This window comes from Python bivittatus, unplaced genomic scaffold, assembly GCF_059951505.1.
Source record: "Python bivittatus isolate LINGU-HERP-01145 unplaced genomic scaffold, Pbiv_v1 ctg000670_np1212, whole genome shotgun sequence".
In the NCBI taxonomy this organism is placed as follows: Eukaryota; Metazoa; Chordata; class Lepidosauria; order Squamata; family Pythonidae; genus Python; species Python bivittatus.
The window spans coordinates 1,813,428-1,956,770 of NW_028277094.1; the positions used below are offsets into that span (position 1 = coordinate 1,813,428).

At 41.5% G+C, this 143,343-nt stretch overlaps 5 protein-coding genes across 11 annotated transcripts; 3 read left to right on the forward strand and 2 right to left on the reverse strand.

The window, feature by feature from the left end:
* The first annotated feature begins 1,691 nt into the window (after window positions 1-1,691).
* Window positions 1,692-30,337, forward strand: ZNF185 (zinc finger protein 185 with LIM domain). Its single transcript, XM_088151507.1, has 25 exons — window positions 1,692-1,716; window positions 2,506-2,641; window positions 5,334-5,405; window positions 5,612-5,650; window positions 6,069-6,137; window positions 7,661-7,729; window positions 7,887-7,967; window positions 8,904-8,987; window positions 9,809-9,847; window positions 12,156-12,239; window positions 13,038-13,115; window positions 13,768-13,851; window positions 14,599-14,679; window positions 15,357-15,395; window positions 15,656-15,760; window positions 16,371-16,451; window positions 19,432-19,533; window positions 20,224-20,307; window positions 24,662-24,757; window positions 26,667-26,756; window positions 26,877-26,945; window positions 27,710-27,790; window positions 28,455-28,557; window positions 28,891-28,989; window positions 29,888-30,337. The coding sequence occupies exons 1-24, from the start codon at window positions 1,692-1,694 to the stop codon at window positions 28,987-28,989; spliced, it is 1,890 nt and encodes a 629-aa protein (XP_088007633.1). The 3' UTR covers window positions 29,888-30,337.
* Window positions 30,338-34,210: 3,873 nt separating this feature from the next.
* LOC103059994 (SLAIN motif-containing protein-like) lies at window positions 34,211-49,787 on the forward strand. 5 transcript variants are annotated; one of them, XM_088151713.1, is made up of 10 exons: window positions 34,211-34,314; window positions 35,162-35,249; window positions 37,092-37,818; window positions 39,177-39,310; window positions 41,041-41,190; window positions 44,132-44,272; window positions 45,225-45,539; window positions 45,635-45,772; window positions 46,451-46,772; window positions 47,454-49,787. In XM_088151713.1, exons 3-10 carry the CDS (start codon window positions 37,118-37,120, stop codon window positions 47,506-47,508), a joined length of 1,956 nt encoding a protein of 651 aa, XP_088007839.1. In that variant the 5' UTR covers window positions 34,211-34,314; window positions 35,162-35,249; window positions 37,092-37,117; the 3' UTR covers window positions 47,509-49,787. The 5 variants fall into 5 exon arrangements, with proteins under 5 accessions (XP_088007839.1, XP_088007838.1, XP_025026873.1 ...); XM_088151712.1 differs by lacking the exon at window positions 34,211-34,314 and adding an exon at window positions 34,321-34,943; XM_025171105.2 differs by lacking the exon at window positions 34,211-34,314 and adding an exon at window positions 34,321-34,515.
* VAMP7 (vesicle associated membrane protein 7) lies at window positions 49,780-61,551 on the reverse strand. The gene is made up of 8 exons (XM_007435055.4): window positions 61,400-61,551; window positions 56,861-57,019; window positions 55,271-55,328; window positions 54,520-54,657; window positions 53,578-53,668; window positions 53,071-53,138; window positions 51,633-51,725; window positions 49,780-51,167 (listed from the first exon to the last, which is right to left on the reverse strand). The coding sequence occupies exons 2-8, from the start codon at window positions 57,004-57,006 to the stop codon at window positions 51,099-51,101; spliced, it is 663 nt and encodes a 220-aa protein (XP_007435117.1). The 5' UTR covers window positions 57,007-57,019; window positions 61,400-61,551; the 3' UTR covers window positions 49,780-51,098.
* Window positions 61,552-61,675: 124 nt separating this feature from the next.
* Window positions 61,676-74,424, forward strand: LOC103059759 (DNA-directed RNA polymerases I and III subunit RPAC2-like). Of its 3 annotated transcripts, XR_015798093.1 has the most exons (8): window positions 61,676-61,834; window positions 62,897-62,994; window positions 63,896-63,972; window positions 65,644-65,726; window positions 66,707-66,776; window positions 66,900-66,990; window positions 71,141-71,962; window positions 74,199-74,424. XR_015798093.1 is itself a non-coding variant. In XM_088151714.1 (6 exons), the coding sequence occupies exons 1-5, from the start codon at window positions 61,790-61,792 to the stop codon at window positions 66,752-66,754; spliced, it is 351 nt and encodes a 116-aa protein (XP_088007840.1). In that variant the 5' UTR covers window positions 61,676-61,789; the 3' UTR covers window positions 66,755-66,776; window positions 74,199-74,424. The 3 variants fall into 3 exon arrangements, 1 of the variants encoding a protein (XP_088007840.1); XR_015798092.1 differs by lacking the exon at window positions 71,141-71,962; XM_088151714.1 differs by lacking the exons at window positions 66,900-66,990; window positions 71,141-71,962.
* LOC103060646 (endothelin receptor type B-like) lies at window positions 72,343-81,998 on the reverse strand. Its single transcript, XM_007436628.4, has 7 exons — window positions 81,248-81,998; window positions 77,447-77,559; window positions 76,830-77,034; window positions 75,661-75,810; window positions 74,707-74,840; window positions 73,080-73,188; window positions 72,343-72,486 (listed from the first exon to the last, which is right to left on the reverse strand). Exons 1-7 carry the CDS (start codon window positions 81,737-81,739, stop codon window positions 72,343-72,345), a joined length of 1,347 nt encoding a protein of 448 aa, XP_007436690.2. The 5' UTR covers window positions 81,740-81,998.
* Between the last annotated feature and the right edge of the window lie 61,345 nt (window positions 81,999-143,343).

The window sequence follows — 143,343 nt, forward strand, 5'->3', positions numbered from 1 at the left end:
GATCTTATGTGTGAAAAATTTTGTCTTTGGGGTGATGAGGGGTGTCCTCTGCTCCACTACATGGTGTATCCAAGAGCAACCTTCCCTTTATCCCATTGCAGATCTAGATTCATGATGCTCTTGATCAGGGACTTGAGAGCCAAGTTTTTCCTCCACAACTCTAACAGTCACCACCCGCCTCTCATTTGAACTTGGAAGAGCTCAGCCCAAACATTCAGGCTGCACTTGAATTTCTGGCTTGGCAGATTTATGCAAAGCTAGGCATGTTGGCGGTTTTCTTCAGCCATGGCTTTGGGCAACAACAAGCAGCCCTTGCCAAGGCACAATTTTTCCAGGCATGAATCATGATGCAATCCCAACCCAGGTCTTCTGTGACAGTCTTCTCCTACCATATTTCACTAGTAAATGATAGTTGGAGGGTAAGCCTGCAAGATTAGCACTTACAGCACAGGAGAGTGACCATGGGCCACATGTGACCTTGGACCACTCTTCTTTGGGACCCTACAGCTCCTGAAATCACGCCCAGTGAAATTCAGGAGCAGGCAACCACTAGAGACCAATGTGTGGTAGCAAATGTGCAAGCAAACACACAAACAAGAAATGTAAAGGTTCAGTAGATTGATTCTGGGGGCTGGATGGGGGGATAGAGAAAACAACAAGATATGTTACAGACTTAGCACACCCCAAAAAACAACAACAAAAGCTGAAGGCCCCAAGCCACCAAAAAACCCAACCCCTCTTGGAAATCCAAGCCCATTCATGAAAGAGCATTGTATAATCACCCTGCTCCAATGCTAATCTTGCTCCCCACATTCCCATCCCTGTCCCCAAACATTTGGCCTTCCATTAACAAAATGTTGCCCCATCCTGGCTCTGAATGGCAGACTAAAGATGGCAAAGAGCTGGGTTCAAATCCCAATTCAGTTTAGCCCCGAAGGTCACAGATGTCCTCCGACTAGCTGCATGTTCTCTCACTCTAAGTAAGATTAACTGTAACCCCTTATGGACTTTTTGCGTAAAACAGAAAAAAATGAACTTATGATTTATGGTTTTGACAATTTAGCTGGCTAGATTATAGAAAAAAGAGAGCCATGGTATAACTTTAGAGAAAGAGGTAAATTTATAATTGCACTTATAACAGCTGCAAAGAAGATCAGAAGCCACTTCTTTGTATCTTTTTTCTTTTCTATTTTTCTTTTACTTTTTTTCTTTCTTGCACTTTTAGCTCCCTGATTTCTTTTTCTTTTTTCTTTCTTACTCTTTCTCAGTTTGTATTAGTTTTGAACCTTTGCTTTTAACCCTTTCAATAAAATTACATTAAAAAAAAAAAAGAGTAGCTGTGTGATATTAATCCTATCGAGGGATGCCTGCAGGGTCTAGTTTAAAAAGTCAAGATCGTGCCACGATGGTGCAATTGAACCTCTGCCCGTTTTTTATGTGTGTTGCAGATAAAAATGCTTCAATCACACCACTGAGGGACCATCTTGACTTTTTTGCCCATGCCCTGCAGAGATCCTTGCACCTTGCTGTGTTATAGGTATGGCTTTCTTGAAGCATAAGGGAAGGCTGAGGAAGGTCTGTGGGTCTCCCGCTGCTTTTTACAGGGATAATCTGGTTTTCTTTTCTTCCCTTCTAGTTACATCTTTGTGCCGAACTCTGGGAACTACACTGCGAGAAAACCAGTGTGAACCATGCTGTCTCTTGGCGCCGTGAAAGGTAAACGAATATTGTGGAATGCTTCAACCCAAACTGGGTAATGTGCTTCTGCTAAACCTGGACTACTGAGATACCTTGGAGTTATGCTACAGGGTAAACCATAAATGACAACAAAACTTTATTACTGTTAAAGTCCAGAAATCAGACAAAACAAATAGAGATAAGTCAGGAGTCTAGTAGCGCTTTTTCAAACTAACCTGTTTTATGAAAAGACATAAGTTTTTGTGAGCTACAACTCACTGCATCAGATACACAGCTACAGGAACAGCTAAACCAACGTAGGATTTAAATGATGTGGGATTTAAACCCGGATGAGGCAGGGGGAAAGAAGGAAAGGACAGGATGGTTGTGCAGATATAGGTTACACCTGAGACAGATTATAAGCACTTTCTCAGTTAACAATTGTAATGTATTCAAATTTTGTTTGTTAAGACCTTCTGAGATAGCCTGAAGCTTGTTGATGTATGTGAGCTCAGCAATTGTGCCAGTGAAGTTTCCTTTCCTTTCCTTTCCTTTCCTTTCCTTTCCTTTCCTTTCCTTTCCTTTCCTTTCCTTTCCTTTCCTTTCCTTTCCTTTCCTTTCCTTTCCTTTCCTTTCCTTTCCTTTCCAAAAATCTACTTTGAGATCTTTAAAGCCACTTTTCCTCCTGAATGATTTGGTCAAAACCAACTTGTGTAGGATGAGTAGGTCCCAGAGGAGAGTTTTCAGGCCATGCTTTCTAAGTTCATCTAACACTCATTGGACTCCCTGTTCTTTGGGGCTTCCAACTTCTTCTTGATCTGTTTTTAGATGGCGTCATCCTACCCAGTGAGGAAGACCGGAAACGGATTATTACCCAAATGAAAGTACGGACAACCCTGAAAGGAGACAAGAGTTGGATCCAGCAGAAGTCTGATCCTGAGGTGAAGCAGAACCACAGTCCTTTGTGAGTATGAAGCAACCCTGCACCAACATTTGCTTCAGTTTCCTGAGCATTTTCTTCCCCTGCAAAAATGGCTTCTCTTTTACCTACCTCACCCTCAGAAGACACTTCCACACTCTGTCCTCCTTTCCTTCTGGCTTACAGAAGAACTCAAAGAACATCAGTCAGTCAGTGTCTGCCTCTCACGTACCTTTAGCTGATCACGTGTGAATCGTACTTGCCTCAAGATTCCCCTCCGCCCCAAACTGAGTGGCTGCTATTTGTGGGAGAGGAGAGAGGGTGACAAAACAGCCAAGACAACATAGGGATCAAACCTCTCTAGGGAATCAGGAGAGGTGGCTTGAAATCAAGGAGGCAGAATGAGGCAAGTTTCCACAGCTGTAAGCTGGGCATAGGAGGAGATTCCACCTTTTTGCGTGCAATTGTTTGATATCTGCAATCTGCTGAGGAAATGATGAAACAGGGAGGGCAGGGCACTCATGCATCACCACGCAACCCACCCACCACTTGGTGATTCATTATTATATTCTTCCTCTGAAACATTAATTTTTTAATGCCTTTCCCCCCCTATCCAATTGAATTCAAGCTAAGCTCTTCTTCAGGTCAAGCTCAACTCCTGATAACTTCCGGCACATGTCCATGTTGGGTTTTTTTGGAGGGGGCAACCGGAGGGAAAAACTTTGCCACAAAATTCTCCCACAATGCCTTTTCAGCTTCCCAGTCTAGTGTACAACTCTGGGCTTTTCTGAAAGGCATTTTCAGCCTAGCACTAGTCTAGATTCCATGCATCTGTTGTTTAGTTGGATACTCATCAATCCAGTTCAGGTCCAAATCTATCCAAACATATTGTCTTGTGTCCTAGAGAAAGATTCTTAAGGGATCAAGCAGCAGCCATTGCTTCGTTTGCAATCCCTACCCTGCCCCTGCAATTTTGTTTCTTCTGTTGAAGAGAATTGCCATGGTGTCAGACTCCAACAGAACACTCCCAGTGAGCTCTGCAAGGGCTAAGAAATCCAAGCATGGATTGCCCATCCCTGCTGTAGAATTATATCTAAAATTTCCCATACCATGTGTAGAGGGCAGCACTGACACCACGAGGCCACTCATGGATAGTTCAACAATTACCCTAATGCTAAATGCTGTATCCTTGCCCTAAGGCAGTTGCTCTGTTCCAACTCTCTCCAGATGTGTTGGACTATCCCACCATCATCTTCCAAACAGGCTAGATGCTTAGAAAAGATCATTCAAGAAGGATGGGAGAGATGCTTCAGTGCAGATGGCATCTCAGGGACTAGCATTTCATTTGCCTGGTCTGTCTCTCCCACTCTTTCTTTATTAATACATTTACATTCCACCTTTATTTGTTCAACTCATGGCAGTGTACATAATGCTCCTGCCTCCTATTTTCCCCACAACATCAACCCTGTGAGTTGGACTGGGCTGAGAGAGAGTGACAGCCCCAAAGTTACCCAGCCAGCTTCTATATCAAAAGGAGGACTAGAACTCACAGTGTCCTGGTTTCTAGGCTAGCCCCTTAACCACTACACCAAACTGGCTCTCCACAATGGCATCAGTGAGATGAAATGATATTTTCCCACTGCTGTTTTGGCCATAGTTCTTTTCATTTCTTCTTCCCTCACCCTTTTGGTTAGACATTCTCCCTCAAGGGGCCGAGGCGCCATTGCATGACCTCTTGCATCAAAGCTTTGTTGCCAAACTGCAGATGCCTGTGGTGACTCTCCCACCCATGTTTCTCTTCTTTAGGGATCTGAAAGGGAAATTTTGGGGAGTTGTAATGCATGTCCAAGAGGAAAAAGCTTACTAGTTTGCAGATTTCCTCCCCCGCCCCCCCAGGTGTCTGGCAAGGCCAAGGGCAAAACTGAAAGGTCCGACCTGAATGTCCTAGAAGCCATGACAGAACAATATGGACAGTTCTTCTGAATCCAGACTGCCTTCTGCTTTCATGCTCATTCATTAAAAACAAGCCAACCACAACTATTTACTCTAAATTAAAATGGAACCCAAATGTACAAAGATGCTAGATATGTTCGTTGGTCTAGTCTTAAGGATCTCCTTATTAAACAAACTAGCCAGAAAGAGATACCATCACATAGACATGGATTAAGCTATCCATCTCATAGCAGTGCATTGCTTGAGTTTCAGTCTGGGAAGTTTGAGAGCTTCATGAACAAAATAAACCTCCATTTGGGTTAATGTTCAGATAATCTGCTGGGGATGGAGCTGAGTCAAACAATGGATAGGGCCAGAGCAAAAGTGAGTGGAGATGTCCGTTTTATTTTCAACTCTCCTTCTTCTTCCTGACCCTGTCTTTTCTCTCTTCCAAGCAGCAGGCCAGAAGCTTTTAGCAGAAGTCTGATCTAATTTCTTGAGGGGTGGTAGTAGTGAAATTAAACCTCGAGTAGCATTGAGGTAGCTCATAGCACAAGTTGCACATCTCTGTTGAACAGATCCCTTTGTTCACATGGGGATTAAATATAGACGTAATCTTCTGGTGTTAAACCAGTTTCTAGAATTGACACTGACCATAAGTTAGTGGCACAGAAATATTTGCATGCATAAATCATCTCTTTCCATAGCTCAGTGCCAGATCCATTGTGAATTTGAGGTGCTTCATCCTGCCTTGCCCTGCTAGGATGCTAATATCCTTATTCTGACAATCTCTCTCTTCTTCCAGGGTAGCGTGTACAGCGCCATCTTCCCAAGAAGAACCACAGTCTCCTTCAGCCCAGAAAAATCTTCCTCCAAAGTGAGTGTGTTGCTTTTTCATTATATTTTTTATTGCAATATTTCACCCAAATAAAACAAACAAAAGACACTTCCACCAAGATTGGCACCAGTGACACTTCTATAACAGGGGAAGGCTTGGATTACCTTCAGCGATTGAGAAAGTCATGGTGGGGGGCTTACCTGTGACAAAACGGTTCAGAGTTTGTGTCTCTCTTTTCCATCTAGGTCTCCTAGCACCACATCATCTTCTGGGTATCTCATCAGGTGAGTCAAAAGAACTTGAGCAAGGAAAGAGGGAAGAGATCATTTCTTTCTGTATCTGCGATTCCTGCTGTGAATGCTGATCCTTTCGTGGCATCAACAGCACATATAGAGGGTGGAGTCATTCCAAAATCAGCCAATGTAGTGGTTTTAGAAACCCAACAGAATGTTCAAACTACCCATATAAAACTAATTAGGATGAGGGAATGCAAAGGAGCAGGGTTCCTCAACCTTGGCAACTTTAAGACGGGTGGACTTCAACTCCCAGAATTCCCCAGCCAGCCCTGGAGTATTCTGTAAGAGGGCACTGAACAAGCACCATTTCATGTTGCAAAGTTTTGCTATAGGTCCCGTTTGTAGCAGTCTATTCACCTGATGAAATTTGACACAAGAATTTGCTTGCTTTCTCTCTTTCTTCCAGGGGCGTTTTCACCAAGACCATTGATAAGTCATCTCCTTCAAAGACAGTATCCAATGGGGCACAGAAAAGGTGGGTCTAAGAGTCAATTTTAAACTTTGTTCACTTGCTAATAAGAGGAACAGAGGCGTCCCAGTCACCTGCAGCAGTTTTTGCTGGAGTTCTCTGATACCATTACTGGATGTAGTGGGGGACACCAATTTTCCTCTGCTAGAGCATGCATACCCCCTCCCTGCAAAGAACTACATGCATTTTTCTGCATGCAATGTCTTGTGGCTTGTCACTCCTGTCCTGGGCCTTAAATACAGCTCCTTGACTTTAATTATTTAATTAATTAAAAATTCAGTTCAATTCAACAATGTCATCTGTTGGGCCCTCAGAAGCATGTTGTGGCCCCAGCCCTCTGGAACAGTATTCTTCCAGCCATCGTCAACACCCTGGTGATGTTCTAAAACAGTGTTTCTCAACCTTAGCAACTTTAAGATGTATGGACTTCAACTCCCAGAATCCCCCAGCCAGCATGCTGGCTGTGGAATTCTGGGAGTTGAAGTCCGCACATCTTAAAGTTGCCGAAGTTGAGAAACACTGTTCTAAAAGGCACTGAACATCTGGATCTGCTCCAAAGCTTTAAGGCAAGACAAAATCCCTCTAAGATGTTGTCTTGTAAGATGTTGTCTTGTTTTGCATATTTTTTTCTGGACGCACGTTATTTGTTTCTTTATTTTATTGTTTTGGCTTTTTATTGTATAAAACATCCAGAGTTGGTTAGAATGGAGCATTCTTTAAATCCATGTAAATAAATAAACAAGATGCATTTAATCTGTTTCCATTAATTAGAATTAAAATCCATTTAATCATTGCGCAATTGCCGAGATCTTGTTTTATTATTTATTTATTTTATTAGATTTGGAAGGCTGCCCAACTCCCAAATGACTCTGGGCAGTTTACATACTTAAAAGGGGAAAGAGAGAGAGAGAGAGAAACAATTGAAAAAGAAAAAGAAATACTGTATATGTCCAGACAAAATTATTCATCATATTACTAAAGAAAACTGCCCTGGGCTCCCTGGGAGCAAAGCCACATTTTCAAAGACTTATGGAATCTATAGATTGGGGGCCATGTGAATCTTGGGGGGGGGGGAGCTGTTCCAGAGGCAAAGCAGTTGAATTGTTATCTACGTGCTCTTCTGTCCCGTGTTTCCTTACATCAAGGGGAAATCCAGAAATCTGGTTTTAAAATGAAAAATGATTACAAGTAGTCCCTAGTTTAAGAACAAGTTCCGTTCCCAAGCTCTGTCCGTAAGCTGAATTTATATGTAAGCCAGAACAGTATTATTGTATAATACTGTACAAGTAGTATTGTGTAGTGAACTCAAATCATTGTGTATTTAACTCAAATTCTGCTACAATAGGCTCCATTCTTAACTATAGGTCTTAACCCAAGGATGATCTGTATTTACAACAAAGACACTAGAATACCCTTGAATCCAGCCTGGTTCTCTGCTTTCCCCATCATTTTTGGGGTGTACTAGTCCCTCCAAACTAGTAACTTCTCTCTTTATTGAACCTCTTGATTTCCCCTTGTTTTGTTTTCAGTGCCAAGAACTTCAGCCAGACCGCCTTCTCCCAAGGGCACAAGATGTCCACTGAGGATTACAAAAAACTGTGAGTATCTCAAAGTGAAGATGTAGGACCAGCTGCTGGGCTAACTGGGAGCACAGCATAAGAGTCGTCATTCAACCTCTGTCGGAGGATTAGTGTTTCTTTCCAGGTAATTAACTGAAAAAAACCACCGCTCTTTTCTTTTTCTTCTGTGTTTCAGAGCTCCCTACAATATTAAGCGTGAACTCTCACACCCAGGAGATGGAGAACCGTCTGTTTCTCCAGAGGAGCAAAAAAAGAGGTACCTCAACAAAGTCTGGGATGCAGCAATATGGCAACAGTCTGGGTGGGGCAGGGTGCCCTCCAACACTCTTTATCTAACAATAGATGCATCTGGAAGTTCCCCAGCTGGGAACAGAGGAAGGGGCTTCCTCTGGAATCAAACCCTCGGTCCAACTAATCTCGTATTGTCAACTGGCAGGAAGATGTCCAGCCCTACCTAGAGATTCTGGGGATTAAATTTGTGGGGCCTTTTTTTACATGCAAAGCAGGTGCTTTCCTTCCTGGTGAGCTGTGGTCTTCAACCAGTCCCCCCGTACTCCCCGCCCCCGCCATTTCCTTCCCAAGATGTCAAGTATGTGAAAGTGAGGTTAAAGGCCAATTCAGCCTGAGAAATTGGAGAGCGTTACAATATGAACGTGATGGATTATAGATGAAGATATGGATAATCTGCTGGGTACCCCTTGGGGGTGGAGCTGAGTCAGTGGGTGCAGCTAGGGCAAAAGTGAGTGGGGATGACCATTTTATTGCTAGCTCTCATTTTCTTCTTTTTTCCCCTCCAGGCTGTAGGCAGGGGTTTTTAGCAGGAATTTGAAAGGATTTCTTGAATCACTTGAAATTAAGTCTAGGGTGGCGTTAAGGTAGTCCACAACCTACTGAACATCCTTGTTAAACAGATCCTGCTGTTCACCTGGGATTTAAAGACAGATTTAATCTTCTGAAGTTCAACCAATCTCTGGACTTGCCTTATTCCCACTTTAGTTGAACAGCATTTGGATGGAATAGTCTTTCATTTGAAAAATTACCTGCAAGTAAAAAGCTAGCAGGTCATGGAAAAGGGGAGGAGCCTCTTCTCTAGATGTGCATATATTTCGGGATGGTGCAAGGATAGAACCTGAGGTTTTTATGAGCAGGAATGTTATGTCCATTCACTGACTTTTCTTCTCTTCTTTTGTAGGACAGAAGCTGCAAGCAGTGTGCTCAGGCGAACGGCCGGCAGAGAACGCTCCTACGTCCTTTCAGCCGCCAAGAAAAGCAGCGGGTAAATCTTTAAAAAAGTGCCATGTTAACTGGGGATAATGGGAAATCTGGAAGGGGTCATTTCTTTCTTTGTAACAGCCCAAGACTACAAATACAAAACTCAGAAAATCAATAACATTACTGAAGCTGAATACAACAGGAAAGCGTTAATACAGGACAGTTGACTCTGCATGAATTCCAGAGGCAATCTAGCAGAATTTAGAGACATTTAGAGAAGCTAAGTTGTCTGGACGTGACTATTGAAGATAGAACCAGTCTCCCAGCTGTAAAAATGGCATTATATCATGTGTGCAGATGTTCTTCTGGAGAATGCAGTAGAAAAGAACATGGGCTAGGGTGCTGATGAGGCCCGTTCTTCATGGGCAGAGCTAGTCCACGTATTGGATTTGGAAGTGCCATTTGAGGAAAAGTATTAGCAAGAAAGAAGATCAATTTTCCATCTTCTTGGATCTTCCTTTTTTAGTATTGTTTTAAATTTTGGACGTATTGTGTTTTAGATATATTTATAGTTTTAATGTTTTCTGTAAGTCGCCCTGAGTCCCCTATTGTGGGGGAGATGGGTAGGGGAGAAATCCAATAAATAAATAAAATCAAGGTTTTGGTGAAGTGAAGATGAGCCATAGCAAAACTGGGGAGGGAACTCAGAAAGAACAGCTGCAGGTTTTATAGCAACATGCCTGTGTTTGTAGCAGTGTTTCTATTCCCTTTAATAACTTTAATTCACAGAACAATGAATGTACTTTCACTGGGGTACCCTGGTCTTTTGAACCCAAAAGGTTTTTCACTTTTGGTATATGTAATCAAAAGCTTGTCTGTTTGTAGAAGTCCAACACAAGAGGGACCAGCCTTGGTGGCCAAGAGGTAAGTAAGATGATAGTCCTTTCTAATGTGAGCAGAAATATTATCATTTTTCCCCCTGCCAGTTCTAAAGCAGTGTGTTGTAAGAGAATTTGCTCTGAAATTTCTGGGTTTTTTTTTTTTTTTGGTATTCTGGTAAGATTTTTATGGGTAGGTGGCCAGAGAGTGTGATGGCATAGTAACACCCACAAAAGACAAAACAAAAAAAACCTACAACCAGCCATGGTGCTCTACCATCTCCAACAATCAAGGCAGCTGAAAGAAGACCACCAAGAGGAAAAACAAAATAAATTCTCAAGTACTCTAAGAATAAGGAGAAAAATAGAATCTTCTTTTACAGAGGAAGAAAAACTGCAAGGTAGATTTTGGAACCAACATTCGTCCATTCTACTGGATGAATGGTCAAAGACTACAATGGATATTATAATTACTTATTTTGGGACATCCGGAGAAGAAATGGAGAATGGAGCTGATGACTGTGGCAGAATGAAGAGCCAACAAGTAGACTGGCCCTTTGTAATTCCTCTCTGGGAAAGGATAAGGAAAGGATTTGAGATCACCCACAAGTGCTCCAGACAGTTGCTCCTTGCAAGGAGACTGCAAGCCAGTGGTCTCCAGTAGATTTAAAGCTCTGGGAGATGAGGGAATAGCCATCTTGCTTAAACCACAGTCAATGCCTTCAAAAGGACACTGGGTTCACATACAGTACTTCCTTTTCTAATCACTTTTGGAAATTGCTTGTTAACTGCTTTTCAGATATTAGGAACCTTTGGATCAACAAGTTTTATAGCATTGGGTGAGTTTCCTTCAATCCTTAGTGAAAGAAATTTTAAATACAAGTTTAAGGCTTAATTTTTTTTTCTTTTGGAATAAACAGCAAAAGGGTGATTAGAACTTTGACTTTGGAAAGTTACAAACAGATTAAGGGTCCAGGTGGATTTGAAATAAGATTTTGGAATTAATTATAAGAATCCCTCCTGTGGGAAAATGCTTTTGTTTTGAACTTGCCTAAAAAAAAAAAAAAAGATAGGATAAGACTTTGAAGGTTGGGCACTAGAGGGAACCAGAAGGAACTAACGATTACAATTAAAGGAGAAGAACACTTAACTTTAACTTACTAATACAGAATGAAGCAAAATATTTTAACATTAGATATATTGAAGGATATTTTTGAACAATGGACCCAGAAGTTAATTTTAAGAGTGCCTGACTCTATAGATAGACTGTGTTTAAAAGATGTTATGAAAGAGGAACAAGTTTTACCTGACAAGATTGAGACTGATCTGAAAGTGGATTTAAAACTGACAGGCTAACAAGAATGATATGGAAAAAGATGTTACACTGGACATAGAGAAGAAACTGGCTGATGTCTTAATAATTAAAAGAATATATAAATAACAAATCAAGAGAGTGACCTGGATAATTTTCCTACATTGGATTTACAGAAGAAAGCAGTTAAAGCTTTGAAGAACTTTGTGAGAAGGGACAAAGAAAAAAATGAAAAGAAATCAACTTCTAGGACATTGAAGGGATTAAAGATCAAGATTGTTAAAAGTAAAAGGAAGGAATATAAAATTGGTTTATTTGATCAAGGTTAAAATAGATATGTTGTTATCTCTCGTAACCCTTAATGGACTTTTGCTGATCAGGACTGAAATGACAAGGCTTTAAGGATTTGTTTACAGATAAGAGATGGGATATGGGAAGAAAAGATCATTTGTTGTATTTTAAGAGAAGGTGATAAGTTACTAAAATTATTTATACTTGTTCTGATGAAGGAAGAAATAATTTCTTTATATATTTCTTTTCTTTTTATTTACTGTATTCTTATTTTCTCTTTTTTTTCTTTTCCTTTTTCCTTTTTTGCACTTTCTATTTTTTATTCTTTTTGTTTGTATTAATTTTTATCTTTGTCATTGTAACTTTTAATAACATTACTATATGCAGTATATAAAAAGATATTATAATTACTTATAATACTTTTGAAACCTGAACCTTGAAAAGAAGTGAAGTTCATGCTAGGATAAACTGGGCTCAATCAGTCTGAAACCAGTTTCACGATCAGTTGGGACTTCCAGTGTACAAATGCACATTTTAAAATGCTTAGGGTTTTAAAAAGTTAATTGTCTTAGGACAGGTGGAATCGTGCTGTTCTTTGTTCCTTAATTTGATACTTAGGTTGACAGTTGGAGACAGTTGGAAGATTTGAAAGGGAGGAAAAAATACAGACTATGGCATTTGTGTCTTCTAACAATAGAGAGGTGAGAGGAACTATATATATTATATGAAGGACATTTTGTTTTCCTGAAAGGGTTGACGTAGAAGATGACATTGGTCCACGATCCAGAAGTCAGACCGTACCTGCCTCAGCATGGTTTAGTAGTCGTGGGAAGAGGTAAATAACCCAATACTATTATTGTTGCTGTTGCTATTATTATTTTTACCATCCCCATCATTTCCTTCCTCTTCTAAAGCACCTACATTTATCACTGATAAAGTGCATATTATTTTCTAAGCACTATACAAGAGTTTGTGATGGATAAACATTTTGTTCATGTGTCCTCGAAATAGGTGAGATTCTTTTTAAAAACCAGGCAAATATGATACTCAATGATATCACTTGCTGTAATCCATTTGCTAACACCGCGGTTAAAATCTTTGTATCAACATTAATCAATAGATTAATTAATCTCATTGATTCATTACGTATGGAATGGAATGTCTAATAAAAGAAAGATTCAACCCTTTTTCCCATGCTAAATTGACTTCGGGGGAAACTCAGCTTTAAAAATTGGGGAAAAGATGGTGATATGGAAAAATTGGATGGAAGGGGGGATATTGACTTTGGACCAACCGATAAATGACGAAGATGAATTTGTAACATACACTGTGTTAAGAGATAAATATCATCTATCGGATGTAATCCAATGGCAATATTTACAGCTACAACATTTGCTAAAAATAAAAGGCTAAATCTCCTTTTCAGACTTGTTTTCGATATCCATATTTTATCTTCCCACACCCTAAAAACATGTGCGCACAACAACCTTGCACTATTACATGCAACGATAGATTTAAACTTCTGCTTTGCTTGACTCTAAGATGAATCTTTCTCAGTTGGATTAGTAATGCTATGCCTTGTGTAGGGATAACAATTGTGCAAACTAACCACTGAGTATTTTGGGTTTGCCAGCAGTACTAATGGAGAAAGAAGAACCTCAGAATCTCCCTGGAGTGAATCAAGATCAGCAAATATTTCTGTGAGAACCAGGTTAGTATGATCTGTAATTCTTTCCCATCCAACAATATGGCAACCAACCTGGCTGCAAAACATTAAGTGTGTCAATTAAAAACAGTACACTACAATCAACTAAAATAAACATGTTGATTAAAATAGCAGTTAAGCTTGCAGGTGTAAGCTTCAGTTGCAAGCTGCTATCATGATTAGGTTATAGCCACTGTAAATTACAAAAAGGCACAACCTTTTTATTCAGATTCATGCTATATTAAGGAACCTCCCATCATAAGGTCTCCATGGGGATGAGGAACTGGTGGTTCTCCAGACGTTGCTGAACTACAGCTCTCAGGATCCCTTACTTACCTTGCAGGTTGGGGCTGCTTGAAAATGGACTTCAGCAATATCTGTGGAAGGTTCCCAGATTTTTATTTAGCAAATGTACAGCGTAGCTGAATCAAAATGTCAGGCTCAGAGAAAAATAGGTTCAATGGAGCCAAGACATAGGCTTCATAGGTCAGGACCATCACTCTGAACTGACCTTGAAAGCCTACTGGCAATCAGTGTGGTGACCAAAAAATAGATCTAATACTTACATACTGTAGAAGCTCTCACCTACTAATAATCTGGGCTCCACCTTAAATAATAATAATAATAATTATTATTATTTTTTGCTTTGCTTTTATAGTGTTGACACAAACAGCTGCAGAAACGTGGCCTCAAAACCCTACCTTGGAACCTCATTCAACTACTCCAAGTCTATGGAGAGCAGGTAATGTCCATGACCAATTCCAGATAAGGTAATTTAGGTTTGTTGGCTTATTTAGGAGGCTGGAATTTTCAAGATGCTTGTCTGTTTTGAGGAGTGAGCTGTTCTTTAACTTTCTTTTATTTAAACTGGGGGCATGCTCAGTTTAATTCAGGTTGATTTCAGCTTTTCTGTGGGTTTTATTAGAAAAAATGGAAAATTGCAGCTCTGGGATTTGGCAGGTAGATGACTCTCAAAACTTAGACCCCCTCTTTCTTATGATCTTGTTGTCTGATCCTGGAATATATTCCCTAAGAAAAATTCCTGTTTCTTCCTTTGCTTTTTTCTTCTCTTTTTACTTACCTAAAAAAATTATACTATACAATTAACAAAACAATCTTTAACCTTAAAGAAAACTTCTAAAAAATTAGAAAATAGACAACTCCAAACTGAAAATACAAACTAATAAAGAAAAATCTACCTTATATTTATTTTATGCTTATCAATAATCATTGGTTTACTAAAAATACACTACTATAATATAATCAGTACAACATATTATTGCAAAATATCACAGAATCTCTGCCAAAGTAACACATATTGCTGCATCCTTTGGTTACTAGCAGAAATATTTCCTTTTCCAAATCAATGACACATTTCCAACAACCATTCTTTGACATCTGGAATAACATCACATTTTCAATTTCTCAGTATGATTCTTTTAACCACCCCCCATGCTCGATTCAACCATAGCTTTTTTTCCTCTTCTAGTTACAGATCAGATCAGGAGAAGCATGAAATGAGTTCCGGACATGATTCTGCCCCCAGGATCCCTACTTCTCCAAAGAGAAGGTAAAGTCCATATGACTCCAGTTTGTTTATACAAAGGCAGCCAAGATCATCCTTAAGACATTTCCACACTGGGCCTTCACAGTTCTCTTGGATCAGCTTTGCCCCACTGTCTCTCTCAGCTGCTCTGCAGGAAGAAACATGCTGAAACAAAGTCTTTTGCAGAAGTGATGGAGCGTAAGGCCTCCCCTGCCCCCTAGGCTCTGTCCATTTTTGGAAGAGATTAAATTGCTCTAGCAACCTATTACTATTATTTCTCTTAATAATTGAGCAGAAAAGGAATGACTTGGCAGCTCTTGAAGCCCTCAGCTGTGAACACTGAGATGTTTTGAATGCCCCATGAAACAGACTGTAGATGACAGGGTGGTCAGGACAGGACACTGGTGGGACTTCACTTTTTGCAGCCTTCTATTGGGCACTGAAGGATCTGCAATGGCTTCAATGGGTGTTTTCTGAGTTTCAAGACTGGCAACAGGGGTGTCTGCATGCCATGCCCATAAAAGATGGGTGGGGTTTCCATTGTGCAGTCATGGCCACCATCTCAACTCCTTTGACTCCTCTCCCCTGTGGATGCTCCTGACCAACAATGGTGAGGCTAGTTATTGGTCAGCTGAAGGTTTAGGAAGGAAGTAGAAAGGATGAAGGAATGCTTTCTTATTTCTGTTGTTTTCTACCCACAGTGAGAAGAATGAATTGCAGAGTCCCACGTTTTTTGACAAGTAAGCTCTTTTCCAAATAGCTTCTTTGATTTCCATCCTAACAGTTCAAGGTGATATCTATAGGTTAGCATAGGAGTCCCTGCCTTTCTTCGAACCAGTGAACCTATTCTCTTCCTCCTCTTTTAATAACTTATGGGATGAGTTCGGTTGAAATTCCCAAGCTAAGTGGGAATTTAACCAGCTCTTCTGAAGCATACTTTATTTAATTTGGGGAAAATGAGATGTAGGATCTTCATGGAGAACAATCATTTTCTCAACAGATCTGGCCTGGAGCACGAACAGGGACTCTCCAATGGAGAAGGAAAACATAAGGACCTGACCTCAAGAGTTGCAGAATTCTGCAAACATCAGCCAATCACAGAGAAGTAAGAATGTAAAATGATTGTCAGCACTCGAAAACCAAGATCCTTCTACAAGAAAAATTCCAAGTAACACACTTGGATAAAACTTGTTTTAGTCCCAACAAGTATGTTCCTTAAATATTTATTTTGAGTTTTCTAAAATTCTTGGATGCTGAACAAACACAGGTGTGTTAGGCCTGATGACCTTGCCAGCTGAGGATAATGGGAATTGTAGGCCAACAAACTGGGCGGCACTAGCTTGAAGGAACAGTGCTATAAGTAATTCCTCAAAAGTCAGTAATCACCTTGCTATAAGGGAACAACAGAACATAAAGCAAATACACTTCTACAATAGGGTTTATGACTCCATGGAAGCACATCAGGCTTTCTAGATGATTTTCTCCAGAAACTGTTTTTTAATTGACTGTGTGTTTTAATTAATTTTCCTATTCAAAGTTTTCAAAAATAAGAATGGTTTTTCTGTCCATAGGCTTACAATCTAATGGACACAAAACAAAAGAAAAAAGGGATGAGGAGGGAAAAGGAAAGCAATCAAATTGAGGTTTTCTTCAGTAACACATCCAGTTCTTCATCTAATACTGCACAATCTCTATCTGTCTTCCTTTTTCACCAGGGAAAACACTGGGGCTTCCTCAGGCATGGGATACAGCAGATCGACCGTCCTTGACAACAGTGAGGGTGTTGACTCAACAAGGTACGGAGGAGAAAGGGGGAAATATCCAAGCATCAGCCTGCTTCCCAAAAGATTTGTACCAAGTTTATGAAAAGAAGACGATTCTGCCCCTGTCACCCCATTTTCTAGGAAAAGTAAAGCAAAAACTCCTGCAACGTTGGCTGGCTCCAATGTTTTTAACTGATATAAAAAGTTTCACATAATCTTGGAGGAACTGGCTGTCACATTTTGAACACGCATTTTTATTTATCTTTTATTTATTATTAGATTTATATCCTACCTTTATTTTGTGCATCTCAAGGCATCATACATAATGCTCCTACCTCCTAGTGAGGTCTGTTGGGCAGACAGAGAGTGACCCAGCTGGCATGGTTCTTAGCGATGCTGGCTGGGAATTTTGGGGGGTGTAGTCCCAAAAGAAGTAGAGGTTGGGGAAGGCTGTCTTAGGAAAATCAGCTATTCAGCCTACCTTCGAAATATGGTTAAAAAGGCTGTGTGGCCACTTGACCTGGAAATCAAATTGGTGTCTTAGCCTGATGAATTAGATTAAAACAGATTCCTCCTAGTAAAACTATCCAATGGCGTTTTGCACATGGGCAAACACACTTTTGCAGAATTGAATTGGCTCTCCAAATGGATTGGCTAAGATGTAATGGTGTGTGGGAATGACCTTGGGAGACAGGGCAACAAGACACAACCAAGGGAATAGTCAGATAAGAGGCAGCTGAGCCCGCAGCAGGAATATGGGCAGGGCAAACGTCTCAGAAGGGACCCTCCCCAGTTTCTTGGACTGTAAAGGTAAGTGGGGAGAGAAGTCCTTTTAGACTTGTGCCAGGGAAAAAAAAACACGTCAAACACAGGAGGCAGACACACCATAAAACAAGTCACCTCAAAATTCTAAGTTCTTCTAAGAGCTTTATTGAAAGTTAGTTCAGCAAGAAAATAAAATGCAATCAACAGCGTAGAAGGTACTTACTTAGATACACATTGCAATGCGGACCGACAGGAGGAGGCCATCACTAGGACAGCCTAACCCATGTGGGTGCAGACCCCCAAATTGCAATCCATTTTATCCTTTAGAACCACAAACCACAATCATGACTCTTAGGATTGTCATAACGTCCCCAGAACTAATTTCACCACACTTTCCTGTTCCCTTTGTCCCTGTCACGTCTGTTCCCATCAACAAGTTTGCTTATTCAACAATTTGCTCTGGTTTGGCAAGTATTTTTCCTGTCAGTGTCCCACAGGTCATCTCTAAGCTAACCCTTGCTTTTATTATTAAATGTGATTAAGCAACATATATCTATATCAAAATAAGTTTTAGGCTACTCGCATTTTTCCTCTCACACTTGCAAGATTCTGTTCATGTAACCTTACAATAAACTAGAATTTGTTCATCTGGCCATGTTTCCTGTCTGGTCTTACCTTACAAGGGTGACACAAGTTGATTTGACACACTAAATCCACTCAATTTTCCCATTTGAATTAATACATCAAACTGATTTTGTCTCCTGAATCAAATCAACAGTTTGTAAGATGCCATGCATGTATGTCACTAGAACTTTGTTCTTCCATCACCCTTGAAGATGCCACCCCAATCAATAAATATCTCCAAAAGATTCCTACACAGAGCGAATGAGGCATGTAGCTAGATCTACTCACTGTAGTTTATGGCTTTTTAGCTTAGAGTGAGAGAAAAAAAGGAAAGACATGACCGAGGAATGTCAAACATATGGAAAATGTAGATGGAGAGAAGTTTTTCTCCCTTTCACACCTTATTAGAATTTAGGGCAGTTGATTAAAACTAAATGCAGAGAAACAGATAAACGGTAGCAGAGTTTACATCTGAATTAGTTGCCTTCATTCATGGCAGCCACCACTTTAGATGATTCTAGGGACTTGTTAAACTAAACAGATCTGTGGAAGAAATGGCTATCACTGTCACTAGTTTTGATGCCTACATACTACCTCAAGAATCACAGATAACATGCCTGAAGTGATAACTCCCAGGGAGTGATGGTGGAAGAAGGTTAAGATGAGCTTTCTGGAGTCACCTGGCTGGCCGTTATGGACATAGAAAGCTGCACTAGATGGGCCCTTGGCTTCTTTCAGCCTCAAAGCTCTTCTGTTTCAATGAATTTATGGTAATTGATTTTACAGTACCTAATGGTCATTATAAGAGTGTGGGACTGTTTGCATTACATGGATTTATTATCTCTCTCCTTTAGTCTCCTGCACTTGTAATGTGCCCGTAGATGTCAGAGGGCACTCCCCCATTTTGGGCTTAATGTCTTCCTTTTTTGCAGAATCTACTCAGAGCAGGAGAATCCAAGCAACACAGAATATAAAAAGGTGGAAGGTTACCTGGCTAAGTAAGGAGAGGGAAGGAGATTCAGTCTTTGCTATTTGTACAATTCGTGAAGGTCTTCTGCTGAGCATCTTTACATTAACATCTTTTGCATCATCAGCACCTTGCTGAATATTACATTTTATTTAAGTTTTTGGGTGGATGTGTGCACTATGTACTTGTTACAACCCTGCTGGAAAATGTCAGGGTTAGGATATGTGTATATTTCTACCTGTGGCTTCAACTGTTATTAAAATATCATCATTAAAAGTATTTTATATGAATTAATAATAGTATTAAGGAGAGGAATGATTTGCATCTTGTAGAAGTTCAGAATATTCTATAAATGACCTCGTTTATAAAATAGGCCAATGTTCTTGCTTTCTTGCAACTTGGTTGGGGAGGCTGAAATGGAGAAAAAAACAGGGCACACCTAGAGCCACAGAAGGCCGCAAGGTAAAAAAGAAAAAAAAAAGCTATGACTTTTCAGAAGTGCTTAGTGTTTTGCATTTAAAAGCATTTAGAAAGCACAACTGAAAAAGCATTGAAAACGTCCAATAAAATTGGAGGCTGCAAGAAAGGACCTGGGAACTCTGTGCAGCAACGTTCGACAGGAACAGATTGGCCAACCCTATTGTCTTTTCTTGCCAGGTCTGAGCCACAGCCTGGGGAAAGTCGTCTGAGCACCACTGGAATCCAGTGTGAACTCCTAAGTCCTGCCAAGAGGGAGGAATCAGATGTGGACACTACCAGGTGAAGTTTTGGTTCAGTAGAAAAACTGGCGTGGGAAAAGCATGATGCTGTGTAGAACACGTGCTATGCGCACAGAAAGTTTGGGGGAAAAGATTCCTGCTGGGGGAAATGAGGCACAATGTCACCCTCTTCTGCTGCAAACTAAGAGACTACACGTAGTTCTTGCTTAATGATGGTAATTGGGGCTGGAATTTCTGTCGCCAAGCAATGTGGTTGTAAAGCATGGTGTCACATGACCACATCACTTAGCAATGGCAATCCCAGCAGCCCTGGTTGCTGTCGTTAAGTGAGGACCATGTGGGTCATTAAGCGAGGACCTCATGGGATTGCGACTGCTGACTTCCGACTTCCTGCTGACTTCCCCATTGACTTTGCTTGTGGGGAGCTGGCAGGGAAGGTCGCAAATTGCGATCACGTGACCATGAGGGTGCTGCAATGGCTGCAACTTTGAGAACTGGTCATAAGTACCACTCGTTCAGTGCCATCCTAAGTTTGAATGGTCTCTGAATGAGTGGTCGTTAAGCAAGGACTACCTGTAGAAGTTCCTGTCCTCTCTTTGGCAGGAACAGAAGCTCAGCAGACCTTTTAGTGCATCTGTCATACCTGTCTCTGCTCAAAAGAGAATCACTGGAGGGTTTTTGATAGCAGAGGTAGACTAAAACATAGGCATTCTCTTCCCTTCCTTGGCAGGTACGGATCCCTTGCCAGAGAGAGTACAGTTGTCTCTCCAGAGAACCAATACAGACAGCAGGGGTCAGATGAAGGTTCAGCTGGGTAAGGAACTGACATTCTGCTCCCAAAAGTTTGATGAGATACTGTAATAGCTAGTGATGGGCAGAGCAATTGTCCTGCTTTATTTTCTTTTTCCTGCCAAATTTTCCTTCAACTCAAGGAAAGAGGATTTGGCTTTGAAATGCTTTTCAAAGAAGAAGAGAATGTTGGAGAAACTCTCATGGATGGAATGTGAAATTCTCAGCCTTGCTTAGTCAAGAAGTGGCCAAGAGATTCTGCAGCTGTTCTGTCTCTGATTGTGCAATCCTTTCCCCACCTGCCGCTTGATTTCCCACTTCCCATGGTTCCTTTAAAAGGTTCATTTTAAAAAAATCTCTCCTGATTCATCATGGGAGTTGGTAAATCTCCCTCATTTACCCCCGTCCGTTTGCTCTGCCTTTGGAAATGAACAAGTTGATTCTGTGCATCAGTTAGAAAAAAGGAAAGGCAGCATAACTTTGGAATCTTCGAAATTCCTTTGGGAAACGAGATTTGACCTTCTGACTTCTTGGGTTAGACTAATATTTTTAGCTTTAACCTATTCAGCCATGGGCTTCAAGTCTGATATGTATTAAAATCATGACAAGCTTGTGGCATTTGATGGACAGAAGAAAAGCATACCGTTCTATTTTCTTCCACATATCTGTCTTTGAGTTCAAGAAGGGACACACAAATACTGGTAGGTTTTAATATCAGGGTACAAATGGACCACTATCTACTGTTAATCATTTCTCCCTGCTCTTGTTTCTGTGTGTCAAGCTATATTGGAGTTGGGACTGAACAGAGAGACAAATAATCTAATACAATTGAAAGCATATAATGAACTGCTATGGTCACGATTAAAAAAAAAAACCTCACATACTTCATCTTCCTGGTGAGGATAGATTTGCCTTTTCCTTAATCCACAATTATTCTTTGTTCATTACAACAAGCAGCTGGAGGCACAGTTCTGGGCCAAGTTTAGCTGCACACTCCTTTTAGGTGGGTCACGTTGTAGCCTTTCGGCTGAATAGGGTGTTAGGGAGGTCTTAAGCATAGGTGCCCACTGAAGTGGTGGTGGTAAGTGACAAAACACTTGTTGTGATGTCACAAGGCATGTTTTATCATTTGGCGTCATTGCAGTTAGGAATGGACACCCATGGTCTTAAGTAGAAGGAACGGAGAGAGACCTTGCTCAGTGTCAGAGATGCGCTTAGCACACAGTTGGTTTCAGGTTCATTTCCCTGATGCTCCATTTTAAAAGGGATCAAGGGGGATTTTAAAAGGGATCAAGAATCAGGGGATGGGTCAGAACATTATTTTTCTATCCTACCTTTTAAGTTTAGGAGGGCACCTGGGTTTCCCTGGTCCTAGTTCTCTTCTTCCTCCTCTGCTTCCTCCTCTTCTTCTTCTAAGTTTAGACTTAGTTCCTCAAGGAGAGGTTTCTAGGCCAAATCCTCTTTTCTACTTGTACAACTTTAAGAACTGCTGGACTTCTTCAGCTCAATAGCATCTCTGTATTAAGAAGTCTTGGAGTCCCAGGGTATGATTCAATATTTCAGATTAAGTCATCTCCCTCTTTTCTTAAAAGGACTGCATAGATTATGCCGTCATCTGAATGTATTCATGGATCGATGGTGCCAAGTGGTACAATTAAAGGTGTCCACCACCTTCTGAGAGTGACGAGCAAAACCAGGTTTACTGTTAGAAGAGTATTCACATACCCTGTGAAGCTTCTCTAACAGATAATAGGAAACTATTCTCCAATGCCTTTTGTCAATTGAGGGATCCTTTTTCGGGCATATTAAGCTTATATTCCATATAATCACTGAATTGGTTCTAAGCAATTTGGCTGTTAAACAACATAAAAAGTGTCTTTCTTCTCTTGCACTGTGTTATATTTTTGTTTCATATCGTTCAATCTCTTTAGAACCCGCAATTCATTTTACTTTGGGGTCCTTTGTTATTGTGATCATCATGGCTCATGGCTTCATGCAACTGGTGGTGAGAATGCTGAATAGGATATGCCCAAAGAGCGTCACTTCTTTGCCAGTTGACCATAAGCATCTCCTCATTAGAATAATTTTAATTATATCCTTCTTTCCTTTTGATAGAAATCTAACCTGCATTTTCACGGCCAACTGGGCTATACTCCAAAGAAGTGTGATAAGGCCTAGATTTAAGACCGAACGTATGATATTTATTTTGCATTGTTTACCCAACTCTCCTTCTCATTTCTTATCTTCTGCCCCCCCAGGTTCTTCCAAATGGATGCTGGGGTTCTAAATTCCTCAGCAACCATGCGGTAGCTTACATCTTCTTCATCTGAGTTCTTTTCAAATAGCCAAATATTTTTGAGTGATATTTGAAGAATGACTTGACATTGAACACATTTCATGAGAAGTAACTCATGAAATCGGCTACTTGTATTCCTATCAATGTCTTCCTTTCTTAAATCACACGGCTCCAAATCCATCTACAGCTTTGCCGTTCCCTCTGAAACCGATGGGCCTTGAACTCGTTGTGACTTATTCAGTCCGTTTTCTTCTATAAAACCTGGCTGGACTGGAGCCATTTCCAGAGTTTGTTTTTCTTCTTTATGGTATTTTCATTTTCCCTTTCTTGGATCCCTTTAACATGTCCTTCTCCATTGTAATCCTGAGCATATTACTTGGATTGCTAGAGCCTTTGACTTCTGTTAATTAACTCCCAAGTAGATATGGTTAGGATTGTAATCTTGGTTGTCTCACTCTTGTTAGCATTACAATAGTTTGTCGTTTTGCAAACTATTTGGCATTGCTTCTTCAAAACCAGGCAGATGTGGTGGGTTTTCCTTTCCACTCAACTGCTTTACATCTGGAGGATGCTACTGTCTGCTTATTCACAGTGGCTTATTAATATATGCAGGGCGTTCTTGCAAAGCATCCCAGGATCACTTTGGTGCTGGACAGCACTTCTCTGCAAACAAACATGGGTTTCCCAAATTTTGTATTCCACATTGCAAGAGTAAACAGAAATCTTCCATGCTTATGAATTAATTAAACCAGTAGTTTCTGGCAAATATTCTCTGAGTCAGTCTCTGAGAGAGACAGAACTTCTTGTACTCTGTGCAGAGGGACTACTTTAAGCATGTTAGACCAGTCATAGGAATCCCAATTTACAACCCTCCCTGTGTTGGACATTGGTCTCAGGACTTTTTCACATCTGGATCGCCAAGCCAGCCATTTCACCAGATCTTCAGAGTCTAGGAATGGAACTGTACCATACAGGAACAATCAACTTTACAACCGCAGAATGTTGAGACTCAACCATGGAATGGTACCATACTTGTACAATCAGCCATTCAACAGCAGAAGGTAAAAAGGCAATAATCAGGGATCAGAAGAAGAAGTGGGTAATTTCTAGGGATAAGAAGACGGTCAAGTGTCCTACTTTAGAGAAGATAACTTCATAAGACTTTGAGGGCATTTGTCTATTGAAAGGCATCATTTCCTTTCAGAGGAGCTGTCCAATTAAAGAATTATTGTAGAAAAGGGAAAGTAGGGAACCATGAAAAAGCTAATCAACATTTATCATAGAGAAGCAGGCTATACAGGCATGCAAATTCTCCCATCACTGTCTTCCTCCTCCTCAACGTGAGATCTACTGCTGTTTGAGTGATAGTCATGATTTCTAAACTTGCATCTTGACATATCAGTTAGCACTTCCACGCTTTTTGTGGACACGTGGCCTCTTTTGATGTTGCAATCCTTTTTGAGTGATGTTCCTGGAACCACCTTTAGGAACAACAGGGGAAAAATGGTTTGCAAATCAAATCTGGAAATTTCGTACTTAGATATCCAGACCACTCTGCCTTAATCGATTTTCAGAGAGCCATAAAAATATGATTCTTCAGAAAGTATTTGGGATGAGTAAGATCATGCTACCCCCGAATGACAAATCACAGAAGTTGTAATTGTCATATAAGGTAAATTAAGATATTTCTTAAAGCTATAAAATTATCTGGCCAAGAAGAGTCTGTGTTCCTTGGAACTGATTAAAAAAAGTGTTTTCTGTAAGAATTCCCTAACAATTGCAGGGTTAATCTTTGGTAAACTCACACCTTCAATAGAGGATATGAACAGGAGAATGGATTGCATTTTTTCCAGGATACAAGCTAACCCCGGGTTGGGGGGGTATCCTGTTCTTGCAAAGAGAGTGCTTGGAATGCAAAAAAGCAGGATGTGCATTATAAAAAAGCAATGTCTCTTTGAAACATTCAGACTAAGCTGAGTCATATTGAAAATTTCCCTTTCCTATATGTGCAGTACATCATTTCATTTGTTGTTACGTTTCTTTGTTAAGACTCAAATTAACACATACCTACATTTCCTCCTAGTATGTCTTACTACCCCTTCAGAGACCCTGGGACTAGCTTTCCAAAAAGCCATAGAGTGCCCTTCTATAAGGACATCTGTGACACAGAGAATGGAAGGTAAAGATAAAGAACTGAATACTCTGGTATTTACTCATTTGTGAATTATTAGAGTCTTTAAAAAATCAGCTTACACGCTGATCTCTGTCTTGTGATTCATATATATTCTATTGGTAGATTCCAAGGATGCAGCTTTTGGGGAATGCTATAATTGCAGAATCTTCACCAAAAGTTGGACTAATAAACTTCCTCTGTTTTATAATTTATTTCTCTTACATTAAAGTATTTGTTTGAGTTAATGCTGTTTGTTGTATTTGTTTATATCAGGTATATTGAAAGTGCTTTCGTTATATTTCTCGGGAAGTCCCTTTGATTTTTTTTAAAGGCGATCAATAAGAACTGCTAAAACATTTTATTTTTAATTTAATAATTGCATTGTTGTCCTGCCATTCTCCTTCAACAGTTGCACTCAAGGCAATGGTAGGCAACTCAAGACAGTCTAGAAGAAGGGACTTGAACCAAGTCTGTGCAGCTTCAGTAAAAGCTGCTGTATCATCTAAAGATTGTGCCACAAAATTAGTATTAGGGCATCTTACATTCATTTGCTTTGAGTAGTAGAAAAAGATAACTTGACTTGAAAACTTTTGATGAAGTCCAGGAATAGTTTTGCTGTGATCACCAGTGCCAGGACCAGCTATAATACTGGGCGACATGAGATAACAAACATCAGGAGCAAGGAACAACAGGTGAAATATTGGACTTGGTGTGGTGGTTAAGGCACCAGGCTAGAAAATGGGAGACCATGAATTCTAGTCCTGCCTTAGGCATGAAGCCAATTGGGTGACCCAGGCCAGTCGCTCTCTCTCAGCCCTAGGAAGAAGGCAATGGAGAGAGCCAGTTTGGTATAGTGGTTCAAGGCACTAGGCTAGAAAATGGGAGACTATGAGTTCTAGTGCTGCCTTAGGCACAAAGCCAGCTGGGTGACCTTGGGCCAGTCACTCTCTCTCAGCCCTAGGAAGGAGGCAATGGCAAACTACTTCTGAAATCTTGCCAAGAAGACTGCAGGGACTTGTCCAGGCAGTCGCCAGGAGTCATGACTGACTTCAAGGCACCCCCCCCCCCCAAAAGTCATTCATCCCTTCTTAGATTTCATCCCTTCTTAGAGTTCTTAAGATTTCTTATCACAACCAGCTGGGCTGAAACAGTTCTGAAACTTTGCTCAGATAGTTAATGACTCAGCGACACTTGAGGAATATGTCTTTAATAATAATAATAATTTATTATCTTCTATGCTGCCCAACTTTCAATGACTCTGCGTGGCTCACAACAAAGAAAGACATTAAAATCAAATCAATAAAATGTAAGAAATAAAGATAAAAGATGGCAAGCACAGTGAAGCAAGGGGTCTCACCCTCCCTTGCCAAAGTTCTGGGAGAACAGCCAGATCTTCCTAGTTCTTCTAAACAAGAGCAGGGTGGGGGCCATCCAAATCTCAGGGGGAACCCCATTCCAGAGGGCAGGCACTGCTTCGGAGGGCTCTGCCCTACAATGTTCTTCCTTCCAAAACTCCGGGCAACTTACAAGGCCAATGGGGCAATGCTATTGATCTACACAACTATCCTACAAGGTAGGTTAGCCTAGAGAGACATTTTCTGGCCCTGTTTTTACAGTTCTATCAAACCCTGCAGGTGGCATTAGAGTCACTTGTTCCTTTGATTCCTTCTATGCACTGCCTTTGCTAAAAATTTTGCCTTGAGCCATTCATGATACAGCAGTTGAAGAGCCTTCTCTCACAACCTACATGATTTACCTGAACGAGTAGATTTTTATCCTTTTGTTGCTTGCACCCTGCTGATGTCTGTTCTGCAAGGAGGGGATAGAGTGTGATGATAGATGGCACGACAACCACGTCTGAGTGTCTGATCTGTCATGCATGATCGTACTCACCCAAAATTCTTTTCTCTTGCAGGAATTTGATGGATTCGGAGGTAAAGGATGCCACTGCTTCCTCCCAGCTGAAGACCTCTTCTAGTTATGATTCAGATTCTTCCACATCAGGGTAGCGTATATTGAAGAAAGAGTTGGGGGTCTTTCTTCTAGCTTTCCAATGCACCAGACATCATATCCCTTATCAAACAATGCCTCCTCTGAAGTGTGTGTCTCTTTTGCTCCTCTGTAGCAAAGGTCTCCTCTTTGTGAAAGAATCCATCAAAAGCATGGAATTGTCCTCCTCACCACGTTACAACAGGTAAGGAAACCAAAGGGAAGGACGCCTGCAAGTCTACAAAATCTCCAGCCTATCAGAAGAATTTGCTTGCAATGTTTTGTGTGGCTCACCTTTTGTGTTGGGTTCTTTTCTGCTGCTATTTAAGAATGGTTCCACCAATATCGAAATTCTTCTCAAAACCTGTTAAGATAGTGGTGGAGAAAGGGCACAGATATTGGAAGGATGAAGTAAATAATTGCTCAGGTGATGCATCTGCTGTTGGGGGACCGTCTTTCACATCCTCCTGAGAAATCAGTAGGTTTTCTCCAATTGTCTTCACATTAGTATTTTTTTTTTCACTTACCACCCTTGGTTCAGTCATGTCTTCTTCAGCATCTAAACACCATTCATGCCAGTCAGTGATAATCTAGTGGTCTCTCTATTACCTTCCTGTGTTTTTGCAGACATAAGTTGTGGCAGGGTGTTAAATCCAAGTGCATGTGATAGTAGGCAAATTGCTTTGGAGGCTTCAGGAGCTTTTCCACCTTTAATTAAATGTTTCCTCTTTGCCCAGCACTTTTTATTTGGCTTTTGGATGAGATTTCTTTTCCCGAAGGTCATCATGGAATAATTCAGCATTGTATCAAACGCTGCATGGGCCCTCAGTTTTAATTTAGCTTCTCACTAATTACGGGAAAGCACTGCTTTGGGGACATGAAAAACAAGGATGCCCCTTGAATTTAGTCAGTAATTTTAAAAATCTTCCTATAGAACAATTATATTGTCTTCTCTCCTTTCTTCTCCAGTCGCAGCTTGGTTGACTTGTCTGAGCTCGAGAAACCAAGCTACAGCAGTGCTAGCTATCTGAATAACACACCTCCAAAAAGGTAGAGCCAACCCTTGGCATATTGTTCCTGTTGTGGTTTGATATGGGATCCCTTCCAAACTAGACAAGGGCCAGGTTTCCATGAACCAGGCTGAAGTGGAATGGTGTTGTGGTTCAACATCTTGTGAGAACCTAGCTACTGTCTTATGTTGGGTGAACTACCCTGGCAGGGTTTGTTGGGAAGGTTCTACAAATACAGGAATCATTTTTGATCCAGGTTTGGTGTGTCGTGTGAACTCAGCTAATAATAATTAATTAACTCTGATCTCAGACCTCTAATTAAGAGACAAATAGAGCCTATCAGCCTGAAATCCAGCACATGCAGAATTTTATGAAGGAGTCAGTGTGGTTTTTGCAGCTGGGGGCAAAAGACAAGGTGTCCACCTTCCAATTTCACATATAGCAGGTGATACTGACAATAGGAGAGGGTTCTTCATGGTGCAGGGTTACTTGGGGAACACAGTGCAGGGTGTGCTTGTCACACCTCTGACCTCCAAAACTTCACCACTACTTTTTGCACCCTACCGATAGGAGGATATAGCCCTAAGAGCTCTCTGAGCTGCATGAAATCACAACAGCAGTGTATCTCTTCAACAAGAAGCTCTATGAAGTTAGAAAAGTTTTTACAACTGTCTTTTGATTTGCATCATCTTCCTTCCTTCTAGGCCTTTGGAAGATGTTTGTACTTATTGTGGCCGAGTAATCCGCAACTGTGCCAAGATATCTGTGGAGAACCTCAACATCTGCTGCCATGAATACTGCTTCAGAGTAAGAGTGCTCCTTATAAATGTGGTATTAATGGAGCTATGTAGTTGGGAGGAGAAAACAAGATGGGAACCTTCACTACCCAGCTGTACAATGGGATGTCCTGATCTTCAAGTCTCACAATTTCTGTCTGACCCTCCTAAGCTTTAGCATGTGAATTCATGCACACTCTGATTCAGACACATGGCAAATACATTACAGATGGAGTCACTGATTATTGGTTAGCCATTTAGCTGCAGAGCAATTGGAGCACAAGTACATATTTTTTTTGGTAGGTATGCAAAAGGTATGTTCATGGCTAAATAGAGAGCGACTCTCATACTTCTTCTCTTGCAGTGTGGAATTTGCCACAAGCCAATGGGAGATCTCTTGGAGAAAATCTTCATTCATCGGGATATTGTCCACTGTGATAAGTGCTATGAGAAGCTCTTTTAGGTGAGCATATTCTGCAATGGAATAAAAAGGGCTACGGTAGAAGGGCAGAAACCAGGGGGGAAATATTGTTGATAGCATAAAACGTAACTGTTGTAATGCACACTTAATAACCCTCTTGGGAATGAAAGTACAGGACAACTCCCGCCCTCTGGAACGTCATCCCCCCTGAGCTGAGACTGGGCCCTTGTTGGCCTTTGAGAAGAGCCTGAAGACATGGCTTTGCCATCTGGCCTGAGGATCTGGTGATGTTGGTGTATATATAGACATACAGCCTGCTAAATGGTCACCCGTTGGGGGAGATGGATGGCACACAAATTTAAGAATGAATGAATGAATGAATGAATGAATGAATGAATGAATGTCTATATATCTGAATGGCTGTATGTCTAGGAAAATGAATGATACTGTCCCGCAGTTTGTATCTTAATGATGTTAAACAGGTTTATTCTTTAAAGCTTTTAATGATTTCTGTGGGTTATTTTTTTTTAATACTTTTTTTTTTTAACTTTGTAAGCCGCCCAGAGTCACGGTAGTGAGACAGGTGGCCGTGTACATTTATTAATACAAATAAATAAATAAACAAATACATTCCAGTGTGCAGCATAAAGTGACTGCCCAAGGATGCACATCCATTTGATGACCGAGCCAGGAATTTGAACACTGCTCTCTCTGTGCTACTCCACCATGAATTCCACACCACTCCTCCTCTTAAATCCTTGCTCTCTGATAATAAGGGACCTTTCCTCCTCTTTAGTTTCTGCGTGATAATAGAAACTGGATTTTGCAGTTGCATAGCATACTACATAGAAAGACTGAAACGGATGTTGCGTTCCATTTGCTGCCCTCTCTTGCCATTGTCCCCGCCCAGCTGACGAGTTCCCTGTCCAATTTCTCCTAGATTTCACGGAATGGAACAGCCTGCCCCAAGAGAAGCCTGCCTTTCTCTCTGTGCCTGGGTTCTTCTAAGTACCCTTTGATCCAGCAAGCACCCTCTTTCCTCTGCTCTCAAGCCATTCCTCCTTCCTCCTCTTCCGTCAGGCCAGGCGATTCACATTCAGCAATGATGGAGTTCGGTCACGGGCAGACTGTGGACAGAATGGTCTCCCTGGGGATGCTGCATCCGTGATCATGCGCGTTGCTGCCAGGGTTTCATCTTGCTGCATCTGGGGGCTCCTCTGGCTCAGCGGCTGTAAAACGGTCTTGGTTGCTTGTCCCAAAGTCCTTTCTTCCAGGGTGGTGCCCTGGATAATCCATTCATTCAATCTGGCCAGCAAGTGATAAAAGCAGGCTTTAGCAGGAATGAAAGCAAGCAGCATTACCTGTAAAAAAAAAAGGGGGGGGTCGACTTATCTTTACCAGGGACATTTCTTATTCCAGGCATTTATCCCTGGGGAAGGAGGTCGTGAGCCACACTTAGGAAAGTTCAATTCCAAAACACGGGCCTTGAATGCCAAGGGTTCTAAATGGGTGTGCAAAACGTTTTGATTGAAACCACCTCCAGCTCGAAACGCCTCTTTTCAACCATTTCAGGAGAGTTTGGCGCTTGAAACTCTCCAGAATTACTTGAAGAGTTAAGAATCTCAATGTTTTGCACACCCCTGCTTCTGCGTTTGCCTTCTGGCATCCCTGGGTTTGATTTGATTTTGAAAGGCCGTGCATCAGGCATTGAGATTAGGCCTCCTACAGTCTTTTACCATTGGCTGAGGCTGATGGGAGTTGGAATCCAAAGCATCAGGAGAGTCACTATCTTGCTTGCTCTCGTTCTACCCAGCGTAGAAAATATTGAGCTAACTCAGCGTTTTTCAAATTTGGCAACTATAAGATATATGGACTTCAACTCCCAGAATTCCCCAGCCAGCATGGAATTCTGGGAGTTGAAGTCCACACGTTTTAAAGTTGCCCACTTTGAAAAACACTGAGTTAAATGGTCCAATTGTCCTGTTCACTATCTGTTGTATTTTCCTTCCTACCATAATTGCCTCTCTGGAAAATAACTATTTTATAAATATCTCTGATTCTGTTGTGAGATTATATATCCTTCACTGTTGGGAAATCAGTTATGGTTGATTTTCTACCATACTTGTACCACGTCTCTAATGGAATAAGCATATATGTGAGATAACATATTTTTAGCAATATTCCTGAGTTTTAATTCCTTTATACCAATTCTTTTCAGACTCAAGTGAAGCGATCTATACTGGAGCTTTACACTGGAGATTTAGTTAGTGGCTTAATATATTTTTGTATATTAGCTGAAAACCTTGAATAGAGATCTGAGGGAATATACAAGATCGTTTTTCTATGACTACTGTATCGGAACTTCTAACAAACAGTGGGTAAAAGAAGAAGAAGAAGGTGTAAAGAGTTACGTATCCTCACTTTCAGCCTCTGTTTTCCACTCTTGCAGGCTATAATATCAGCTTTAACCTGGGTCATTCCTTATTTCCAGCTAGCAATGCAAAACAATGGAAAAAGCTTCTCCTGAGTTAAATGCCCTAAGTTACATGGGAAAAATTGTGGAGTGTTGGAACAGGTGCTCGATCTACTGCAGGATTTGCTTTGTATATTTTGGAATAAACGAAGCAATACACATTACAGTCTAAAAAGGAGGAATGATATAAGACCTCTCAAATCTAGAACCCCAAATAACCCAACACCATTCTTTTATGGTATGAATGTAGGTGCTGCAGACGAGACTCCCTATATTTTGCTTGTGGAATTTGGAAAAGAGAGATGTTGAACATCTCCAAATCCATTTTCTTTGAGCGCTGCCAAAGGAAGGTCTTCTGCATTTGATACAGGCAAACGGTGTTGGGGAGGTACTTAACCCTTTTCTTGAAGATCAGGGTCCTGTCTCAGAATTCATCTTCCCAACTGCTGGATTCCAGAAAGGCAATGGACCCAAAAGATTTTGGCAGTTTGCTAATTGCAGATATGTTACAATTTTCTCCAGTTGGTTCCTGATGGAGGGTTAGAAGCAGGGTGGTCAGCCAAACAAGGCATGGCTTTTCCCTCTTTCCCTCCTTAAGTGTTTCCTTTGCTAAGAATGATGATGTAAGAAGTAGTTAGATGTGAAAGATATGATCTAGACCTCACCCTGTAGAGCTGAGACAGGAAGACTACACGCATACAAAATGCTTCATCTAAAAGGGCACGCTGACATTTTTATTTATGGAGAAATAAATCAAGCTAAGAATCCTTGACCATTCAGTTTCAAAGCTAGGGGCAATCTTTTGACGGCCTCTGGAAGGGGCATATTTCAGCTACATTAAATCTAACTTAATGAACAATTCCTATCTTCCCAATTATTGGTCCTTAGTGTGAAATTACTGTACTCCTGCCTTCCCCAACCCGTCATTCTCCAAATATGTTGGACCACTACTTCCATGGGGCTTAGCTGGTTGAGAATTATGGGAGCTGTAGTCTAACTTTTTGGAAAGGTCCTCCAGTTGGGCAAGGCTGTTTACTAAATAAGAAAGAAAAAAGAAAAACCCAAGTTGTGTGAGGTCTGTTTTTTTTTAGCCAGTTGTCAATATTTATCTTCTCTGTTGACTTCTTTTTAATGTAAACTTTTGCTTCCCGTTGTTCAAAGGTGGAGTTTTGCTATTAGCGCATATAGTTTACCTAAGCAGCAGGTGAAATTTTAGATGGAACTGAACTGTTGTTCTATGGAGTCCTTGGGGTTCTCTGAGCTTGGTTGTTTTCTTGCAAACGTTTCGTTACCCAGCTAGGTAACATCTTCAGAAGATGTTACCTAGCTGGGTAACGAAACGTTTGCAAGAAAGCAACCAAGCTCAGAGAACCTCAAGGACTCCACAGTTCAGCCCTGAGCTACACATATTCTCTTCTGTTGTTCTATTTCCTTGATTACTTGTATGAAAGGTTGCTTTGGGAAGGCACCTCTAGGTCATTACAGAATGTTATTTTTGTTGCTTTGCTGTCCTTCTTTGCCAGTCTGTTTTCTCCGAAGCAAATTCTAAATCTCCACATTCAGTTCTAATAAATACTCCATGCAGAGAGCTGATCTGAGTCCTTTATTTAATGGTGTGATGTATTCCTCAACGATGTATTTGTTTGTTCTTTGGTACCAAAGACGTCTGAGAGACCCTTTCTCCACAAATGACACGCACGCATGTCATCTGGGCAGTGCTGAGATGCCATAAACTTGTCCTTGTTACTCTTCAATCGGCACAATGCTTGGATGATGCTACAAAACACTCTAGGTCACAAAGGACAGTCCAGCCAAAGATGGAAGATTAGGTCTTGTGTTGCTGCACATAACAGACTTGCCCTTCCCAACCTGGCACTCTCCAGATGTGCTAGGACTGGTAATGGCCATGTTGCCTGAGAATCCAGGAGGCTGCAGTCCCCAGACTTAGCGCTGGGCACCAAGTTGGGTAAGGCTGGAGTAGACCATGGGTTCCCAGAAAGGTTTGGATGTCCAGAGACTGAATCCAGGCCTGCTGGAGACGTTTTCATTTGGAACAGGAGGTAGAATTTCATAGCGCCCTTGGCACTGTTCCAGCACCGCTTCTCTTGTAGCTGCTGTGGGAGGACATACTCGTGAATGAGAAAACGGTGCGCAGCCTGGAGAAAGTCTCCGAGCATTAGAAAGTATTTAAACTGAGGACACACGCAATTTTATTTTTGACTTCTGTGCAGCTGTGGAAATGACGGCTTACCTCCCAACCCTATTTCCCTCCCAAGGATCTGGCTGCGCGGTGCAGGGCTGGGGGATCTGCGTTGCTGAGCTACGACTCTCAGCACCCCACATCGGCGACCCCGCTGCCGAAAGTTGCCATTGATCCACAGGGACACCGATTCAAGTCTCTCCCTCTGGGGGCATTTCATTCATTTTTGCCTGCAGAAGCACTTTTAAAAAAGGCACTTTTCTTCCCCGGATTCAAGCCACGAAGAAGATCCGCAGCTGCGCAACCGAACTGTCGCTCGGCTTGGACTAGAAGCGCTCCTGTCCGCGGGCGTCCCCCGAGAAGCCGCGTTCGCGCGCACGGCGCCCCGCGCGCCCCCTTCTCCAGCCCGCCGCCGCGCCCCGCCCAGCGCGCAGGCGCACTAAACCCCCCGCCCCGAAGAACCGCGCGAGGCCGCGGGCTCCCTCCCTCGGCCCCTCCCTCCCTCCCTCCCTCCGCCCGCCCGCCCGCCAGCCAATCCCCGACGTCCCCCCGGTCCCGCCTATGCAAATGACGCCCCGACCTTAGCGCCGCGGCCAATCAGGCGGAGAGGGAGCCGGCGAGCGAGCGGCCGCGGCAACAACGGCGGCGGCTGGGCTGCGCGTGCGCGTGCGCGTGGCGGCGGCGGCGGCGGCAGGTAGGGGTGAGCGCAGGCCCCGGAGGTCGCTTCGCCCCCGCGCCTTCCCGCTCCCCTCAGGCGGCGCGGCTGGGCCGCAGGCCGGCCTGGCTGCCTCCATCCGTCCAGGCCAGGTCTTCCCCGCGCCTGGCCTCCATCCTCCCCCTCGACAGGCCGGCCGCCCTTCTCGCGTCCCTGAGGGGTCCTGGCCTGGGTGGGCAGGTGAACAGGCCCCTGGCTGGCTGGGCTGGCTCTTCGGGCCCTGTCGCAGCCCCCCCTTCCTATTCTTATTTTGGTTAATTCGTTTTCTTTCTTTGCGGGGGGGGTTGCTAAAACTCAGCTCCTGCCTAGCCTATTTGTCTTTTGTTTCTCTCCCGAGAGCATCTTCCCTGCTTTTCCTTAATTTGGGGCAGTCTCCGTCCGTCCTTTCCCTTCTGCACCCCCCTGCACCCTCTTTCCCTGCATTTTCATGGGCAAAAGCCACCCCCGTGTAGGGGTAGGGTCAGAAATCAACGAGGCTGCATCTATTAGGGACTGCGTGATCCTCTCTCCTTAATGCCCCCCCCAAGGATGGCATCTGTCTTCTTTCCTTCTCCGTCCACATGTTTCTCTTGAGCAGGACTTGCTTCTGCTGCTTGGAGCTGTTCAAGGTGGGGGGGTCTCTCTAGGCAGGTGGTCCCCGTGTTCCCCTTTTCCTCTTTGCGACACCTGACTTTTTTGGAGAGACGGATCTGGGCACCTTTTTCCCTAACTGAAGGGGGGGGGAAATGTCTGCATAGCAGCTACTGGTGGTAACATAGTCCTTTATGTATTATTTTCTTTTTTCTCCCTGTTGCGGTGGCACTGCGCACATCCTCCTCCTCCTCAGCCCCATGCGACTCCTGATGCCTTGGGCTGTGAGGTCATCCACTGAGAGGGTGGATCTGTTGCTGTGGTCGTGTTTGACAGATGCGCCGGTAAGAATTTACTCTTTTGAACGGCTGAAGGTGGTGGAGGCTGGAACGCTGAGCTTTCGGTTGCTGTTACGCAGCAGTACTTGTGGACAGGTTGTTTGACTGCAGCAATCTGCTTGAAACAGGATCAGAAATTGTAGGTGAAACATGATAGTACATTTTCATTGTATTTTTTAGTTGGCGCCAGTCTTGTAAATCGATTTAATAAAAGGAGACTCTTTTAAAACTTGTGGGGGGTGTAATTCGTGTTGAGTAACATAGACCTGTTTATAGATTTGTCTTGATGCAAAAATGAGATCCAAGATTCGTCTCTGAAGATATGTGGCAATAAGAGAACTTACCATGTCTGGTGAGAGTTGCTACAGTTTCATTTCAGTAATTTTATTCTTTTTAGAAAAAGCCATTCCATAGAACATTGTTATTTTCTTGTGGATTGATCATGTAATCTGACTTAGATTATAGGGTTACTATACTACACTAGACTCTTAAGGGGAAAATCATTTAGTGACTAGGAATTAGATTAGAAAGACTGTTGAAAGGGTACTTTCTCCTCCTTTGATCTCTGAACCAAAATTATCTCAGTATTATTTCTTGTATTGCTGCTTACTCTATGCAGAGTTTGAATCTCAGAATATGAGGTGATGGACTTTTCTATTTTGCCTTGCAGATGAGGCACAATTTGAAATTACATTGAGTTTTAGTGCAGGAGATACCTAGGAATTTAAAGATTCATTTTGTTTTGCAAGACTTGAAAATTTGAGCAACAGTTTTAAATCACCAACAATATTATTTGTGTTAAGTCCCATTTAGCACGGAAATGATATAGGAAATAGGTACCTGCATTGTTACTTTGGTTTTTCTTCATTTTTGGTGCATAGCATATAAAGTGGGGTAATAAAATATTGGTAGTGCCCTTGTTTGTATCATTCTATGTATACTTGGTTTACTATTAATCAAGAAAAGAGATTCCATACATGTTCTTCCCAGTGTCACTATTCTCTAAATAAGTACTGAGCTGTGGTGAAGTCTAAAATACTCTATGTTAAAGCTACCCTCCCAAACTATGTATATATTTATGTCATATTTATTTTATTACAATAATGTATAGGCCGCCTGATTCATCAGACTTTGTTAAGCAAAATCTTTGGTTTCTGGTCCCAAGCCACTAAACTGCTGTTGATCTTGGATTTTATTTTCTTATCAAAGCCTGCAGAAATACATTTATAATTGAGCATGTGGGGGAGGGGGAGACACATTTTCACAGTCTGTGTTTAATGAGTGAAATGCTCAGTTTTTCTTACATCAATTTTTAACCTTTCAAAATGGTAGTGTTGCAACTACTGGCCACTATATGGGAACTGCAGTAATATGTTTTTCTTTCAGATCTTTAATCTCTGAATCTTTCTTTTTGTACAGATCTAGGCAAAACTTGTCTCTGAATTTTAGACCAGTAATATTTAAGAAAGCTGTACTGTGTGCTAGATGACCTTTCCAAACAAAAGCTTCTGTTGAAACTGCTTCTATATGGGGAGCTCCAGGTGGAGTTGGGAAGATTTTTTACTTTACAAATACTAATTATAAATGTCTACTTATGTAGTAGGTGCAGATTAGTCATGTATCTTACAGCAGTCGTTACAGTTACTGCTTATACTGAGGAAGCATTGACCATGTCAAGATATCCAGTGTAAATAAAACATGCTATTCCTGGAGATGAATTGCTTTTAGATTCACTAAGGCATTCTTGATGTATCATCACACTGAATACATTTAATTAGTAGGAAAGCTGATAGTTTAAGTGGTTTCACTGCTTCTTTAATATCCATCTTCTATAATATCTTTTTCTAGCAAAATTCCTCAGGGGTTCCACGAAGATGGTTGTTCCTGGGAGCACCACTGTAATTCAGCCAGACCACAATCTTGGAACTGAACTGAGCCGAAGCTCAGCAGAGAACTCGGTGATGGGTCCTGATGCAGAACCAATGGGTGATCAGGTGGGCCCTGAGCTGGAAGAAGTGAGGAAATTGCAGGAACTTGTGAGGAGACTTGAGCTCCAGAATCAGCAGTTGAGAACTAGAAGCCTTCGAAGTGTGCCAGAGGCAAAAATGCTGAGCCAAGCTGATGGTGGCGTGGATAATTGCAATTCCAGGCTCAGTGGCATGGAAATGAATAATAGCATCAATGTACTTATGGATAAGCAGGAATTGCAAATAGTGGCAGACCTCCATTCTGCCCTGAGTAAAATAAGATCAGAAGCAGAGGAAAGTGGTGAGTTCTTGAAAAAGGATGTAGAGACTACAATACAACACAGCTGTGGCAATAGTTCTGACAAAGAGCCTTCTAGTGCAAAGTTTATGAGTACTACTCAGATGCAGAACAGCGATGCTCACACAAATGATTTCTCTCATTGGGATTGCAGCCACACAGTGCTGCTAGAAGGTTTCACCACAGGTGATGAGCCAGCATTGAAAATGAAGGAAGCAAATACAAATGCAGAAGATCTCTTGAACGAGACAGCTCTGGATGAAGTAGAATTGCTAGAGTTAGAGAATGGCAGTGATGAAGAGGACAGCTGGTATGTACTATGAGATTACCATATTGTAGTTCAAAAGGATTCATGCTAAGAGGGAATAAGGCTATCATATTTTTTGGGAGCAGATTGTTATTTGTTTCTTTTTGTCTTGAGATAAGGAGTCAAGGTTTAACTCATATCCAAAGAGATTAAACCAAACTGCTTTAGTTTTTGTCAACAGTTTTCCAAAGTGTGAAATGAAAGCAAAAGTAGAAATTGAGCCCCCCGGTCCCCAAAAGCATCAGTGAACTCAGCAGTGTGATGGGAAAATGGACAGATCAATGTGAAAGGAAGAGGATCAATTTGTAACAAGCTCTTGTCTAAATCATTTAAGAGAAGCAGATTGGAATAGAAAAAAGTATGGAAGAGCAGGAAGCCTATATTTCTGTTTAGAGAGCTGCAGCTGCTTTTCTCATAAGAGATTGCCAAACGTAGAGGAGACTATTGCCAATTGTAGTTCTATTAATAGTATAGGCATTTGCATAATAGTTTATCTGTACACATAGCTAAATGTAGGATGTGAGGTCACCTTAAGCAATAATTCCTTAAGTAATCTTTCCTTAAGCTTGTTATTGAAGAAATAATTGGATTGGGCAAAAGAGAGGACTCAATTCTTTTTTTCGGCAGTGGAGATAAACGGCGGGGGGAGGGTTATACTTGAAAAAGGTAGATGGGGCAGAATATTTTAAAGAATTAAATAAGCTTAACATGATTATATCTTATTAATCCTATATTTTCTATTACATTTTAAATTACCATTGGTGACAACTTTTGGAGAGGTTCTGGGGGAAGGATCCATGGTGGTGGAGGCTACAGTTTGTGTACCTCTGCTATAGAGATTCACTTCATAATATGAGAAAATTATTTGGAGGATCAGTTCCTTGATCAGTTTTTGTGAAAACTGCAAGTATTGTATTTACCTAGATAGGTAGTCTAGTTTAATTAACACTGGATCTTGAAAACTGAAGAAATGTTACATTATTATCCCCAATCATTGTTTTACACAAAAGTTAAAATGTTTCTTCTGCCACTGATTATTTTCTTAGCCAACAATTATGTATGTGAAAGAGTGAAATAGACTAATGAGAAAGTAGGATAGAGAGATAATTTCACCATTGGATAAAGAATGTCTTATTATTCTAATTTGGATCCATCTTAAAAATGAAAGTCATCTTCTTGTCTTAACCACAGATAGTTAAGAAAGGCAAAAACTTGCTGTATCCCTTTCTTTGCTATAGTGTTAGACCTTTGTTGATAAAATACCAGTGCAAGCTTAGAGATACTGAAATAGTTACTCCAGTCTGTAAGGTAATGGCTGGATGCTGAGCTGCCATGTTAACCTTTTTGTCTTTCCACTTAAGGTTGTATGTTTCTCCAAGGAAACCACCAACAGATGGAAAGGAATCCCCCCTGAAATGGTGTAGACAGGTATTGGATCACCCTAGTCCTGAGACAGAGGCAACGTGCCGTAGCCTCATCAGCAGACTTGACCAAGGTAGGCCCACGGATGGTCTTGAAAGGGCCCTCGGGTGATCGCCGAGGCAGCAGTAGATTGAAATAGTATCGTTTAGCTTGTTACTGTACTTTTAAAGAATATGGAATAATGGAGGTATGGAGAAGACCTGAGAAACGTGAATTGGATTGTGCATTTTCAGATAATGAGTTCAGTTATAACGCCTTGAAATCATGGCATTGTGTTTTGCTTTTTTGCATTTGCTTAAGGCAGTTCAAACCCAAATTACATTATACCAAATGGCTAGGTGGGGTATCGCTGAAATTGTTGTGATTATTAGATCTATTTCCCACCTTTATTTTGTACAACTCAAGACAGACTACATTATGCTCCTGCCTCCTCTTTTCCTCCCAACAACACCCCTGTGAGGTAGGTTGAGTTGAGAGAGGGCGACTAGCCCAAAATCACCCAGCCGGCTTTCATGCCTACTTCTAGGTTTGCCATAAGCTAGAGAGTTTACCTGCTCCTTTGGCTGAGAAGCCCTAGTAGGAGAATGTTCTCTGCCCTCTTTAAGTTGAATATTGTAACAACTTTAACAGGTTAGTAACTTTGTCAGCTATTTAAATAAGCTTGTCAACAGTTCCTAGAATTAATATAAATGTGGGAGAAAATGAAGTTACACTGTTTATTGTTTTACTCCTTCAGTGAGTTTTCAGAGAATCTAACTGCCTATGATATATGAGATAAAGCCCTGAGTTACATGATTTGGAGGACAAGGTGGTTCAGAATAAAATGATTGTTTCTCATTAATAATGCCACCCCCTTTTTCGTTTTCAGTATTGTGTTAAATCTCAGTCTTGGATAATGATGGAAAATCTTTATTTGGTTTTCATGGTTCTGTACCAAGTATTTTTGGGTTCTTCATGCTATGATTTTACAGTTCCATCATATCTAGCCAGCCTCCCAAAACAATTAAATTAAAGTGCTTTAAGGAAGCATTTTGAGAAATGGGCCCAGAACAGTTTTCCCACCAGATAACATTTTCATTAGATCATGCTACCTGTATCTGTCCCCAGTGCCTCCTGAAATACCTGATTCATGCTGAACATTCTTGACATACAACATTAGTATCTCTAAAATCGTATTGGCTGGAGGGAATATATTCTTTGCTGCTTAGAGTAGATTTCAGTAACATAAACATTAATTCCATTATAGTTGCTCTGAACAAAGCTTGCCTGTTCCTCATCCAGAATTGTCCACCTGGGAAACTTACAAGTTATGTACAGCCACACTTCCAGGATGAGTTGAGAGATGGAAAACTGCATTTCTTCAGTGGAGAGAAATGCCATAATACTGGATATCTTCTCATCTGGCCAGTCTGTTATCTGGAAAGCTGTAGAGAAGAACCACAGCTCCTCTTTCAGTGTTCACTGTAGCACTTCAAACTGATCAAGTATGTCCAAGGTGGACATTGTAAGTTCATACAGCAGCCTATATTAGTCTGACACTTGCGAGTCCCAAATGTTAAGCCAGGAAAAGAACAGCACACGGAGAACTAAGCATTGTCTTCATTTGTTTTAATTCCAGACATTAAACTGTCAGCCATAATTGGAAATTGAATTTATTGGTTTGTATCATGACTCAGGGGGTGAGTGTGTCTGGCATGTCATGCATGCAGATGTAGTTTGATATGCTCTCCTCCTCTCTCTCCTCCTCTGAGTATCTGCGTTTAACGTGGTAACAATTCATGGCTTTCTTGTATTTTCCTTTAGCCAGTAGGTGGAAATCCCTGTATTGCAGTCCGTTGGCGTCTCCAAGTGTGCATAACTTGAATACAGACACAGGGTCCTGTAGCAATGCACTAAACTCTCCTGGGCACTACAAATCAACTAACAAACCACTACTAACTTGTGGTAGCTCAGGTATGGCATGGCATTTGGGATACTTTCAGAGGAGTGGAGGTGGGAAATGCATGCTGGGGGAGGAGGAGATGTGACTGGTTTGCTGTGTTCAGTTTAATGTGATGATCTAAGGCAGTGTTGTCCAAACTTGGCCACTTTAAGATGAGTGGACTTCAACTCCCAGAATTCCCCAGCCAGCCATGCTGGCTGGGGAATTCTGGGAGTTGAAGTCCACTCATCTTAAAGTGGCCAAGTTTGGACAACACTGATCTAAGGGCTTCTTTTCTTCACCTAATACTTTCGGAAAGCTTCTTGTTTAAACCTCCTTGCTTCTTTGTGCTAATTTTGGGATGTTTCAAAAGGTCCGTATTATTTTTTGTGATAAAGGACCGTTGTCTGGCACATCTGCTTCAGCCCTAGGGCATTTGATTATTCCTGAGGAAAATGAGGCGTCCTCTTTAGCAGGGCATTTTTTGTTATTTTTTACTTTATGTGTGTGAACATGTTTTAACTTGCATGTATGTATACTCTTCCATGGTTGGTGAGAATTAGATTGATGTTGCAGTCCTAGGTCTATACATAAATACACATTTCTTGTCTGCTTTGCCTGAACTTTTCCAAAGGGTGGAATGACCAGTATGCCTTGGAGACAATGGCTGAGGCAGCTTGCAAAGCTCACCTAGTTCATGTTGCTGTACAGAGAGTTTTAGAGCTTGGATTTAGAATCAGTATTTAAAAGCTAATTACTTATTGCATGCATGGTTTTTTTTTTTTAAATAAGGACAAATGAGAGGCTGTTAGAACAATTTTCTAAGTATTTTTTGGACATTTGGGGTGGAGAAGAAAGAACTTATTAAGAATAATTTACTGACATCTTAAATACCTATAAAAGACAATACTGAATTGCCGTTTTCAAGTGGAGGCTATAACACTAACTTGTATTTGGTTACTTTTGTCTTTTAGTATTTAAACAACTAGTAATCCTTTCCTCTTTTAATCACAGAAAACTCTACACATCTTTTCTAGTTTGCAACCAATTAATTTTTTTAAACTGCCCTAAGGACTGTTCAAAAAGCAATGTAGAAATTACATTCTAAGTGTTGTTTTTTTTTAATTTAGACTGATTACTTGAGGATTATATAACAAATAATCCTTTCAGGTGATGAGTGAGCCTAAAAATATCACTTTTCATATTTAGTATATTACTGAATTATTATATCTGAAACTGCAACTAATGAAGAAAGCTACGTGTAGTGACTGCCTACAATTTGTCAGTGACAAATTGTTCTGCAGCTTTTAATTCGGTACTCTTGCTTGCTCTGCAGGTCTGAAGTTTGGCATCCCCTTCCTTTGCAGATCTTTATCATGATTTTGATCTCAGTCGTGTCAAAATTAATTCTTTGCTGAAGTGGAAATTTTCCTTCCATTTGATATTAACCAATTAGGGAAGGAGACAAAATCCTTACCGACCTTGCTTTCAAATCCTATCTTTCGCTTTCTTTATCCTGCCAACTAATCAGTGCACTTTCAGATACTATACAGAGTTTTACCCAAACAGGTTGCTGTTGCAGTTTGCTTCTGTGAGTGATGTAATTATTCATGCAGTTAGCAGTTGTATGAATGACTTTAATAAATCAGTTGCAGTGGTGCTTTTGGAAGCCATTCATACTGTTGCTAACTTTGTGAATGGTACCTTGTCTTGTTTGATCCTATACTGCTTTAGTAATTTTAATTGCTTTCTGCGTAACAAACATTACAACTGCTACTTCAAAGGGAATTAAGACTGCTCTGGTTAGACATGAATGCATATCCTACTTAAATACATGTGAAACTTGCCATATAATTAGCTTAGGTTCTTGATTAATGAGTCAGCTACTGCTTCTTTGAAAGTGTCCAGGACTTTATAAATAAGTAGCCTGCTTGTCTGTGACAAATAAGAATCTGCCCTGGGTAGTCAAGCAAACAGTGGGTTTTTCCACCTCCTTTATGTCAAAATGACATATATTGGAGAAGGATGGAAACAAACATTTGTGAGCTAATTATATATTTGCAGTAGAGCTTGGTGGCAAAGGTCTGGTTCTCTTGTCTGGCCTATTTTTTTTTAATAACCTCACTTTTCTACAAAGTATTAAAACCAAAATCAGAATGTGTTTTGTAGCATGCTTGGGCATTATTCTAAATTCATACTGTGAATTTGAAAAGGCTAATTTTGAAAAATCCTAATCCAGCTCCAGCAGGAAGATGAGAGTGATCTTGACTGATGCAATCTAAGAAGCTTTGAAATATGAAGACTTGGTGATCTGGTAAAGCCAGTAGATGTTAATATTGGCATGTGTGCTCTTCTTTGGTAGGAGATGATGGGGTATATCTTCAGCCACATGCCCTTAGGGAAACCCTCCACTCATACTATGAAAACTAAACTTGCTTTGTAGCTAATGAGTTGAATTTGCATTCACAAACACTTCCCTCATAGTTTTGTATTTGTGGTGCTATAGGGAATGATGGTTGTTTCTAAGTGTTTGACCATGTGATGATGGCTATCTGTGGCTCCATCCAAACCATTTCACAGGCCATAGATCCCTTTCTTCCCCTGCATATCGTAGTAACAGAGTTGCCAGAAGTTTGTAGGAGGGGGCCCAGACTAATGTCTATTGCCTGTGACCTTTGGGTATGACAGAGCACCTGAAATGGTGACTGTTTTAATAACAGAATTCTACAGTTACTCTATGTGGCAGGATAACTTTTTCCTCCCTATTGAATACCAAAAAGAACTCTCTCACTTTGAAGTCATTGCTGGTCAACCCTTACGATAGATTTGGTTACCTTATAAGGGTGTTTAAGTACAAGACTGGAAAAAAAGTGTGTACAATGAGAGTGGTTGTACAATTGTATATTTTTAAATTATATCTGTAACTTCCTCACCCTTACCTGCTTTTTTCCCCTCTCTCCCGCCACTTCTAAGGTTATTTGAGCATGCATTCAGCTTTGAGCTCTCAGTCTTCTGTCGATAGCGAACTTAGTACCTCAGACGACTCCATTTCAATGGGCTACAAACTGCAAGACTTGACTGACGTACAGGTTATGGCCCGCCTACAGGAAGAAAGTATGTGAAAGCGATATATAGTATTTCTGTCTCCACATCATCTTCTGCAGGAGGATTTTTTTTAGAAACGGTCGATAGTACAAAATATTATTTTTCTGTTTATTGAATTTAGTTAGAAACAGCATAAGAGTACCCATGGATAGTTTCTTAGATGAGTAATTGGATGTCTCTGCTAGTAAGTTAGAATGTCCCCATTTAGTGACATGAAGCCTGTCTGATGCTGCTTTGGCTATGTCAGTCTAGGAGCACCTGCTCTGGAACTCATTACAGCTGCTTCTGAAGCACAAGGGTGTTCCTGCATTGCTTAACAGACTTGGGGAAAAGAAAAGGACTAGCTGTTAGAACAGGTTACAGTAGACCAGCTCATTATGGAGCATTTAGGCTTGAAATTGCAGCTTTGTGAATGAACTACAATATCCCACTATGTTTCTCGTAAGCTAACAAGAGGTTCTTTATAGTTCAGTATATTTTATCATTTGATTTTTTACTCTTAAACGTGAGTAGAATGAAAAGGTTGTAGAATGAAAAGGCTGATATGCCTAAGTTTACCTAAACTTCTGAGGAAGGCCCTCTGGATTTACAATGTGCTGTCAGTACTAAAACTCTAGTGATTGTCAGTCTCTGTTTACTTATGCCCCCAAATACAGATACCGGTTGTGAGTGCTGAAATATATGTGAATTACTAGTTCTGAGATTGTGTCTGCAGAGGTGTTAAGGCTGGATTACAACCCTCATTTTGGCGCCTTTAAAGTTATTGAGGCTACAGGCAGGAAATGCTGTCATTGCTTCCTATGTGCTTCACTTGGGTTGTATTGGGTAGAAGTCTGATGTGTTTGCTTTTATGTCTGCTTTGCTAGCCCATTAGTGGGTAATGTTGACATATTATCACCGGCATGTTAGACGGTATGATCGAGAAGTAACTATGTCTTCTGTGGCTGTGGCCATACCTCAGGTCTTCGCCAGGATTGTGCCTCCAGCTCAGCCTCTGTTTCCCGCCGCAGTTCCAGCGCCTCCTTGCATTCCTTGCGCAGAGGCACCTACAGTGACCAGGATTTTGACACATACAGTTTGGAAGATGAGGATGATGACTGCTCCTTCTCCTATCACAGCAGTCACAGATATTCTCCATCCCCGCTCAGTTCACCACGATGCCAGTCTCCATCCACAAATACAGATTATGGGAGGGCCACAAATACCCGGATTCGGCCCCCACGGAGGACAGTGCAGAGTCCTATGCAAGACAGACTAAAGTATTCCGGGAATGAAGGTATGTGGCACTGTTTCTGAGTCTTGCAAGGTTTTTGAGTGAGTGCCTATATAACGACAATTGGATTTTTCATTCTTGTTATGTATCATTTACAGAGGAACTGCGTCATAGCATGCCTAATCTGGCTAGGACAGGTCTGCGATCTTTGGAGTCAGTAAGAAATAGCCGTAGCTTGGAGTCAGATTTACAGATTCCCAGTAGTCGACTCTCTAGAATCCATCAGGAATCAGTCAGTAAGTTGGCTTCTTCTGTGAGTATTCCGTGACATTTCAGTTGGCGCTATTATTGAAATAGGAAAGATACAGTGTTGTTTGATAGATCTTAGTTGGCCCCAAGTTTTAATGGAGCTGCACATTCCCTGAAGTAATTGTTTTAAGTTTGGGAGTACTTTGGGGTCCCTCTTTGTTTTTAGTTCTTACAGTATTGACCAGAAGTGCCTTTCACAACTTCATCTGGTAAATCAGCTGAGCCTTTTCTGAAGAAGTGTGCCAGACCATAGTCATTCTTAATGTAGGAATCTCAGTTGGATTATTCTAATGCATTCTACATAGAGCTGCCCTTGAAGATTGTTCATAAATTTCAGCTGTCCAAAATATGGCAGTTTCATTTGCTAACATGTGTGTTATATTACTATGGGTTTTGCCAAATGTTTTGGCTACTAATTTAATTTCTGGGTTCAATTAGCGATTTGCCTTCTATAGCCCTCTATGGCCTGGATCTGCTTCAGCCATGTGAATCTGCCTGAAAACTTTTCTCTCCTTCTGATCCCTTCTGTTCTCTTCCCTGCTGATAAATGTATGACAAATGGAGATGAGAAATTGAGCTCTTTTGAATATGGCACCAAAATAGACATACATTTTATAATTATTAACATTGTCTCTATTTCACTTTTTCCTCCATTCTGCTTTAAGGTCTGACTTCAAATAAGCTCCGCTATTCCTCTGGTGCTGGGCAGTCCCCCTTGACAGTTCGACAGCCCATGAAAGCAGGCTCCTCTGCTAATGCTCTTCTAACACCACGGCAGCCAGTCAGAGCTGCTGGGTATGCTAGTCCTGCTGGCAGAGTCCGAAAGCTGCAGTCTTCCACACTGAATCCAGGCGCTTCAGGTAGTGGCAATTCAGTGTACAGAAGCAGTAGTATGGCCACAGGAGCAAAAAGCTCTCTCCCTAAAAATAAAGCATCGGTTGCAGGAGCATCCAATCTGAAGAGCAAGCTGACCCAGCCAGCCAAGAGGTGAGAGCTAAAACTTGAAACACCAAGCCCATATGGATGATGTGTTTGGATTGTGATCTAAAACCTGAGGACTACTTCGTGTGCTTGACTTTACCAACAGCATTGATTTCTAGTATGATGTCTACTGTACTCATCTCCCCAACTCTGCTCACCATGTGGAATATTCCATCACCTAGTAAATGTAATAAAGCTCCTAAAACCTGAACTGCAGGATGAAGGGTTGGGAATGATCTTGTGCCAGCTCCCAAAATGGCTAAGAAACTACCCAATCTAGCAAGCCAAAGAAAGACTCCAGCTCGAAGCTGGGAAGAGTTTCTTTCATTGTAAAGAGGCCCCCATCCTCTTTCCTGGTTTCAGACTGGATCTAGGGAGGAGAGCACAGGATTGCCCTGCATGGCATTTCAGAGGTGCAGTTGAGGGTGATTATCAACTTGACGTTCATGTGTAAAACTGTAGGCTTGTTCTTTAAAAAACTTTATATCCTATCTAATTTCATTCAGCAGCGATCAATATTTATAACAGACCATGAGCCAAAACAGATAGCAAGAGGTACTTGCTTTTTAAGTAAAGAATTTTTTTGTTGACATCTAGTAACGGATAACGCTACAGAAGTCTCCTGTCTTTTGACTCCTGTTTATTAAAGCATCATGTAAGTAAGTATCTCTCCATATATCCCAACAGGTTTCCAAAGGCTAACGTGTCTGTCGACGACTCTTGGAAAGATGGGTGTTACTGAATCAAACCAAAAAGGCTGATCATGAACAATGTTGGGTATGTAATTGGACAACAGCCCAGCTGGCTGGGCAGGAGGACACACTTCAGCCTCCGTTTCTCTCCATTGCCACCATGCTTGACAAACTGGAATGATGTTTTTCTGAATTTGGACAACCTTTTGCCTTTGCTTTGATGATGGACGTTGACTGCTTTTTTTGTTCCTGCTATTACAGTCTTACTGCTGAGCCTTGATTAAAGTCGTTCTTGTACCTGAAGGTACAGATGGCTGCCTGAGACACACATTTGAAGATTTGTTCATGGTATGCACGAGGAGGGGAGAAGAGCATGGGATAGAGCTCCTGTGGCAATGAGAATGTTTTTGAGTCTGTGGAGTTTTTTTCTCTCTTGCAAAAGGCAGCTAGAGAAGGTAAACATAATTAGAAATGACTGTTTCTTAGGTCGCTTGGAGTAATTTAACTTTTCTAGGAAATTCAGAGGATTTTTTTACTTGTCCTGAACAGGCATCTCCACTACTTTATTATTATAAAAGTTGAAGCAGGTTTTTTTATAATAGCTAGTGCATCATCTGTCACAGGAGAATGTCTTAAGCTGATGTCCCCATCACCTCCAAGACTGTTATGTGCTGTTGCCTGCAGGCTGATGCGTACCCCTTCAGTGAAGTCTTATTTGCCCGTTTGCTCTCTTCCTTATCTTTTAGCTAGGCAAGACTTAGTGTGGGTAGTAGCAGCACCTTTGCCAGCTAAAAATGCACTTGAAGTGTTCCTTTCCCTAATCATCTTCACTTAATCCTTGATACTAAAATCTACTTTTCTGCTTTTGTACAAGTCTTTTCTACTGTCCATTTTTTTTGGTTGGTTTTTGGATGAAGGAACTTGTTTTTTAAATTAAATCAGTGGCTACTGGAGCTTGCCAAATGCAAGAATACAATCATACCTGGGAATGCAAACTGGCTTGCCAGCCAGCCCTACTTCTTGCCACCAATGTGACTTGATATTGTAGTTAATAAATGTGAAGGGGCTAGTGCTACCTTGTCTTTAGTAGCAAAACTGTGTCCTGCTGCTTTTTTTACATAGATAGGGTAGGTAGTATCCTTAAGCAAAAAATGTGTTTTCCCCCAAACAAGGTTCATCCCTGATGAAGGCAGCATAGATTTTTAATGAAAAAGGTGGAAGAAAAAATCCACTGACACTTAGCAAAAGCAGCAATAATGCTTTGATATGGTTAAAACCAAGGTGATGACCCATAAAAACACACAGTGAGAATTCATGAACTAATTTTAAGCATTCCTGTTGGTAATTTGCCAAATGAATGCATACTTGGTACAGTTGGACATTTTGTGTTTTTCCTGGCTGTTGGGCTGAGTGGTTTCCTTTTGATTCAGAAATGTTAATAACACTTAATTGTAACCACCCTGACTTAATTAGTAGGTATAACTACTTCTTGCTGAAGCTATTATTACTTTGTGGATGAGCTCACTGGTCATCTGATGCAACAGGATGGCACCTTTAAACAATTAAGAATGCTTATATAACCTCTCTGTTTGCATTTGTTGTGTGATGCTTCATGAAGTAATAGCTGAAGCTTCCCCTGAAACTTAGAGATGGACAGCTGGTACTCAGCAGCACCTCAAAGGGTCATCAGACAGTAGATGCAAGTGAGAATTTGTGTAATCAGATGTTGAATGGGCATGTTGTAAAATGTTCTAGCCCACTAAGAATGCATCCTGAAAGAGTGGCTATTAAATATAAGTATTATTGGATGTTCACTTATAGAATACTGGCTGGCCAGTAGGCGATTTCAGATTTTTGAACCATTCTGTAAACACTTGAGACAATGTTGTGAAACTAACTAAAAATAAGGTTGTGGGTGAGAGACCACTGTGGACTGCCTTTTATAGGCAGCAGGGGATAATTCACACCATAGACTGCTGGTGGTAACATAGCCATGCACTTTTTCTGGCAACAGAACTGAAGTTGTTTGCAACTGCGACTTTCTGGAAGGTTTCTGGCATTCCACGCTAGCCTGGTAGTCTCTCATCCATGTGCGAACCTGCTCCAACCATAAAATCAGTGAAGATCAGAAAGGTACTGCCACCAGATGTAATGGTGTAATAGTCATGTGAAACCTCTTAGAAAAGAGCTCAGTGTGAACTCTGAAGTAAGCCCACTGATTTTCTACTCTTGGATCATGTGCCTCTAGCACTGTGTTTTCAGAACTTTATAAAAGTAAGTCAGCTGTCAATAAGGTATTTTTACGAGGAGAAAGACTGATATCAAGTGTCTGTAGTTCAGTACATTTATTTAAACAGATCTAACTTTATTTTACAATAATGCATCAGTGCATTTTATTAAAACAGGAGGAAGCAGTTTACAGAAAGGCATTCAAAATGATAGAAAATTAACAATTGCTATTAACATTTTTTAAAACATGCACAATTAATTCAATGTTGGCTTGTCCCTGCAAAGATATTTGGTGGAGAAAGGGAGGAAAAGAGCCTTTCTGACCATGGCAAACAAGGGAAGCTGCAGCAGGCCTAACCTCTGCAGGATGCTGAGGAGAGCAAGCAGAGTCTACCTCTGTCCAGCTGAAAACTAGGATGAGGTCATAAAATACCAACACTGGGGGAGAATGAAGAATCTTCCTATTTAAGATGTTAATATATGTCCTCCAGAAGCCCTTTACATTATGCGGGGGGGGGGGACGTTTTTCACAAGTGGTTTACGGCAATTTTATATTAAAGGTTAGTTTTCAATACTTCATGCTTCTCCATAGCCTTTTCCTTGAAAATCATTAGCTTGGGATCCCGATTACCTTTCAGATGCCTGCCTCTGTGCTTTTGAGTTAGGCACAATAACTCCACCATGCTCAAAAGGAAGAGGGCAGTCACCAGACTCACACAGCGTGTGATACTTGGACTCACTGGAACAGCTTTTAGACACATCTCAGGAGATGAAGCCACAGCTGAGTTCCATAGCACAGTTTGAAAGAACATTCCAAACTAGGCAAGAAGAAAATAATCCAAGACACAAAAATTACAAATAGTAGCAATGTTACAGCAATATTAATACTATATACTTACCAGTCACCCAAGTTGAAAAGCAGAACCCCTTCATTTGCCCAACAAGAGGGCCACAAAGGAAGCTTCGAAGGACAAAGCTACAGCCTGTCATGAGCTTAAGAAAGGCACTGCAGGAAAAGCAATTTTAGTAAGAGCTGATCACATATCTGGGCTAGGTCTATGAATAAGAACTCATTGGCTTCAGTGGTCCCCACTCACATATCCCCTAAGGTACATGGGGCCTTCAGCTCCCCCAACCTGCTCCAGCAGCACTCAAGGACAGTAAAGTGCAAAGCATGATAATGCAGATATTTAGAACCTCCCATTGTTCAATGCCTTCCTTTCCCTTCAGGAAGTTCTGCCATTTCAGAGAAAACATCCTTCAGGTTTTGAAGGAGTACACCCATGTCCTTACAAGGTGATAAGGCAAAAAGACTCAAGTGTCCTGGAAGGATGAAGAGTGTGAAAGTCCACATGTGATGAAATACATTCCTGTGCATCTGTGCTTTCATGTGGTTGACTGGCTCAGACAGCTATTTCTGTACACAGCTTGGCCAAGAGAGGCCCCCGCAGGCAGCTGACACGATGATATAAATGATGACCTGTGGGGGGGAAAGTGTTTAGGAATGTCCACCTCCACATGTCACTGGAGGAAGAGAGTCTACAGACCAGTGCTTGGACAGGCTGCTGCACTGCAGCACAAGCCACCTCAAGATTTTTCTTGTTCAAGATGGATGTTCTAGCTGATCACAAAATATAATGCAAGAATGCCAAAAGGCTTCAGTATTTCAGGGTATCAAAATACAGCACTCAGACCTGAACAGGGCTCTTCGTTTATTCTATGTGCATCCTCGTCCCACAAAAGCTTGGAAGGAAATAAGGCAGAGCAGGAAACAACAGAAGAAATCTATATGGGAGAGCAGATATCCCAGCCTTCCATAAAGGAATAGAGTTCTCACAGAGTTATTCTCTTATAGACCAGGACAAGCATAAGAGGACATATTTTCCTTTTATAGCCAGCAGAGTCCCTCTACCTCCCCAAACCTTCATAATGGAAAACAACTTACAATTGATACTATGGCAATTATGATGGTGAGCTTTAGGTTCTTCATGCACATTGCTCGGGCCAGGTTCCTGCTAGTTGTTTTGAAAGTGACAGACTAGGGGAGGAAAGCACAGGAGAGCAGTTAACACAGACTGCGCCCGATGTTTTGTCAGTCTGTTCAGAAGACACCAATTCCTCCCCACCGAAGAAATGTTATTTAACTGTTACTTTAATTCATACTTTTGATACACCTTCTGGAATGCCTTTTTGTTTTTTTAATTTCCTGACAGTCTCCCATCCAAGTACTATCTATCTCTGACCTTTGCTTTGAGATCACAGCAGGAGCACCTCACTGCCCTCTGCTGGAGATTCTTGACTAGGCTTCGGTGACATTCAGAATACAGGAAGTCCTCACTTAATGACCCTAACTGGGACTGGCAACTTGGTCACTAAGCAACATGGTTAAGTGAAATGCCACGTGAATGCTTAGCGCTGGCCATTCTGGCAATCCCAGTTGCTGTCATTGAGCAAATCCCACACAGTTGTTAGGCAAGGACCCACCCAGATCCAAGCCATTCTGGGAAGAAGGTAAGGGTCTGTCTCTACTTCAACCCCCCCTTCCACCTATCTCCCCCCCATCTCTGCCCTTTTGGCCACCTGGCCTTGCCTGCCACCAGACCACGTGCCACTACCAGCCGGGTCCTCCTTTTGTGAAAAAAGGCCCTGGCTGGCACACAAGAGAACCACCTGGCTGGTAGTGGCACGTGGTGCAGCACACACACACCTGCAGCTCTCACCCACAAGCCTGCAGGATGTTTCCATGCTACCTCTCCCACATATGGCCAGGATGGTGGGCCCAGCGGAGGGGAGGCAGGCCAAGATGACAATGAAGGTTAGTGGGGGTGGGGCAGCGGTGGGGGGAGGTCATAAATTTGGGACTGAATTTTGTTCACATGGCTGTGGGGGCACTGCAACAGCCAGAACTTCAAGGACCGATCATAAGTCCCTTTGTTCAGTGTTGTCATAACTTTGAATGGTCACTGAACAAATGGACGTTAAGTGAGCACTACCTGTATTCCCAATTGCTGATTTTTAGGCAATGTTATTCCCAAGAACACCCACAGCTGCCTTTGCCTATGTAAGACCAGTTGATTTCTCTCTGCAAGGTCAAAACTCTCAAAATCTGCCAACTACCACATGCTACTTTTGCTCTGAAAAGAGAAATATTTGGCTAGGTATATAGAACTCTAGCAAAGAAACATGTAGTTTGTTTTACTGTCGTAAATACTCAGATTAGAAGGTACGTTCCGAAAACATGCGCTCTATGTTTTAAAAGCCAGCTAGTCCAAGAAAAGGCTTCGCCTGTATATACTTTCATTTCCTCCCCCACCCACCCCGCAGGCCTTCCCTCAAGACAGAGCCAACCCTAATGAATTCACTCAACCATCTTCAGAACTTACCGAATCCACAAGGTTTTCTGTTTTGTCTATCAGCAATTCCAGCTTTTCTCCTCTTTGAGCCACAAGATCTTGGATAAAGAGGGGGCAATTGTAAGAATTCCAATGGAAAAGCGACTCTCCAGCAGCATTTTCCCACATCACAAAAACTGGATAACAGCATTGCACCGTGCCCAGGTATTTGGTCTAATTACACTTGGAGCAAGTTCCTTAATCAAGAGTTTGGAGTATGAAACACCCTTCAGAAGTTCACAGAGGATCCAGTAGATTTGGAAGCTAATATATCCCCCAGTTCAAGCAAAAACAGAGCAGAAGTAGTATAAATGGCTCTTACTTTGTTCCACCCAATCTTTTTGCCAAATAAGTTGAAATGCAGCCCACAGGGTTCCTGTCCTTTTCCCACTCATACCCTTCCCACAAAGCATTAGCCCTTGCCAAAACACATCTATATTTCTTGTACCTGCATCACCCTCACTCAGTCACTCTTACAAGCATAAGAGTCATCCATACCTATATTGCGGACCATGATCCCTTTAAGTTCATCCACCTGAGCCTGTGTCTCTGCCATCTGGTCCGGGCCTTTGTTCTCGGAGTGATATTTCTACATGACAGAAGAACAGAGGAAATCTAAATGCTACAGAAAATCAAAGATGTGAATAAATGGTGGAGACGGAACTTGGGAATGGTACTTGTAAAACAAGTCTAGCTAAAAAAAAAAAAAAAAAAGACCCTAACATACAATAATACAATCTCATGATGCATTGACAAAAGCAAAGCACCCAGGACACAGGAAATAAAAACTCTTTTTTGTGTGTGTTAGGTCACATTTGCCCAGCTCTTGGAACCACATTTTAAGAAAGCCAAATTAAAGAACATGCAGAGACCCAACCAGGATAGTGGGAAGTCTGCAAACCATGCAGTGGCTAGATGAGCTAAGTAAGTTTAGTAACCTGGGAAAGGCAGCATTACAGAAAGGCAGGATACAAGTCCTCAATAGCTAAAAAGTTATCTTGCAGAATATTGAGCAGAACTGGAGAGAAGTGAATTATGATTAAACGTTAAGAGAAATTACCTAAATGTAATACCTGTTCTGCAGAGGAACAGCCATATCTCAGGAAGTGGTGAACTCTTCTTCACTTAAAGTATTTAAGCAAACTAAAATGATTCCTTTTATGGTTTATGACATAATCAGCCTTGTACATTTCAAGGCAAGATGCAAGAATCATATTTAAATGAGCATGTACATTTTTCTATGAGCAATTTTTAAAAGAGGCAATGCTAATGCAACCTCAAAAATAATCCTCTTGGGTTTAAAGAAAACTGATCACCCAGTTTTAATTCAGAATAGTCTGTCATCAGAAGATTAGATGGTTTACATCTAACTCCAGAAGGGGCATGTGTAGTTCCACTTCCCAAATGAAGGATCTTCAGAACGACAGCACAGGATCTCACCAGTTGTGCTGCCAAAACACTGGAAAACTCGCTGTTCATGGCGTATGGCAGGGCGGTCTGTGCTCGAGAACCATAGGTGGTCTGAAACCTCTTCTTGATTTCATTCAGGAATGTGAAAGCTCTGGAACGCTCAAAATTCTGAAGGGAGAACAAAATAGACAAGTATTAACAGCTGCAAAACATGACAGCTTAGTATACTATTTGCAGCAGAAAGGTAAAATACACAGTGAATCACTGGAAGGGTCATACATAGATCCAAGCAGTATATCGAAGCAGGAAGTACCAGGGGCAGATAATGAAGCCTTTGCCTTCATATCCTGTTAGTGAGTGCCCAAACTGGCCAGCTGCTCTTAAGAATACAATGGTAGATTTTTAGAATGATCCAATTGAGCAATTCTTAGCAATCTGCTTCCCAGATCTGATCCATATATTTTAATCTGAAGGTTATTCTTAAAAGCAAATTTCCATGGTAGAAGCCCCACTTTCACTCACACCAAGTTCTACGTAACTAGGAACCTCTTTGGGTACTCAAGTAACAAAATAACAAGAATCTAGTTTTCTTGACAGGATAACTTCCAAGGTTATCACAGCATGAAATATCCTTACAACAATGAAAGGGAGCAAGAGCAAATCCTTTCAGTGCAACAATATCCCAAGGGCATACAACTGTATTTGCCCATTTCCAGCAACCACCTTTAGAGAGTGCAAATTTCACCCAACGCCCCATCACAGCTTTCTCCCATATACTTACATCATCTGTGATGCAGAGGTATATAATCCGGTCCTGACAGATATAGTGGAACAGATAACTGAGGGGAAAACAAGACACCAAATACAACATTCTCAAGAAGCTCTAGCAAGACAGAGATTTCGACATAATGGCATGCAGGACAGAATATACCATGCTACATGACATTTAAATCACTTGTTTTGTTCAGTTCATGCATCAACAATTTTGCTGGCAATCACATTCCAATTTCTCAAGATACTGAACTCTCCTTCGAGTTGGGATCACCTTATGATAACTTCATGGATATGTCATAGATACTTCCATCTTGTTTTTTGGGCAGCGGTGTGGAAGTGGTTTGCCTTTTCCTTTTTTTTTTAGCCGCCCCCCCCCAGCCCTTTCCCAGGTTAATCTACAGTATTAAAGAGGAGGGAGCTAACCAATAATTTAAGAGATGAAGGAAAGATGCAATTACTATCTATCTAAAAAAAAAAAAAGCTACGTCTATTTGGTCTAAATAAAAAATACAGAAGCAAATACTAAGTATCGCAAAACGATAGAATAATTCTAATTGAAGAATGGGTCCAAGCTTGCAGGGCTGTTCCTAGCACATTTTCACTTTATGCAAAGCTTTAGAAAAGTGTGCTGCCGTGCTTATCTTTTGTAAAACTCAGAGCCTCCACTGATATCTATCAACTAAACACTGTTTAGGCTCAGTCATACTATCTTGTATCATGCTACCTCAGCATCTATTGGCCCCAATCAACAAACCTAGGTAGCGTGCAAACCAGCGGCCCATGTAGAAGGGCCCACATCAACTGCAGCCATCTACAATCTTAGGGAAAACTTGCAGACAGCATGAATTCTTTCGCTGGGTAGCTAAATCCTACAAATGCAAGCCGTTGGCTAGAAACTAATTTGCAATTCTATCTACTTATAGAAGAAGGGCAACTCACAGCCATGTACAGCCCTCCACTATTACTTCCTTTTGCAAATCCCAAAGTAGTTCCTGAGTGGGTGGGACAAAAATATTTAGCCCATTTGTTGGAAGTGAGAGTTAATGAGGAATTGGGTTACTTAAACACTGAAAAAAAGCTTCACCTCTTTAAAAACAAAAAAACAAAAAAAAGTTCAGTTTTCCCATTTGGGCAGTTTAAGTAGCAGAATGATTTACTGCCCCTCACAACTTTTGTCCCATTCCCACAAAGACAGGATATCACTGGACGGCTTTCAGGGGTCCAAAAATCACAAAAGGAACTACAGGCCTCACGTTTACCAACATGCAAGTCCAAAATTCTCGCTGAGAATCCCTGTTCTCTGGAAATTATTTCCAATGTTTTTCCTCAGCCAGTATTACCACCAGCCAGACTTGCAGCTGTATATTGATGAAGGCAGGCCTGGTTTAACCTTTGCTCCAGCTGAAGAAAAGAAACTGAGGTATGAAGTATTCCAAGATCATGTGCACATCAGCTGGAACTGACACACCAACGCTTTTCTTTACTGCTCCCTTCCCCAGCCCAGCAGTAAAATGGCTCTTCTCATTTCATCCCATTATTTACATCAGATTCGCCTCCATCAAACTTTGTCGCCTTTCCTCCCCAGAAAAATACTCACTTTCCATGCGAGTAGGTGAGCTTGTTGTTCTCGGAAGGTATCTTGGCCAGGATCTGCTCTGTAACCTCCAGGAAATTCCCTCCACACCATGCATGCTTGGCTAGAATGGTAGAGCCCCTGGCCACAACAGCAAACAGGATCGCCATAGCTGCAGGCTGGCTGCAGGGACAAGAGACACAGAATGAAAATGTTTCTCCTCAGGTCAAAGCACAGCCAAGGCAACACAACACAGCCTGTGCCCCCATCATGTACACAGCTAGAAAAAACAAACGCAACCCTATGCAGAAATCCTATGAGAAGACAGTTCCCCCCCCCCCTTTTGAAATGCCGTGGAAAAACTCAGTCCTGTTTAACTATAATCAACAAGCACATTTTAGATAAGCTTGTATCTTACTAGTGACTTGCAACTTCCTGTCACCTAAAATATGCACAAAGTCTGTGCGCTCCAAAAAGATGCACATACCCAAATTAACAGGTCTTACAGGATACAGAAGTAGGGAAACCAAATAGGAAGAGCATTACTGGAATGAGTGGAGAGAAGAGGAAAAGTAGTAGATAATTAAACTGGAAGCCGCTTCCACTAAAGTGCGGGGATCAAAGTATTGGGCAATGTCCTAGCAAAATGCAATCCATTCTGTCTGCTTTGGTTAAGTGCCATGTCAGTGGTAGTGATAGTGACATCTGGGTAATGAATGTCCAAGTTCTCTGCAAGAGAGCAGATAGTTATTTCAAGTAATCTAAGAGAGATTGTCATATTGCTCTAAAAGACAATTTAAATTTATTAACTATGTAGCCATAAGCCATTACATGAGGTTTACACAGAGCAAGATCACCTAATCAATCTTCACTGAGTTAATACAGGGTATTGTTCACGTTTCCTTTAAAATTGACTAACATGGTCCTCCAGTATTGGCTCTTCAACTTTATGGCTGCAATGACTACAGAAGCTACACACTCTGAGATCTGGATAACATAACCAGTAACAACAGTTATCTTTGTCCTTATAGGGCCGACAGTATTCAAGGCCTTGGGGATGTTTTCCTGGACAAATGAATATAAGAGATAGTCAAGAAAGCAATAAGGCAGATGCTCACTTTGGGAATGGCAATATGTACCGAATCCCTAGGAGGACGTGATGGTATCTCCCATCATTGTTTAAAATCTTAGGACTATAAGCATGAAGTTTTACTACCCAGGAAAGTGGCTCTCCCATGGTCTGTTTTCAGCCTACCATGCCATGAAATAAATCCAGAGTTTCTAATGGCTTATCAGATCTAAAATCATACAGAAAGAAATCCAATATCTCAATTTCACAATATTCTCAATTTTCAATATTAGTATATCCATGGATGGGGGAGAATATTACTGCAATAAGTCACAGAATGTCGATTTCCAAATCATCAACACTTCAAAACTTTGATTGACCAGAGATTTACCATCACACTTAAGTGTGTTTATAATAATTAATCAGTTACTATAATTAATTTGGGCTCATGAATGATCAAATCTCATTCTGCTACAGAATAAGACATTACAACAGAAGAAATACAGATCTGGAGGGCAGTGGAAGAGTAAACTGCACCACTCTTCTTCGTTTGGGTTCAGCCTCTTCCACTGCTACAGAAACGCTGCCCTCTGTCAGCTTCCATTTCTCTTTCCAGTTCCTTCCTAAAAGATAACGGTATCACAGCATGTTCAGGAACCACAACATCAGCTCAGAAACATACCGCACAAAGTCTGGCCTATTCTGGCTTCCCAGTGTGATAGACAAGAGCCTCATGTGCTCAATGGACCTAGTCTTTAAAAGTACTTCATGTATTTGAAGTTGTTGCCCTCACACTGTAAACATTTCGTAAAGCTGTGTTCTATTTATGTTTTTGTATAAATCTCCAGAATAAAGTTAGAAGACCATCAGTGTAATCCTAGCCACCTGTTCAGTGTGACTAAGCTTTTCCCTACTTCGCTCAAACTTCTTCTTTTTGCCTTGCCCAATATTGCAAGTTTTATCCATTTTCATTTTATACCTAGCTTGAGGTCCAACTTCTTTCCAGATGGCGTTCTTATCTAAATAGACACCATTCACTCCTTGAATGTGGCCATGACTTTGTATCAAAGAAGCAGTTCCTAGAATGTTGCAAACTTTTCTAAATAAAATCCAGCAGACTCTTCCAAAGAAATGCAAAGCTTTCCTTAATTCTTTCTCTGTGATCTATGTGTCCCCATAAATACAGTGAGAATCATGACCTCACTAGTATTATCAATCCACATCTCTCTTACATCAACTCAAAAGCTGCAAGAGATGGGAAACACTGCTCTTCTTCCCTTAAGGGTGTGGTTTTGTGCCTGAAAAAAACCCACCTTTTCCATGAACCCTTCAGGGCTTCACTGCTTAAATCATATCCTTGCTAAAACTGAGTCTGAACAGATCTAACTAGCCCAAAGAAATAATCTTCCCCCTCGTTCCCATGCCAGATTTTGACAAGATCTTTTGCACAGAGACCAGCTTTCTCAGAGTCTACAAAACACTTTGACAACTGAAACCTGACCCCCCAAATCAACTTGTAAGACATTGTAAACATGTTAACTTCAACTTTCCTCAATCTGACACATTTCAGCTTTATTTATTTATAAGATTTGTACAGCTGCCCATCTTATGCACTATGACCTTGGGTGACTCACGAGCAATAATAAAACACTAAAAACAGTAATAAACATAAAAGCCGACAAGGAACCTCCCAGAGTCCACAAACACAACACATTCCCACGCATCCAGAACAAAGCTTCCCTGGGCTCCAGCCTGACACTACTCCAAGGCTTGTGGGAAAGGCCAGGAGATAGGAGCCTGCTGGATCTCAGCGGGGAGGATGTTCCTGAGGGCAGAGGCTGCCTCTGAGAAGGCATGCTGCCTAGGTCCTGCTAGACAGCAACATTTAAACCTGGAGTTTAACTGGGCCTATGACTCATGGCATTCTCAAGCAGGTAGGAGTTTTATTTTTGACCCAGTGAGAGAATATCTCACAAGAACGGGTGTGACAATAAAATTGGAGGAAGGTTCATTATGTAAGTTACCCTGAAGTCCTGGAGAAAAGGTGGAAATAAATCCAACAATTCATTAGATGGCAAGATTACCCAGTAAGGTGGTGGGGCTGTTCAACTGGAGCCAGACAGCTAACGGTTGGTATGCTTTCATTTGCATACCTTATTGTAAAACTTTAAATAGTGTTCAATTCCAGCAAGATTCCAAGCGATCCCACCTCAAAGACTCTTCCACTCCTGAAGACCCCATTATTCATGTGCTCCCCAAGGAAGGAAACACTGAGGACCAAGCTGTGCTGCCTGACATCTCTCTCAGGCTCAGAGGTAGAAGAAAGCAAGAAACTTATCATCCTGTGCATCTTTTTCATTAAAAGATAAAGACTTGATGAAGAGATTATTTATTTATTATTAAACTTGTATGTCACCTGACTCCCCGCGACTCTGGGCCACTCATAACAATGAAATTACTATAAAACCAATTCAGAAGAAGGCAAAGATGAAGAAGTGATTAAAGATGGTAACAATGACAGAAGGGGAAGCAAGGGGTCTCCCTCTCCCACCCCAAAGACCTGAGTGAACAGCAAAGATCCCCACTGCTTTCTTCTAGGATCCTATTGATTATTACAATCATCTGTTCAATCTGCAAGGCACCTAAACTGCTGTGACGGTGGTGGGATATCCTAGTGGTCTCTCATCCCATTACTAACAGGATTGATGCTGAACTCACAAGGACCACAGCACCTTCCGGAGGAAGAGCCGGGCCTGGGGGATGAAGAGAGCCAGGCCACATTTGCGCAGCACACAAACAGGTCAACCGCGACCCAGAGAGCCAGTCTGGGGTAATGGTTCAGGTGCTGGCCGAGAAACCAGGAGTCTCCCTGAGGCATAAAAGCTGGCTGGGTGACTTGGGGCAGGTCTCTCTCAGCCCACCTCACAATGTTGTTGTGGTGGTGAAAACGGGAGGAGAATTAGGTGTGCTACACACACACACACACACACAAAGTGGGATAAAAATATCATCATCATCATCATCCCAGGTCAGCCACCAGCCGGCTGTGCAAACCCAGCCTGTGCCATTCACCGACAGCGCGCCCCATGGTGCGAGGCCAGAGCACTGGCTGAAAAGACAAAGCCACAGGCCCGACTAGGGGCTGGCCTAGGCCAGGGAGAGTCGGGTTCAAGCCCCTCCTCGGCCACAGAGGTCATTTGGGGCCGGCGGCCCTCTCTCAGGCCGTCCTACTCCACGAGGGAGTTGCTAGGGGTCCACGGCGGGAGGCCTGGAGGCAAAGCGGGGTATAAGTGCACTGGGGGACAGGGCCTCCCCAGCGTTGCCATAGCGACAGGACGTTCACCTGGCTCCCGCGCGGCCCGGGCCGCCGCTACCTGGTTCGGGGGCGGCAGACGGGCCTGAAGTCGGCAGAGGGGAGCGGGCCCGCCGACCGCCCCCGCCTCCGCCTCGGCTCTGGGCAGGCACAAGCACGGAAGGCAGCACCCGTTCCCTACCTTGCTGGGCGCCCGCCCGGAACCCCCTTTCGCTCGCCGTTCTCCGTCGCGTCGTTCGCAAAAGAAACCAAGGCCACGTGAGCTTCCGCTGCAGGCCGCCAAGGCTTCTGGGAAACAGAGTCCGGCCGCAAGACCCGGCCCGAGCGAGGCGCCGCGCCGCTGCCGGGAAGTGTAGTCTTTCGCAAGGAGAGCGGCGGAAGTAGCCACCGATTGGACGATTGGGAGGAAGTAAGGGGGCTGCGCCTTGGACGTTTTTAACCCCTTCAGGGCCGAGGCGTTTCCCGCGGCGCTTCTCGTAGCATCCTCCGTTTGAAAGCGAGAGGGGAGCGGATTCCTGACTTGGGAACTACGACTCCCGGCATCCCCTGCGTCCCAGCGCATGCGGGAAAAATGGGGGACGAGGAGGAGAAGCAGCAGCCGCGCGTGTTGCAGATGGTGAGACTGGGCGAGGGGTGAGGGGCGCCGTTCTTAAAAGCTACCTAGCAGGCCGCAATCCAACAGGTGAAGCCTTTTCATCGGCCTAAACCAAATCAGCAACCACCCAGTTATCGTAATCAGCAATGGAAACCGATGCAGAATATTTCTTCTCAGGCGGTGCTGCTGGGACTTTTAAGGGCTAGTGTAGCAGACCGAAATCCACCAGGTGAAGCCTTTTCCTCGGCTTTTAGCCATTCGAAAGCCACCCTAATTAAGCAGCAGCAGCAGCAGCAGCAGCAGCAACCGCTGCAGAATATGAATTGCAGCCCAGGATAAGATTCTTACTCATTTTTTCTGGCTGATCACTCTTACAGTTCACTTGGTACTACTTTTTCATGGAAAAAAGAGGATATGCTTCTTGCAGGGATCCAAATTAAAGTGCCTCTGGCAACTTTTGATGGACTCAGCTTCCCAGGGGAATTCACCACCTTTCCTCTGGCATTGCCTTAACCAAGTGTTGAAATCTGTAAGCACAGCAAGGATGTAGCAAAAGTATTTTTACAGCAGGCATGTCTGTGCAATATCTGTATAATATTTCTGGGTGGCCGTCCCTCCAATGTATATTCTGCCTCCTTCCAAGGCACTCAGAACACCATATATGTTGCTTTCCGCAACTCTCCTCCTGGAGTTAGGTTAATCTGGAATAAATCCAGCCTGGGGGGGGGGTGTTGCAGGCCCCCGGTTTGCTTCAGCTCCACGGTGGGCAAAGAAAAAGAAGCTTTTCTGATGCTTTTCCCAGCCTGGAAATGCAGCCGGTTGTCAGAAGAAGGACACAACACAGCTGCCATCTGTTCATTCTCTATGTTAATGGGGAGAAATAACCAAGCCTTGAAGCCAAAGGATATTACCATAGCTGGGGAATGGATGAATAGAGAGAATAAGTAGCAGAAAGGGCTGGTGCTGCACCTCCTAACACAGGTGTACTGCTCCCAAGACATTTTTACCAAAGAAATAAAAAAGATACCCCACCCTTACCTTCCAGCTCCTGATGAGATTTTATTCCTGTCCTCCTGCCTGCAGGTACGAGCTGAGGGGTCAGACAAGAGCTGTGTCACGTTTGTGCTCCACAATGAGGACCACACCCTTGGCAACTCTCTGAGATACATGATCATGAAAAAGTAAGTAAAGGCTTCTGTTGCCAGGTGGATTCAGCACCAAGGTTTCTCAATAGGATAGGGAAGGGTTTCTGCTTCGAAGACAAGAAGAACAGCTTCAGAGCACACAGGGGCACTCCTATAATACCTCTTTACCACTCAGTAAAGCAGTTGGGCCTTTCCTGGGATTAAGCACAACCACCGTGAAATCACATGAAAATCACATTTGTTTGAGGGGTTGCAGACAAATACGACCTGCGCACACTTTCAGAGCACCTTTTCGCCTCGAATCCAAAGCATTGCTGCACCCCGATCTCATAAATTAGTTGTTGCCGTTTGGAGACAGTGATACGGTTCACACTTCACAGTAAACGGTGGTTTGCTTCACTGCGGTTTGTTAAATAGGTGGATGGGTTCTCCAGTGCACGAAATCGCACAATGGCTTTGTATAATGGGGGTGCAGTGGGACATGCAACTGGGTGTTTATATGAATCTGAATATCTTAATAAAGAGTATTTGGATGAAGTAGGTGATTTGGGACTGGCTCTTACAACTTAACTTAAACATTGCTATGCAGTTGGAGACGGCTGCTCGGCATCTCTACTTCTGAAGAAGAAAGTAACACTGGCTAAAACGGCTTTTGTCAGTTTTACGGCCCCAGCTTAAGTGTCGGTTTGTGGTTACAATTTCACAATGGTTTGGTATTGTCTTTTGTCACTTCAGGCATAACACAAAATCACAGTAAAAAAAAATTTTGGCAGGATATCTGAACAGAAGTGCTTTTGGTTGTCCATCATGCAGCATATACCTGTTTGAGTATTGAGCGTAGAGCCTAGCTTTTCCTAGTGTATAATTTTCATAGCAGCAGACGCACACAGAACATCCTCTCTTCTCCTCCTATAATCTGCTCTTTGTTTCTCTGTAGCCCTGAAGTTGAGTTTTGCGGCTACAGCATTACTCACCCCTCTGAAAGCAAAATCAACTTCCGCGTCCAGACCAGAGGTAAGAGCGCGCAGCTCCATTTCCTGAAGGGCCACAGAATTGGCTTGCCAGCTTCTTGTATCATGAGCAGAAAACTCGTGCCAGCTTTTCTGCTCATGAGCTCCATTGCCCTGGGGAAGATTGTCTTTCCAGAATGATTACACGTCGCCATCCATTTTAGGATAGGGAGGGAGGGAGAGATTCTGAACTAATTCTGCACTAATTAAACCACAGAGCAAGGATTTTGTGCATAAAAGATTTGTGCAGAAAGTGCAGCTTCTGGGCCCTATAAAACTTACCTTCTTTGGCCTCCCAGATTGCAATATGTCAAATGTTTCATCTTTTTTTTTTCTTTTCATTTCTGCAGAGAGGAGGTTAAGAGGCAAAGATGTTGTCTTAAATCTTGCAGAAACTTAAGATACTTAAGACACTCTTCCTTTCTTAAAACCCTTGAATGTCTCCCTCACAAACTGGATCCTTTTCTCCCCCAGGATAGCCTTTGACATGCCATTGGATCTCTGGCATGATTCTTAAGCCAGGAGAAGTTTTGCACCATGACCCAGAATTTAAGATATTGGCTAAGAGACCGAGGAATTGGAAGTGTCCAGTTAAAATCTGGCTTCTGCTATGAACTTGTCTAATGGTCTTGAGCAAGCCATTCTCTCCATCCTGAGATTGTTCCCATCTCTGCCTAGTTTCAGGGAGAATAATACTAAGTACAGAGATTGCTCTAAGAATTGTAGCTACAAAGTGTGTATGAAATGGCTGATGTGGGTCTCCCGGGCTGTGTGGCCGTGTTCTGGAAGTTTTGGTTCCTAAATATTTGGTTCCCATAAATACCCACAAAGGGTCACATCATCCTGGGCACAGAGAGAACCGCTCCTGTCCATGCTCCTGTCCTCTGAAGAGGCCGGTCACAGATGCTGGCAAAACGTTAGGAACCAAAACTTCCAGAACATGGCCACACAGCTCAGAAGACCCACATCAGCCATCGTATTCTGGGCGTGAAAGCCTTCGACCTTACATTGTGTATGAAACGGTTTGGATCTTCAGATGCTACACAGATAATAAGTATGCAGCCTGCTTTAGATAACTTGGTTGTTTGCCTTTGATGGCCAAGAATTGCATGCAAACATAAATGCAGAATATATAGGCAGCAGTATATATAGAATATATATATATATAAACAAACAAATATAAATAAACAAATAAAAAAATATTTAAAGGGTATATGCAGAATATATGGGCAGCAGCAGGGGAGGTCAAAAGGCCAGATCACCATCAAGGCACAAGTACAAAGGGGCGCGTTTTGGTTGGCACTGCCATGGCTGCCATCTTGACTTTTTGGACTTCCCTTCTGCAGACTGCCACTGCAAACAGGCCAGGAAATCAGCTGGTGGGGGAGGCAGAGGGCTCAGCTCCTTCTTGGTCTTCCATGCTAATGGCAGAAGGGGGTTAATAAAAATGCAGCATAATAATTACTGTTCACATCACTCACTGACAAGGGGAAATACAGGAACTGGAAGATAAATGATTTTTATCCTATTAGGGCTCCAGGGGATTATATAGTTTTTAGCATTTTATGACTTTGATCATCGTATTGATGTGAGCTACGTACTTAGACTCTGGTGATGTGAGCAGTGTTCAAATACTATAAAATAAATAAAACTGACCTATTGTCTGATCACCCAGGGGGCCTACCTGCGGTGGAGGCGTTCCAGAAGGGACTGGAGGACCTTATGGGTGTCTGCCAGCATGTACTTAGCACATTCAAGGTGGGTCAGAGCGGTTTGCCCAGCAGAGCAGCATGTAACATGTTAGGGAAAGGAAAGATAGAAGGCTGCAGATGAAACTAAGTCAGACCAACAGTTTTGAAGCTAAATGGCACAGGGAGTAAGAAACCTGACATAGAACACCTTGAAAACCCAAACTCTTCATTGGACAGCGATGCCTAGGGGGGTCGTCAACATCGGCAAGGTGGTGCATCATGATATATAAGCAGGCACGGATTCAGGTCTTCACAAAGGCTGGGCTTACAGTGCAATCCTCCATCCACCATCTTGCTGCCTCCCTGCAGATTCACTCCTGTTGGATACCATGAAAGGGCAGTGCTCCTTTGATCTAAGGGGTGGCTGTCATATCTAAGCCAGTACAGGAAGTGGGACCCTCTTTCCAGCAGTTGGTCTCCCAATCTTCTTCATCCCAGACGCTTGTAGTGCTATCTTTCTGACAGGGTTTGGATCTGGAACAGGGAACTGTGTCGAAAGGTGGATCAGAATGAGGGAAGCAGTGCTGTGGAATCACAGTGCAAGCCCCGCCCCTTATTGCACGCATCATGATGTTGCACACATGTACAAAAGGGGCAGGGCTTGGAATGTGATGTCGTTTTGGTCATTGTGACGAAAGCCTGCCAAATGCCCCTGGAAGAGCCTGGATGCCATTCTAAGGAGGAGATCTTAAGAAACCAATTATTTGTGGCCATTTTCGGGCTCGGATGGTGTACAAGCAGAAATCCATTAATAAAGGGACTGGTCTAACTGACTTTTGATGTACTGCCTGTCTCTGATTCTGTAACTCAGGGTTCCTCAACCTCAGCAACTTTAAGATGGGTGGACTTCAACTCCCAGAATTCCCCAGCCAGCCATGCTGGCTGGGGAATTCTGGGAGTTGAAGTCCACCCATCTTAAAGTTGCTGAGGTTGAGGAACCCTGCTGTAACCCAAAAGGTCAGGATCTTTGCTTACTTTTTATTGTAGGCAAGCGTAGAAGAATACAAGACCAAGAACGACGAGACTATGGAATAGCACGGCGACACCAACGTAATGGGTAAACCTCTGCACAGAGTAACTGGTTTGGGGACTATGACTTATTAAAAGACATTTTATTTTTTAAAAGATCTCCAGAGGCTTTTCTAATATCTGCATGATGGAATCCTCATTCTCCATTTAGGTTTTAACACATCTGTCGCCAGGGAGTGACAAGAATGCTGTGTTAATACTGCCAGCCTTTTATCAGTGGTGGTCACTATTCAAGGGCGCAGGTTTGTGATTGACCCAAAATATATATTTTCGTTTGACTGTACAACTGAATTTGAAATCTCTTTTTAAAGCTATCAGAATAGCCGAGTATGATGTTCTTCCCCAAAGTCATCGGGGACTAAGGCGTGTGATGGTTTTACCTGACCATGATACTAATAAAACGGTATCTGAAGGACATACAGTTGGGGAAGGCTGGAATTTTGTGGACAGTGGGGACATCAGAGACCATGGGAATGATAGCTCCATTCTCTGCTGCCCTGGTCAGACTGCACCTGAAACACTGTGTCCTGTTTTGGTTGCCACAATACAAGAAGGATGCTGAGGAACTGGAGAATGTGTAGAGAAGGGCAAAAACGGTGAAAGGGGCAATCCTATGAAGAACAATTCAAAGAACTGGGCACGTTTAGCCTAAGGAAGAGAAGGCAAAGATGAGACATGATAGCATCGTCCAACTCGTGAAGGGCTGTCACTATGATGGAATGGAATTATGAAGGCCAGACTCGGGGAGAAAAACATTTTCTTTCATCTCCTGAGGCGAGAGGGAGAGATAAGAGGATGAGACTGGCACCTCCCTGAGGAATTCACAGTGTTGTGGCTGGCATTACTTGGGAACTGGGGTTTCAGTCTGGGAAGATTCTTGCTAGAGGTTGTAGCTAATAAACATTGCTGGACTGAATTTACATGGTCTCTTGGAGTTCCTTGGCTAGGCCTGACATCAGTCTTCCCAGACTGAAACCCCAGCTCCCAAGTAATACCAGCCACAACATTGTTAATTCCTCAGGGAGGTGCCAGTCTCATCCTCTTATCTCTCCCTCTCACCTCAGGAGATGAAAGAAAATGTTTTTCTCCCCGAGTCTGGCCTTCATAATTCCATTCCATCACAGTGACAGGGAAGAGGGTGTGGATATATTTTCCATTGTGCCCGAGGGTAGGACAAGAACCAGTGGGTGGAAGCTCTACAGAGAGACCCAAACTTGAAATAAGGAGGGATTTCCTGACTGTGAAAGCTATTAGGCAGAGGAACAGCCTGCCTCTTGGAGTTGTGGATGCCCCATCACTGGAGGTTTTCAAGCAAAGGTTGGACGGCCGTTGGTCTGGGATGGTGAGAGGATTCCTGCTCTGGACAGGGGGTTGGACTAGAAGACCACCGAGTTCCCTTTCAGCCCTATGATCCTGTGTCTAAATACAGGTAGTCCTCATTTAGCAACCGTTCGCAGTTACGACAGTGATAAAAAGATAACTTTGCCACCAGTCCTCATGTTGATGACTTTCGCAGGTCTGTAAAGCAAAGGAAAGCTGAAGTAAGGTCATAAGCAGAGTCACGGTTTCACTTAGCGATCGCTTCGCTTAATGACCAAGTTGCCGGTCCCAGTTGTGGTCACTGAGGACTACCTGTAGTCAAAAGAAGTCAAGCTTGGCTGAGCATAGGCCTAACTTTTGTTGCAGATGCTGGAAACATTGGAATATTTTTAATTGTAGGGGCACTTCTTTCTGCCACCAGGTCATAAGAAAATGTCTTGGGCTTTGAATAAAATTGGCAGAGGGGTTGGACGAAGACGACGAGGGTCCCTTTCAGCCCTCTGATTCTGTAATTCGTGAAATTGTCTCATAGGATATTGCATTTTCCAGAGGCTCATGTGAGACCGATAAATTAGAAGCATTATCTATTTAGCATTTGTCTAAAGCTTTGCCTCGATTCAGAGTGCTTTCAGTCTTTCCTTGGTGAGGATCTTGGGTTCGCATTGAATTAAGATAATACAGGGTTTTCCATGCTACTGTGTACAACTGAACGAAAATCTTTCAGTCCCTTTACAGCAAGGCAGTTCCCCCAAAAGGTTTAGATGCTGTTGCAAATTTTGTTCTTTCAAGGCTGTGGATAGCTGTCTCTTATATATTGATCATATCACTTCAGCTATAATTGTAGACCTGAGATCTATTAATAATCACTAATATTTGTACCTTTTTAACCAGTATTTTATCCAGAGAAAAATTGCAATGCAATATTATTTTAATCCAAATTAAACACACTTACATTAAGGTTTACATAGACTGTTAGAAAATCCTAAATCATAATACATGGAGTATATTACAAACCCTTCAGAGGCTACTTGAGTTCCAAAAAAAAAAAGCTCAGAAGCGATCAGCTGGAGATTTAGGAATGTTCTGGATCCAAAATTCAATCTCTCATAAATCATCTTTCCAAATTAAATTAGAGGCCTGGATTGTTAGCATAGACTTCACAGGTGTCGCCTATGCTTGGTGGGAATTCTAGAAGTTGACATCTGGAAAGGGTCAGGTTGTGGAAACAGTCTAGTAGAGGCCTAAAGCTCATTTAGCACTATGAGGTTTATCCTGAAGGAAAGACATTGAACTTGATGGAGCTGTTCCCAGTAAATGGATCTAGAATTATAATCTCAGTCTTTATCAGCAGAATATTTAATTCTCTTCCTAATGCAGAGTTTCTCAACCTGAGCAACTTGAAGACGTGTGGACTTCAACTCCTAGGATTCCCCAGCCAGCCATGCTGGCTGGGGAATCCTAGGAGTTGAAGTCCACACGTCTTCAAGTTGCCCAGGTTGAGAAACACTGTCCTAATATGAGGAACGAAATGAGAGCAAAGCTGCCTGTATAAAAGGGATGGGGGTGAGGGAGAGAGATAGATGTGCAGTAGAACAATGCACATCTTGGGTGATTTCAGCTCATAGGTTGGAAACATACTAAAATGTGTGCACTAAGGGGACAGGGCATACATGCATACATATATACATGCTTCTGGAGTAGTAAAAGGGAGGGATTCTGTAAAACGTGCAGTGTTTCTTTCGGGATTCATGACACTAAAGAGTAATATTTGGTGGCAACTTTTGAAAGGTCTTCCAAAGTCACATGCAGATTATCAGTTTTTGCTCCCCTGCCTTGATAGGAGAAAAGGGAGTTTTGGGTTGTGTATTTTTCTTAACATGTGTACCACTCTACCCTAATGGTGCTTGCTGGCTCCATTTTTTCAATGTGGCTGGCTTGAGATAGGATTGTGGAAACAATGAGTGAAGACCCAGAATGGAACAATGGTCAAGGTACAGGATGTAACCAGTCCAAGTCATCCAAAGCCCTCGAACTTAGTTCAGTAATTTCATTTCAATACACGCACATTCTGCCTCTCAGGCTTCCAAGATCTTGGCAGAATTACCCGACATAACATACATGGACTGCCATGTGACAAGAAACTTGCTTTTCAGAAAGAAAGTTAAGCTTTCTGAGATCTTTGTTCTACATTTCATTTTTCCACCATTGACAGAACAGCAGTGGCTCCCTCCCCAAAGATTGCAAGTTACTCTCGTATATACATAGGAGTTACATTTCCTAACCACATAACATTAAGCAAAAGTCACCTGTGGTTAAGAAGTGGTTTGAACAAGGACTAAAATAGTCTCTACTTTGAAGCCCTTGGTCATGCTAGCTGGGAATATCGGACATCTGGAAGGCTCCAAGCTAGGGAAGGAAGTCTATGATCAGAAATGCCCTTATGAAGAATGGGAAAAAGGACATATAATACATTGATAATATGTAGTAGAGGCCAGGAGACCCCAATGACTGCTTGGATTTTAGCATTAACAAACAGGATCCTACAAAATAATGCATTACGAAATAAAGTCAACAATCTTATGGAATGCTAATTGAGAAGGAAACCTACTGAAAGAATTTCACCAACCACCACACAGGAGCAACTGAGATTCTGCCTGGATGCCCTCTCCTAGAGACTTAATAAAGCCCTAATCCTTACTCTATCTGTGTCAAGGACTCTTCCCAGGTAAAATGCTGATAGGGAAAGCCATATGCTCCTAAAGGCATACCTCCTTCTCAAACAGGGCTTTTGTTTGGATTTGCTGTCATCCTTGTTCTTGCTAGGTTCATGCAACATGTCGGAAAGCTGTTGTGGCTCACTATGATGGATAATTTATGTTGTTAGTTTATGGCTTTGTTAACTTGGATTCTAGTCAACCATGGTTCCACCAACAATTAGTGAGTTGGGCATCCAGTTGGATCATATGAGATTAGCCCCAAGCTCTTCAGCTTCTTGGGTGATGCGTTCTTCTAGGATATCTCAAGTTTATTAACCTCTATAACAATGAAGTACAGTTCCAGTATTTCTTGTAGAGTCTATTTCCTGACATGACCTACTTGGATTGGACTGTCATCAATCTGGAAAGCCAGAGAGAGTTTCTCTCTCCCCCCCTTCTTATAGCATAGAGAGTCAAGGTAGGCAATCTTGAGTTTCATTCTCACTCACTCCTGTTTTTCTGGGTTAAGCTGATGCTTTTGTAACAGCTGTTGCATACCTTCTTCAAGGCTATTCTCCAGACACCTCTACACCCAATGATCATTCTACTCTGCCATTATTGGTATTACATCACATTTATATCCCACTTTTCCTCTAGGATCTTAAAGCACCTGCTATGGGTCTTCCCATGTTTTATCCCCACTACAAGAACCGTGTGAGGTAGGCTAAGCAGAGAGAGAAGTACTTGGCCTAAAATCACCCAGTGAGCTCCAGGGTTGACTGGGAATTTCAAACTAAGTCTTATTGGTCTTCAGCTTCATCACAAGAATACGTTATGACATTGTCCAACTACATCGTGGGCATTCACTGGGAAGGAAGGGAATGGATGATGTGATTAAATGTTGCAACATTGCACAAAAAAGATCACTTACATATTTATGCCAGACTTTGGGACGCAAGTTTGCATTAAGGTGTTACTGTGTGCATACTGTCATTTTGATGTAATCTCAGTTGCAGATGAACTATGAATTGCACTGCACTTTCTTGGAAAGGAAAATGGGTAGTCCAAGAGATTCCATCTTCCTACCTACTTAAAGGTATAAAGCGTAGCTTAATAGGAAATCACATTTTATGATCCTGAAGCCTGGATGATGTGACTATGACAAGCAATGCTCATTGGGAATAGCACCATTTTTCAGGTATGGGTCAACCCCTACCCTTTTCTGTTTTCTCCTGCCCAGTATCACCCCCTAGCTGCTTCTGCTTGGTGATGCAAGGCAGAAGAGTCTGGATCATGCCCATTCTTATGGTCCTAAACAAATTTTTATTCCATAAGGAGGAATAAGTAAGGAAGAGGAGAAGGTGATCATTAAAAGATCAAAAAGAGGAAAAATAGAAGAGGAAAACAACATTTAGCAAGGATTTTTAAAGGATTGTGTCTGAAGTCAGATGATTGAGACCTCCTGCCCCTAGGGAAGAAAGGTGAATTCAAGAGGAATACCCCAAACCAAAGTCCCAGCATCCAAGATGTCTGTCTCAGAATTCCAATGAAATGTCTTCATCTTGTTTCTTCCTGGATCTAAGATGAACTGCACTTGTTACTAAGATGAGAGCTGCTCCTGTCGAGTTCCTGCCCATTGGCTTTCCATTTCCCCACGGAGCCCTTATCATCTGTTGGTAGGATGCTAAGTGCTGGCCGTTGGCACCAGCAACAAAGACAGGACTAGGAGACACAAAGCAGAGATCAAAGTCATTTAGAGCAGGAGTGGAGAGACTGCAGGCTTCTGAGCACTGCTGGTTCCTCCGACTTTACCCAGTACTGGAGGAGGATAAGTAGAGATTGACAGGTCACAGACATGGTCATGAACTTTGTCTCATCCTTCCTGGCTCAGAATGGGCTAAGAAGTCACTAGTTGTAGCTCTGCCTTCACACTCTCTGTCAATCTTGTGAATCAGGTAGGGTGGCAGTAACCACAGCTAGCCCAATTCTGCTTGCTGGTGGTAAAGGAGAAGGGTCTGTGTTCTCCCCACCATAATAGATGGTTTGCTGCTGCTTACAAACCATCTAATTTTCATTTGAGCCTCTGCTAAGTGGAGTTGGAGGCAAAAAGGATTACGGACATAGAACTGAGGAGCAAACTGCATCCATTCCAAGAGTAGGACAGGGATTTCTTGAGAGAAGGAGAAGTGATCATAGAAGGGAGAAGTAATAATAACAAACTGTTCCTCTCTATTTTTACTGATCCTGATTGGGCTGCCTCACTTCATGTCCTCCCTCTTTCCCATCACATGGCATCTTTTCATCAACTCTCTTACCTGAAAGCAGTTCTTAAATTTCCGACTGACAAAATAGAGAGCCACAGGGTTGATGCAGGAATTGAGAGAGGCCATGTTGATGCCAAAGTAATCCATTACCAGAAGGAAACTGGATGGGAAAAGAAAGGAAAGACCCATCATGTAGAATGTTAAGGTGAAGTAAGGTAACACCTCCTTCAAAGAGAAGGTCAACTCTTGATGACTCCAGAGGCATATCGAGCAGTTTTCCTGCCAATGCTATGGAAGAGGTTGCCACTGCTTTCCCATCTTCTGGGATGTTCTTTCAACTTCCCAGCCTGGTCTATAGCCTTCCATACTTTATCCTATTGGAGTACTAACTAGAACGTAACCTGATTAGCTTTCTGTATCAGGAGAGCTGAGGTCAAAATATCAGGGAAGGTACAACCTGTTTCTGTTCTTTGACAATTCTTTCAGTTCAAGTCATCCAGACAGTCATCCAGACAGTCACTCATGCCCTGGTCACCTCATGGTTTGACTACTGCAAGGCATTCTCCATGGGGCTGCCCTTGAAGACCACCTGGAAGCTTCAACTGGTTCAGAATACAGTGGCATGGCCAATTATGGGCATGCCTCAGTATGCCCATGTAACACCTCTGCTTCACAAGCTGCACTGGTTGCCAGCTTGCTTCCAGGTACAATTCAAGGTGCTGGTTGTTACCTATAAAACCCTATATGGCATAGGGCCTGAATTCTTGAGGGACCTCCTGTCTCCCATAGTATCTGCCCAGCTAATTTGATCTTGCAGGATTGGTGCACTCTGGGACCCTTCAATTAAACAATGCCATCTATTAGGACCCTGGAAGTGTGCCTTCTCTGTAGCAATGCCTGCCCTCTGGAATGAGGTTTCCCCCAAAGATCCAGATGACCCCACCCTCTGTTGTTTAGAAGGGCCTTGAAGACCTGGCTGTTTGCTTTGTTGAGGGAGAGTGAAGCCCCTTTACTTCATTCCTGTCTGGTTTGTCATTCTCACCATCTTCCATTTTTTACTGGTCATTATTGCATTTCTCTTGTTGTAGTTGTTGTGAACACCCAGAGTCATGGGGAGTGAGGTGGCATACAAATCTGATAAATTAAATCAATCCTATGCTTATCTTGCAGAAGGGGCTTGCTGATATAGAGCAGAATACCTTTGTGAAACGTTCTTGGACATATGACCTAAATGGTGATCGGTACTAAATCTCCTGCATTGCATGGGACTGCCCTGTGTCCTGATGATGCCAGTTCTCATAAAGCCCAGCCCAGAAGCTTCCATCATCAAAGCAATAGTTAAATCAGCCTGAAGACCTTATATCTTGGGGAAAATCCATTAAACTCTTGGAAGTGATTTGTACCATGTGTCCTTAGATGTTTATCCCTCCTTTACAGCCCCGCATCAAGGCTTTATATTGCATTTATCCAAGAAATGGCTGTCTTGTTTGCAGTTTTATGGAGATTTCTCATGGATGTAGTCCTGAAGGTCCCAGCTAGGTGGGGTAGACATAATTCAATCAATATATTAAAAAAAATAAATAAAGTGAAGAGACTAATTGTGGAAACAGCTTTTTTTGCCCCGGGGTACTTAAAGTCTCAACCATCACCATACGGCTTTTCTGCATATTGATCTCACCTAAGCAGCTCGCATCTATCAGCATCTTGTGGGTTATAGATGGTTTTCTTGAGGATCCTGCTGAGATGGAGAGGAAGCCAGCAGAGGGCAAAGATTACCACCAGACAGAACACTGTCTTGGCCACTTCCCGGCGCTGGAAAACACACATGCGATCATTGGAATGAATAGGAGAAGATTAGAAAAATATGGGCAATTCTCTTGTATGTCATTCCATCCTGTCCACTCCATTGTTTAGATCAGGCCTTATGAGTCTCTGCCTTTTCCTGTCTCCCATCTATTTCTCTTTTATTATTTTAGATATGTTTTATCTATTTGTGTTCTGCCCAGAGTGAGATGGGTGGAGACTAAATTTGAAATATAATAAATAAATACATACGTCTTTTAAATAAAAAAAATAAGTAAATAAGATTGCCCTCACAATCTTGAATATAAAATTAAACACAAAGAAGAGGCAAATATTTCTTCATGCAGAAGAAATGTAATCAACCAGTAGAGTAATGGCCACAAGATGTGTGGTTGGCTGCTAATATAGATGGCCTCCAAAGGGAGCTGGACAAATTCATGAAGTTCATGTCTATCAATGGCTACTAACCTTGGTGACCTCCAGACACTGAATCCATCCACCTTCCTCTACTGCCCACCCTAGCCAGTAATTATGATTTGACTTTCCAGACTTGGCTGGAATAATAGGCTAGATACCTACTGCACTTTTTGGAACATAGAAGATCAGCAAATTGTCAAAGAAAGAGGTGCATTAATTCCTTAGCTATGTTGCACTTCCAGGGGCAGGACCAAGGACAGCTTCAACCAACGCACATCATTCCACCATCATGGAAATGGACAATTATGGAAAAGTGGCAAGAAATAGAATTGATAAGGTAGGAAACTTCCCCAAACCATGGGTTTAGCCCAAGATGAAGGTCATCTCCTCAGTCTTATCTGGGGGACCTCACCCGCTTCATGTGATCATTGAGGGCCAGTCTCATGCCATTGCTCTTGCTCAACATCTCGCAGGACATGAGGGAATAGAAGACCCCTGTGCAGGCCAAAGGCAAGCAGAAGTAGAATCCAAAGAGCCACCAGTCTTTCACGTCCTTGTAAAACTGTGGACGGAAGGAAGGAAAGAAAGAAACAGCTTCAAGGAATCTGTGAGCGATGCACCACCAAGCTTGCTCATGTGCAGAGACTGGGAACCTGCACTGTGCTAAGCAAAAGTGTGGTTGTTTGAGTTCTACTGTTGTGTGAAGCAGCCAGCTTTGGCTTTTTAAAGAAACCATAGCTAAACAATCCATAGATTAGTCTGATGTGTGAACTCAGCCTTTCTTTGATGATAATATGCATTTGCCACCAAATGTCAGACCACCGCAAGCTCTCCCCTGCAGGGTATTCACACAGTCTAACTCAGAGTAAAGGAAGATGGGCTTGTTCTAGAGTCCGTTTTAGTGCTCTTCCTTCTGCATTATTGGTGGGTAGATTTCACAAGACTCCTTATCCTCAGAGACTTTGCCCTTGGGGCTCTAGGGAGGTAGAAGCCCTTGTCCATATCTTTCTATGGTGTCCCTTATATTTTCAAATTTGAGGGTCATACAGGTACATTTTATGTTCATTAATTTTTAAGAGATGTGAGCTGTTCATTCACATTCTGGGTTACAAAATACATTTACCAAGCCATGCCTCTGTGCAAAGCTTTGGCTTAGATGTATTGTTTTATTGTCTTATGATTCGTTTTCCTTTCTGGTAACAGGTTTTCTACAACAATCTCCCTCCCTCCCTCCCTCCCTCCCTCCCTCCCTTCCTTCCCGTGCCTACTCTAAGCTAGTGCCTTCCATATATGGTGAGATTACAACTCCCAGACTTCCCAGCCAGTCCTGGTGAGAAGTAGTCCCAATACAGTTAGGGAGCACCAGAATGGAGGAGACTGACAAGTAAGACATTGGCTGGAATGAGGGATATACAGAGTGAGATCAAGTTTCCAGACAATCCTTGTGTCCTTCAGCTACTCCCAACTAGCCAGAGGAAAAGGGCCTGTACCTTCAAAGCAGGAAGAGATATACATTTGATGCTAAGCCTACTGGTTGTTCAGCTTCTCTGTTTCCTAGCACCACCAAAGGAGAGAACGCACCATCATAAAACTGGATTTTTGCTCCGGGGCCAGCAAGCAAACCCAGTGAATCTGTTCACGGTAATTCAGTTTCACCAAGTCAAAAGCAATGGCTTCGGGGATAGCCAGGATGATGGCCAGTGCCCAAATGAAAGTCACTTCCACTGCCTTCCACATGGGGATCCCGATGCCTTGGATCCGACTCCAGGAAGCCACAGCTCGGTACCTACATGAGAAACAAAGGAGTTGCTCTTTGCAGATTCCTACCTAAGAGATTAAGGCAACATTGAAAAATAAGTGGTAGCCAGCAACCAGGTTTATAATCGGGCAGTTACATATGGGATGCTCAGCAAGGAGAATTTCAAAATCCCTTTGGGCTCGAATACACATTGCATGTGCTGACATGGTGCATTCAACTCTTCCAAACCCTTGTAGAACAGGTGGGTTCATGAGCTGCATCCCCTTTCACGTAGGCAAGATGGAGTACCTTGTATAGAGGGGAGGTTCGTAGAGCCAATCAGAAATATAGAAAAACCAGGCAGAGCTTTGATTGCACCATCATGGCCACCCGGTTGACTTTTTTGACCGAGAAGGTGATGAGTCAGGCTGAACGAGAAATGCTCCAAAGGGCTTATTACCTGTCTATACTGAGCGCACAAAGGCTGAGGACGGTAATGCCTACAGAGGCCTTCTGTATGAATGGCACCAGTTTACACACCTGTACACCAAAAGGCCAATCTTCTGCAAGAAGCTGTGAAGAAGGAAAAAAAAAGGAAAGAAATCATCATGATTTGTCCATGATGGAAGATTCTTGGGAGAATGTGGGGGTATTTGTGTAACAGAGAGGGTTCAGACAAATTAGGCATTTAGAAGCTATTGTCCCTCCAGAATCATCACCATCTTTTCAAATGCACCCCCGATTCCCAGCATCTCTGGCTGGTTAAGCTTCCTTGCTTTATATTTTTATTTAGACTCTGTATATCAGCTAGCTCTGCATGATACAATAAAAACAATCACAAAACCACATAATTAAAAAAAGACGTATTTTAAGAACTCTTAAGAACAAGAAAAGTGGGAACTTAACATCAACATGTCAGGCTTTCCTGAGAATGGAACTAAGAAAGCTAGGAACGAAGTCTTTTTTGAAATTCAGGAATGGCTGACAGTCAGTGGAGAGTCACTTGGCAGGTAGGAGAGCTGCTAGAGAATGTACTGTACACCCACTTCAGATTTAATGAGCTGCTTTTCTGCACATGCCTACATGTAATAAAGCTTGAGCCTTTCCTTTCTTAAGATCGCTTGAGAATGGTGATTGCATGTTTACATTCTCTGCATTTTTGGACTATCTCCTGATACAAACAGAAGCCAGGCAAAAATACTAAAACATGAACAAGACTGAGTGATTGAATCTACTTTTAGCCCCCTCCAGTAAAGGCTTGCTTCAACTCCAGGAACGATTCGTTCCTTAGCATTTGTCCCTCCATAGAGAAAGTACAATTGATCGTAGAGTTCACACGCATCCACGGTGGGACCCATAATGAATGTCCAGGGATGGCACAAGAATGTGGGGTGGATTGTACAAAAATATGAAATCCTATCAGTAGTTTGGACCTATGCCCTGTAAGAATTATACACCACTGTGAACACCTTGACCTAGGCTGAAATGGCAGCTAGTATGTGAGTAAAATAAGTCTCTTTCAAGTTGAGTTTAACTCCTGGTGACTTTATGGACACATCCACACCGTTTTCTTGGCAGCGGTGCAGAAGTGGTTTGCCCCTGCCTTCTGGGATAGCTTTTTGACTTCCCCAGTCTAACCCAAAACACAAACTTGGGTGTCCCAAGGATGGCACATATAACACTTTTGCTGCGGGAGCTGCATTGGGTCCCAGTTTGCTACCAGATCCAATTCAAGGTGTTGGTTATTACCTTTAAAGCCCTACATGGCATGGGTCTAGGCTACCTGAGGGATCCTCGTCCCCACTACATTGACCTGTCCCATCCATTCAGGCAGATGTTACGGACCCCATCAGCAAGAAAATGCCAGCTGGCGGGGCCCAGGAGGAGAGTGTTCTCTGCCATTGTCCCCACCCTTTGGAATATTCTCCCCCCAGAGGTGTGGCAGGCCCCTACACTCCCAGCTGTCCAGGAAGAACTGAATAGCGGTAAATATGTGTAGCTCAGGGTTGAACTGTGGAGTCCTTGGGGTTCTCTGAGCTTGGTTCTTCAGTGCTGAAGATGTTACCTAGCCAGGTAATGAAACATTTGCAAAAAAGGACGAAGCTCAGAGAACTCCAAGGACTCCAAAGGACTGAATACCTGGCTCTGCCAGCTTGCGTGGGGCAAGAAGAGCTTTAACCAACCCTGGGGGTGGCTGGCGTCCTGATGACACTCCCCAAGCCTCATCATTTCTCGCTACCGTCACTTCTTGGAAGATATTTATTATTTATTTAGGACTAATTGTTATATTGTATTTTTAATTAATATTGATATTTTCTGTAAACCGCCCAGAGTTGTTTTGTAATGAGATGGGCAGTGACAAATTTGATAAACAAACAAACAAATAAATAAATTACAAAACCCTAGTGGAAAATAATACTGGCCCCACTTTCTCCTGCCTTTCCACCTGCTCTGGGTTGGTCACTCTTGCATCTTGCTCCTACTGACCTTTTGGGAGCAGCTCTCTGTCTAATAGAAGAATACCAATTAAGATTGATAGCCAAAGATTGCCCATCCTGGGTTAGACAATACTATGCTACATTGACCAGTTAGGTATAAGCAATCTCTAGGTGCCTAAGTCATCAATGGGTTGGGTGTTCTCCAGCTTTTCCCCACCTCTTCACCTCCTCTTAGGTGGAAAGTATTCTCCCAACCTAATTAAAACTGGAAAGAGCAGGATTATTGGACATGAATGCATGGCTTTGAAATGAATTGCTGCAAATGATTGTAAGTACACTATAATTGTATAAATGATTGTAAGTATTCTGTATCATGGGGTTTGTGAAGATGGAATAATTGGAATAGTGAACATGGAATAACTGACTCCTATTTTCTTCAACCATTCCTTATTCTGCACCTCCTTTTAAAATATTTAAAACTGTTTCTGTTGGATTTTCTTTATATAGAGAGAGCAAAGATGCTAGAGAAATGTCCAAATTCAGTAAAACACTAATTACTGCTGCAAGGCTAAATTCAGGCAGAAGGTGAGATGGATGGCAATTCCTTGGGATGTCCAAGGGATCTTAAAGTACTTGGAACCCATACATCCTCCACAAGGAGCTATCCGGACTGAACTAAATTGGTCCTTCTATGAACTCCAGCCACTGTGGGGCATATCTAGACAGACACCAGGTTGGAGAAGATTACTCCAAATATACAACTTTTTTGAGTCCTTGCCAATATGACTTCTGAGGAGATGACTATGTAAAAATCCAGAAAACAGAAAAGTCTGAGAGGGAGGGGTACATGAAACAATTATATTTCACAGATATTTTGGCCTGGAGACCTCCTACTTAAGTCTAATTTTTCTGCCTTTATGACATGTGATCAACTTTTGGCTCTTGAGCTACACAACAATAACTCTACTGGGTTTTTTTTTTACTGCAATGCAGTGCAGTGAAGTGGGAGAAAAATAATAGTAGGATATATGTTCCATGTTTCCACTCTGTTGTTACCACTGAACTTTCAGAATTCTCCTTATTCTCCCATATCCATGTATTCTGGTCATTGCAGTGGCTAGTGGATTACATTCCTTCGGGTGACCGGAGCAGAATGTTTTGAATAATCTACCAGAGGAGTATTCTCAGCATGTAGAAATCCCACCCTACCTCAAGTGACAGAAGTTGGATGGCCAGTTCTCTGACAAAGACCTTTGGCATCACTACTATTCAGAGCCCTTTTTGACTGGAGAGATCAGGGATCAAATCTGGAATTTCCTGCAGTTAATTGTCAGCCTTCCCAGGTAGACCAGACAGGAAACATGACCAGGTGAGCTAATTCTACTTTATTGTAACACTACATTAACAGAATCTTGCAAGTCTGAAAGTACAAATCTCCCGCTGTCTCCTTTACAACTAGGGAGAGTGCCTTCTGAGCCTCTTGCCCTACCCATTATCCAGCTGTGGGCTATGCTGTCTCTTATCTGATTGTTCCCTAGGCAGCATTTCTTGGCCCAGTCTCCCGAAGTCTTTCCCGCATACCATTACAGTAATACATGTACCACTTTCTATGGACTCTTCTTGGTTGCGTCCCAGGCAGATGCATCTTTTTAGATCATGCATGGACTACCATTATCAACCTTATATTTGAGCATCTGTTTACTTCATCTCACCGATCAATAAAGTAAAGCCTGATTTGAAAGAAAGGGTATCATAGCAATGTGATAAACCCACTCTAAAAGCAACGGTAAGTTAGAAAGGTGATGAATAAAATAAATAAATACCTTATACACATTAATGGGCAAAGCAATGAGGATGTAGAAAAGGTCTCCAAGAGCAAGGCTGGCGATGAGGACATTGGGTCCGTTTCTCATGCACTTATTCTTATAGATGATCCTTAGCAGTGTGGAATTTCCAATTATCCCCACTATGAAGATAGTACAAGAGACAAATGTGTTGATGTATTTGAAGGCTTCCCGGATTTCTGTTGGCTTAGTACACATGACCGCTGGTGGAGCCTGTGTGATGGAATCCCCAGGAAAGTCTTTTGACTTGTTGGAGGGGACTATAAGATCTGGGAAGACGCCTGCCTGAAGGATTCTGTAAGTTTGATCTTGCCCCAGACTCTCCAAAGGGATGGTGCTGTCTTTGAAGCTGTTGGCCGTCTGGCTGGAGACACCCAAGATGAGGCAGGAGGCCAACACCAGTGCAGTGAGAAGGCTACCCATGGGGAAGCCAAGGTCAAAGACCCACACCATTTTGTGTGTGTTAAGCATTATGGTGCTAAAGGTGTCATCTGCAGATGGAAGACACTGACAAGGAATCTGGATAACAAGGACGAAGAGAAAAAAGTGATGTTAATATAATCAATATCTTCATGATTCTCCTTCCATATGATTATTGTTCATAGAGGATAAGGGTAGGCAACCCACAGCCTATGGGTCTTATATACCTCCTGGTGCTTTGGGTGGATTCCAGAGCCCTTTCTACCATTGCCATAGAAATTTGCCAGTAAAATAGATGAATTAAACCCTAGGGATGCAGATAAGAAAGAAAAAGTTATCTGCCTCTGTAATTTCCATGAGGACTAGAAGTAAACCCCAAACCCAGAATCTGTAATGTTCAAAATTAAAAGGAAAATGTTATAATTGATAGATGGCAAGGTGATGTTTAAGGTTCCTGGGGCAAATAGAAGGGTGTGCATGGACACTTTTACAAGTGTCATTTCCTCCTCTTGATAGACCTCTGTGGTTCTACTGATGGAAACTACATATGATCTGGGGAAGAACTAAGGTCCTTCCTTCAATGCCATCAGGAGCACTTGTTATACCAGTGAAGATAGAACAAAGCTGTTCCATCAGTTCTGCTGAACTAGCAGCTTCGTTCTTTCTTTACTTGCTTCTGTTCCAACTAGTGAAGTTTTACTTAAACAAGAAGGGGCTACATTTGGCATTCAGATGTCAGTAGTGTTTCTCAAGAGCCCAACATCATTAGCTTCAATTACACTTTTAGTTGGCAGGGGGGAGGGGGAAAGGTGATCCTTTAATAATAATGGATGTAGGGCATGCAACCGACTTTCTCCTTAATGTTTTGGATTTCAAATCCCATCAGCCACAGTCAGCATGTCCAGTGGTAAGGGCTTATGAAAATTATACTCCTAAATATGTATAGGATATTAGGTTCCTAACTCCAGACATCTAATTTAGTTTAAGGCATGACATCATCAAAAGCTGTTGAAGCTAGTTCAGAGTGAGGGAGACCAGAATGAAGGACACTGTCACTGCTATTAGAAGGAAGAGATCTCTTTTAGATAAAGAGCTGTAGCAAAGCTACTAATCACTGGGACTTCAAATATTATCCAAACAGTAAATTAAGTTAAACTACTTTTCAGTTCTATTCACACACTTTGTGATTTACAGTAATAGCTGAGTGGACAGCAAATTGCTGAATCTGGTATTCCTAGTGTATATTTTATACTTGGTCATTAAAGTATTTGTATTGTATTGTATTGTAATGTTATTTCCTTTTTTGTGCAAATGCAGAGTAAATTCAGCATTTTTAAACAAAGTTGCTGAAAGAAAAAAAAATAGTTCTTTGGAAAGCAGTAAGTTGCTTGGAAACTGAAATTCATAATAATATGTAATAATATAATATTTACTTATATAATTCCTTCTGCAAAGCAATTGCTGTACAATCACTTTGCTGTTATAATTACAAAACTTTTTAAAACAATCCTGGATCCAAACTAATAATCTAATTGCGAAATTAATGAATAATGAAAGGGAAAGAACTTCAAGATGAAAGGGATAAAAAGCCATTTGGGATGACTGCATTAAAATAGGATCCCCTGCCCTAAAACATCAGCCAGTGAAAATTTCAGATGCAAGAATGCCTGTCAAGCTGTGATCCATCAAAACTTAAGCCCTAGCAATGACTTTTTTAGGCTTTAAGTGCTACAAACTTTTCAGCATCAAATTATAATCACCAAATCAAAATTGGAACAATTAAAATACACATAAACCATGATAATTTAAATCCATGACACTAAAATGTTATAAGACTAAAACACTAACACAATAAAATAAAACTTCCGTTGAAGTACCACCAACCATACTTCAAAAGTGTAAGAACAAGAAATTCACAGTAAAGAGGAATTTGAGATCAACGCAATTTAGAAAGAGTCATCCCGTAATCACTCCCCCCACCCCCAATTCACCTCCTCTGTGGCTTCCCTTCCTCTTTCAATTCCCAACTCTTTTCCCCCACTACTTTAAGAATTGCTTAAGCAATCTCTAAGCCGTCCCTGTTGTACACCCATTCCAAAAATGAACCATCTACATATCATGTAGCACCAAAACAAACACCCAAAATCTGAGCAACCAACCGTTCGTCATTGTCGTCTTGCACGGATTGGAGCCCTAGGGAAATTCCACCTTGAACATTTTGTTACCTTGGCAGGCTGGTCAAAGGAAGGAATAATCCTTGTGTTATGGTCATACACTCCAGATTTCCCTCTCACCAAAAAAAGTTCTCTGATGCTGTTTGCTGGTTAGAGGTGTTTAGAACCAAGGGCTTCCTATCTCTGGTGCCTCAGAGATGATGCTGCTGCTGGAAGTGCTGACTAGGTTTTGTTTGCTGAAATAGTCCTCTGAGGAGGAGCAGTTCTTATTTAGGACCCAGACCCAGGGGCTACAGTCAATAACATGAGTCCAAGAAGTGGAGGAAATTGAGCGGACATGGAAGGTTTTGTCATGTGGGAGGAGGAGAACATAAACAAGTTGTCTGCTTCGGGCTAGGAGATGGTGGGGGAGGGGACAGTTATGGTCAGAGGAGCATCATGTGCAGTAAGCAAATCCCAAAATGCAAATTCATCTGATCTGCAGCAATGGATAGCTGGTACATGTTCTGTTTCTCAACGTTTCAATTAAATTTTTTGTTATTGTTGTTGTTTTCTAATAAATGAGCAAGGAATTGTTTTGCTCATGAAATATTCATTTTCTTTTCCTCTCTTCCTCCCTCCCTCCCTCCCTCCCTCCCTCCCTCCCTCCCTCCCTTCCTCCCTCCCTCCCTTCCTTCCTTCCTTCCTTCCTTCCTTCCTTCCTTCCTTCCTTCCTTCCTTCCTTCCTTCCTTCCTTCCCAGTGTATTATTAACCCCAGCATAGATTATTAGTGGAATAAAATGTTAAAAGAACTACCAAAAAGTGAAAACTCATGCCATGAGGTCAATGGCCTTAAAATCTTGTGACTAAATATTTCTTACAAGGAGGATTGTAAAGTAGTGCTGAATGGGTGTGGGGAAAAAACCAGGATGTGCTTTTCTCATCAACATGTTCACCCACATGAAATAGAAGGAGACATGTATTCTACAGAAAGGCGTATCTATCCATTTCAGTTTCCCACTTTGACAAGTATGCCAAGTTCTACTTGTAAACGATTTCTGCAAATACTTTTATAATGCAGTCCATGTATCATTTCTGTATGAACTTTTCCCTAATATACATTGATCAATATACCTAGTTATATACTGTGATGCACCATTAGGAATTATGATGACTACAGCCTTCCTCAAACTGTGTGACCTTTAGATGTGTGGTCAAGTTCCAAGTCTCACAGTGCAGATCTGGAGAACGTGCAGATAAGAGAAGGCTAGACTATAATAGAGATAGAAACGCAACAACTCTCCATAACAGACAAAATTATAACCAGATGATTTGAATGCCTGGTTGGCTGCTTGACCTGTTGCTAGTTCAAGAGGAGGCGATCCAAAGCCTCTAGATATTTTTCAGCACAAACATCCTAGCGCCTCAGCATTGGTTATGATGGCTGGGATGCTAGAATTATCATTGGTTGCTGGGGTTCCTGGGGATTGTAGTCCAGAGCATCTAAAGATCATAAGGGTAAACCTCCAGCAGGTGACCAGCTGGTTCCTATTCTGTAGCCAGAGAGATTGGACCAAGCAATGAATGTTTCATAAACTCTTTGCCAAGGAAACTTTATATACCAGATATCTTTGCCATGAACAATATCTTCTTCTGGTGAATAACAATAAATCTTCTTCTTCTTCTTCTTCTTCTTCTTCTTCTTCTTCTTCTTCTTCTTCTTCTTCTTCTTCTTCTTCTTCTTCTTCTTCTTCTTCTTCTTCTTCTTCTTTTTGGAAATAATTTTTTAATGATTTTGCAGAATGTTTGGAATTTAGGATGGAAAGCAAATGTAGTTTTTCTTGTATTTCAAGTTCTCTTCTTCGAATAAAAAAATCTAGAATATTGCAGCATCAACTACTTCATATATAATTCTGATCATTACATTTTGCCACCATCATCACTATCACCATCTTCATCACCACCATCTTCACCACCATGATCAATATATCTTCATCATCATTTAAAATCAAGAAATTCAAAGATGGATCAGTGGGCTAACAAATCCAAGAAGATATTTTTCTCAGCACTCACAGCTTAAGCTCATTGCTTATGCTTTGAATAACTGTTGATTTTTGGGGGGTATAATTTTATTAAACGTTTTTTTAAAAAGAAGATAAAAACTAATACAAACTAATATAAAATGAGAGAAAGTGAGAGAAAGAGAAGAAGAAAGGCATCAAAGAGAAAGCTAAAAGTGCACGAAAGGAAAAAAAGTAAAAGAAAAATAGAAAAAAAAAGATATAAAGAAATAGCTTCTGATCTTCTTTACAGCAGTTATAAGTACAATTATAAATTTGCCAGTTACTCCATGGTTACAACATAACTCTTTTCTCTATAATCTAGTCTGCCTAATCTAGTCTGTCTAATCATCAAAGCCATAAATCATAAGTTCATTTTTTTCTGTTTCACACAAAAATCTATAACGGGTTTACAGTCAGCAATAAACATAGATATTGTCTTTTCTATGATCAAAGAAGTCAATTTAGCCATCTTAGCAAGATCCATCATCTTCACCAACAATTCCTCCATTGTGGGTAATGCCAAATCTTTCCATCTTTGTGCATACAATAATCATGCTGCAGTTGTCATGAATAAAACCAAAATTCCATGACTTTTTTCCCAACCATTTGTCCATCAGTCCCAAAAGAAAAACCTCTGGTTTCAATTGCATATTAATCTTTTAAATCCTCTGAACCAGTTATGTATTTGAATCCAGAATTTTCTGGCTTTTTTACACATCCACCGAACACGATAAAATGTCCCTTCTTTTTGTTCCTATTTCCAACATAACTCTGAAGTCCCTTTATACATTCTAGACAATTTATCTGGTGGCATTATACCAACGGTATATCATTTTATAAAAAATCTCTGTAAGATTATAACATAAGGTAAATTTCAATCCTTTCAGCCACATATTTTCCCATTGTTCCATCTGTACATTGCAACCAATTTTTTACCCACTTTATCATACATTCTTTCACTTGTTCTTCTTTTGTTCCAAATTTCAATAGAAGTTTATACATTTTAGCAATTACTTGTTCATCATTTGTACACCATTCTATTTCAAACTCAGTCTTACAATGTCCAAAACCATAAGTTCTTTGCCTACTGTAAATCTTTCTAATAATTGTAAATAAGAGAACCAATGACAACTATATCCCTCTGCCACTGGTTCTCTTGATTTATTTTACATTCCTCTTGATAAAATTCTAGTATCTCATGAAAAGTTAGCCATTTGTGTTTGCCAATTACTTCTCGTCTATAAACTGCCACTTTGTGTCGAGACCCACAAAGGTGTTTTTGGGCACAACCTGGGTTTGGATCTATTCCATATTTTCAGTATGGCATGTCTAACGTAATGATTTTTAAATTTCATATGAACCTTGACTTTATTGTACCACAAATATCCATGCCACCCAGATCTCAGGTCATGTCCTTCTAACTCCAAAAGCAACACCCACTCTTTCATCCAGACCAAACAGCAAGCTGCAAAATACAATTTCAAATCAGGTAAATCCAATCCTCTTCTTTCCTTTGCATCTTGTAACATCTTATATTTAACTCGTGGTTTTTTCCCCCTGCCACACAAATTTAGATATATCCTTCTGCCACTGTTTAAATGGTACATCAGTTGTCAAAAGAGGTATTGTCTGAAACCGAAACATCATTCCAGCCAAGACATTCATTTTTATCACAGAAATTCCCCACAGCAATGACAGTTGTAGTTTCTCCCATCTTAACATATCTTTTTTAACTTAATTCCATGTCTTAACATAATTATTTTGAAATCATATGCAATTCATATTTGTCATAATGATACCCAGATATTTTACCTTCTCAATCCTAAAACCTGTTTTATTCATTAATTCTGTTTGATCTTCTGTTTTCATATTTTTGTTAACATCTTTGTGAATAATTGTCGAACTTGAATAAAATGTAGATTGACACATTGACAGGAATACACCACCATTTATAAACCATTTCCTGATTGGTAAAGACCAAAAGAATGAAGAAATTTATCCCAGTCATATATCATATAATGCATCTTCTTGAAGTATATGATATGTTTTGAGCATTAAGACAGGAGACGGTTACTGCTTAAGGCAGATATTCTTTGTGTGACCAGAGAAATGCAATCAACAGGGTGCAGCAAAGTCACCAGACTGGATGAGGCTGAAATTTGAGGCCCATTTTAGATTTTGAAAGATTTTGGGGGGGATGAACTTAAAGCAAATTAAATCTGCTAAGGCTAGCAGATTCTTAATACCTCTATTGTTACCGTTTTTTAGGTAAAGGGGAAGATGCTGCTGAAAATCCATATTTTTTTGTTAAATTTTGGTACCATAATTTTGGAGGAACTTTAACAGGGGTTAGAAATTGGGTCTGGAGATCATGATAGGCAATATTTGCTGGGCCTTTCTTTTTCAGTCTAAATCTCCAAACTGTAAATAGTTTTGGTCACCATAAAAATTGAGGAATGTTGAGTAATTCAAGTTTTCACTTTCAGGATCTGGAAATTTCTCCTACATGGGTCTTATCCAGCATAAACTCCACCATATCTATCTACAAGTTGTACATTTAGTGCAATTTGGATAGATCTTTCTCCTTGTATTCAATGTTTCACAATAATGAAATAATTCCTAGCTCCATCTTCCTGCTTCCCAATGAATTCCATGGCACAAGAGAATTCTCCATGTAAACCTTTCTTATCCAGAAATCCTATTCATTTCAACAGTGCAGCATAAGTAATCCTCTTTCTGGTGATGGCTAAGATCTACAGTAGATAAACTACCTGAAGGAATGGGCTTGCAAATAATACTGAAAAATACAGAAATACATTTTGGAATGTACGTAGCTTGGCCCTTGGAAAATTATCCTGGGCTACCAGCAGGATGCGACCCACACCCATTGACAAAATGGAATACAACATTATCAGAATATGGAAGACTGTTGTTTTCCTGCTGCTTTTAGCATAGTTATCAGAATCATCTACATAACTTCTAAGCAATCTGTTTCCCGTTATCCAGATGATCAGCAGTGGGAAAAAGTGGGGAAGAAATCTTCCAACCTCTGTGTTTACCCATCCCATGAAATCTATAGCTTTGGCCATGTATCGAATAAATGAACAGAAAACTGACATCAGAACTGCAACTTTCAACCACCGGTGGAATAATATTTCAGCCCCAGAACCTTCTGTCATTGATCTGAAAGGGGCTCCCCAGAACAAAGGAAGTTCAAAGCAACATCAGAATGGATGATGGCTGAGTTATAATTCATCAAAAGGTTCTGTTCCAATCCCTGAAACTGTGCTGGTATACAAGTTCATTTAAAAAAAAAAATCACATCTCATGTGAGAATTGGCTTATTATCCAATACCAAGATAATTGGATTATCAGCAACAATTGTTTTATGAATAGTGATGATTAACAATGTGATTTCACTGATCAAATTTTCTGCCTTACTTTTTGTTTCATTTTCCCGGTTTACAGTTCCCTATCACCACCACTATACTTTTATATACAGTACTTATAATTTAGGAAAAAGAATAATTTATGTATCTGATGACATGGGCTCTCATAATAAACGGGCTGGACATTAAAGAAATTGCAATAATATTCATGTTTATAAAGCACAAGCCAAACACGAGCAATTAAAAAAGGCTTTTGAAAAGTCTGATTTTTAAAATGGTTAAGTTGCAGTTGAGTAAGAAAAAAAATTTAACTCTAAGATTTACTTTAAAGTATGCAGTGCAAATCTTATAAATAAGAAATCAAGAGATGTCTGTAGAAAAATAAAAAATTGGTATCTGAGCTGATGTTCAGGTGAGTCGGAAAGATACAGGCGGTCTGCTTTTGTAAACAGGAATAGTATGTCTGGAAGTCTTCGGTTAGATCAGGTTTCTGGGTTGTTTCACCTTTCCAACTATCCCTAAATCTGTTCAACTAAACATGCTTCAGAAATGCTTTCAGATCTTTGCACTAAATGTATCATGGTCCAATTGGCAACCAGGTGCATAGAGATTATGAAGGTTTTTTATGTGTGTGACCCTTAAGATGGGTGATCTTTCCATTTTAGTTTCTCTTAGTTTCTCCTTTTTCCATCAGTAAGTTTGGTTTCTTCCATTCCTGTACTAGTTAGAAATTTTTAAAAAGTTCACACAAAACTGCATGCTTCTTTCATTTGCCATCTGACCTGATATATGTGGGTTTTACAAGCCATTTTTCCTGACATAATGTATTTGGGTACATTATTTTCACACACTGTTACGGGAATTGGCATGGTGCTTTGACAAGTTCAGAGAAATGCAGATTATGAAAAAAAAAAGAGTTTAAATTCATGCAATGGTTTGAAAATGCAAATTTAGATATAATCACATTCAAATATAAGCTAAATACAATTTTTCCTAGTCCTTAATGTTTACATCTCCCAGCATACTTTGATCATATCCATGCAAGCGAATACTTTCATAAAATCCTGTTCTTCTCATTTCAAATTTCATAATATCCTTGCTTCATTTCAGCACTCATAGAAATGGATTATTCTTCCTTCCTAATGAGAATCGGTTCATTAGGAGAGGCCAAATCATTTTGATTGTCCAAATTTCAAGGGGATGTAGTGGAGGCAGAGGAAGTTCTGGGACCTTTCCCGAGAGAAGCATCACTATCCTACATGGCTGATCCTGTAAGAAAAAATCCAGTTAAAACCAGAGTTAGAGTTTAAAAAGCTGATAGATAAAATCTGGATCAAAGGAGAAAGTAGAAAGCATATTCAAATGCTAAAGACATGGACATGTTATCTGAGACCAATAACATTTGTCTGGCTGTCATTCTTGACTTGAAAAGTCTGTTGCTGATGAAGCACGAAGGCAGAAAGTAAGCACTATAAAGTGGAAAAAGAGATGAGTGTGACTGTTAGGTAAGACATTCAGTAAAATGCAGCCTGAGTTATGGTTTTAGAGGTAGAGAGAGAGAAGGAGATTAAATGAGTGTCCATGGTCTGGACATAGCCAGTTAGCAACAAGGATGGGCTGTTACAGCAACACAACCAAAAAATTCCAGTCTACTGGACTGAGCCGTAAGATGTACATGAACTAGAGATCAGCTGCTCCCAAAGTTCAGTTTCCAGAAGCAGCAGCTTATGTGGTAGGAGAAGGGAAGAATGAGCTAAGTTCAGAAGAGCTCTCTGTTTCTGTGTGTTCACCAGTATGGATCTAGGGAGATATTTTTGTAAAGGCTAAATGCAAACCATAAACTTATCACACTGAAGTTTGCAAATGTTATTTGGAAATTGGAAGAGAGCACTACAGAATCCTCTTATTTGTCTTTTCCATTCCTGTAGACATATCCTTCCATTTCTGCAGACACCATTCTAGATATTAGGCATCACATTTGTGATTGATTGATTGATTGATTGATTGATTGATTGATTACGTGCCATCAGGTTGATGTTGACTCTTAACAACTACATAGATAGAATCTCCACGAGGATTCTTCTCTCCCTGGTCCTTCAGGTTTTGCAACAATGCACCCATCATCACTGTAATTGAGTCCATCCATCTGCTGCTGGTCATCCTTTTCTCATGTCTTCCTCTTTTCTCAGCATTATAGACTTCTCCAGAGAGCTAGGTTTTCACATAATGTGTCCAAAGCATGATCATTTGAGCCTGGTCATTTGTCCCTCAAGTAAGAACTCAAGATTGATTTGTTCAATGATCCATTTGTTTGTTTTCTTGGCTATCCATGGCATTATCTCCCTCTAAATATGCTGCTAAATTCGCACACAATCAGGTTTTACAGTGACTTTGAGATTCTCAATGGAGCAAAACAGTGGAGAAAGAGGAAGAGGGATGGGTAATGGGGATGAACATTTTGCATGAATATTCCTTACGATTGCCACTTAGAGCAAAACCTTTAAAGCAGGTCTAGAGTTAAGGAATATTCCTCTGAAGAATTTGGAGAGAAGTTTTGATGCTCATTGTGGCATACTGTATGTGTATCAGGATAAAACATAATTCAGAATAAATGAATATTCTATCTCTGCCATATCCAAATAGCTGGTGATGGAGAGGATCTGGATAATTACTCATCACAGTGGACAGTCCTGGGACAGTTGGACAAATGATGTCTTTTGGTATAAGGCAAAGCCATCAAAGTTTTACTCAAAGAATTAGGAAAGAAGCCAATCATATTTAGCCTATGAGAAGTCAAATAATAAGGCCTTACTGAACAGGCCCCAAGAGAGTGTGTTCCTCCCCCTCTTCCTGTTATGACAAAAAGTAGCTGGGAGAGTGCTAAGGATCAATAAATAGGTCTTGTTTGCAAATCAAGAACAGTTACAGGCAACAGTTGGTCATGCAGATTAGGGGTGACTGGCTTAATGAAAACCTAGTGAATGGAGCTGTTATTTGCAAAAGACAGAAAGTTCTCTGTGCAGCTGAGCATATCCAATAGTGGTTGGCAAGTCACAAGTAAAACATGTGATTGGGAAACTGTTGAACAATCATGGGTCCCCTTATTCAGAGGGCTTTGTGTTGAAATCCAGATTTTAATGGAATTTCTTCCCTCACACAACACTCCTTGTTTTAGACATAATATTTGGCAGATTAATTGAATACATCTCATCAGTTCATCCATTTTTTAAAGTCATAGGACTGGTAAGATCTTGTAGACCACAGGTGGAAAACCTCTGGCACCAGGCTTGCAAATGTTTCTGCAAAACCTTAAATTTGCCTCTCCAAAAGTTGCCACTACATTTCTCTCTCCCCCATCCCCGAGGCTGTTGGAGGAAGGCGATACTGTATTGCTTTTCTTCAGATCACAGTTGATCCCCTAACAAGAAGCCTTAAAGCATCTGCTCTTGCCCACCATCCTGTTGCCAACCACATGCCTCTAGGAAGCCCACAAGGAAGATACCAGAGCAGTAGAAAAGTAGACTTTTCCCATGGTTATTCCCTGGCAACTGGTAGCCTGAGGGATTTGAAGTCTAAATACTTTTGTAGACCTGGTATCACAGAGTGGTGCTGAAAAAGGTGGGCCTTGTTTGCAAAAGCTTCTGTGTCCTTCTAATTAGCAAACCTGGAGAGGCACCAGAAACCATCTCAGGGAGGGGTTGAGCATCCTGAAAACATGGAGAGGTTAATTGAAGGCATGGGGCAAACAAGCTGTAACCTTCCTCACTTGCCCTTGTTATGCTAACATTCGGCAGGCAGATTTAATGATTCCTTATTACCTGCTTTCCAATTAACCTCTTGCCCGCAGATATGGAGAGTTTAAAGGAAGCTCTCCCACCACAGGGACTTCTAGTCTTGTCAGACTTCAGGTGAATGGAGATGCTGCTTTGGCAGCTAGGTTCATATTCTCTTGACGGGACAAATAATTCATATTTAATAGCATGGACACAGAACACACAGGACACTGGAGAGTTTTCCAGGGTCCATCCACACTGAGCCCAAGTGTTACTCTATTAAGGTCATGTAATCACAAGGTGGCATATTCTTATTTCTTTTCCTTTCTTAATCATGCTGACATTGCAGTAAGGATACTCAGTCTGATATATTTCTTAAAAGTAAGGCTGAGTCAAAATCCTCCAACTTTGCCACTGGTTTGTGGTCTGCAAAGAGGCCCACTTGTGAAGACAATCCAAACAACAATCTAACATAAATGTGAAGAGAATAAGAAACAGGCAGGGGAGAAGGGGGTAGAGAAAGTAAAAAAAAAAAGAATACAACTCTTCTACTTTTCTACAATACAGGTGCAATAGTTATCTTCATAAAAAATCCTGCAATTCAGTTTTTAAGAACAACTTTGAACCTTGATCGGGTGGAATCTTATTGTCCAGTTTTTCTTTTCCATCAATGGAGAATCACCTCCAGTGCTAAGAGTTTACAGATTTTGTTAAGCCAACCTTTAGAACAGGATTTCTCAACTTTGGCAACTTGAAGACGTGTGGACTTCAACTCCCAGAATACCCTGGCCAGAATATTCTGGCTGGGGAATTCTGGGAGTTGAAGTTCACACGTCTTCAAGTTGCCAGGGTGGAGAAACCCTGCCTTAGAATCTGGTGCAGAGGCATCTTTCCAGCATTATCACCTTTTTTGCAGCTTTCCAGAGCTTTTCATAAATACAAACGTTCTAAATTTTGCTAATGAAGGACAAGTGTATGGGGCTGTAAATTGCCATGTATTTACCTTACTAGGCGAAAGTCCAGGGGGGCTGTCAAAATCAGCAAGATGGCAAATGGAGCATGGCAACCCATGGAGTAAGGATTGAGGGGATGGGGCTTGCATTACCAATGTTGGCTTGCTGAGAGGGCCTGTTTCATAAGGGCAACTGAGATTCCAGTTTCATGGCTTTATGATGACCCCACATTACATATTATACTTGGTTCTACAACAATAGAAACAAAGATTATCAGGGAAACTACATAGCAAAGTTTTCCTACAATGGAGTGCATAACTCCCCATTAACTTGGCTTCTGAGTGGCTCTCAAAGAAGTAGAAGGTCGAGCCCAACAAAAATTAAAATTCCTTTCATTTCATGGACCCTTCAATTTATTTAAATTAAATGTAGTTAATATAAATACAATCCAGTTGTGGAATTAATATTTTCCTCCTCCTGTTGCATTAACAATTACTATTTGGAAATCTCTTTTGGAGATCTCTGGGGGGCCACACCCAAGCTTTGGAGCAGTGGTCTCCATGGGGAGTGGGTGGGTCAAACCCAGCAAGATGGCAGATAGAGGGTTGTGATGCAAGCCCCACCCATTTTGAATGTGTGTACAGTATTTGTACAAAAGGGAGTAGGGTTTGCATTGCTAACTTTTATTGACCATCTGGTTGATTTTGGACATCACTGTTTGGTGGAGTTGCATGCAGTTCTGGAGCTTCAGAGAGTACAACTCTGTCCTAAATCACACTCATTTTGGGCATGGCTAGTTGTGTAAACTTTACCACTTGTTTGTTATATTCAGAGCTGAGCTCAAATGATATGTTCCGTCTTCATCGACATTTTCCATGTTCTTTTTCAAAACACTGCTTATCAGTTTACATGCCCCTTGCTTACCTTCATGTTTTGTGGTACCTTTGGCTTAGGTCATCTAGGTGTCTAATCAGAGAAACGGATTGTGTTTCCTGGGGGAAAATAGCTCTATTAAAGTAGTAGTTTCTAGAACCGGCCCTACTATTAGACAATATAGTAGCAAATGATGGGGAGAAGGAAGTAGACTCACCTGTATCCCTTATAGGCAGCTGCATTTAACTGTAGTAAAAGAAGATCTTACTGGTGTTAAATTCAGATCCAGCTGTTAGGCCAGAGAGCTTTTGAACAATGGAATGGGAGGAAGTCACAAATTGCCATATGTAATTTCTTCTTTCCAAACTGGCCTCCAGAACTTCAACTCTTTAGAGTGTCTGAAAAGTGTCCTGCGTCAGGGCATATAGAATGGTCTTCCTCAAGCAGGCTGACCAAGGACAACCCGAATCATAGTTCAACACCGCCGAGCAGCATCAGACCAAGGAAAGTCTACCTAGATTCCAGGTGGCATCTTGCCATACAAGCACAGCACATACGTTTCTAAGACTCGGCTTTAACTGATATTCTTTCATGGCACTGAATTTGGTGGAAACGTTCACATAGATCCTTTAATATTTAGGTCTTATTTTTTTCTCTCTCTCTATAACCAGTACAGGGACATCAGATGATTTTTACTAGGTTGTAGGGGTATGTTTTTCCAGCACATAATGCAGATGCATTGTCGAAGCTGCAAATTCCTAACATATCCAAAGTTTGGAGCCCAAAGCCTTCAGACCACTAGTTTGGCCCTCCCTCTGTGGCCTGCCCCCTTTGCTCTCCTGCCAATGTTTGTTGCATACTCAGAGTCAAACTAAGAGGCGTTTGGGGCATGCTGGAGGCATGTAGCTTTAATCACTGGTGGAAAGTCTGTTGAAATACACCTCCTGCTGTGCTGGGGTGTTAATAAAACATCTGTCCTGGGGTATATTTTCTTTCTTTCTTTCTTTCTTTCTTTCTTTCTTTCTTTCTTTCTTTCTTTCTTTCTTTCTTTCTTTCTTTCTTTCTTTCTATTTTAGGTTTCCCAGTTTGAAAGTAAGCATACCCATAATAAGCTTTTAAGAACCCTAGAAGTGAGGGGAGGGTCATATATGGGCACAATCCCCTCTCCCTATTTCCCATGATCTTGTCTACATTTCAAACCAGCTTCTTATCACAACTGTGGGCTAATTTGGGGTGAATTCTTCTGCTTAAATAGGGCTACATCCAATAACATTACTGGCAGAAGCAAAAAAGATAAATAGCCTCATACTTCTGTTGGCCTGCTGTTGTATGTATGTATGTATGTATGTATGCAGGCATGCATGCATGCATGCATGCATGGTATTTAGGGGGAATTAGGGAAAACCAAGACACAAAGCAATTTAAAGTCTCCTAGGAATCTTATTAAAGTGCTTTTGTGCTTAGCACTAGTCATTTTTGGCCCCCAGTCAGGGGTATCTGGGGGAGATGAGGTCAAAAAGTCAAGAAAGCAGACACAACAAAGGGATCAAACACCCATCCCTTTTTTACATACATTCCGCTTGTGTAATTCATGTAAAAGAGGCAGCGCTTTGATTGCATAATTGTGGCCTTGACTATTTTGACCTTCCCTGCAAAGTCCTCAGCCCATCATAAATAACATATACCAGTCATAATTACCTTGGTTCAGATGTATAGGAGCGAAGCAGGGCCAAGAGATGATCCATTAGTTTGGCTTTCAAAAAGAGAAATCATATTTCGGAAGGACTGTGAGGTTAAGTAACTTCTTCCTCTGGAAGAAGTTACTTAATTTGATTATTTACATATCTAGGGAGCTCCCTGATTCTATGATCAGGCAATGCACTCCAATCATCATCATCATCATCATCATCATCATCATCATCATCATCATCATCATCTGACATATTTTGTATGTGTACAAAATTGATTAACTAGCTTTTGTGAACCAGTTATATGAGAATTGCACTGAATTCAAAAGGACTCGCTTTGAGTAGATGTGAATAGCATTGTTCTTTACAAGATTTATTCTGAAATAAATACATCCAGCAGGCTTGATTGCTACAATAATTCATTGTGGATGACATTGTCTCAGAGAAATAATCAAAAAGTCAATGGGTTGAGAACCCATGACCACATTGTCAACAATCACAAACTAATCTGCATAGACTTGATCCATAGCTGGGCGATACTGTTCTTAAGGTAATTCCAAATGACACAAAAGAGTGTGCACATTTTGAGTTCTCCAGAATTCAGTGGAAGCACCCAGCTATGGATTCTGGATTTCTTTTCTCCATTCATCAGTTGGTTGTGGTTGCTTTTCATTTGAGCAGGAAGAAAAATCTGGCTTCCAGTTTGACCTTGGTTGCATCTGATGTAGTCCAACAACTATCTTGAGAAACCTTCCCCCATGTGCCACTGTCTTCTGGGTTTAAGCGCATGCCTATGAAAACAATGAATGTTTTTCTGTGACAGCATGCAAAATACAGTAGATGCATTCAGCTGGATGTTTCAAACACCAGGTTTGTGTTGTCAACAATGCAAACTTCAGCATTTCTACTCAAAAGGAGCTAACCTTGGCTTCAGTGAAGCTTGACTCCCACCCAAGCATTGCCCCTTTGGTCCATCTTTTGGATGTTCCAGTAGGAACATTGGATGTTCCAATAGGGATTACAAAACCTAATGTTCCCAGCCTTTTGATATTAGTCTAGAGGATAATCTAATGTCTCATGGTTGAAATATTGTACTTAGGACTATAGTCCTAAGGCTCAAGGTCACCCTCATCCATGGTCCATGAAAGCTCAAAGGGGGCTTTTGAGACACTCATTCTCTCTCAACCCACCCTATTTCATAGAGTTATAGTTGTATGGATAATCAAGAAAGGGAATTCTATGCATAATGTTCTATGCTATGTTAAGCAAAGTATAACTCTAGCATGTCAATAGTTTAAAGCAAAAAACCTATCAGCGGTTGGGAAAAGTTGCATTGCAGCTTAAAACATATCCTGTGAGGTGATTAAAATTTTACTATCTGGTCTTCTTTTTCTTATCCAAAGTTTTTCATAGGCTGGGCATTATCCTCTTCTTTGCTTAAGGGGTAAACAGGAATTTAACTGTATTCTAGCCTATCCCATCCAGAATGTCATCATGTGATTAGATGTTACCTCTAATCTGATGGTACCATTGCAGGTGCTCTTTCACTGTTCCATGTCCCCAGCTGCTGCCATTCAATGCTGGTCACTGAGATGCTCCTAGACTTGGACTTGAATGCTCAGTTCCAATCCATACTAAGCCACGAAGGAATTGCAACACTCCTGTTCCTACATGTCTACAGGAGCCTTCTTTGTACAGTCCCTGCTTCTGTATCTGGGAGGATTCTTCTGCCACATATTTCGGCTACCTATTCAAGGCTGCAGAGAGGAACAAGGGTAGGACCTAACGGTGTTACTCTGTGGTGGCAAAACATGAGAAGGATTCTAGTAGCACCTTTTCTGACTAACAAATGGTATGAAAAGGCATGAGCTTTTGTGAACTGCAGCTCCCTGCTTCGGATGCAAAGAGTGGCTGGAGAAGAGCTGGAGGGAGAAAAACCATGCCTTGGTCCTCAGTGACCGGTAGATGGTGCTGATAGGAAAGTCATCCTGGAACTACTACTATTTTGCTGGCAGTGATTTCCTTGTTGCAAAGAAATCCTCTCTCCTTGGCTCCCTTTCCTAGCAGCGAGGCTGTAAAAATAACTCCACACAGCTCGGCTCGCTGTAGGGGACACCAGGAGTTATTTATGACGTTCCGAAGATTACCGAAAGAGCAAAGTTATGCAGCCGTTGGGAAGCCACAAGCAGAAATGGATCCTGGGCAGGTTGTGATATTCTCAGATTAGCTAATGGAAATGAATGGAATTAAGATTCTTCCTCTCTGTCACTGGTGGCTCGAGAACAGGCAGGCCCCCCTGGCTTGAGATTGGAGGGGGATTCCTTCGGGCCTCGGCGATGAAGGAGGACGATCTGGGAAGGAGCCGGGCTAGAACTGTGACTTGGCCATGAGACAGAGCAAAAGTTGCATAGAGCTGTCCGAATATTATATATATATATATATATATATATATATATATATATATATAGAGGAATATGAATATGAATAAGTAGTATGAATATAACCTGCATTAGGGGGGCCCAATTCCAGCCCCGCAAATTATTTTTTGGGCATTGGGTTAAATTCTGTAAAAATGAACATTAAAAAATCAGCAGGCATTTTCACTCCTCTAACATGCAGAACATAAGCAGATGATTTTCCCTAAATGTACATTGTTCTGATGCAAATTGCCTGAGAATCGCCAGTATCCACAAGGCTGTTCTTGATACATACATTTACCCATTTCCTTTCAATTGCAAAGTTCCCCATTATAAATCTCTCTCTTTTTGCCCCAAAGTAACTTTTCCTTTCCTTTTCATATCTATATGCAAAGAGCATGCCTTTCGTGCATGCACCTGTCCCAGACAAATTGGACTTTTCACACACACACACACACACACACACACACACACACACGAGATTTCATTAAGTGCTGCTGCCCGTTCTGTGATGGAATCCATTTTGATAGATCATAAATTCCAACAGAAATCCATTGAGGATTTATTGTATGCCCCTAGATGAGGCTTTTGATTTTGCCATGATTCAAAAAGAGTTCACACGCACATAGTTATTCTTCAATAGTAGTATAGCAGATTAATCCGCATATATGGAATTGGCAACAATCAAGATCCAGAGGCACAGTTAGGATGATTTATTCACCTATTGTCTGATTTTAGAGGCGGAGAGCAGATTTCAGCTCTTTCTCTCTTTCTTTCTCTGTTTTAAGTCCTTTCATCCATCCATCCATCCATCCATCCATCCATCCATCCATCCATCCATCCATCCATCCTCTATCATCTCTACTTATCTATGTACCATTTCTATCTATCTAATCTCTTTTATATTTTATCTTAGTATTATATCTATTCTATCTGTCTGTCTGTCCGTCCGTCCATCCATCCATCCATCCATTCTATATCTTCTATTTCTATCTAATCTTTTATCTTATCTTATATCTATCTAATCTATTTTATCTATATTTTATATTTATCTATCTATCCTATCTAACCTATTTCTATCTATCTCTATCTCAGTCTCTCTCTATATATATATCTCTGTATCTGTCTGCCTGCCTGCCTGCCTGCCTGCCTGCCTGCCTGCCTGCCCTATCTATCTATCTATCTATCTATCTATCTATCTATCTATCTATCTATCTATCTATCTATCTATCTATCTATCTATCTAATCATCTCCATTTCCTGATCTCCTCTGCTATAATCACTGGAAACACCATAATACCATGCTTGGCTTACACAACACACTACATCCTAAACCCAAATTAACAAGTCACAATTGTTGGGTTCACATAATATGTGATGAGTAAACAAATAAATCATATTTGGAGTTAACAGGATAGCCTGATTCATACAATGCACTGTAGCAATGGTTGGTTTCCCACAGTATGCCAAACTGCAAGATGTCGAATTTTGTTTTAGTCTAGCCTGGCCTATTGGTCGAACCCAACCCAGGAGGGTCTTTTTGCTCTCCTGCACTGATGGGCCACCTAGAATAGGAAGGTGGACGTCCACCTCTGATTGCCCCACCCAATTTGCATTGCCCACAGATGAAAGGATAGGAATTGTCAGCCGCCTTATAAAAGATTTTCATCACCCCAAGTGCAATATCTGTGTACATTAATATGTATACACACAAGGTAGGATATAGAAATATCCAGTAATGGCTACACAATATGGTGCTGGTCACTATTTTAGACTTAAAAAAAACAGATTGTACACATAGACAATGCTGAAGAGCCTGTGGAACTCCTGATGATCATCAGATAAAATGAACTTAAAAGCAGGGAGGGGGGTATTTTCTACAGGGAAGTGTAACAAACAGAGATCCTACTCAAGTCTGCTTACTTTTCAGATGTTTTTTCTGAAAATTTCTCCAGGTGTATCCAGCCTCATATTAGCAGACTGGGTGGACCTCATCTATACTGGTAAAGCTGCACAGCAACACCAATCCCATTTCCCTCAAGGATTAAATTGACCCACAATTTTATTTGGGGGAAATACCATACCTCAGTAGTAGATCCCATGCCACCTGGAGAGCAGCCTGGCATCCTCCACATGATGTGGAGTTACAATTCCCACCCTTCTGACCATGGGTAGCTGATGAAAGTGATCAGACAAAATATTCAGGATGACTACAAGTCGGAAAAACTGTTCTACGTCTCCAGTTAATAGGCAATAGTTGTTGATGACACATGATGGCATCAGATAGCAGATGATGGAACGGGATGCATTCTATCCTGGAATTCTAAGAATTTCAACCTCAACCTTCTCTGGAAGTTGCCATCTTGATGCAGATTATGGAACAGGAGTCATTCTATCTTGGAATTCTAACCTCAACCTCAACCTTCTCTGGAAGTTGTCAATTTGATGCAGGTGGACTAGATAAACGGTCTGGGCAAAAGCCTGCTTGCTGTCTTGGAGTTATGAATAATTTTAAAGGAGTGGAATATCCCATATCCTCATATTTGCAACCTCTGGAGCCCCGAGGATCATTCCAGCAAAGTTTCATGGCCAATCCCTACTTTTTTGGCTATGCGATATTTCATGCTTAATTCACTTATTTGCCTTAAAACAGTATCCCAAACTACCCAAACCATTTCAGTCCGAGTCCTCCGATAACATCATCATATTTTATATAGCTTTTAGGTTTTATGTAATTGTATTTTTATTTGTTGTTTTAATGAGTTGTAAGCAGCCCAAAGTCCCCCATTAGCGGGGAGATGGGTGGGGATAAATTTAATTAATTAATTAAATAAATAAATAAATAAATATTGCCCGCATACTTTCTATAGCCCCCCCAGAACACATAGTTTTTTTTTTTTTAAGTGTAATCCCAAGGTACAAAAAATGTATTGCCCACATTATTAAGTCTTCTTGGAGGTGAATCCAATCTTTGGTGATTATATGGAAACGTCCATGCCTTTTTCTTATTTGGAATGCTTAAAAAATCATACCCATAGACTCATACATACGATTCCAACTAAAATTCACCTCCTAACTTACGTACCCCTCTGTAGCCATTAGTTCAACTGTTGCCTTATTGTGTCCAACAACTGCCTAGCTGCAGAAAAAAATAGTGTCATTAATGCAAGCAAGATACATTGTGCCACTTCAAAAGTGGGAAAGAATTTTGTATTTTTTCAGCAAATCATCTGAATTCACTCTTCCCACAATAATGCCTAGGTTGGAACACAAATCCTTTGGATCACACACTTCTTTGAGTTCTGGACTGTAATTCTCAGATCAAAAACTGCACACAAGCTCCTGTATATCAGGTAAAATTACAGATTTCCTGCATTACCTGGATTTTACACTGAGTGACTTTCCTAATACTTTCCAGATTTAGGTTTCTGTATGGAAGAGGGTCCAAAGGTTTAGAGAAAAGAACTTTCCAATCACATGCAATGTTAGGGTTCTGTAAGGTCCAGAGGGAAGGAACCTAAAGGTCCAGAAGCATGGAGAGGGAGTAGAGAAATAGCTAGTCAATTGATAAGGAGACATGTTGTGGGAAGACAAATTGAGTGAACAGAAAGTGGAGAGATGGAGAAGTGGAGGAAGCAGATTAGAAGAGAGAACAGAGAAAGAAAAATGACTAACAGAAAACTTCAAGAGGACTTAAATACAGGAAGAGTTGTGGCAGAACAAATAAGTTGTCCAGGATGATCAATTGTAAGGGAATTTAGAGATGGCCTTGGGGAAGGTATAAAAGAGCTGTTAAGGGGTAGGGAGGATAGATGGAAGGAAGGAAGGAAGGAAGGAAGGAAGGAAGGAAGGAAGGAAGGAAGGAAGGAAGGAAGGAAGGAAGGAAAGAAGGAAGGAGTAATTAAAGAGGGACTTGGAGAAGTGATTACACAGTCCCAAGATGGACGCAAACAAGAGAAAGAGACTGAAAATAACTTCCTTTGATTTTGTTTAGTATAAGATGGGACAGAGAGAAGCTTGGACAGGCTTTCAAGATTCCATTACTACACTCAACAACAATAAAACAGCCTTGCTGGAATCCCTGCTGTGTCAGTTTCTTGACTGGGCCTACCTCATAGGGTTGACATGAAGAATCTATGAATCAGCTAATGGGAAGCCATCAGCCCCTACAGCAATAACGTTCACATCTTTATCTGAATCAGCTACCCAGATGTGATGCTGCAAGCCTGATTGTCACATTCCACTAAGGCATGTTTGCTGTGACAAAGAGATATTATTTTACTGTCTGGATTTTGAGAGGCAGGTAACGTATTAAGGCCCATTGAGTGGGTAGGCTTGGATTGGCTGTTTTTGGTCAATCAGGTAGAGGATGCACTAGTCTTCCACCCGTACCAAACCTCCCTGGGGATTCCAGTGCTGATTAAAAACCAATTAAATATTAAAACAATTCATTTTGTACTTAAACTATTCTGATGGCTCCTGCTGACAGTCCCTGTCAGCTCCACTAGGTAGACCAGATCATGAAACCAACTCCACAGGAAGGCTAAAACTACTTTGATTAAAATTGGCTATAATAACAGAATCTTGCAAGTCTGATTGTGCTGTACTTCCTCTTCCTTCTTATACTCCCGTGAATCAGGGAGACGTCTGCTTGAGCTCCTTCTGAATGTTATCTGGAGGTTCTGGACTTTTAGAATGGTTCAACCCCTCCTACATATCTTGGTCAAGGTCCTTCTTCTTAGTCTACCGTCCCTTTGAAAAAAGTGAAATGGTGATTTGTGGATTTGCTGATTGAAAAAGAGTTGAATATGGGACAGTAGGGGTCTCTGTAATATAAGTTGAATGAAGGAGGAGGGGTAATAACTTTATTTGTAACCGCTGTGAAGAAGATCGGAAGTTTCTTCTTTAATTATCTATTTCTTTTTTTCTTTCTTTAGCTGTATTGCTTTCTTCACTTTTACTTTTATCTTTTTTCTTTAACTTTTATCTAAAAAATTTCAATTAAAATTATATAGATTAAAAAATTCTGTAGTCCCTCTGAAGGCAGCAAGGAGAGATGGGTCCTCTGTTGTTTCTCATGCATGGCGTTTGAGTGCACACTTCTCCATGGCTGGGACTCTAACCTCAGTGCTTTGGGGCTCCGCTGAATACCTGAAACTGTCAGAAGGAAACCTTGATGAATAAAGGAGGGTCTATCTTTGGAGGATCCACTTAAAAATTGTTTCTAGATTTGGGATTCAGCCCAGAAGCTACAGCCTATAATCTATTGGCCATGCTGGGGTGTCATGATGTCGGTATCAGCTCATGCTGCCTCTGGGTGATGGGAATTGGAGTTCCATACTTCTAGATGGCACTAAACTCAGGAATATGGAGATTGAGTAAGTGTCTGAGATTGGCATTTGCGTGTGGATGGATGGGTCATTCTACAAGGCCCTGAACTACTAATCTCAGAACTGCAGAGAGCCTTTTTTAAAAAATATAATTTTTCTTTTATCTCTTTTTACACCTTTTCTTAGTTCTTTCTTCTTCTTTTCTTTCTTTGTTCTTTTTATTCGTTTGTATTTTATTTATTTATTTATATTTATTTATTTATTAAATTTGTCCCCGCCCATCTCCCCCCCAATGGTTTTAGTATTAGTTTTTATGTTCTTTGTAAAACCTTTAATAAAATTTTTTGAAAAAATTATTTAAACATTTTTAAAAAGGAAGTTAAAAACTAATACAAGCTAATATGAGGTAAGAAAAAGAAAAAGAAAGAAATCAAAGAGAAAGCTGAACGTGCAAGAAAGGGGGGAAAAGGAAAAGAAAAATGGGAAAGAAATAAAAAAGAATACAAAGAAATGGCTTCCAATCTTCTTCACATCAGTTATAGGTTCAATTATAAATTTACCTCTTGCTCTTTAGTTACAAGAGCTGCAGAGAGTTGCCAAGGCTGGGAAATACTGCAATATACTATGGAAATTGGATGATAAAACACAAAAATTGATGGTGCAATTTGGGGGTGGGGTGATTTAACAAATACTCTTGTTGTGTTAAATATATGCTAAATGTTCTTTTTACTTTTAACTGTACTGAGTCATTCTGATTTGGCAGCTATATAAGTCTAATGAATGATGATGATGATGATGATGATGATGATGATGATGATGATGATGATGATGATGATGATAACAACAATAACCATATCAGGGAATTATGTGCATTGCAAATAAAAAATAGGCAGAGCTCTATCCTGGCCACCATCTTACCTTTTTTTACCCCCTCCTGTGGACATCTCTGTTCTCTGACTGCCGAAAACAAGTTTCAACTCCTTCTACCCCAAAAGATTGAAAATGTTCACCTTGCCTCCTTCAGTAAAGTCACGGCATCATGGCTATGTGTTCTGTGGCTTCTGAAGGCCAAAACATCTTTAAAAATAGTGGTCCTCTGGTCTTAAAAGGGCTGACCCTTCAGAGAAAGGGTGGCTTGGTTGCTGTTACCTAAGGTCAGAATTAGGAGTGGGAGTGAAGGGTGTGGTTGGGCCCCTTATTAATTTATGTTTCTTCCCTTCAGTCAGCATAGAGGCTATTGCAACCCACTCCTTACTTATATGGTCTGTGGAACACATGTGCAACAGGCCAACCCTATTACTGTGTCCTGTCTACTTACAGTTGGGTGTAGTCAAGCCACTGTAGAAATCACTCACCCATTCTCTCTCTCTCTCTCTCTCTCTCTCTCTCACACACACACACACACACACACACCAGAATGTGAATTTTCCTTAACATAGCTGGATGCTACTTTCCAGCTGCACCTTGCAGGACTCAACCAACGCTGTAAATTGTACTGTTCTCTGGTGCTGCTATAATGGGAGCAATTTTGCCCGTGCAAACTCTCCTCACAATTATCATTATTTCCAGCATTCTTGGGCAAGTCCTGTGATCCCTACTCCTGCTCCATAAGAGAGATTCCTAAGTATAGATTTCTTTCCTTCTGGGGGGAGTTCCTTTCTCTTGTAGACGTCGCCTGCTTTTGACTGTGTGCTTGCGTCCTCCTTGAGGACTCCTCACTGATACCCACCAGCTGCTGTGGGAAACGGGATGTGGGAGTAAGCAGGCCTTGGGTCTGATCCAAGGGAATAACTGGGGAATGGATTGATCCAAGATCTATGCATTCCCTAGAAAGCAAAGAGGGCAGAGGAGAGGTTATCAAACCCAGAATGCTAGGAGTCAATACATAGACTTTCACCTCTTGGGTGGGGAGGAGGCTGTCTATGGGCCTGTTCCAATGGTGGAAAATTGCTGATTAAAAACAGGCATCATTTTCCCAGCCAGTGAGCTAGGGGAGAAAAGAAGAAAAAGGAGAGTCTTAACCCCCCCTTTTTTTTTTTGCAATCAGAGAGAGAAACGTTCACTCCATTCCCTCTGTTCTTTCTCTCCCTCTCCCATTCCCTCCCCCTCTCATTCTCCTACCAGTGGTGTGTAAGATCGGAACAAACTCTCTGCAGAGCTCATTACGCGGCTGCCCCAGCGCTTGGGTGAGGGCAGCCAGGTCCTGTGCGGAATGATTTGGAGATGATTTGTATTTAAGGCATTTGGCTGTGCAGGAAGCTCATGTGGATGCGCTCGCACAAATTAAATAATTGAAATAGCAAGATGGGATGTGTGTGTGTGTTGTTTAAGGAAAGAACCAAAGGAAAAGGAAATGAGGAGGAGGAAGAGGTAGGGGAAGGGGAAGGGGAAGGGGAAGGGGAAGGGGAAGGGGAAGAGGAAGAGGAAGAGGAAGAGGAAGGGAAGTCACATCTGGGGCTAACTTTGCAGGAGAAGAAGACCAGTACAAAAAGAAAGACTTAAAAAAAAAAAAAAAGGAGTTTGTAGAATCAGAAGACTGGTTTGCTGATTGGGAAGGTCCATCGTTCCTAAGCTGGAAGAGATTTCAAAAAGAGCTTTTCCAAGAACCCCTTGGGTAATTCACTCCAAATTATTTCCAGGGTCAAGGTTGGGTAAAACTATTCACGAAGGGTTCACGGGAACAGGCCAATCTGCAAAGTCTGAGTCTACTCAGTTTTTGGTTTTTCAAATGATGACATCCTGTTTCAGCTGCTTTGGTAGGCTTTGTTTAATCTCCTCCCAAACACTGGTGTCCATTTTCAGTCTAGGGCTATCAAACCTGGGTTGTAAAAACCAGATGCCTATCAGATAGCAGGAGAGGGGTCAGCTGGATTTTTGCAGTCCTATTTCAAGTGTGTTTCTCCCAATCTATGCATTTTGGGGCATGCTTTTCTTGAATCTAAGCAAGGGGACCAGAAAATGCCAGAGCTGTAGGCTAGACTGGAAGGACCAAAAGCAACTCCCCTCCAAGAAGAATGGAAAGGTGAACTATTTCTGTCTCCATGAAACTGTCCATGAGTTCAACTTTAAGGAGACTTCACTTTTAAACCTACTGAATGTTTAACATGCCTGCTTTTTACCCCCCCCACTTTCAAACAAAACATAGCTGGAAATAGTGCTGCTATTATCTGGCAGTTTGATACCAAATTTGAGCAGCTTGGTCTTAAGGGTGCTTGAGAGCTCGAGACGCAAGCATGCATGAAACATGAGAATCAAGAAAAACAGCTTAGACATTGTTGTAAAAACAGCACAATAACAAGTTTTCGTTCCCTTATTCCATACTTCCATTAGACCAGGGAGGAACTGTAGCCCTCCAGATAATGCTGAACTATAACCACCAGCCTCCCTCAGGTAAGGGTGGCTGGAAGCTTAGCAGTACAATGGTGAAGGTGTTGCACTAGAAGCTGGAGACCCAGGTTCTAGTCCACCTTCAGCTATGAAAACTCCTATGTGATTTTGGGCCACTTACTCTCTCTTAGCCCAACTTAATTCATAAGGTTATTATTGTGGGGGGGAAGGATGGAGGGAACATTATGTATGCTACCTTGAGCTCCTGAACAGAAGGTGGGGAGATATAAATCTAATATATAAATATATACATACATCTGAACGACCACAGGCTGGCATCCTGAAGCACAGTTTAGTCCTTATGCATATGTTCATGGGCCTAGCATATCATGCAGATACTAAGTTTGTACACATGTAAGGACTGGTCTGGCTGAACAAAAATAACCATTCCAAATGAAAATGTTTTCATCCTATTGGCCTGTGCAAAATTGTTGGTGGGAGGCTTTTGCCAAATATTCTCCATGGAGGGGAGAATTCTTCAAGAGTTCAAAGAAGAATATTTCTCAAAGCCTCTTCCCACCCTAAGTGAAATTATGTTGCTAGTTCATACTGATTGCTAAAGAAAGATATGGTTAAGAAAGGAACATCAAAAGGCCAAAGTACTTATTTCAATGAGACTAAAGTAATATTAAAGAATACTATATGCGGGTCAGAAGTTGTAGCCAAAATTCTCCACTTGATTCACAAGTGGCCAAAATAGGAAGGTTATTTTGCTGAAACATCTTCATCAAGTTAGAACACTCTGAGATAATGGATCAGAAAATTCTTTTTTTTTTTTTTTTTTGAGAAAAGTATTGGACCAGTTGGACTTTGAAGAAGCAGGATAGAAAGAATATTGATGCTGTTGAACTTAGGTATTGGAGAAGGCTCCCGAGAATACCATGGACCACCAAGAAAACAAACAAAAGGATCATTGAACAAATCAGTCCAGATGGCCAGGCTCAAACTATCCTATTCTGGACACATTATATGAAGACCCAGCTCTCTCAAGAAGGCTCTAATGCTGGGAAAGGTGGAAGGAAAGAGAAGAAGAGGACAATCAGCAGCAAGGTCTTCCGATGGGTGCACCGTTGGAAGACCTGAAAGATCAGGTTAGAGACAGATCATTATGGAGAAAATCTATCTATGTGGTTGCTGAGAGTTGACACCAACTTGATGGCACATAATCAATCAATCAATTGGTCCAGTTTAGTGAAATGTTCAAATAAGAGCAGGAACATTCTGTGAAGAACAGCCTGATATCCTACCTTTGAAAATTGCCCATTTTGCTACCAGATTCCAGTGCTGTGATCTTGGGGTCTTGGGAAGGGGGGGGGGAATTGTGGCTCCCCTCTAGGGCCTTAATCAGTATAATTAGAACAGGCCCCAGAAGCAGAATTCTTTGCCACCTTTGCAAGTAATAAATAATTGAATATACACTAGCATTTAAAAAGGGGTGTTCTATCTCTCTGAAGTTTAAAATTATCAAATTGGACCATTAAATTCAAGGATTGAGTAAAAAAATGTTTTAGTGTTAGAAAAAGATTTTGGGTGGGTGTGTCTGTGCGGACATATATATCTTCATTATAAAAATTTAGAAAGTGCCTGCTAAGACAGTACCACTCCTGGTACTCTCCAGAGTCATGCAGATGACCCATTAAGGAATGCATTAAGGGGAGTATGCGGAGGATTTATTAAAATCTGTCCATCTCAGATCTAAATCTGTCAGAGGAGTGGATGCTTGAGCCTTTATTTGGGGTGAAGGAGTCAGAGGAGGCAGGGAACTGAAGCCCAAAATCAATAGCTTTAGACCATCATCAGTTTACTAGTCACCACCTCCCTTTGGAGCTCAAAACTGATTCCAGATTCTGTAGCCCAGGCTGGGCTGACATCTTTTGCAACTGGTTCATCAAATCTTTGTGCAACTTCACCTTAATACTTGTTTTATTTCTGGAATGGGAGGCCAGAAGAAGAGAAGTTAAGCTGTCTTATATGTCCTCCTTGCATTCAGGGTTAGGGAATCTTCATTCTTTAGACTAAATGAAGAACCTTCAGGATTCTCCATGTAAATTTCTTCTCTCTTTCATGGCCATGCTCTGGATCGATGTTTCTCAACCTTGGCAGCTTTAAGACACGTGGACTTCAACTCCCAGAATTCCCCAGCCAGCATGCTGGCTGGGGAATTCTGGGAATTGAAGTCCACATGTCTTAAAGTTGCCAAGGTTGAGAAACTGCTCCGGATTATTGATATTAGTAATGTTATCTGGTATATTCCTCAACAGAAGTGATGGAGGGAATTTAGCATGGATGTTTTGGCACTCATTGTTTCTACAGCAAAGATAATGCCACGTCCCTTCACTCCACTCTACTCCACTCCACTCTAGCCACATCTTTTTCTTCCCCTGAACCTACTTACAGCTGCAGATGCTCCCTGATTGGCTTTGCCTAAGTTAATCTAGAACATGACAGGAAAAGAGAGATTCTGCTCCTCTCAGCAGAGTCTGGAGTCCCAAACAGAACTCTCCCCATCTTCTGCTTCTACATGCAAAGCGTGCACCGTGTCCCTGTCTCCATTACCCTGGAGGTGTGACATTACTGTCTTCTAAGCCAAATCTGAGGTCTATTTTGACCATTGTTCTTACCTATAGCTTTCAGCGGTCTTCTGCTCCTTTCTCTTTTTCTTCTTTCCTGCTGTTATCACTAGATCTTTTCACTGGAGATGCCAGGATTGAAACTGGAGAACTTTTGCTACAAAAGGGATGTTCCACCATGGATGTAGGGTCATGAGAAAGTGCCAGGCAGATAAATACCCTAACAGATAGGAAAGGGAAATTGCAAGACACTCCAAATCTCTACCCTGTCCAAGTAGTTAAGAAATTCCACTGGGTTCATTTGAAGATATCTAAATATACAATTACTAATTTGTGTAACTGTCAATAACATCTTTTCATTCCTTCTCCCCAAATACCTGGTGGGGTGGATGTGCTTGGTGAAGGATAGCTGAGAAGAAGAGTATAAAATACAAAGTGTTATCTAAAATCTTCAGTGTATGATCTAGGGCTTGAAGCCCTAACTCAGAATTGGGCCAGTGGCCCTCCAGCTGTTTCCAAATTAAAACTCCCATTGGCCCCTGACAATCTGGCCAACTTTGAAGGGAGTTCAATAGTATCTGGAGAGGGAACAATCTTTCCCTGCTCTAAACAGACAGGAGTTTGGACTTTCACTCAACATCGTTGCGAAAGTGCATTTTACTCCTGAGACTTGAAAAGGAGATGCTGTTTGAAAGCCGTGCTGTTCTGCTGGGGTAAATGGAAAAATGGCTCCTTCCCAAGTTTTCATCAAGACTGGTAGTTGGTGGCAGGCAGTGGGAGATAATGGTTTATTTGGCTGTTCAAGTCTAAAGCCATTTTGAAATGCAGATTAACCTGCCTTCCAGACTGAAGGCTGAAAGAGATGTTAAACAACATAGTTTAACATCTTAGTGGCTAGCTAAGAGGTCTATAGGAAGATAGAGTCAGATGTAGATAAATACTCTGAGCATGGGGAACTTCACATTTAAATAAATTTAAAGGATTAAAGAAAATCCAAACTATTGGAAGACAGAGGAGCCAACGTCAGTTGCTGGAATGCTAAAGGAGTCACCATTTGGGTTAGCAATAATACATTTTGGGGCTTTTGAAATGCCACCACACCTTTTGTTCATTCTATTGCAGAAAATAAAAAAAATAGCAATCCATGATCCTCCTAAAATGGATCAGATGAGATTAGATTGGAGTAAAATAAATTAGAGTTGCTGTGTCCATTCTAGCCAGGGATACGTTTCCTATGGCCACCACTTTCCGCCCATAGGACATTTGTAATACAGCTGTTAGCTCAAAATGAACCATAAAACCCCCAAACAACGTATATAGAAAAAAGTCTATTTTAAGTTAAGATGTTTACGAAAGATCTACATTTTAGGGTGAGGTGCACATGAAATAGCTATGCTATGCAGATTTTTTAAAATGCAGATTGGTAGGAGTTTATGTGAAATTGATATATCCGATATATCTCCTTTCCCTAAACTTGCATTCTGCACAGGGGTTGGGACTATAATTTCCAGATACCACCACTGGCATACAAATTCTGGGAGGTGTCATCTGAACCTAGGAGAAGACTATGACAGGTTGGCGAAAGCACCGGGAACCGCTATTCTGGACTAGCAGCTCCCGCTTACACTGATATGCTTCAACATTTCCTCAATGCTAAACTTCAAGAATTCTTTGTGCCAAATGTTTCCCTGCAGAGACTGTAACCACTATCTGAGGAGTAGGAGGAAAAAGGAACCAAGGAATAGCACCCCCTCCCAATTTCATTGATAGAAGTGTTTTCTTGGCCATTAGCACCAATGGTAAACATTTTACAACTTAGCCACGCAAGGGCATCCAAACTGTAGCCTTAACGATGTATTATTAATGGAGAGCTATTTATTTTTAACATATTAATTAGGTCATAGAGACTTCCCCAACTCTGCTCTCATGTTGGACTCTCTTGCAGGCTGTTGGTGATAGAACGTTTTTCCTTGGCTGCATCCGGTGCGTCGCATTGCTTTACGTTGTTTATTCCACTGCATTACACAACTTTTGCAGAGACCTTTCCAAATCAGCATGGGTGGATTTCTTGTTCTCGTCCAGATGTGAATGAACGAGAGGTATATAAACTAGTTTAAAAAAGAAAAAGGTTTCTTGAGCTTTCCAAATCAAGCAAGCCAATTTTGGTTCACATCTTCCCCAGCAATTGCATCTAGAAAGATCATGGATCTATTGCTAAGGACACCGTCATACCAAAATGGGGGCTAAAATCATCTTCATACCAGCCTGTTGTTCCTCCTGCCAAATGTTTGCTGGGACCATCTACTGGGGATGACACTCTCAGGAAGGTCTGGAGACTTTTGAGTAAGTCACATTGGCAGAACAGAATTGGAAAATTTTCTAGGAAACTTTGGACTTTAGCTCTAAGTGCAGATCCATTTCCAAGCCAAAATATTTGGCTTCAAAGAGGACAGGACCTTCAGTGGAAGGGAAGGTGCTGCAATTCACATTTTTATAAAGGATGAGGGTTGCTGTGCAGGCAGCAGTGAAGCAAAGTGGGTTGCACTGCATTGTATTAGAAGGGAGGTCAGGATGTCCTTTCTTTGCCTGGGCTTCATGGTGTTGGAGATGGTGTTATCTGCTGGTGTAGACAGGAGCCCAGCCAGTCCCTGCTCAGCTGCCCGTGGTCTGCTAAGTTGCCAGCCAGAGTTTCCAGTGAAACATCAGGAAATCTGTTGTCCATAGTCATGAAACCCTATAGCCCAACACTGCCCATTGTGTCATCTCTTTGCCCCATGAGACTTTTTCACCTCTAAGGCAAATGCTGAGAGGTGGAGAAGGGGAAGGTTTTTCACATGTTCCCCTTGAGTTTCTGTCTTTCACCTAGCTTATAGTTAGTAAAATGAGTCTCTGTGTTTAAGAGATTAGGGAACTTCCTGTTCTTTGGTGGGGTTGGGAACAAAAATGATTCAGTGCACCACAGAGTTCTGGAGCTTCCACTTAGCCATCTCTGTTCTAAAGGGATGACTCTTATTTTCTGGCTTTAACATAAGCCTTTAGAGCAGTGTTTCTCAACCTTGGCAACCTGAAGACTTGCGGACTTCAACTCCCAGAATTCCCCCGCCAGCCACGCAAAATTCTGAGAACTGAAATGCACACATGTTCAGATTGCCAAGGTTGAGAAATACTGCTCTAGAGGAATATAAACTCCCAGTTTTTGAAGAACATGAACTGCCCAAGTGTGTCTCTCAGATAGTGTACCACCATGTGCCAAGAAAAATGCAGCTGTGAATTTGCAGCAGGAAATTCTTGGACCATTAAAGCCCAAGGAATTTTGTTTCATTTCTTTCTGTCTAATGTACCAGGTACAAAGCATACCCACCAAGTTTGTTACTTTGCTGCTTGGGCTAGACTGTTGCATAGAAAATGAAATCGTTTGTCCCACCAAGAGCATCAGCTTGAAGGCCAACAGCAGGCAGAAAACCATCATGTAAGTTATTGCTTTGATGATGATATATAGGGCACACTAAGAGCATAAATCGTGTTTTCTTCCTTTCTTTTTTCGTTTTCTATTACTACTATCTTCCCTTTAAAAAAAAAAGGAACAAGCTCAGAGAGGAAGTAAAAAGACATGAATGATTCATAGATGCAAAGTGTGTGTGAATTGGGGGGGAGGGAGATAGAGAAAGAGAGAAAAAGTAAGATTAAGAGTCAGCGAGGCTTCAAAGTGATTGGAGCCAATTTGATGTCCTGTGCTTGGTTAGACCACCAACCCACTAGGGAAGTCCTGTCAAATCCCTGCCCCTTTCCTGCCATTCCCACTCCCCCTTCCTCCTGTCTCCTCCTCTCCTGCAAACAGAAGCTCCAACTTGGGAGTTCAAAGTTCACCATCATCTAATGATGCGAAGGTCTCTCCGAAAACCTGTGTGAGTGGCATCTGCTTATACGCCTGTACTTTCCCCTGGTGAATTAGTCCAGTTTAAAAAGAGAGAGAGAGAGAGAGGGAGAGGGAGAGGCAGGAATGGGATGCAGGATCTGAGCAGAGGAGGGGAAAATGTGTTTTAAAAATTCTAAGGGCGATGGATGTCCTTTGATTCTGAATATTCAAAAAAGCCCATTAGATTTAAATGGATGGGGATTAATAAAGTAAATGCCTTGATTTGCATGCAAGGGCTGTAGCTGAACTGTTTTGGTGTAGAAAATAGGCACAAATGCACACACATACACACATATATACAAACTCCTTCCATCCATCCATCCATCTCTCATAGGACACTGCTTCAATTTAGCCACATCACTTAACTCCATCCCTCTTCTGAGGCTTCCTGTGGCAATTCCAATAGGTGGAAGAGGTTTCCGCATGTCTGCTGCTCAGGTAGAGGTACTGGAAGAGGTTTAGGACCAGCACAGGCACAGACGCTCTTTCTGGCTTGGGAAAAGCTGCAGGTTGAAGTGAAACATCCCATTGTAGCAAATTGCATCACCTCTTCATCTTTGTGAGGAGAATGCAAGGTAAATCCAAGCTGCTGCATTTCACAGAACTCTCTTCCACACACAAATATTATCTATCTATCTATCTATCTATCTATCTATCTATCTATCTATCTATCTTCTATCCGTCTGTCCATCTGTCCATCCGTCCATCCGTCTATCCGTCTATCCATCCGTCTATCCATCCGTCTATGCGTCCATCCGTCCATCCATCCATCCGTCCATCCGTCCATTACCTATCTATCTAATTTACATGGCCACAGATCTCAGCCTTGTGACTCTAGGCAACTCACAATGCAAAAAGCGTAAAAGGTAATATCTCATAAAAAGCAATATTACAGTATAATTGAGACCCCTAAAACTGTCTCTCAGCCAAACTCCCATACATACCAGACTCAGCTAACAACCTGGCATCGATGCTTGAAGAAAAAGGCAGTCTTTAAGGCTTTTTAGAAGGCTAACTGAGCTGGGGCTGTCCGGATCTCGGTGAAATGCTCTTTCATAGCATGGTCATTTGCTGTTCCAAATGACAGAGAAAGGCATTTTTCCAGGATCCCACTGGATGGCATTGTTTCATGAAAGGGATCCAGAGCATGCCCCCTCTGGGAGATGTGATGGGACAGATGAAAACAGTTGGAGACAGGCAATCCTGTATGTATATATACACACATGCACACCTATTCATAAATCTGTGAATCTCTCAAAAATTCAATAGAGGCATCAAAAGAGAACTTACAATGTAGGACTGCAAATGCTACCAGTCGGATCCAAATGGGTAAAATTGTGGCTTTAATTTTTGACTGTATGTTCCCTATAACAGTAACATACCCTAGTATCAAAATACCTTCTCCAAACAATATATTTCTCCCAAATATTCCCAAACAAAACTTAGATGGAATGTAAACATCTTCTCCATGACAGATCATATTTTCATTCAAAGAAATTACTACTACTATTACTACTACTAGCATTTAAATATGTATTGCAATCTGAAAGCCAGCAAAAGACATACTGTATGATGCTTCTATCTGTATATCTTGGTCCTAAATATTGTGGAATAAGAGGAAGCCCCCAGAGGCACGTGAAGCAGGAAGAGCAAATGGAATCCACCGCTTGATCTCTAGATGATTTTAACTTGTTCAGCAAAGATTTCAATTCTGAATAGTTTAATGATAAGTACACTACTTTGAGCTGTGCTGTTGAACTGAAGAAAGCCAATGTGTGCACAGTGCCAAGGATAGATTTATGTATGGAAAGACTATTAACATCATTCCGCTCTGCTACTTCAAACAAATTCTTGAGCCCAGAATTCTTTAATGCAAATTCCATTCTTTGCACCAGATTTGGCTGTTGGGCATAGGCTTCCAGTAAAAAAGACATTAATGCCACAAACCTGACATCTACCTACCCTTGTGACATTTGTGTACCTGAAATGCTGCCATGGCCCAGGATCAAAAAGTCTCAGAAAGCAAGGTCTCTGACAACAGTGGCTTTGTGTAGGCATCATAGAGAATCTCTGGGTTCTTCTGTACTGAGATCTTCTGCGTAGGAAACACATCACTTCCAAGAAGTGCTCCGACCTCAAACACTGGAGAATGGGCTTCTAATATGTCTGCCCGTAAAGTTTCCAATGCATTTTAGCTAGGAGAAACCAGCACCTAAAGCCAAAGCATGCAGGCTCTTGAAAGCATTTGATAGGAGGGCAGCAAGACTGTCAAGGTTTGACAATGAAGCGATGGCAGTTGCTTCCTAGGCAATGTTTGTGCTCAAGCTACAGAGTTGCTCCCCATGGTCCTGAATCCATAGCCTCTTGTCTGGTTTTTGCATTTATAGCAGGGCACAAAAACCTTTTGAAACTCTTTGCCAAACTTTTTGGGTTCAGAAACGGAGGGAATGCTATTTCTGCAGATGAAAGAAAAACTTACCTACAATTCCGTAATAAACAGGATTCTTTCCTAACAATGACCATCAAAACACACTAGTGGAGGTGGGGGAACATTCTATGGAAGATCTCTCCTGACCTTTTCCCTTAGGATTTAACAGAAAGTGTAATCAGGAATAGTGTACATGGTTGAAGAGATCTGGGGACAATGAACGATGGAACATCTACACGCATTATTTGGCCTCTTCACAATGATAATTGCAGAAACACCACACTCCTCCCAGGAAAAGGTCTCCAAAATTCTCTTCTCCTTTGAAGAAATTTCTAAAGCAAATTCTCTTTCAACCAGTTAACTGAGAATTGGTCAGAAAAACAATGCAGGAGAATCTCTGTCCATCACTAGGTTCAGCCCTGCACCCTACTGGATGACTCATGCTGAATTATCTTTCCATGTCATCAGCTAGAGCAGATGAGCAAATTCCCCCAGTCTCAGAAATATATTTTATCAAAGTCTATTTCTCATCCGTATGCATTCACACCAGAAATACTTAAAACTCAAGTATACTTGCCTAATTTGCAGCAAGATCATTTAAGCTAGCTTTGTCCCCGTATCAGCAGAATTCAGATATAGCACATGAAGGCACTGTTTAATTTTGCATGGGCGTTATGGGCAAAACAAGGCGACAAATTCTGCTGTATGTTTTCATATTTTCTTGGAAGACAAGAAGTTGAATGAAGCTGCTAAGTATTCAAAGGCAGCATTTTCTAGAAGCCAAATAGCTATTCTCCACTTTTTCAGCCCACTGCATCCAATCGACGGGCAATCCATTAATACCATGTGTGCATTTAATTCATGCAATGTTTATGAAAATGTGCAATAAATAAAGCCAACAAGCACATAGTCTGGTTGAGACATGGGTGACAACCTTCTGAATTTTTAATCATGCAAAAGGGGGAGGGCGGAACAGACTTGTGTTAATAAGACTAGTTATTATGTTTGATTTTTTAAAAAAGAGGCATGGCTCTTACTGAATTTTACAACAACAACAAATAGAAACATTTCAGGTCCCTTGTGTTATGGATGCCTACTTTTCCTTTGCTGTAGAGAAAGAGGAGAACAGAAAGAGTTTTGTAGCACTACTTGATAACCCATGACCTGTTGGCTCATCCTTTCCGAGTTATTTCCTTACCTAAATAAACAGAATGACCACAGGCAGGTAAAAAAGCAGTGGGAGTGGGAGCCATTTCTGACTTCCTGCTGGCTGCCCCATTGACCTTGCTTGTGGGAACCTGGTAGAGAGTGTGGGAAATCACGATCACATGACTGCGGCTGAATACAACTGTTCTGAAGATCCTTGAAATTTCAATTCCAAAGCAGTAATGGGTCCCAGATTTTGGATGCATTCTTTAAGTTAGCCCATTTGAGGTACCTTGCTTCAAAAAATGTTGCCTTGTGATGCACCGTTTTGGCTAACTGGAGGTTACAAACAGACAGACAGGAGAGTTTTAGTAGTATATAGATGCTTAACTGAACTGTGTGTGGGGGGGCATTCTAGAACAGTTGTTTCTAGGTAACATCCTTAGAAGCAAATGGGACCAGTGTAATACAGATAGGTTATGATTAGTGCAAGTTTGAATGGTAAGATATTTAATTTAGTGCGAATTGTAAATTGATACCAGGTTGTGTTTAATGCAAGCCAAAATTCAGTTAGTGTGGGGCTAGTGCATGCACAGTAGTGGTTGGGGTTTTAGACACTGCTCATCTTCGTGTGTGCAAAATGGAGAACAGGAAGATTCCATCAGAGGAAAACAGTACAAGTTAAAAAAAAGAAGAGGCTTGAGACTTCCGGTGGAAGTATGGCGAACTAAACACATCTCCGACAGAGTGGACATGATGACCATGGCAAAGACCAAAGAACTGATAAGTAGACTGGTTCTTTGGAACCTCTCCAGATAAGGAGAGGATGGGATATCACCCACAGGTGTTCTGGATGGCTGGTCCTTGCAAGGAGACTACAGGACAGCAGTCTCCCACGGGTTTGAGACCCAGGAGACAAAGAGACCAGCCATCATGTTCACAACCATGGCAGAGGCTTTCAAATGACACTGTGTTTGCCAACCTCACTTTCTAATCACTTTCAGAAATGCTAAGGCTATTACAGCTCTTTGGAATGACAAGTTTGAAAAACCACCTGGTCAGTTTACTTCCTTCTTAAACAAAAGAAAAATGAACTATAAATTAAAGAATTTAAAGAATTGGAAAAAAAGTAAAAAAACTAAATAAGATTTTGATCTAAGAAAGCTATAAACAAATTAAGGGCCAGATACCTTTAGAATGTTGAGATTTTTACTATAAGATTTTGGAAATAATTAAATAAAATAAACAGCATTTCATGGGAACCAGAATGTTTTGTCTATCTTAAGTCAAAGCAGAAACTTGTGACTTTAAGATTTTAGAAATTGGACACTAGAGGGGACTAAAGATTCCAGACAGAAAAGGAAATATTTTTAAAAAGTGCAAATGCCTTTGATTTTCAGTTAGTGTGGGGATTTTCAAAATGACACAAAATGCTATAACATTAGAAATACTTCAGAAGATTTTTGAAGAATGGGGTCAGACATTAGTAGCTACAATATCAGAAATGTCAGCAATGATCTCTACTTCTATGGAGAGATTATGTCCAAAATACGTTAAATCTGATGCAGAAATACTAGAATCAGGAATACTGGATAATTAAAAAAAAGAAGTGTGGATTACTAGATAGAGAAGGCAGTTAAAGTGGAATTACAAATGACAAACCAAGAGAATGACCCTGATGAGGACTTTTCACTGGCTATACAAAAGAAGCTGGTTAAAGCCCTGAAAATCAAACTGGAAATACAAATGACAAACTAAGACAATGACCTAGATAATGACTTTTTACTGGATTTACAAAAGAGGTTTGCTAAAGCCTCGAAGAAGCCTCTGTGATGGGAAAAAGAAAAATTGAAGAGAGACCAAATCCTATGACAACTTCTGAATGAATTAAAGAGCAAGATTGTTAGAAGTAAAAGGAAATAATATAAAGTTGGTTTGTTTGATCAAGGCTATAATAGGACATGTATTTATAAAGCTCTGGTAATCCTTTATGGACTTTTTGGTGACACCAGGACTGAAAAGTTGATGATTTATGAATTTGCATATAGATAAGGGATGGGTTATGGGAAGAAAAGATATTTGTTTGTAACCTTAAAGGGGATGAAGCGTTATCAAATTTATTTTTGCCTATTGTGATGAAGATTGGAAGTCACTTCTTTACATATCTTTTTTTATCTTACTTTCTTCATTTACTTTTTTTCTTTCTTTGCATTTTTCATTCAATTTCTTTTTCTTTTTCTGAGTTTAGTTTGTATTTGCTTTTACTACTGTAATTAAAATCTTTAATAAAAATTATGAAAAGGAATAAAAAAGAAGAGGCTCATTATTATCTTAGAGCAAAAATTCAGTGTAATTGAATGACATGAACGTGGTCGTAGCATCACTAAAATAGGACAAGATGTTGGAATGCCTGAATCTATGGTGGAAATTTTTTGTTTTTATTTTGCTTTTTATAATTACTCTATGACTTTGTAAGCCATAAATTTAAAGTATATTCTTTTTATTCTTTACTGTAATATTTCATTAATATACATATCAAAAAATATGTTTAAACATTTTAATTGCCTATTTCCATCGAGCTGGAACCAATTACCTTATTTTCCATAGAAAGATCACTTTGAACAGTGCAAATTCAAATAATGCAACTGTTTCATAGGATTCACTGACTGCACTAATCAAAGCCTACCTGTATCTACTTATTTGCATATTCATAAAGTTAGCATGAGGTAATAAAAGGGCATCCAGAAAAGGAATAACTAGATGTAGGATGCAGTAGAGGGGACGTAACATTTTTCCCTCTAGTGTACAGGTGAATAACCTGCAATAACAGGTAGATTTATGGCTCCTAGGTCTTTTTAATGGCCTCCCCAAATGTCTCTGTAAATGCTAAACTGTAATGGAACAATGACACTTCAAACATTATATAATATCTTTCTCTTGTCCTCAGTTTTGCACCAATCATTCTCTTATATGCATTTTCCTTCTTATCCACAGCCTCTTTCACTTCATCATTCCAACAAGCATTCTTTTTCATACTTCTCCTAACTCCACACTCTTTTCATTCTTTTCCGAGCCGTTTTCACATCCGCTCTCCTTACAAGGACCCAAAGTAAATATATAAACAATTGCTTGTAATTTATAAAAACCACTTTACAACGAGTCCCTCTAAAAATGTCGAAATGAATCAAACATATTTTTAAAACATATAATGTAGAGAAGCTCTGTTAGAACAATGATGATAAACAGCCAACATAACGGAAATAGTCTTTGCTTTCTGCAAAAATCAATGTTACTGTATTCCAGATGAGTAAAATCAGGATATCTATGCATCTAATGAAGTGACTTGCAGCTCACAAAACATATGCCTTCTAATAAAATATGTTAGCCAGAAAAAGGGCTACCAAACTCCTGATTTTTTGCCACCATAAGCCAACACAGCTCTTTTCTACAATGCTTCTGTCATTAGTAAACTTGGAATGAACTAAGCAACAAAGAAGACATTGGAGAATCTACATCAGTTGTCTTATTATTTCTACAATAGGTCATTTTTAACATAGGATACATGTTTCTCCCTTGCCACACAGGACACTTTTAGTTTCTTCTGATCTCTCACTATAACTGCTTCCCCCATCCACCTTGTTTCTATATTTAGATCTGTGTTCCACTTCACTAAAATGAGGGCTTCCATATCCTGCCACCCTGCAGGTTGACAAGAAGCTCAGATTTGCTTCCCTATGCAAATGAAGACACTGGGGCCTTGGTGCTATCCAACCCAGCTGTTCAGAAAAAAATAACTTGTTGACATTTTCCAATCTATCCCTCTTTCCCCACAGCCTGGTTAGGGAAAGAGGTGAAGGGATAGGGAAAGAGGTGAAACTCCAGGACATAGCATTGTCCTGCTTCAAGGAATTGTGGGACCCCAAGGGAATAGGGAAAGGAGGAGAAAGTGAATAGGGTTCAGGGAGGAAGAAAGTGGGTGAAACACTACAGGAAGTGAATGGCATTAATGAAAAATTCAGCAGGGTTGGGCCCAGATGCGTTGGCAAAATTGCTGAAGCAGAGATGATTAATATTTAAAAGCCTGGCTGCTGCTTGGCTGCGTCTTGCACACAGATTCCACACATACCCATATATATATATGTGTGTGTTTGTACACACTCCCTTTTCCACTCCCTCTTGTTTACCCCCTCATTCCCCCCTTCCCCCATGGCCTTGTTCTCCAGAACATGCATTTGGGAGACATTCTCCAGTGATTAACTCCCTCTTGGTAAAGGAGGTCCCCAGTTTTGCTGTACTGGGGAAAGAGGATGTATCCTGTCCCAATGTCCCAATGTGCCAAGTATGTGGGAAGGCCAAGCTGAGAGAATGGTTAAAGCACATCATATATTTTTAATGGGGATGGGAAAGCAGGTTGTCCTATTTAGTCACATTAGATGCTCTGTTAAATATATATATATATATATATATATATATATATATATATATACACACACACACACACACACACACACACACAAACCAACATTAAATGCTTCTGAGAAACAGAGATCACTGAATTCCTTGTTGAAAAGAAAAAGGCCTTGCTTTCCACTATGGATGAAATACTTTGTCTTCATCATGTATGCTTCATAAGATATTACTTACATGAAAAGTTTGCAAGCTCTTTCTGGTTAAAGTGGGTTATCTAAAAGCAGTGAAGCAGAGACTACATAAATATGCACACCGTGGATTTCAGAATCCATGTTTATGAAAAAGGGCATTGCCTGCCACATGGTTCTGGATCTCAATAATCTCACAAACTAAGGAAGGAAGGAAGGAAGGAAGGAAGGAAGGAAGGAAGGAAGGAAGGAAGGAAGGAAGGAAGGAAGGAAGGAAGGAAGGAAGGAAGGAAAGAAGGAAGGAAAGAAGGAAAGGAAGGAAGGAAGGAAGGAAGGAAGGAAGGAAGGAAGGAAGGAAGGAAGGAAGGAAGGAAGGAAGGAAGGAAGGAAGGACAAGCATTGTACATGACTGAAAAAAATGAGATGGAATTCCATGAATAAATAACTGCTATTTTTACATTTGTATTTCATCTTGGAAGTCTTGAAAATGGTTAACGCAATCCACAGTGAAGACATATTAAAAAATAATCCAACACAATAAAAAGCAACCCTTTTTAAATTGTTTTAAGCAAAGAGCTTTGCTCTTTTGCCATGCACATCACCTACATCAATCAGGCTGACCTGCAGCAGGTTCCATTGCCGTTGCATGAAGCAAACCTCCAGAAGCCAGCTCTTCTCTGAAAATTGGCTTCTGGAATGGAGCAAGTGTAGTGAAAGAGAAAGTCACCCGGTGCAAAATCTAGTTGTAGCCCCCACTTCTCTGCCATGATACTGTTACTCATTCATTTTTATTTATTTACAGGAATTATTGAATGGGGATTTTAATAAATGCCTTTGAGTCAGTGTTGACTCCTGGCGACTGCCTGGACAAGTCCCTGCAGTTTTCTTGGCAAGATTTCAGAAATGGTTTGCCCTGGTCTCCTTCTTCCCAGGGCTGAGGGAGAGAGAGATTGGCCCAAGGTCACCCAGCTGGCTTTGTGTCTAAGACAGGACTAGAATTCACAGTTTCCCAGTTTCTAGCTTGATGCCTTAACTACTACATCAAACTGACTCTCTGAATGGGAATGCATTCAATTCAAATTAAAAAACACCCACATATCTCTAGATCACCACACTCTTTGCAAGAGCCAACAAGTCCAAGAAGCCCAGAGGGGCAAGAGAGACCAAAGCAGCTGGGTCAGTTTCATACAATTTGACAAGAGCTACAGATCTCTTTTTGTCCCTTCCTAAGAAAACATCCCGCTCACCAAAAGGCCAAGACAGAAGAAATGGCCATTCTTTCATTGCTTGCTTGCAATAAATGGGCACTTCTCTAGGAAAAAAAGGAGCAACAGGCAGAATTAGAAACACAGAGAATGAATTTCTTTCACCGTCCCAGCTGAGCTTTGGGTAGGCAAAAGGTCAAGTGCATTGAATAGAAGAGTTTGGATCTGGAATTGAATGAGTGGTGAAGGCAGAAGACCTTCAGGTCAGGATGGGACTGAATCCAAGCTTGGTATTGTAAGTTTTCTCTGTCTGTCACTTTCTCCCTGCCCACTCCTCATCTCTCTCACATCCAGCGGGTTATTAAGAAGATCAAGAGATGAACTTGTGACCTATTATCAGGTGCTGGTAACAGAAGAGGACCGAGGGAGTAGTGTGTGTGCATGCGTACAAAACCCAGGTGATTTTGCTATGAGAGTAATAAGATGCTTTTAGGGTCTATAGCCAGGGAAGTTGTAGTCAGGAAGCTAAGGGAGTTGGGAATCAATACAAAATAGTCAGAATGCACAAATATACAGTAGCATCTTATATTGAAAGTTATTGAATTGTGGTCAATGCTGAGAAAATAAACACTATTTACATGGCTGTTTTGGATTCCCCTCTCTCATATATGGATACTAAGGAAACACACAGCCAGATCATAAGGAAAGACACTGAACATGACAGGAAAAAATGGGCGAGTTCTACTCTATAGAGGGGTAACTTTATTGACTTAGGCTTGCAAGTTGCCCTCCTCTGTCCCACGTCTTTTCAGTCCTCATACCTCCTCATGAGTGTCTGAATGGCACTGTTGCTGAAGAAAGGGAAAAAAAAAACACCATCTTCTAATTGTCCTGCCATGTTGCCTGTACGTTGGTAGAATTTCTGAAGTGGGATCTCAGAACTCATGTAGAACTCATGTAGTAAATGTATGAAGGCACTCCTCCCTTCCACCCTCCCATCTGAAGTGATACCGTTCAGACACAAGTTACCCACCTCACTGAGAACCAGGCCTTAGTCAGGCATTAATAATGGATTGTTGAAACCAACCAGCTGCAAAAATGCTGCTTCTGTTCTCTCAGATTAATCTCACTCCTGTGAAGAGTAGATATCGATTTTGTGAGTGATTCCTTCCTTCTTCAACTAAAGGGCAACTGCAACCAGCATAGCACAATTGCTGTTAGATCTTTATGGCCCTCTGTCTGAGTTTTGCTGAATTTTCCTGCTCTCCTGGTGGCAAATGATGTGCTAACATGAGGAGGTCAGTATCAGCTCCAATGCATTTCAGTTTTGGAAGAACAGGAAACTTGCAGCTAGAAAGACTATCTGGGGATAATTGCATCTGGGGATAGTTGCAGACAGTGCAACTATCTGTAGCTTTTATAGAGCCCACTGACCTGAATTATACTTGGAAATTTATATTTCTTCACATTTGGCCATGCAGGTCTCTAATTACAAAAATACGTATCTAAGAGGAAACATACAACCACCGATAAGTATATCAGGGAGCTGACCCATACCAGCCTTTCTGAAATTCAGCCTGCAACGTTCATCTTTAGCTTTCAGTCAGCATAGGAATTCATATTATTTGGTTAGGTTAGGTAACCCTCAACATTTCTACCAATTCAAGCTCATTGACAACCCTTCCATTTTGCTTGGGATTAAGCCAAGAAGAGCCAGGTTTTTTTGTATCCTTCACTTTCCAAAATAGGAAGTTTTTTACATTTTCATTCTACTCTTCCTTAAAAGAACAAGGAGTAACACAGACGCACCACTGTATTCTCACAATAACCCTATGAGATAGGCTGGATTAACAGGATCGGTCTAAACCAAAGTCAAAGATTCTTCGTGTGGCTGGGCCTAGGCTTGCTTGTATTTTCAGCATCAAAGAGCTGCCATGGATGAGACATGGTGAAATGCCATTATCAGAGAGGGCTGGGACAGCATTTCTTTTGCCCACGTTCTATAATTTCAAAATAGAGAGTTACAGGATTCTCACTTAAAAGGATGGGTGAAGCCTACTGAAAATCAGCAAGAAACATCACCATCTCTGAGACCAAGAGAAAAAGAAGATTGGGGAAGTGAGGATTGCCCAACCTGGTGTAAAGACTACAATATTTGATCTGTCACTGGCATTTCTAGTTGTCCCATTGTCACCTGACAGATGCAGAAACATCTGCCTAGAGTGTATCTAGAAACAGATGAACAAGGAGAAGCAGCCCCCTGGGCGCTTTTTGAAGAGCCAACAAATGAAAACTTATGTTGTTTTCCTGGAAAAGGAAAGGGGAAATTGTCTCCCTTTCTCTCTACATTTGGAGTGTCCAGATCCTCAGTGGTAGTGTTGATAACCCACGGCCTCTTTGCAGTTGCTTCAATGTAACTTAAGTCATATTCTTCTGCCATGGTGAAAAGAGTTAAACAAAAACACCACAGTGCACCTGTAAATTTGCCCCATTCGCCCCATAACACTAATCAATAAACTATTCTTTCCCCTTTTTCTATACTCTTCCCATCTGCTTTCTTCCTGCCATAAATGATGGCTATGATAGCATCCTAAGTCATGAAGACATTTGCAAACTTTGGCAAGTTCTTACAGGAAAATGAGCAGAGTTCTGATCCATCTCTATACCCCTCTAGTTCAGAGTTTCTTCCTAAGCAGGAGTTAGATAAACTAATCTAAAGGCTACTTATCTCTATGTATAGGAATTACTGTTTGCTCTGCATTTCCTAGTATCTAACATTCCTTTTTCCTAAAATGATGAGATTATCCCTTGCACTGTTTCTATTGACAGTTCCAAAGTTGCTATGTAGGTCCTATGGGAAACTGTTCAGTGATATTAAACCCTTGTGAGGAAATACTCTAACTCCCACTAACCCACTGTTTGCGAATTCACCCGGCCTAGCTCTTTTAACCTTTAACTGAGCAATCTTGGAGACCTTCACTTGACACCATGATGAGATAAGAACTTTAATTGTTTTTATATGGGTTTCCAAACCAAGAATGTGAGCCTAAGAGTTAGTCAATAATTGACTTTCATTAAGTCAACATTATTTCATTAATATCTCTTTAAGCATCTCTTCTGTTCCTTGCAAGGTCTAAGTCAGTGTTGTCCAAACTTGGCCACTTTAAGATGAGTGGACTTCAACTCCCAGAATTCCCCAGACAGCATGGCTGGCTGGGGAATTCTGGAAGTTGAAGTCCACTCATCTTAAAGTGGCCAAGTTTGGACAACACTGTTCTAAGTGATGACCATGTAGGGAAGATTCTCTGGTATATGGATAAATAAACAAAAAATGGTACCCTTGCAACAGGGTTAGGCAACCAGGTTTCTTACAGATATTTCAGAAAACAATTCTCACAATCCCTTCAGGAGAGCAATGTGTCGCCTACCTTTGTTGGGGAACCTATGGCCCTCCAGGTGATCAACCAGCGCTCAGAAATGTTGAGAGTCACCTGAACTGCTCTATGGACAGGAAAGTAGGAGAAAAAAATCCCAAAGTAATAAGTAGTACAGAAGTACTTGGAGAACCACAACTTTCCCATTCCTCCTTTAGAGGTACACAGGAAGAACCCCTTTTGTTTAACACTGCGTACAGCCAGAAGCAAATTTATGAATGACACTCAGGTGAAACCATGGCATTCCAGGGAGAGGTTATGCAAACTAGCGAAAGAGAGATGATTCTCACTATTCCTTCTTTGCCAGTTTGATTGGATTTTTTTCTATGCTTATTAAAGACAATATAAGAAAAGTCATGATTGTTCAGGTCAAACACCCAGTTTCTTCGATGTCAGTGTTGGTGAGCCAGTCTGGAGAAGACAAAAATAGCCAAAACGTTGAAGTCCTCCCGTGATCCACCCCTTTGGCTAAAGAATCTTCAGCTGAAGTTGAGATGCTCCTATTCTTGAGCCTGTCTGCAGATCGGCTCCTTTTCTTTGAGTTGGTAGCTCTCTGATAAGGTAAAATCCTCAGGGATGCGTCCATCAGGGACTCATCTCAATCCAATTAGAGAATGTACAGCCCCAGATATCCTTTCTATTTGTAAGTGGTGGAGGACTGTGTTGGGTCCCAAGAGAGAGAGTGAAATTGATTTTGTCCTCACCTCTCAGTTTTTGAGCTCTTTCTCTGAAGGAAGCTAGCATTTTTCTTTTATCAATTAGTTAGGTATGTAACACTGAAAGAGAGAGGAGTCTCTGTCTCTCTACCTCCCTGCCTCTCTTTTTTCTTCCACCTTGACTTTGGCTGTATCAACTCCCTTCGGCTACCTCTTTCAGACAAAGATGTGTTACTCCTTTGATCTGCCTGGCAGCCCCCCCAGGGGATTAGCTGGGAGGTTAATTACTTACCCACTGTCTCCAGATGTGGCAAGAAGACTTGTGGACGGAGAGGCAGCTGTCCTTCCTCCTTTGCTTCCCAAGCCCCACCCCCCAACTTCCCTAGCTGCATGCTTCAAGGGGACAGGTGGCTCAGGAAGGTACCCCTGAAATGCCTTTTGATATGACAAATGGTATCTATGCTTCTGCTCTGGTTCCTATTTTGTTTGTATAACTGGGCTGTAAAATATGGATGAGCTCCTGGTCCTCTGGGCTTGCTTTTGACAATCGCTCTCCACCTTCTCCTCCTCCCTCCTCCACTTTCTCTTCTTCTTGCTTTTCTTGGTGTAATTGGGATGGAATGTGCGTTTATTGCTTATCACTCTCTCTTTTGTTACATCCATTCGCTGACTTATTCTACGTGGTTTATGCATTCAAACATGCATTGATTTGTTTGTTCAAATAATTGGCTCCCATGGTGGTGCAAAATGGGGTAAACAAAAAAGAAGGCAAAGTTGGAATTAAAACAGATCATTGCACCCAGGCACTAAAAGAAGCAATGGAAAAGTGTGTTAAATAGTACAATTGGATGGATGGTTGGACAAATGGACTGAAAATAAGTTCTGCAGAGAAGTCAAACTGCATCCTAAAATGGTTTGTCCTCAGAATTTGGATGATCTGGGTGAGCAAGAAGTCTTGTTCCCACCCCCATCCCCTGAATAGCAAAATAGATGCCAATGAGTCATTTTGAAAAATAATTTCTACAATGGGGCATCCTCAGAGAAAAGACCCCTTTCTTGTCTTCAGTTGGCCATGTTGACTAGAGATCCTGGGAGTTATAATCCAACACCTCTGGGAGGGAGGGCACCAGGTTGGGGAAGGCAAGCACTAAATTTTGACAGTGATAAAGCAAGCTGTAATGAATGATACTTAAGCCAGAATTTTCTATTGGGAACTGAAGCAATATTTCAAGGTCCCAGACAGAAGGCTATTACCAGCATTGTGTGTGTGCTCCAAGTGCACTCTTCATTCAATTATTCTGGATGGTGTTGTTGGGCTGGCAATTCCTCCTGCATGTTTTCTTACCAGTTCTCAGTCAATTGGATGTAAGAGAATTTGATTTTAAAAGTTCCTTCATTCATCGAAAGTGATGTCTGGGCAGTCCATCCAAGGGGGCCATGGGATGTATGTGAATGTCCTGTTATGCAATTGTGCAATTTTTTTCTTCAGTTTTCTGCAACTCTCTGGCTTCCCATAATTTTGTTAAATTCCAGGGCAAGACCTTAGGAAGAAACTGTTCCTAAGAATTTTGCTGGTAATGTGCTCTTTTCACCTCCATGGAGTTGTCTCAATCTTGAGAAATGGGTGGGCAATTTTCCTTCCTTTGTAGAATTTTGAGAAATTGTCCACCCAATTTTTTTTCTACAGATTTGGTAGGGATTTTTTTTTTTTAATGTGCTCAGTTCTTACTTTGGGAATTCCTCCTATTTTCATTTGCTTTTTAAACTGCACTGCAAAATTTGTTATTCTTCCTAAAGCAGTGACATCTGATTTATGGATGGTGCTATTTTGATAGATAAGGAATGGCACTCACAGTTGAACATCAGCTTTAGAGTGAATAAGGAATATCCAATCAGCAATTAAATTATAAAACAGAAAAGGAATAGCAGGGGAATTGGGAAAACCACTGTCTGGTCTTCAGCTGATGAAATATAATCCCACCAAAGTTAAACTTCACCTAGGAAAAAAAAAAATCCAGAGGTGCAAACCAGGAAAAGAAAAGAGAGATGAAATAAGACTGAACAAAAAGAAGAGAAAGAAGGAGGAGGAAGAGGAGGAGGAGGAGGAGAAAAAATCACCAGGGAACCAAATAAGATATCTCAGATGAAGAACTGATTGCAGTAGTTTCAGGATAATAGAAAGCAATTTCTTCATTCATCTCTAGGGATGAGTGATCCTAACCATTTCAGTGATTGATTGATTGATTGATTGATTGATCGATCGATCGATCTATCAAATTTGTCACCACCCAACTCATGAAACGACTCTGAGCGGTTTACAACAAGATAAAAATTCATTAAAATACAACATAAAAACAATCCTTGCAAAGAGAGGAAAAGACCCTGATGCTGGGAAAGATTGAAGGCAAAAGGAGAAGAGGACGGCAGAGGATGAGATGGTTAGATAGCATCACTGAAGCAATGAGCATGAAACTGAGCAAACTCAGGGAGGCAGTGAAGGACAGGAAGGCCTGGCGCAATATGGTTCATGGGGTCACGAAGAGTCGGACACGACTTAACGACTGAACAACAAAAAAACAATCCTAAAAATAAATCAGTTCCAAGAAGATGGAGAATTGGCAAGTAATTCCAGGGAGCATCATCAGAGGACTAACCACCCCGAGATGGGCAGAGCCCATATGACCCCATGCACACTGACACAGCCAGGTCTTTAAACCTTTTCAGAAAGCCGGGACGGTGGGGACCCACCGCACCTCTGGGGGGAGAATGTTCCAAAGGGTGGGAGCAATGGCAGAGAAGACTCTCCTCCTGGGCCCCACCAGCTCACTTTCTCTCGCTGATGGGATCTGCAACATGCCCTCTCTGCCTGACCGGGTGGGACGTATCCATGGGAAGGGGATGAGACAGCATTGCTGGATTTATCCTTTTACGACCCACAACTTCTCTTCAGTCTATTTCTGCATAAATGTATGAACTTGACTGAAGAAATCCACGCAGATATTTATGTAATTTTTCATTTACATGGCTTGTAATGTATACCTTTTCATTTTTTCATTGTAATCTATACCTTTCTACTTTTTCATGGACTGGACATTTTGTCAGCTTTTTTTTTCAAAAATAAGATGATTTTTCTGTATTTACCATATGTATATTTACATGTTACATTTCGTTGAATTAAAAGTTCTGAAAAGTATGAATTTTGGTTGATAGGTGCATTCCTGGTTCTCCTATATTGTGAAGGGGCATCTTTAGGATCAGGGCTACATCCAGCTTTCTGAAGGATACAATCAAAAATGGGCATGTCCAGAAAATATTGGGATGAACCCAAAAGGGAAAGTAGGTGGACAGAGTAAAAAGGCCAAACTTATGTTTTGAATGAATTAAATGATTTTTAAAAAGCATTCCCTCTTTTCTTGGTCCTAAATGTTGGTGGAAATCTAATAACTATCAGTTGGGGGGATCAAGTGAAGAGACTGCTTCATGGGTAGATCATATATGATCTCCATGTTGCAGATTGTTCACATGTACACACACGAAATCTGGAATTGGTCTACTACTTTAAAGATAGCAACGGGACACATTTCTCATCCATCCCTATTCAGCTCAAAATGTAACGCATGCAATACGTTGAAGGAAGATGTGGTAGGACGAATATAAAATCTGAAGCTGGAGAGAAAGGAAGCTACAATTCCCAGACCAGATGGAGTTGTTATGTAAACATGTCTCTGCTGCAGCCACCACTGAATGTTGTAGAAGAGTGCAGAGATGACCTTGGAGGAAATATGTGGCAACCTTTAGTAAAACTGATGCCTAGAATATTCCTCACAGAAGCCTTGAAGATATTCCTGTGACTCCTATCTCCCCAGTGGAGTGTGGGTCGCCTTAATCAAGGCCACTGGCTGGCTACACGCAGAGGCAATTAAAGCCAAAACATCAGGACACTTTGTTTCTCTCACTGTCACAATAGAATCCGCATATGGGCCCTTATGCCTGTGTAGTCAGATCCATTCTGTGTCCTCCAACAGCACTCTAGGCATTTCATCCTTGCAATACCAGGAACTGATGAACAGGACAAGGCCACATTGGAGCAATCTGATCCAAGCTCCTCAACACCCACCCATTCCAGGCAGCGACTAAGACCTTAGTCAAACTATCCAGCAGATCCCCAGGAGGAACCCCAAGTTCCTTTTGGAATGCATCTGTGTCCATTAAGTCACCTGGGCTGGACCGATCTAATAGGCCCAAACCAATAAATCAATTATGAATTAATTCATGTAGCATCTAGCTGACCTTGGCTGATCCCAGAAGGGCATCTTGACTTTTAATGTCATTTATTAACCTTTAATGAAAGTTAATAAATGACATGAAAAGGGGGGGGGCTTTGCCTCATCTACCTTTTGCCCTACAGACCCCCAGCACTTTGCCCAAGGCCATGGGGAACCCTCAACCCAAAGTCCTGAACCCCTGTCTTACCAGACCTGACTGGCTTATCCTACAAGTTTTCACTGAAAACCCAAACAAAAATTTGCTGGATGAGAAATCTGGATTCTGTGAAAGGGAACCGTCCTAGCCTGAACCACACTTTCTTCCCTTCAGCCTGATTTCAATCAGGTTTCCCTTACGAGGCTGTGAAAGAAGACAGAACAGGACGTCCTCCTCCTTTTGCCAGTGAATTCTGATGGTACTTGTTTCTTTTCCTGGAGAGAGGCTCCCTCTTCCCCTCCAAACAGGGAGCAGGAAAAGAGAAGGAAGAAAGCAGCTTTTCTGTAGAAGTCGTTTCATATCCTCTCCTGAGCAGGAAGGGAATGCAGTTCACAGCCGTGCCCTCTGCCCACCAAGATGCTAATGACAGTCGTAATATGCTAAGAAGCTGGCAGTGGGTGCCTATCCTGATACGGGCTTCCTGGCCCCTGCAAGCCGTTTTAATTGCAGGGGCTTCAGAGACAGCAGGTGCTCCTGTCACGTCTAATAATTGACCTGTATGCACTTATTCCTCTCCTTGCTGGAAGAAAGCAGGTTTGTGACACTCCCAGCTTATACCCTCGCCTTGGTGGCTCTTCCCCACACCCAACTTTGTAGGACGGTTGCACACCTGTCAAACTGATTATGGGAATGAATTTCTGCCCAAGCGATAAACGGCAGATTGGAAGAAAATCCTCTGTCTCCCCCAGCTTTTGCTTTTTTTTTTCTTCTTCTCAGCTGCCAGTTCTCCCAGCTCGTGGGAGGATTAAAAATGTTAGAGGAAGGAAGGAAGGAAGGAAGGAAGGAAGGAAGGAAGGAAGGAAGGAAGGAAGGAAGGAAGGAAGGAAGGAAGGAAGGAAGGAAGGAAGTCATCACTCACAAATCAGCCCTAAATATGCATTGAGAAGGTCTCTCTATGCTTGGCACCAAGTGGGATCCTAACCAGACCCCAACAATGGAAGATTGTTGTGACTGCTCTGGAGCTGCGACTGCTCATCTAAACTGTAGCATTTCATATATCCCCAGCTAGATGTCCCCCTTTCAAAGGGCTGTCACTCCAAAATGTCAGGACCCCCTGCCCAAAATGTAGAGCGCATCCCATATGTCAGAACATGATTGGCCTGAGGAAAGTCTTCCATAGCAATAGCAAGTTCTAGGACTGGTCTATAGGTTTTCATATTTCATAGGTAAGAGGATTCAGAGAAACTGGAACGGGTTCAGAGAAGGGCGATGAAAAATAATCAGGGGACTAGAATGTAAGAGGCAGTGAAGGAGCAGGTCAAATTTAACCTCTGAATATGATCACATTATTCAAATATTGAAGGAAGGTCACCCAGAAGATATGTGTGTGTGTGTGTGTGTGTGTGTGTGTGTACACGGATTGACTCTCAAGAGGTCTGAGGCTGAAGATATTTGCTAGGGCTTGGCAAGACTTTTGACTCCTAAAAGGGGATACAGAATGCTTTGGGGTTTTAGGACATGAACACAACATGTGTCTGTAATTCTTTATACAGCTGCATCTTTCCCCGAGATTGCACTGTGGCTCTGCAGGGAGAGATATAGCTACTTTAACAAGCTGTAGGCAGGATGGGGCTACATTCACTCCTCCATGTGTCCCAAGCCACCTTTTTGGAATTGTATCTGAAGCACTGCCAAACATTAATTTGGCATTCCCTGTCCAGGTGCATCAAGTTTTAATATCTGCCGCTCCCCATTTTAGCATTTGATCCTACGTTTTTTATCTTTTTTATTATTCATTCTCTAAACACCTGTAAGGTAAAATGCAGTGACAAAGAAAATAGAAAATCAATTTCTGTATGGGCTTTATCTTCTCATAACAATTTGGCAGTGTGTTCACGCAACATCCTTAACCACCATTAAAGACGTAGCACTTGGATGTGTTTAACATACAAAGTTTGGTTGGTTCTAAACTCAGTTTTTTGTTTGGTTTTGCAACTTAACAAATTGAGCAAAACTTCCCACTTGTCAGTTAAAGGTTCCATGCATTGTGTGAACCCAGAAAATGACTTAATTCAGGAACAGGGTTGTTGTGTGAATAAAGCTAATGAGAAAGAGTTTTCAGTCATGAAACCAATAACTGGGCATCATTAAGTTGCTCAAAAGCATCTGAAGATTTACAGTAACTAATACAAGAGTTTATCCTGCTTCCCCAATTATGCTTGTATTACCAAAGTTGCAGGTTAAGACAAATCCATTCTAGAAGCTTCCAATATTTTTAAAGGATCTTGTGTTTCTTCTTAAAGCAACATTTGGTATGAAATTAAAGATAATCAGAAGCTCATGTATTAGTAGTATATAACTACATAGGAGCATTTCAGTAAGAAGAAAAATTACTGCTTCAAAAAGGAATAAATTTTGGGCAGAGCCATTTTGTATGTGATTAGAATTGTGGGAGGAAGAGCAAGGATTGGACCCAGTTTCTCTGTTGTGCCCCTATAGCTGACAATTCTGGCTAAGAATCCTGGGAATTGAAGTCTAACAGAAATGCAGGCACCAGCTTGTCAAAGACTAGGCTAATGAGATGAGGCTAATGAATCATCATTATAAAGATTGGTGGAAATCAACTTGGTGCAGATGGAATTGGTAGGACTGCTTTCCCCATACCAGCATTCTCCAGAAATGTTGGAATTACAGCTGTATTCCCAGCACCTCTTGGGGTTATGAGTTGAAGAAGACTTCTGTCATCCAATAGAACATTCTGCCCATATTCCACGTGCAGAGAGAAAGAAGAAAGCACAAGGTGAAGCAGGCAGGCTCATTTGGTGTATTGAAAAGATTCTCTTTAATGAAAAATTTAAGCAAGTTTAGCCTCAGAGAGGCTGTTCCCCCTTCAGAATGAACCCCAGTCCTTCTCTTCTTTGTCTCAGCATAGCTCCTTGCCAGTAATCAATCCAGCCAAATGATCAAGCCCACCAGAGATTCACGGCTTGCTCTTCCTTTCAAGTCAGCATCCCAGCACAATAGATGGAAGAGCTGACCTGGTTTGTTTTCACTAAATAAATATATGAACAAATAATAACCTCCACTTTTTACAGCTGGGGAAAAGGGGAGAAGATGTCCAATAAGGCAAAGGTCTCTGGGAAAATAAGGATGGCCCTAATAAGTGACACCATGGTGCTTTCAAGCTCAGGATCTCTTCACTGAACTGGATCTTCCAGAAAGAGGAATTATAGTCCGTTCTGTGTCAGCACGTTGCTAGAATCACCATGGCAAAGCCATTGAACAACCAAGGGTGTGGAGGATGGGAACAGAGGAAGGAAGTCCCAATGTACTGAAGTCTAGAGTTAGACTGATGGCAAATTGTGAGAGATACTCAGGGAGTGTCCATTCAAGGCTGAAGTGGTTGAGACTGTGTGTGTGTGTGAGAGAGAGAGAGAGAACCTGGAGGAGTTTTCTCCAAGGTGACACCCCCCAGATGAGGGAAGACCATAAACCCTCAAATTCCAAACCAGTATTGCCTTGGCTTAGAATTCTGGGAGTTGCATTCAAAGCACATCAGGAGGGTGCTTAGGGAACAGTGCCTGGAGAGACTGTAGCAAAATGCTCCCTGTTCACTCCATCTTACTAGCTTGCCTCCCTGTTCCATAACTCCTTTTTTCACTCTTCCACCCACTCCTTGCTTCTGTATCTCTCTTCACTCTGATCCCCATGGTTTCCCTGTCTTTTCTTCCTTCTGGTGTTCCGCTCAAAATGATTTCTTTCTCTCCTCCCTTCCTCACAACTCTTTCTCATTATGCTTTTCACCACCACATGCTTTGTTTCTCCTCACCCCTGTAGGCACTTCCTTCTTTTTCATTCATCCGACTTCCTAGCCCTACTCTCTGGTTCTCTTTTCCATCCTTACTAGGCAATTGCAGAATGGGCAGTTCTTTTTGTTTCAGAGTCAAAGTCAGGTGCTGCTGAGTCAATCTGCAGTCATGTCTTGCATCTGGAGTTCCCCAGAAAGTTTTTGAATCCAGGTGGGGCATGAGAAGATGCCAGGCATCGCTGCAGTGTCCCTTCTCAGCATGCAAGAATTTTTCTGTAGATTTCCATGAGGAGGAGGATAGGATAGGATAGGATAGGATAGGATAGGATAGGATAGGATAGGATAGGATAGGATAGGATGAATTTAGAAAGTCAGGTCTGCATCCTTAGCCTGTCCATCAGTTACTTCTTTTCATCATTTTTACACTGCTTTTACACACTTAACCTGGTCATTGAATTCATCCATTTTCTGAATTCACACAGTATATTGAACCATCAACCAACCAAACAGGCTGGGTTTGCCCACCAGTGAATGGCCGAAGCCACAAAATAAAATCCCAAGACTAACCCTAACCACGCTGCTAGATCTTTAACTCACACGATTAAAAGAGCTGTGTGGGCCTAATGAGAATTTGAAAAGGGCATTAAGAGGCCACCTCCTCTCCTCTTTCCTTCTTGGCTCCTGCACTCCAGAAGACACATGAAAAGAGAGCTTCCCCACTTCTCTTTCTTGCCCTACCAGCTGCCGTTCATTGCAGTTCCTGAGATCCTGCAAGAAAATTAACTGATCAACAGAGCTTCCCAAATGAAATCTGTGATAGAGCTCTACTTTCAGATTCCAACAGGCAGTTGGGGACTTCTCCCTCGAAGACTTCTCTGAAACAAGTTAAAAAGAATAAGGCATGGTGACATGAGTGGAGTTGCTCTTTTGGCAAATAGTTGTTCCTAGCATGAAGTCCCCAAGGAGATATGAATATCTGAGTGCAGGGCATGGGGGTGAAATATTTAAAAGATCTCTCCAAGGAGTGCACTGCATACTGCAACAGCATACAGAATAAGAGATTAATCTCCTGGCTTGGCAGCTTCTTGGTTGTTCGTACAGCTGAACCAATGTCCTGCCTCAATCATACAAGTCAACGCATGGGTGGATTTCACCCCTGAAGTTCCAAAATTTAGGTGAGATTTGGGGAGCAGGGCAGGTTAAGGGGGCAAAACCCTTGACCATTGGGAGTGAGGACAATGTGCAATATCAAATCAAACAAATCCTTATGGTCATAGACCAGCATAAACAAACAATAATGTCGCTAAGAGTTGATACAAACTTGGTGACCCTTAATAACAAAAAAGACCAAGGATATAAAAAGAAAACATGAGGAAACAATCAACAGCAAAATACATGAAGTTGTTGCGTTTCTGAGCATTAGTTTTGCATGGTGACAGGATTTAGTTGGTTTTGCACTCCACTTGCCTGGTTCTTTAGAGTAAAGCTATCAATGCACGATTTAATGAGCATTTGTCCATCAGGTAGTGTACTGCAGAGCCTGGCACTAATTACAGCTGAGAGGGACGGACGCGGTGGGCTTCGGTGCCTAAGGGAGGACCAGAACCTGGATCTTCCCACTCCTAGTTCAGCCCCTTCACCAGTGCATCCACCTGGCTCTCTGCAGAACACATGAAGAAAATTCTACCATATAAAACACAGCGGCAGAACTGAACTGAAATCCATGGATCAAATTTTATTTCACCTATGACACCCCTGGTTTCCTAGCAAGTATAGCCCCAGAAACAAATGTCTCTGCCTTGGAAGGCCTGTCGAGATGTGAATCAAATAGAAGGAGATGACATAAAATGAGTCAGATCTGCCCAAGAAGTTACTTAAAAGAGTGTGATTAACAGATGGTGGGAATTGTTATAGAAAGAGCCATCAATGAAACATGAGGGTCCGTCTTGACAGAACCTGGGAGAAAAGGACATGGACATTCTGAAAACGGGACTCCTGGAAATCTCCCGTGCATAATTGCAGAAGGTGGAGGGTTGAGATGGGCTAAGTAAAAAGACATTGCTGTACTTTGGCAGGGGAAAAGAGACATCTTATTCTTAATCTGATCTGCTCTTTAGATATATATAGATTTTTCCGTTTGAACAGGGATAGGCCCAACAATAGCAATCCTCTATTAGCATCATCTCTGTTGACAACACCTCTGAGACATACAAAAAACTTGTCCCATTTCCAGAGGAATTCTGCATTTAAAAAAAATTATTTTTTTTTCCTTTTTGGTAAAGTGATGGATGAGTAAATCAATATGTATAGCACCTGCTTTCTTTTAAAGGGGAGTAAGTCGTAGATGCCCAGCTAAGTAGCAATACCTTGGTGACCTATGCTAATCTTGAAAAGCTGAGCAGGGTTGATTCTGATTAGTATTTGGATGGGAAACAAGCAGGAAATCCCCTAAGAAGGCAATAGCAAACCAATTCCATATTGTTGCCAAGAAAACTATATGGATTAGTTTGTGAAGTCATCAGGAGTTGAACTCAATTGAAGAAGACTTTACCATACTTTTTAGTCCTTTTAAGTGGGAAAAATGAAGGGTATCACAAGGTGTGTCCATCTAGTTCAGTTTTGCCTCCTTTGTTGGGGACTTTTTGGCATTACTGTCAAGGATATTCCCCATCACCTGTTGCCCTTTAGGGGGTTAGATTTCAACTCCCATCTGTTCTAGCCATGGCCTTCAAGAAACTGTGAGAGCTGTGGTGTAAAACTTGGAGGTCATCACATTTCCCATCTTTGCTTTAAGTCAAGTGAATCTTTGGGATTTAACGTGGGATCATCTGCATGCAAAGCATGTAATTAGTCTCTGAGCTCTGGACCTTCCCCTTCATCCTGGCCTGAAATCACCTATACAGATTATTGAGAAGATGAAGCTGTAGGCTTACAGGAAGGACCTGCTTATAGGCCAGAGACAGACCATGGAAGGCAATGACGTGCCTTCTTGCAAGCTCCAGTCTGCTTCTAGGGGCTCAGAAGCCAGAGAGCTCACCCAGAAATGCGTAGACCCTTTAATTTATGCACACCATGAAGATCGAGGAAGGGGATGCTGCAATGTTGGCTGGAGAGATGCATGCACCTCCTCCTCCCTGCCCCCATTCCTTCTCTTCCCCATTTCCAAAGCAAGAATACAAATGATCCAACAAAGCTTTGGCTATCCCAAAAAGCCTGTAGCCAATTAGAGACTATCAATATTTAATTAGCTCTCTGCCATTGTGCAGCCTGCAATGAGTTGCTCTGGCCTTGCCATGCAAGCGCTCTTCCCCCCCGCTCTCCCTACATCACAGACACACTGTTATGACACATAATGATATTGACAATGAATAATTTAGGGCAGTTTTTCCTTCTCTCCACCCTTCTCTTCCCAACCTCCCGCATCAGCCTCTTCATTTCCTTATTAACAGCAAATGCAGAGCAAAGTAGGAAGTTGTGTCTGTCAGGGCTAGACAGACAGACCGACCAAGCTATCCAGTTCTCCCACCAGCCTCCCTGATTCCCTTTTGCTCTCTTGAAATCTGAAGATGGAGGCTTCAAGGGCAGATTCTGGACAGGCTCTCTCTTTTCCCAAGTTAAGACCAAGCAGGTCCCTGGGGTTGGGCAATAATAGGCACGAAAAGGTTATTTATGTTTAAGAATCTTTGAGGAAACTCTTGTAAGGAAGATTGCCCCAAAAGAACCATGGGGAAATGCTGCTGATGGGTCATCAAACCCCCTTCTGGATCTCCCCTATGTAAAAGTGGACACAGTCCCAATAGCAAATGCTCTCAAGTAATAATTAAGAGCTCTAGACTGAAGCAAAAGTCAGTTTGCAGAGGGTCAATATTTGCTCTGGTGGCCTCTTGAGATGTTCTCCCCAGATGGAGGGACATGTTCCTGCTACTCCGTGCATTTCATAACTGAATAACCACAGTAAAATCCAGCAGTTGTTTGCCAAGGGGGGTGGGGCACAAGGGATAAACCAACAGACTGGGTTCCAAGGCTTACTGTCCTAGGTTTTTAATTCAGATTGTCCTTCTTGCTTCTTTTCCAGATATGCTCTGGAGAAATAAAGGTGCCCTTTGCAGGTCACTCCATGTTTTTGTTAAAGAGAAAAAGAAGTGCTAAGGGAATTAAGGAGACATATAACAGAGAGATTGTGCCAAGAATAAAAAATGGGGAGGGAGCCTGGAGGGAATACTTAGGGTAGAAGATGGCATTTTGCTCAAGCCCTTTCAGATGCCATCTCATGTTTAGTATATACAAATAGTCAACACGATTATGACAACAGCCTGGAGGTAGTTTTATCTTCTCTGCTAGACATCAGTATCAGGATCCAGGGAGGAGCAGATCGTATGAGTCTGCTTAGGATCAGGGAGAAGTCGGACATTGGTCTGATAGGACTATAATTATACAGTTATTTCTGTGCCCCCTTTCTGCTAAAAGCCATCAAAGCAAGCCATAGACAAGCAAGCAAAATAAATTTTAAAACATTTAAACCAAAAATAAAAGGCCAAAGTTAATCTTAGGCCCATTTGAAGAGATGGTTGAATCTCCAGTTCAAGTCCAGCTTCAGCCATGGAGGTCAGTAGATGACCTTGAGCCAGCCATTATGTTTCAGCTCAGCCTTCAGGGTTGTGGTTGTGGAAGAATTCCTGAAGGGAAGGTAGGATATAAACATGAAACACATTTTAAAAAAAAAATAAAAAAGGAGAGACTCAGGGCCAATCATGTTTCTAAAGGAAGGTTGCTCCATCATTTGGGAGAAAATACCTTACTCCCCGTGGCTGATAAGCAGATCTCTGTAAATGAGGCTGTCTTCAAAAGAGGCCTTTTCCAGTCCCTCCAACTCACCTTGCCATGCAAGAGATCAGTTTAGACCTCTGCTTGGGAGAGAAACAATATTGGAAAATATGGAGTGTGCAAGAGCGAATGTATATTCCCTACTCACTTTGGGCTCCGAATCTGCTCAAGGCTTGCTCTGTAGCCCCCAGAAGATTAGATGACCATGCATGCTTCTCTCTTGTAGGCAGGAAGCAAGAGTGAAGTCTAAAACAGACATAGGTCAAGCTCTGAGAGAAGCAAACACTTTTGGAAAACCAACTGATGGTAGACTAATCCAAGGTTGGCAATCAGTCCAATTCAGAAAACAGCAGCATGGGGAAAGGTGAGGAGGCATTTACCAAGCAGGATCACTCTAACTGATGACTGAATTCTGACCTGGAGTTTTAAGGACCTGGTGGTACAGATTTGTCCTTGAAAGGGGGACCATCTGGTTAAGTCAATTTGCACTGCAGTCTAAATAGCATCTTGAAGATACTGGATTCAGTCTGGAAGGGATGTGCATAGGAGGAAGACGCTAGATTTCTAGGCACCCCGATTCAGATCAGAAACATGCTTCATAAACAAGCTAACCCTCACCTAATTCTCTTATCAGTACAAGTCTTAATTTGCATGAAATGCCTCTCCAATCTTCTTCCAGTTATCGTATAAAGTGGGTTGCGGGAGGCTTATGAGTACACGGAATGCTAGAGATTCGAGGCTGTTCTTAGCCCGGCGATATCAAAGCTCTCTCTTTGCCAACAGCAGCAATGCAGATGAGCTTAAAAACAAATAGTGTGCTAATGTGTGCCTTGCTTTCCTTGGAGACTCGCAAAAACTAATCGTGAGCAAAAAGTTTTCTTCTATGCGGTTAGACAGTAACAACATCCACAATTACAAAGGATCCATGTGGGATTTCAGAACAAGATACTGGCTCATCAAGAATTTAAATCTACAGCTAACAATAAATATCCAGGGCATGCATTAAATAGCGGCTGCCACCACCATTCCTGGTGAACATTTATTTAAGGCCAAACAGTGGAGATTTGACCAGACAGATTTATACGCAAACTGCAATTTGAGCCATGCACAATACAGGTAGTGTTGACCGCAGGCCTTCCTTATGTGTGGAAACAACAACTCCAGAACTTCTAGCCAGCATGGACAATGGCCATGCCAGTTCTGACGGCTGGAGGACCCTGGGCTGAGGAATGTAGCATACGAGCTCTATTTTCCCATAATCAGTTTTATTATACCCAACAAAGTTCATATGCCCTGGTATGTGCAATATAATTGTTCTAGCGTGTTGAGAAACAGCACATGGTATGACCTGCTGAGAATTCTTTACAGCAGAATCCAGTCAAACGTCCTAGGATATGTTGCAGAAGAAAACGATTCAGATCCACTTAAAGTTATTTATGTGTATAAAAGACAGATGGGGAAAATGTTTTCTTTCCTTCATTGCTCCAACAATAAAATGGCTAGAGACTTATTTTATGTTTACTGCAAACATCGCATTCAGAAAGTAGCTGGTTCAGGAAAGGATCATTGTTCCCAGCTATTAAGTCGAAGTCCATAGGAAGCTTTGTTCAAAATGTTTGGCCTGCTTTTTTTTTTAATTTCTATTGTGTGTGTGTTTATGCTGTCTCCTAACAAGATTTTTATACTGTCTCAATGATGTGACCCTAGGCAATGTACAACGGAACACCCCCCCCCCCAAGAACACATCTGACCTCTACCCAAAAGACCTTTAGCATAAGAGCCCTAAGATGGTTACATACCATCATTGGTTACGCATCAACCCTTAAGGTGGTTTTAGTATAGTCTCTGAAATACTAGGAGTGAAGAGGCCAAATGTATCTTTCAGGACAACATATGCCTTTTACCTCTTCTAGAGGCAGATCTTTGATCAGACCCTTTTAAGATGGCCAAATTAGGTGGGTGGACTCCTTCTGTACAAAACAACTTTGCTTGGAAAGCAGGTCATCAATGATCTTACAGAATGGCTACCATGAGACGTGAGGCCAGACTTCCAGAAGACAAAGCAGTGAGGTTAGCTGGCTTTTGTTCTTTTCCTTCCTCCTCTTTTTTCCCCCCCGGGTAAACTTCTCAGCAAAGCACTGAGCAGCAACTACCCATCGTTTTTATTTTTAAACCATGTCTATGGGACCCTAGGAGGCCCCAAAGAATAACACTTATAAATAAAGACGTCATGAGAGGAATTTTGCACTGCAGCATGACGGTTTTCCGTTCCAATTTGTTTTAATTAAAAGAATCTAAAATTGTGGAAGTCAGATCAGGCAGGGAGCATGGAAGAAACCAGAGATTGTTTATAGGCACCAGATTGCTTACCACTGATTAAAGGGACGGATATTTTCTTTCCTTCAACGCTACTGAAAGAACCACTTCTTACAGTGGCCTCTTGAAAGCTCATCTGCATGAGAGCTCTTAACATCCCCAGCACTTTTTGAGATGGTTTAAGCTGTTTTTCTATTTCCTCCCAAAAGAGCATCTTGGATTCTTCTGGTGAATAATTTATCTGACATGTTTTACTGTTTATTCCTGTTTGTAAACTAGCCACAAGCTGGTGTGGAATTTACAAA

What these genes read in the sequence shown, in the direction of transcription:
- LOC103059994 (XM_088151713.1), top strand. Translation starts at nt 37,118, where the DNA reads ATGGTTGTTCCTGGGAGCACCACTGTAATTCAGCCAGACCACAATCTT. An exon ending in AGTGATGAAGAGGACAGCTG is followed by an intron (nt 37,819 to 39,176) that starts GTATGTACTATG and finishes TTTCCACTTAAG; the next exon opens with GTTGTATGTTTCTCCAAGGA. An exon ending in ACTAACTTGTGGTAGCTCAG is followed by an intron (nt 41,191 to 44,131) that starts GTATGGCATGGC and finishes GCCACTTCTAAG; the next exon opens with GTTATTTGAGCATGCATTCA.
- LOC103060646 (XM_007436628.4), bottom strand. Translation starts at nt 81,739, where the DNA reads ATGCTTAACACACACAAAATGGTGTGGGTCTTTGACCTTGGCTTCCCC. An exon ending in TGTGCGCTCAGTATAGACAG is followed by an intron (nt 77,035 to 77,446) that starts GTAATAAGCCCT and finishes TTTCTCATGTAG; the next exon opens with GTACCGAGCTGTGGCTTCCT. An exon ending in GATAGATGCGAGCTGCTTAG is followed by an intron (nt 73,189 to 74,706) that starts GTGAGATCAATA and finishes TTTCCCATCCAG; the next exon opens with TTTCCTTCTGGTAATGGATT.
- ZNF185 (XM_088151507.1), top strand. Translation starts at nt 1,692, where the DNA reads ATGCTGTCTCTTGGCGCCGTGAAAG. An exon ending in CCTACTTCTCCAAAGAGAAG is followed by an intron (nt 14,680 to 15,356) that starts GTAAAGTCCATA and finishes TTCTACCCACAG; the next exon opens with TGAGAAGAATGAATTGCAGA. An exon ending in AGTCCCACGTTTTTTGACAA is followed by an intron (nt 15,396 to 15,655) that starts GTAAGCTCTTTT and finishes TTTTCTCAACAG; the next exon opens with ATCTGGCCTGGAGCACGAAC.
- LOC103059759 (XM_088151714.1), top strand. Translation starts at nt 61,790, where the DNA reads ATGGGGGACGAGGAGGAGAAGCAGCAGCCGCGCGTGTTGCAGATG. An exon ending in CTTCCGCGTCCAGACCAGAG is followed by an intron (nt 63,973 to 65,643) that starts GTAAGAGCGCGC and finishes CTGATCACCCAG; the next exon opens with GGGGCCTACCTGCGGTGGAG. An exon ending in ATGTACTTAGCACATTCAAG is followed by an intron (nt 65,727 to 66,706) that starts GTGGGTCAGAGC and finishes TTTTTATTGTAG; the next exon opens with GCAAGCGTAGAAGAATACAA.
- VAMP7 (XM_007435055.4), bottom strand. Translation starts at nt 57,006, where the DNA reads ATGGCGATCCTGTTTGCTGTTGTGGCCAGGGGCTCTACCATTCTAGCC. An exon ending in GTGTTTTGGCAGCACAACTG is followed by an intron (nt 53,669 to 54,519) that starts GTGAGATCCTGT and finishes TCTGTCATGTAG; the next exon opens with AAATATCACTCCGAGAACAA. An exon ending in TAATTGCCATAGTATCAATT is followed by an intron (nt 51,168 to 51,632) that starts GTAAGTTGTTTT and finishes TCCCCCCCACAG; the next exon opens with GTCATCATTTATATCATCGT.